The 144,179-nt window shown below is 42.1% G+C and overlaps 2 protein-coding genes across 2 annotated transcripts; both read left to right on the top strand.

Annotated features, from left to right (window-relative positions):
* Positions 1–4,841: 4,841 nt before the first annotated feature.
* atp1a3a (ATPase Na+/K+ transporting subunit alpha 3a) lies at positions 4,842–40,982 on the top strand. Its single transcript, XM_054606066.1, has 23 exons — positions 4,842–4,998; positions 18,169–18,282; positions 19,060–19,119; positions 19,433–19,636; positions 22,988–23,101; positions 24,622–24,756; positions 26,350–26,467; positions 27,513–27,601; positions 28,004–28,183; positions 30,027–30,225; positions 31,354–31,598; positions 31,694–31,886; positions 32,389–32,564; positions 32,851–32,987; positions 33,830–33,980; positions 34,091–34,259; positions 34,524–34,678; positions 35,488–35,611; positions 36,320–36,465; positions 36,751–36,881; positions 38,387–38,488; positions 38,626–38,717; positions 39,655–40,982. Exons 1-23 carry the CDS (start codon positions 4,993–4,995, stop codon positions 39,681–39,683), a joined length of 3,069 nt encoding a protein of 1,022 aa, XP_054462041.1. The 5' UTR covers positions 4,842–4,992; the 3' UTR covers positions 39,684–40,982.
* A 34,302-nt stretch (positions 40,983–75,284) lies between these two features.
* On the top strand, positions 75,285–133,691 carry LOC129097601 (POU domain, class 2, transcription factor 1). Its single transcript, XM_054606501.1, is given in 18 exon segments — positions 75,285–75,384; positions 119,491–119,556; positions 119,808–119,836; positions 120,625–120,681; positions 122,143–122,373; positions 123,208–123,483; positions 123,682–123,799; positions 124,057–124,148; positions 126,936–127,169; positions 127,263–127,404; positions 128,240–128,388; positions 129,083–129,280; positions 129,400–129,446; positions 130,044–130,095; positions 130,097–130,248; positions 131,236–131,309; positions 133,332–133,557; positions 133,559–133,691. Coding segments are annotated over 18 exon segments (2,376 nt in total).
* The last annotated feature ends 10,488 nt before the right edge of the window (positions 133,692–144,179 follow it).

Genomic DNA, 144,179 nt, shown 5'->3' with positions numbered 1-144,179 from the left:
AAATGTCAGGTGGCGCAACCACATAGTTGTTAAAATATATATATATTCCTACTATTCATTATAACTGAAATCTTTGGCAAGTATCCCTTATATTGTCTAGAGTTCCTAACATATATCTTTTTTGTGGATGTGTTTTGTATTTTTAATAAATTAAGATCATTGCATTCTATTGTCCAGGTTTTTGGTATCTTAAGCATCCAATTTTATTATTAAACTGAGAAGAATAATGATACAAATATACAAATGAATAGATGCAATACAATAGTTATTAAATTATTGTACAACTATTTGGTCATTTTAAGCTATTATTTATTGCTCTTAATTAATGTTTTATCTTGTTGCGCCACGTGACAACATTATTAATGACAGGATTATGGCTGAATAATTGCCTTTCTACTTCAAATACAAAAAAAGTTTGTCAAAAGTCTCTATTGAAGTTAAAGTAGTAAATATTTCATAGTATCATAGTAATCATGTTCAGTACATAGCAACTAGAATAGGCTACAGTGCAATAGATTGAACATTACACTCCATCACATAATGGATTGTGATGGAGCAACAATTAAGTCTTATTTTGATATAGTCATAAAAAACACCAGCTCAAGACAATTGAAAACAAATGCATAAAATTAAATGTATTAACATAACATTACATACCATTAAACTAAACGCCTAGCGACTGGGGTGCAAAACTAGTACATACTAAATACAAATGGATTGTGATTCAACAACAGAAAATACATATCTGAATTTGATTTTAAAAAGAACACTTGAATGACTTTGGAACTTGTGACAAAATATTTCAAAACATTTTGAACCATGTAAGGTCAACATTTCAGGTGTGTGTTTTAAAGCTGTCCCAGTCATACGTGAGCTGTGTGTGGTATGAATTAAGAGACTCAGAGATCACATGGAACTCCTCTGTTGTGTAATAAAAAAATAATTATTTAAAAACCTGAAAGGTCTGACTACTGTATAAAAGTAAGAACTGCAAGCCATGTTTGTTGTGTACCTTTATAATAATCATTTTGGGGGAGTGTCTTTGGCGGAGGCATGAATGGCTGGACTGTCAGTGGTGGAAGAGGCGCAGACTTTCTTACTAGTCAGTCTGGTACTGCTATTTTCAATGGAAAAGAGATGTAAACACTGGGCTGTTTTTTGGGGGTTGGATAACTTTTAAAATCTACCATAATTTTGCTAGATTCTCATCATTGCCATCCATGCCTTTGACTTAAAACTATTAAACGATTTTAAAATGTAGTTAATAATCTTAGAGCTTGACATATAATATCATAAAGTGATATTCCTTGCAGTTGCGCCACCTGAATTGTGCCACTTATATCAAATTAATAAGGCATCTATTTGGACTCCTGTATAATTTTTTGTTCTTGTAAGCAAATCCATACATGTAATTTTTTACATACAATAAAGAGTTTTATGATAATATAGAAATGTTCTAATTTTACATTAGTTGACGTGGAAAATGTACCAGCCAATCTATAAGTTAAAAGTAGCTGTTTTTATCAATATTTGAGAGAGATCTTAAAACATTTTCACTCAGTCATAAAGGTTCCTCTTGATGATGCTATATCCTGGTAACTGCTGTGTACTTTAAAATTAAAATAAAAGTCCAATTAACAGTTGTGCCACCCTGACATTTGAGAACATGCAAATTGCTGGACAAAAGGTTTTAAATTATCTAATTTGCTTTACATTATAGCTATTTGTAGAATTTGATTCATTTGAAAGATTTCGACGATAAAATCATGCCATTGTATTCATTTTTGATTTATTACCATTAAAAGACAATTTTGTTATACTTTTCTTAGTCTGTTCATTTGCTCGGACAGTTGTGCCGCCTGACATTTTCAGGGTTTGAAATGCCAAAAAATAAAGAATATATATTATTTGAATTTACTGAAAATCTATTCAAACTTAATAGCTGTTATTGAATAAGAAATGATATATGTCATGAATTAATCAAATTATTTTAAAACTAAATAATGGTCTCGGACTCATGTCATTGACCCTAATATAAAATATATTCAACAATTAAATCTTGATAAATTCTCATGGATTTGCACATTGCTTACACATTAATGCATCACTGAATGTGTAACTTTGTAGTCATTGCACATCTCTCCGTGGTTTAGTGTCTCATTGTGGTTGTAATGCAGCGTTTTGTGTCTCTTTGTGGTCTTTTTGTGTCTGGTCGTTTTGTGTCTCTGTGATAATTTTCGCTATTTGTGGTCTTCTTGTGTCTCTTTGCAGTTGCTTTATGACTCTTTGTAGTCGTTTTATGTGTCTTAGTTGTTATTTTGACTGTATTTTGTCTCTCCAACATAACTTTTTTTGAGCAGGATTGTGTGAGTATAGTGTGAGTAATTTAATTTTTTTCCAGTTTAGGCTTAGAATCTAAGATTCAGAGGTGCACGCTTGAGGCATGACAAAGCAGAGCAGAAGGCCACAATTTCAATTACGACGGAGGGGAGTCTGAACACGGTGGCTGCCTCTAAGTGGAGCGGGGAACGCCCACACAGACGAGCCTACACACACAAACATGTCCATAGCAACGCACACATGCCTACCAGACATGTACACAGTCGATCACCGTCTCATTTGCCCATGTGTTAAGCACTGTCGTATATGCTTTCCACCTCCGTTCATTTACTCGCTGTTTGCAGTTGAATCGCCTCAGGCAGGGCATGGTGCGTGCATGTGTGTGCACGTATGGCAGCTGCATAGTATTCATAGCCCCCTGCTCTATTTGTAGGCTCTAAACACAGCAGTGTAATTGTCTAATCTCCCACAGCAGGTGGTGCACATATAAATAAAGCATGTGGAGCCTCGGCTTTGCTCCGACCGACCATGAACATCATATTGCCCATTTTAGTGCTGTGAAAGCCATTGTTATTCCAGTGTGTAATTTTTTTGCCGTTCTCTATCTCTTCCTCAACGCTGCTCTTATCTGTTTTTCTTCTCCCAATTGTAGCACGGTCCCATAACTATCCCGCGTTTTGTGTGCAGCACTGCTGCTCCAATCCGAATCACATCTGGTTGACAAAATACCGCCATAGCAACACAGGCTACATCCTGCCTTTGGAGAATAGTTTGGATGCACCAGTCTTTTCCCCCTGATGCCATTGATGATGCAGATATGCACTTTGTTCATGCTTTACCTTTTTTTTCCTGTGCAAAAGAGAAGTTGCAGTCGAAACAGCTGCTGCCAACTAAACAACTTGATTAATTTCCTCTGATTGAAGAGTTATGACCTCCACAATTCTTATTTGATAACACATTTCTTAATACATTTGTCACATCTGTAGGCAGACACAAAGTAACTTTTCACATCCAGAGAATTTTAACATTCGAGCTTCCAAACTGCCTCATATGTGTCCATGCATCTTCTTTACGACTTTTTACAATTGATTTCGGTCATAAGCGCGTCTGGAAGCTGGAATACCAACTTTGTAAACCATGGCAACTGCCCTGCAGCAAAAAGCCTCAGGTCCACTGTGAGACTGGTTTTGGTAATTATAAGTACCATATCAACTTAGGCAGCTCCTGTTTACTTTGATACCTTTGAAGGTGTTTTGTAGAGAAAATGTAGTTTCAAATGCTTTACTATTTTAAGCTTACACTGTGTTTACATGGGGCTGCACTGGGATGTAGTGGCTAGTACTGTCGCCTCACAGCAAAAGGGGCCCTTGTGTGTGGAGTCTGCATGTTCTCCCCGTGGCAAAGTGGGTTTCCTCCAGATTCTCCTGCTTCCTCCATACATTCACATTTGCATGGTACTCCTTAAGTTTAGGCCATGAAAATAACCTTTTTTCAATTTTAGGCCAGTTTTACATTTATATATCTACATATTTACGCATAACATCATATAAGTTTTAAGTGGGTACCTATAGGCCATGCCCTATATTAAGAGTTCAAAAGTATTGAATTAATTTCAATTCAAGTGAATAGCAGCAGATACAGAAATACTTATTGTAATATTTGGGCACACCAATAGAATACTGAAATGTCCAATGTTAAACTGTTAGTAATGTTCCGTAGTTATTTTTGATCGAATATACATTTTCTGTGGCACATGGGGTTCTTGAAACACTGATTTTAGTGCATTGTAACTGCCTGAAAACATTTATTATACATTTGGCAAGTTTCTGTATCTGGCACACATCAAAAAAAGTTTGGCCACTGCTGGCTGTGCATATTATGAGATACACATTGTACAGAGGACAGTAGGTGGGAGTGTATTTCCATTGTTCTATTGTTCCAGTCGTGTTTATGCCTTAAGATACAATTGAAATAGCTTGTGTATTTTACTATTTGCCCTGAGACCAGTGATTCAACTTATCAAAGGCCTTTCACATGAATCAGTAATTCGCCTCATCTTTTTCTATCTTGCATTAATATTCATTCATCATTTAACAATTTATCAAATGAACGCAGCACTAGTTTGATAGGGTTAGAACCGTCGGAACATGTAACTACATCGTTGGTTTCATCCGCGGAGTGACAACCGGGGAACCCTGAGTGCTGCGGCAGCCCTGCACGCAGCCGCGGAGGGAGACAGCATCCGAAGAAGCAGCCTGCCGTGCGGGTCTACTTTCCACCGGCATCATTTGCGCCTTACTGGGGGGAGAAGGCTGGTGAAGTGTCACCAACGGCTGCATATGATCTTTAACTTTTTATGCCGGAGAAATAAAACTCTTTGGATTTTCATCCGAACGTTGGGCAGCTTTGCCTAAATTTGGCCTTTGTCAAGTTAGCATTCCTCTTCAAAGCATTCATTTTGAGGGTGTTACGTTAGCTAGTTAATTGATTTGTGTCAGTAGAGCAACAGCTGTCGACTGAAGGGAGACATTTTAATTTTTCCTCTCATCACCAGGCGACTGCTTCCTAACCCCGTCTCCCCTCCTTAAAGCCAGCTACTCTGGTTGAACCAAGCAGCTCATCCTCTGAGGAGACCCGACTGACTGCGCCGAAATGGGGGTAAGCGCTGACGTCACGCCTCTTGTGGTTTTGGATAACTCGTTTAGTAAAACAATGTTAAAGTTCGGTGCACTTTTTGAATGTGATGGTCAACGGCTCCTCAGCGTGTCGGTTGAGGAAAAGGGTTAAAGCGCACGGAGGCACAGGCAGGCTGTCAGAATGACACTGAACCCTGTCCCATGTGTGTCCCATGTGTGTCCCATGTGTGTCCCATGTGTGTCCCATGTTTAAGGCTTCTTTAACCCCGGGGTCATGTCACCGTTCTGTCAAACGGCTCCCGTCATGTCATTGCATTCGGGTGTCTGTCATTAACGTCATTGATCACCACCGAATCAATGCGTTATAATATACGATGACGGCCGACATTATCAGTTAAATAACGTGGACGTGTGTTGCCTGTTGTCTTCTTTTTTTTTTATGAGGATTGTGCGCCACATTTGTGAGTCAATTACGCCGCAACCGTCGTCCAGTCGGCGCGGAAGAATCGGCGCAGGGAGGTTCACACGTTAGTCCTCTTTTTCTCAACTAAATAACAAGTACGTCGCTATTTTCCCCTTTAAATGTGATTAATGTGATAAATCATGTATGTTCCTCGGTGGGTGAGAGGCAGTGGAGTGAGAGAGAGAGAGACGTTTCAGAAGGCAGAGAGAGAGAGAGAAGCTTTTTGGGCAATTTTTGGCGCTCAACCCCAACCTGACAACGGTCCCAGAAAAGCCGACGAAACGACATGTCATTTTAACAAAGCAAAAAACACTAGGGATGAATAGTCTTGTTTACAAGTAGTGGCGGGAAAAAAAAAGTGCTTCTTCATTCACTGGTTCCAAAAAGACCGAGGAACCCCCCAATACACACACAGGAGCTGGACCCGCTGTAGACGATTGAGGAAATTCACAGCTTCCTAAAATGCACCATTACTCACAGACTGCGGAATGAAACACAATAGTTTGTGCAAAGTGAAAACGAGCAGTTACGCGCGCGGGGATGTGTGAGCAGCTGATGGTGGAAACCGCAGCCCCCCGACTGCAGAATATCATGTCTTTCCTCCCCAAATCTGACTGCAGGAACTCTTAATCGTATAACGGACGTGTCTTATCAGTTATTCCTAACAAAGGGAGAGCTAATGGGAAGTCGTGCATTTGTTATGAGCCTATTATATGGAAAGAAAGAAGTGGAAGTGGGTGTTTTTCCGATCAACCATTTGGTGCATTTTCATTCAAACATTACATAATCCGAGGGTGTGCCTGTCACTGCTGCTGCTGGGCTTGGTGAGGCTGTGGAGGCAGTTTGTGTCTGGGTACCAAGTGGGCACAGACAAGTGCATCAAAATGGTTCCTCAGCCTTGGTCAAAACCTCTCCCGTCGCACATCCTCCCTCCCTCCCTCCCTCCTATAAATGTCGGGCGGATGGTTCCCAAAGGAAGGTGCTCTCCACAACGGGTAGACAACCAACTCCTCCAACATCTCGTTTTCAACCCCGGCATCTCCACACAGGAGCACTGATATGTCAGGTCATGAAGGTCATCCTGTTCCAGCCACTGAATTTAGCAACCATGATGTCATTCCAGCAGAAAAATCATTGTTGCATCCCCTGTAGTGTTACTATAAGGCATTATCCAGTGCTTATAGTCAGCAGTGACCTATAACAAGCTTTTATTACTCTATTGCTCTATAATGTCCCGCTTCCTGCTGTATTATGACCTGGAGTAGTTGCATTATAGTTTCAAGTTGTGTTGTAGAGTGTGGAGCCTGTAAAAGGATCTGATGATGCACTGTAGCTCAGTGGTGTCATGGTCCATCCCTTCTAATGAAGTGTGATGGGTGGTGGTTTTTGCTGTGCTCCACATCCTGGTTTGAGAGAACGGGATGAGGGGGCATTTAGGCCGAGGCGTGGAAATGGTGCGGTACATTACTTGCTGTCCACTAGATTGCCGGAGGGGGAAAACGACCCATGACTCTGACCACTGCGTCAGAGAGAGGATGAGGACAGCGTGTGTTTAGTGGAAACTCCAATGTTCAGGCTGTGGTTTGTCACTGGGAAGGCTGGGGTGAGAGGGGAATTTGGGATAAAACGGGCGGTTGTGGGGTTTGGGGGGGAACCAGAGGGAGTTTCTGTTGACAAGACAACTGGTGCCATTTGATCCCTGCCGATCAATTGACAGGAGCTGTGGCTGCAGGAGGCAGATCGAGTTGGGTGGTTGAGAGAACGGTGGCAGAGATGAAGCAAAGGTCAGCCCTGAAGCCCTGTACAGAAGAGAACCGTCCAAGATCCAGTGATTGACACTGAATTTTTAAGTAGAGAGAGAGAAGGAGACACAGAAAGTAATGTCTTTGTGGTGTGTCACCTTGAGACGGGTGGATGCTGGGAAACATGGATGAGTGGAGGAATGCCACAATGAGATGATGGGATGTTGCTCGTGCGCCGTGAAGACACAGAGGAAGCAGCGATGGTGGAGCTTGAGGAGATAAGTGGAGCGATATAGAAGGAGAACAAGAGATACGCAGGGATGCATGCAACTGATGATATCCCATGATTCACTTGGTGGTGAAGCTTCAGGAGGGCAGCTTATTACTGTGGATGATGGACGGTGTGTGTGTGAGAGGCAGGCGGCTCTCCAATGGCTAAACCAGCTGTCGTTTATGGTATCCAATCCATCCATGATGAAGCTGATGCTTGACACAGTAGCTCTCAATATTAAGGGATCTCTTCATTGTAGTTTCAGTGTTTAAGTCTTGATAATAATTGTGTATACTATAGCGTATTAAAATCAGTGCAAAAAAAATCATACAAACATCTCACTATTAAAGTCAATCAATAGATTGGTAGCCTAGCAGCATGTACACAAACCAGTAAAAAATATGTCCAACTGTGGCCATCAACAGAAACTGTTGTTGGTTTGGGCTTTGCAATATTCCTGTGGTTAATTAATAAGCACCAGTATTGGGATGAGTCTGCTTTCACTCGTTTTCCAGTGCAGTTCCCAATAAGGAGTCCTCTTTTGTAGCTGTTTTACCCCCGGCGTGCCCGTTTGGAACGGGGCTTTGTTTGGCTCCCGGTCGATTGTTTGGCTCCCGGTCCTGAACGTGCTGCAGGGAAGCGAAGAAGAGCTTGGTTGATATATGGAGCAGAAAAAGGTGAACTGCAGTCAATATGCTGCTGCCTGTAAAGCACCGCTGCGTACAACATGCTCAAATACGCAGTGCCCTGAAGCTCCGCCCTCCTGACGCCACACAGAGCGCTTGTTTATTCAAAGCTAATTATTATTGAATATGTCCAAAGCAAAACACCCACCAAGTGTGAGGTAGATCCGATAAATGGTTCGCATGATAAGCAAAGAGCCGAAAAATAGAGATTCCTTGATTTATAACCCCACTTGAGAATCAGCTGAGAGTAGCAAAATTGAGTGTAAAAATTGAGCTTTTAGTTCACCCCCTAGTTGAGATGAAACTTGACCTGTAAGTTTAATTATTGCAACAAATATTAAATCACATAGAGTGACCTTTGGTGCAGATTAAATCAGACAGACCCATTGTGATTGCCAGACAAAACAGTAAACCCCTGCATACTTGTACTGTGGGTTCTCCTACTGCCCACTGACTTTACAAAGCCTAAAATGGCTCATGGCTCTAGTCTGTGCACAACATTTTAGTTAAAGATAAAAAAAAAAAAACAGAAACAGAATCACTTGGACTATATGTAAATAGTGTCCTCAGTGCTCTGGTGTTATTGATATGCAGCTTTGGTACAAAGGCAATTCAAAGTGCAAAACATGAGGATGCATCAATATAACATGTTAAATCATGCATTAAGGTACAGAGCAGGCGCATGCATTATAATCTAATTGCATAGTTTGTTACTACGTATGTGATTGTAGTAACACCACATGTATGTTCTTCTTTTCATAGACTCTGTTGCATAATTGTTTCAGTCTGTCAATATTTCATCAATAATGACTCTCAACCTCCCTGCCCTTTTACTAGTTTCCATCCGTGTGTGTAAAACAGCTTGGATCCATACTTCTGCAAACAACTAATCAGGGTTTTTTCAATGCCACTGATTCTGTTCGATGCGCATCGTGCGTTTCATGGAATGCACTGTGAGGTCACTTTGACGTCACTTCCTGTTGGCGGGGTGACTTAGGTGTCAAGGGTAACTAGTAGTTTTCTGTGCCTCCTGCAACAGTACCATGCATTAATGACAGGGAGGATGAGAGAGTGACAGGACACTGCACACTGAACAGTTGCACTGCGTGAATATTGCAACAGTATTACATAACACACATTCACATGAAAGAGTAACTGAATACGTCTACCATGGATATTCTGGACTACATCACTTTAACTTGTGGCCAGAATTGATAGCTCCTAACGTACCATTCATGAAGGCAGTTACCCTTTCAATTAACTTGTGCTAATTTCTTGCGCTGATGCTAATTGCAAGCATGCCGACTGTTGTTAGTGGTATGGCCATTGCGCAAAATACCCTTTGGCAGTCCGGGGTTATCCAGAAGTTTAAAAGTTCAGAAGTTTTTGCTAAAATGTCAAGTTGAAGACCTAAATCCATCAAGAACACTAATAAATACCCCAAATCACTGGCTTTTAGCTAAATAAATTGGTTTGGGAGTTAAGTTACTCTTTAAGAACATCATTAAATAGTTCCAATCCCCCCCTCCTTTCCCTCCCCCCACATCTGATTTCAGCCATTTAGATAGGCCCATCGGATTGGATGCTGCTAGGAAACCTCGCATCCCCCATCCATCAACCCACTGGAAGTAGATGCTGTCAATTTGATTCCGTCAAGTACTGCCATTTTCTGTCGCCGTCTCAGACGTGCTGCACTGCTGGAGGCCACGCACTGCTAAATGGTGGGGGACAGCACAGAATAGCCAAGCTCCCACTGATCAAACATTTTTACAGAATCAAATCAAAAACAAATGGCTTATCCCACTGAGGAGTTTTATCCGCGTTTGTAACTGAAAAACACATGCATTGAGTTTAAACACAGTGTCGTCACCACGAATGTGGCTCGGACTGTCTCCTCTTGATTAAACGTTGCTGCACATGATTAGACCTGAGAAGAAGTGATCAGAGAAACAGATGGGCAGCTGGGAGGGAGGAGAATGTAAACAAAGTGGGACAGTGAAGGGAGGGATAGATGATGATGGAAGCCCCCTCAAACTGTGTGTGTGTGTGTGTGTTTGTGTTTGTGCTTGTCAGTCCATCAGTGTTTTCTAGGTCGGTCAGTCTACTGATCTGTGTGGTAATCCATTTCTTTGTGTGTGTGTGTGGTTACGATCATCCACTGTGGCACCATCAAAGCTACTAAACTCCACTGGAGGCAACAAGATGTCCATCAAAGCTAAAATTGTGACATTTTGGTCAAAAATAGGCTAAATACCACATTTTGAACATGGCTATAAATACCAGCTGATTTAGTGCCAGCTTTTCTTTTTCTAACAAGCTGTTAGAGTTTAGATTTGCTTTGTTGGTAAATAATCATATGGGCAGATGTCCATACCATTATTCAGAATCTGCTGCTTTTATATAAATTGGCAGATGACATCATAAACTAAACTGAAATTGTGGAAATGAATTAAGAAGTCTGTATCTTAGAGATATTTATCTCCATAATTGATGTCCCTTTCCTCATTATGGCTCATTTGAAGGTTCTTTCCCAATTTTGTGTATATATAGTTATTATTCGTTTATCTATTCACACTCAACTAGGATGCAGAGATCAAAATGTCCCTGTTTGATGTTTGAGATTTGACCAGTGATTTCAACAGTTTAAAATATGGTTTATCCAGCCTTCCTCAGACCTGTGGTGCTCTGCACCGCAGGCCGGGCTGGAGACAGGATAGCAGCAGATGGAGAGGAAGACAAATGTTCAGCATGCACAATCGGTCCTGTTGCTCAGCAGCACTGAACATCTGGATGCCGCTGACACTTCCTCAGGTTTTACAGCCAAGGCCTCACCACTTAGCTGCATCAGCTTTTGGTCACCCCAACTGAAAATATGGTTGCCATTTTTAGTCACCGTATCTTTTGCGTAATATGCTAAGAGTTAACTGTTAACTGTTCCTGGTATATAAAACAGCAGTAGTGCAGCTGTTGACACGTTTGTGACAGATCCTTCAGAAATGAATCCAGCGGTCACTGGTTGTTCTTCCCTTCTCTACCTTTCAAATGTTGGTTTTATGCACCTTTGTGCTCATTCCCGACACAGATCATTCAGCCCTTCAGCATTGAAGTACTTCACCGAAATCAGCTTGTCCATCATCACTACTTTCATAGACGACCTCCAGTCTGTTAGATGAATCCCCTCTCACACACAAGCTGAATAAACTGGAGAGGGCATGTTTTGCTGCTTGCTTTCCCTACTTTGATGTTAAAAAGGAGTTTTTCATTGATATTCCATGATATAACTTGACAGCCTCGCCCAAAAGGATGGTGTAGCATCCTAAAATTCAGGCAATATTCTTGCTCTGGTTTGGTTCAGTAATGACCTTGAAAGTCATACTATGCCTCTAAAATGAAAATTGGTGGGAGATTATATTGCCCTTGATAATTACTTAGGAGTCCATTTCACCCCGCTCATATTTTTTTCGTTGAGTGGTCAAATATTTATGTTCAAACGTGACATGCGTCCCCTGTTGGCCCGTTGGTGATAATGAAGAGGTTGAAAAAGCAGAGTTTGCGGCCTCAAAGCACCAGTAGAAAATGTTGGCACAAAACCTAAGACAAGTTCCAACACAACCAAAGATGCATAAAAAAAAAAAAAAAACACTGGCAGGCTTGCTGCCAGTTTCACCAGTATAAAGAAGGTCCGCACATCATGTCCGATCAGTACAGCACATGTGCTAACCAATACCATAGCCTGTGGTTAAACACTCTCGTGCACCCTGTTTTTCTCTGATAATGTTACATTGTGGAACTCGGCAGCCGGACAGCTAGTTAACGTTAGCTGTTAGCAGCTGGTGGGCAGCACAGTCCTGCTTGACACTGAAGAGTCTGTTAACGTGCTTGAGTAGTTGGCCTTGCAGTCATCATCCTGAATGGATGTGTTAACATGAGCACAAGGGCAGAGAAGAATAAAAGACACTTCAGTTAGGGGTGGGCAATAGGGCTAAGATTTTCTTTCGCCATGTATGTCATTTTATTTCACAACGGTATTTATCACAATACAGGAAATGTTCCGCAAAACATTCCATACTTTATCGCGTTTGAAAAACAACTGCATCACGCGAAACAACAAACAAAAGAATCCAGACACTAAAGCTAAAATTCTTTCAAAATGGAAGCTTTTAAGGTTCCTGAGAACAATAAATTCAAGTGTTGGTCAACAAGTGAAAATAAACACCAACTTGACTTCTGTCAGTAAATATTAAAACCACACAACAGGTATTTTAGAGTATTCCGAAAGAAAAAAAAGGATTGACTTTAACCAGTCCAATCCTCATCTTCGGGTCTGTCAGGATGCATCCTCCTGCTCGGAATTTACAACTGAACTCTCCTCCTTCAAGTCCGCCCAAATCACGTTACATTTAGAGGCAGCTTGATTTTCGACTTCCCACGAGAACAGCTACTGCTGTGAAAGCAGCGTTGACAAAACTTTACCGATGGACACATTTGTACCGCCGCACGGTACATAGCGGTACATACACGGTCATATTGACAACTCGAACTGCAGTATACAGCAGCAGCAGCATTTATGAATTTGATTTCAAAACATGGGGTTTTGGGTGTTTTTTAATAGTCAGATTTAGAGTTTGGTGCTTTAGTTTTGCCCTCACCTCATATTGTATTAGTTAACACTGTGACGGTGAGAACAGTGATCACTGTAGGGTGTTTATTCATTTAATCTTTCAAAGTGAAATTTTACCTGCTTTTCATCGCAGCAGTTGGAATTAATGGAATAACATTCAGCAGTTTATACAGTAACAGCAGATGACCCTGAGTCATTTAGTTACATTTAGACACTGAATGAACTAGATAGAACTAGAAGACACACACAAACTAAAAATTCCATCCTTTTTTCTCCTCCTTTATCACACTGTCTTTGTGTTACGCCAACACATTAGTGATATGACAACAGTGATATTACATAAATAACATTCGTGATGTGACAACAGTGATATTACATTAATAATATGGCAACTATGCAATTATGACACATGAGATTGACTATCTGACTACTCAAACTAATTAATCTTCCATTGACTGGCTCTTTGCCCTTGTGTTCATTTGAACACAGTCGAATCTATTCAGTGCAATTGATGCTACAGAAATGCACAAGTTGCCTCAACACTGTAATTGAAGTGAATGAATAAGGACGAAACGAGAGACTGGGATTGAAAAAACGGGAGACAGAGAGAGAGAGGGATTGAGAGGGATTATCATTGTTCAGTGGGTTAATCTGTCAGTGTAGTAAACAGCTGTAATCTGATGGCCTGCTGGACTTGACCGCCCGGGGAACCTCCTGCACCTCCTAACAGATGGCCAGACACGTCACACACTCACACACAGACACAGGCTTATACAAATGTACACACTAAAGAACACCAGTGTGTAAAAAAAGCTCACGTTTGCAGTCAAAGCAGGAAATCAACATGTGTTCGACTGCACCGATGGAATAAAATAATCGCTCACCAAAAAGCGGGCAAATGCTAAGGAAAATAATTGTGTACACACATGTACACTCTATAACGTGCAGCACAGAATTCAGACAAATAAACACTGGAATAAAAATGCCAATATGGATTCAGTGGTGGCATATGGTGGACAAGCAAACACTGTTGTCCCAACAGTCTTAGCAGTGGGCAACATTTAGGGAACCAAAAAAAAGTCAGATTCCCCACACAGCCAACAAACTGTACAGTAGTGTCTCCCATTAATTACCTAGACTCTGGGGGCATGACATATTCTATTTTTCTCTGCTATAGTACACTTCTCTCACGGGTGGGCCAGCTGGCTCTTTCTGTGCGTGTGTCCTCTGCCGCGGTGCGCAGGGACCGGCTCCAGTTTGCGTAAAACCATTTAAAAATAGTCCTTTTTTTTCTAGATCTGGGTCCATAAAGGAGCAAATGCCTGTGTCGTCTGGAGAAGTACTATTACTTAGTGACTTAGACCATCATATAACCTTAAAACTTCACAAGAAATGAGTCTGTTATAATTCTGAAATGTTAATAGCTATCCGTGGTGGATGTAGAAAAGCTCTAGAGTAGGACTGGGCGATGTGGAGAAAAAAATGTAAGATTATATTTTGGACCAAGTACCTCAATATTCTTATTGTAGGGTTGACCATTGGTGCTTCCTCAAAATATCCAATGAGATTGTTGATAAATAATTATCAGTAATGTGGATATAATGACTAAATTGGTAAAGGCAAATAATAGAACAGCTGGGAGAATCTGGTAAAATTACACCACATTATTGTAATACAACCTATAAAATCAGGAAACACTTATATAGTACAAAAACTAAGACGATTTCTAGCCTCATATCAAACTATCGATATTATGCTGGTATATTACCCAGCCCTATATGATTGCCTTTAAATTAAGGATGAAATAAATAAAAATAGCAGAACATTTGTATAACTTTATTCCACAAAGTAAATAACACAAATGGCCAGCGTACCTCCTATTAGAGGCCTGATATTTGATGTGAATAAATAATAAGTCGATCCCTATATAAGTACATACATACATTCTATCATAAGAAAAACGCACACTCACAGGTACAAGGTTAATTTCATGCTTTACACTTAAATCATTAAAAAACGAATTTGTGAACACACAAAACAATAATGCCCATAGAGAGCTGTATCGAGGTAAGAGGATGTAAAACTGATGTGAAAATCTGGTTGTTTGGCTGTCAACAGGTCAACACCCTGATATATTTTCCTCCAGGAAAAAAAAGCAGATGTCAAACAGCATAAAACAGCCATCAAATCAGTGCGAACCCTCTCAGCGCAGACTAATCCAGATAAGAGCTTTCCAAAAATAAGTCTGCCCTCCCCGTTCATCACGCCGGCGTACACACGCCACAAATCCCAGTATGTGTTTTGTCACAAGACATCACACATTTGTTGTAGGGAACGGATAGTGAACATCTGCCTGATGAACCAATGTAAAGTCAAAATGAGGCAGTGCACCTGCAAACCATGGAAATACCTCTTTGAATTTTTTTTAGTCCAAGTTAAACAAACTTCATGAGGTTAAGCACGCAAGTTAAATTCTCAAAATGAGCCAATTATATTTCTACTGGCAATGGTATTGCAGCACGGGAGAGTGAGAGGCTTCCAAAACCAAAAACACACAAAATGATAAAAAAAAACTGTGAAAAGTTGAAGGAAAAGCTGTGGAAATCAGGAAAACACCATGTTGACTGTAGAAAGCGCTGTGTTGTGTCAAAGATTTGTTTGTGAGTAGAATGTCACTCTCGCCGCAAAACTGCTTTGCCTTTCTGGCTATTTCATGTTAATGAGAAACAATTTGGAATAAAAATTGAACATATGCTCACTGGAGGATTTGGTGATCGCCGAATTCCTGGAGATGCTTGGAAAGATTTGGAAAAGGTTGTGAATCTAGTTTTATTTGTACATTTGGTCAGCAAATAGAGCCACGTTGTTATTTTTCTTTTTCTTTTTTAATGGAGTTTGCAGCTGCAGAGCTAATTTGTTAGCTCCATATTTTTGGTTAGCGCCAACTAAATCCTGGGACCTGTAGTTTATTTTGCTAATGCCCGCTCCCACAAAGTTAAAACAGCCTGCTCCCACAAGATTTGTGTTGTTTCCCAATGCAGTCCTCTCGGTCGTTCTGTTCAAGTATCCCAGTACGCACAATACCAGGAGCTTGAAACCAAAGCAGCTAAATGGAATTCGGCCATCATTAGTTTTATTATTTACATCTGTAAACATGTCTTCCATGAAAAAGGCTCATTGATGCTTTTACTGCTGAGGGACACTTATTAAGCTCTACTACAGGAATGTAACTTCCTCAACACAGGATGGAACCGTTTTGCAACGTATGATACAGAATTTGATGCCGTTTGGCACACAGACAGGAAGTTTGATAAATCCCCTTTGTGAGGTAAAAGAATAGAAAACGGGTAATCACACAGTAATATAGAGTATGTATGAGATTGTACATTAGATTTTACATTAGGGCCTTCATGGAAGCCTCAGTCCTATGTGACAAATATTAAAATCAAAACATGTTCACAACCTGCCTTTCATTCTCCCGTTTCTAAGGTAGATGCAATGGGGAGCCGAGTAGCTGGCTGACATTTTGATTCTTTACAAGAAACCCTTAGGATGTTCATCCTGGATGTTGCATGCTGGGTAAAAGGGTGATTTCAGAAAAAAAGGCACAAATACCCCAGGAGCATATGAGCAGGCAGGGACTACACAAAAAATGTGAGCATTTGGAGACATATTTAGGCTAATGGATTTGTGTGAGCAAGTGGCTTCACCCTAATAATGCTGAGGACTTTTCAAAGGATAAGTCAAGTCTCTAGAAATGTATTAATCTGATATTTACAGGCTTAAAGCTTGATTTATTTTCTCACCAGTCAAAGTCCTTAGTTTCCTGCATTTATTATGTTTTTAATATGACCATTTTCCCCAGAATATCCCTCTCTCAGGTTGAACCGCCCTGACATAAAGACCAGCTATTATCAACCAGTGGGCCAGGGTCCTCTGGTGGGCCTCAGGCTGTCGTCTAGTGGGCAGTGCAGGTACTGCAGATGGTTAGATTTAATTAAAAAAAGGTGATTTACCAATGTTTTATTTTTAAATGTGCTCAAGAATTCACGAAAATGAAAAACATAGTAATTCAACAAATCATAAAATAGTATGTCTGAATGTCACCACGTCAACCACAACTCATTACCAGGTCGAGACAAATATGTTTTGCCAATGTTAGCTAGCCCATTTTCCCTCAGATGTAGGGATGTGGGAGACAACTCTGCAGCAATAGCTAAAGAAGTGTGTGGCAACAGTCAGATTACACATTTTTACAGCCCAGTTTATTCTTTTCTCCTTTTATGTCATGTTTTTATTAACATTTATTGGGCAAAGCTGGTCCTCAGAATCTTTTTAACAATCAGAAATGGGCTTATTCACAAAAAGGTCAAGAGCCCGCTGATTTAGATGACCTATCACCGAAACTCAAAATAATAGAATTATATTTAAACGAAAGCAAAGCTGCAGACTTTCATTAATCTGCAAGCAGATGTTCACAAACACAAACTATTTGCACAGACATAAACACTCTGTCAAGCATATACAGAAAGGGCTTAAACACACACCTCCACACACAGTAATGTAGGTCACTGAAGATTGTGAAAATCCCATGATGCATGTTTCTGACCAACAGAAAAAAAAAAACACGACAGGAGAATAAATCCGTCTTCCTTCTGGCCCTTCACTTTCCCCTCATCTCACTTAGTCTGATGACTGCTGTTATTTTTGCTCCTCCTCTCAGACACAGCTGCAGTCTCAACGGCAGTAGCCTAGATAACCACGGTGTCAAATAGGTTTGGGCCAAAGGACAATGCCACAATACCACTGAGCCCAACATCATAATTTACATCAGAGAGAGAGAGCTGAAAGTGCTTGCTGACGGTCTTGTGCAGGGCTCTTGTTTGCAGTGACACTAATGGCATTCATTGTATGCTCTAAAAGTAACAATTCTGATTTATCAACCGTGATCAGATTGATTTTGCAAGAGCAGCTGAAGGTGGACACTTTTCCCTTGAAATCAAGTTTGAACGAACCCAATGATTGGGTAGACATAGCCCAACCCTTGTGAAAATGGTAGTTTAAGTGGAGCTCTTGAGACATGCCTGTGCTCTGATGATTCAAGATCTAATCAGGAAGTGTCGAGTTCCCCTTCTCACACCAGGGGATTGTGTCTTAATTTGGGTTTCAATCTAGATGTTTTGACTGGGTCTTAATGTGGAAGAAAAAGAGTGTCACTCAGTGTTATTACAACTACAAGTAGGACAATTAAAGTGTCCTTTGGCTGTTTTTGCTCTGACCTTGGAATGTGTTGGTGTAGAGTAGTGTGAAGAAATTGTCGAATATGTCTTCCTATGATGCATTGAGAATAAGGAATAGTGTCAGCTGTTTAAAATGTTGTCTCGGTGATGTTGTCGTTGTGTGTTTCAGTATGGACGGTCGGACAGCTACCGCGTGGCCACCACGCAGGACAAGGACGAGAAGGAGTCGCCTAAGAAGAAGGGAGGCAAGGATCTGGATGACCTCAAGAAAGAAGTTCCCCTCGTAAGTCTGCTCTTCCTGCGACCTGCCTGCAATTTGTCACATACTTCTGGTTTGCTACTTTTTTCACCTGCTCAGAATACCAGATTTGGTGGCACACAACAACCCAGGAGATGTAATTTAAAATCAATTGAGGAAGACAGAATAAACAAAAGCTCTAAAATCCCAGCCTAGCAGTGAGGAGTTCCTAGACAGTGCATCCTGGCCTCAGTCCAGCCTTCAAAGCACTGGGATTCCAACTGTAATCTAATCTCCTTGTTTGAAAAGGAGATAACAGAGATGTGGTATTCTGTTGCAGCTGCTGTAGTTGGAGGTAACATGCCAAAATCAATTTAATTGTATTGTGGAAGGATTTGCTCCTGTGTGGGGCAGGAAGCCAAACCCTCAGGATATCCCTTGTTAAAAAAATGAATGAGCTGGGTCAGATACACTTTTTGTTTTCCTAAGTGTTATTTATCAATCAAACCTTTTTCGTAAAATACAAAAAAATGATAAAACGTAACTTTTCCCAACCAAGAAGACACAGTAGAGTTCTATCCTAAATCTAAAACACTTGATTATTTCCTGCTTTGCAGTTTATCAAATTATATCATATCATGTGGAATTACTTTCTCGCATGAAACCAACATTTTTGCCCTTTAAAATTTGTATTCATTAAAACATTTTACATTGCTTCATAGTATCATAAGATGGCATGCATAATTTATCTTTTGTATCATTTTAAATTGATGATTACTGACATGTTGTTTGAGTTTGCTTTGTTTTTTTATTTCTTTGTAGACGGAACACAAAATGTCTGTCGAGGAGGTCTGCCGGAAATACAACACTGATATCGTCCAGGTAGGTCGTTCACTTCAGATCAGAGATGACCCCTTTAAACCATCAGTTCAAATTAACATGGTTGTTTCTGTCCTGATTTAACACGGCGCTAATGAGCCAACAATGATTCAAGTATCTCCCAATTACGCTTTCTTACTTTCACCCTCTTTTCTGCCCTCTTTTTCTATCCTTTTTCTTTCGTCCACTCCCTTTTTTTTCTTGCGTCCTCTCTATAACTCCAACATCTCCCCTGCCCTCTTGCCTCTTGCTCATCCATCAATCTCCTCTAATCCACCTTCTATCTTTTCCTCTCCCCTTCCTCTGCTCTTCTCAGGGTTTGACCAATGCCAAGGCAGCAGAGTACCTGGCCAGGGATGGCCTCAACGCCCTGACTCCGCCCCCCACCACCCCAGAGTGGGTCAAGTTCTGTCGCCAGCTGTTCGGCGGCTTCTCCATCCTGCTGTGGATCGGCGCAATCCTCTGCTTCCTGGCCTACGCCATCCAGGCTGCCACGGAGGACGAGCCCGCCGGGGATAACGTAAGTTGAGAGCTATAGGGATGGATGGGTGATGGTGGTAGGACAGGGATGATACGACCACATCAACGTACAACACGATATTGTTTTGCCTCAAGAATGGTCCTCACGTGTCCATGATAACACTACGATATTCAATTATGCAATGCCTGTTATGAAGTTTGCACTATTTTCAGTCTCTTTTCAGAAACACAAACGGCTTATTGCCAAGTATGTTTGCACATACAAGGAATTTGGCTTGCTGATTGGTGCATGGACATAAACACAGTGCAGTAGTTTAAGGCATAATTTAAAAAATATATATGAAAATTAACAATAAAATATGGCAAACAATATGAGAATACATCATCTCTTCCTTTCTCCATACTTCACCACATTGTTGTAGCGAATAAAAGTAGCAACATGCTAGCATGCGTGTAATTTTGTCTTACTGTGGTTATATTAATGTAATGTATGATGCTGTTAGATTGCTGCTAGATAGCTCCGTTAATACGAGTGTGTCTGGAAGAGAAAGCCGTTTTTGACCACAGTGAAAAGTGAAAGGCTAAACAGCAACAAATATAAATTGAAGCAGAGTATTTTGTAGATAAAAACGTTATGACATCTATTTTTTTCAATGACTTTTTACTTTTGGACTGAAGATTTTAAAGTGTCGTGGAAACAGTGCTGTCTAGCCCTCTGTGTGTGAGTGTGTGAAAGAGAGGGGCAGAGAAGATGGAAGCATGCAGGTGGATTAAGCATGCAATGTTTCGTTAATGCGTTAATATTAAGAATTTGAATCCTGAATCCCTGAATAGGATAAGCAGTAACAGATAAGGGATGGATGGTTTGATAACAAGTTCAACGTTATGAATGAAGCTTTTACTCTTCAAACTATTACTAGTAAATACCATTGTAGCCCTAACTCCAGCAAGAAAGATGTCCACTCGAAAAAAATGCAAGTGCCCCTATTTGGCGATTCTTTGGTTTTAAACAAACGAGCGACGATAATTTCCCAAAAACGTTATCAGTACGGTTGTTTTATTGTAGACATAGACAGTAGGATTAATTCTTAGTCCCACCACTACTTGTGCAGTACCTGTGATAAGCCAGATATACAGCGGGTAAAATATGTATTGAACACGTCACCATTTTTCTCAGTAAATATATTTCTAAAGGTGCTATTGACGTTCTTCCACACAAACAGTCTTCAAATCTTGAAGGTTCCGTGGGCCTCTTCTATGAACTCTGATCTTTAGTTCTTTCCATAGATTTTCTATTGGATTCAAGTCAGGTGATTGGCTGGGCCATTCTAGCAGCTTTATTTTCTTTCTCTGAAACCAATTGAGAGTTTCCTTGGCTGTGTGTTTGGGATCATTGTCTTGCTGAAATGTCCACCCTCGTTTCATCTTCATCATCCTGGTAGATGGCAGCAGATTTTTATCAACAATGTCTCTGTACATTTTTCCATTCATCCTTCCTTCAATTATATGAAGTTTGCCAGTGCCGTATGCTGAAAAACAGCCCCACACCACGATGTTCCCACCTCCAAACTTCACTGTTGGTATGGTGTTTTTGGGGTGATGTGCAGTGCCATTTGACCTCCAAACATGGTGTGTATTATGGCATCCAAAGAGTTAAATTTTGGTCTCATCTGACCAGACTATATTCTCCCAGTATTTCACAGGCTTGTCTAAATGTTGTGCAGCAAACTTTAAACGAGCTTCAACATGCTTTTTCTTCAGCAATGGAGTCTTGCGTGGTGAGCGTGCATACAGGCCACGGCGGTTGAGTGCATTACTTATTGTTTTCTTTGAAACAATTGTACCTGCTAATTCCAGGTCTTTCTGAAGCTCTCCACAAGTGGTCCTTGGCTCTTGTGATAATTATTTTCACTCCTCTGTCAGAAATCTTGCGAGGAGCACCTGGTCGTGGCCGGTTTATGGTGAAATGATGTTCTTTCCACTTCCGGATTATGGCCCCAACAGTGCTCACTGGAACATTCAGAAGTTTAGAAATCCTTCTGTAACCAATGCCATCAGTATGTTTTGCAACAATAAGGTTGCAAAGGTCTTGAGAGAGCTCTTTGCTTTTACCCATCATGAGATGTTTCTTGTGTGACACCTTGGTAATGAGACGACTTTTTATAGGCCATCAGTTGGGACTGAACCAGCTGATATTAATTTGCACTGACAAGGGGCAGGATTGCTTTCTAATCACTGATAGATTTCAGCTGGTGTCTTGGCTTTCCATGCCTTTTTGCACCTCCCTTTCTTCATGTGTTCAATACTTTTTCCCTGTGTCATTCCATTTTATTACACATAACTTAATTTCTGAACTTATTTGTTTGGTTTTCTTTGTATGTATGGATTACTTGAGTTGTTACCGACATCTGGTGAAAATGTCATGTCAATAGCACCTTTAGAAATATATTTACTGAGAAAAATGGTGACGTGTTCAATACTTATTTTACCCGCTGTATGTGGACAGTGTGTGTGTGTGTGTGTGTGTGTGTGTGTGTGTGTGTGTGTGTGTGTGTGTGTGTGTGTGTGTGTGCTCCCCATCCTCCAGCACATCACTCAAGAAAGTGATCTGCTGAGTCATCACTCCCTCAGGGACGTGGCTGTGTCAGTGATAACGCTTGTGTCAGCCGTTTGTCTGAATCATGCCAGCTGAAGCCCGTCTTCAGTGTGACAGACACCATCCTGTTTGCATCCACTTTTGGGCCCGCCGCAGGGAGCGCGCAACTCCCTGCGATTGTAATGGCAGGGTAAAGAGGAGGGTGCTCATGGGTCAGCACCGTTCCATGTCGGGGTCACTACGCAGAGCAGAGCTGGGGGACGGAGGCTAAGCGGCGCTGACACACACAGCATGCCAGGACAAAATACTCGGCTCAGACCACAGGGAAGGACTCGGGTGTTGAAACAACAACTGTGACGAGTCAGCATGACTTACACACCCAGAATATAAACTCACACTGATAACTGGTTACAGTAAGGTCAGATGGTACAGCACATGGATGGGATTGCTGCATGGGAGGGTTTAGACCTATGGTGATCCATTAAACGTGTGACATTATCATTAAACCAGAGTAGACTGCAAAGAGACGGACAGCCTCCATGTGACTTAATCCAAATCAAACCACATAATGCTGCCAGATACAAGATATAATCACTTCTATTGTTTTATTTTCAGAAGCAGTAACTTCCTGAAATAGCATGACAGAATGTGTCACTGATGGTTTTTCAACACTCTATGTCGGTGTCTCTCCACTCGTCTATTTTTCTCTTCCTTTCCTCTCATGTGATACATTTTTAGCTGAAGGTGAAGCCAAACATGAAAGCATCACTTTTGTTTCCCTGCTTCTCTTTGCAGTTGTATCTGGGTATCGTGCTGTCGGCTGTCGTCATCATCACCGGCTGCTTCTCCTACTTCCAGGAAGCTAAGAGCTCCAAGATCATGGAATCCTTTAAGAACATGGTCCCTCAGGTACTGGACGCTCAACAGTTCAACCAGGATATTGCGATCTCTTTTTTTTTTTGTGATAATTGTTGCCATAAGGGTTTTAACTTAAGAATGCAAGGCAAAAATGTGCAAGCTTAAGCTTTCAGTTGAATTCCACAAAACATTTTAGGCAAGACATCCAAAAGAAGTTGAAAACAGAGCGCTTCTTTATAGACGGTGTTGGAATAACACCATGTCAAATACCTTTGCGCCCTTTTGTGGTAATGCTGACTGAAAAATAAAGGTAATAGAAAAGGAAAACACTGTGTTTAGAATCTCACAGCCTATAACTTACAAATAAAACATTCTAAATAAATGAGTTCATTGAAATATGTTGAGTATATCAACTCATGAAGGGGCATTTAATGCTGTAAATTATTTCATATTTAGTGGCAACAATAGATTTCCTCCAAATGAAAAGTGAATAAATGCTTGTAAATGAAACAACAAATGAAAACAGGCACTTAAACTCTGTAGATATTGACTAGGTATTAGATATAATAGAGGTATTCCACACAAAAAACTGAACGATATGACTGTATCGTTAGACATTTCTTAACTAATTAATAAAAATGGGCATATCAAGGGTTGGAAAAGGCTCCACACCCTTATACTGTTTTACATCAGCCCTGAATCTTGAAAGGCCAATATGCTGAGATAGAGTCCACCTGTTTGAACTTATCAATGTCATGATTATGTTACGTTACCAGAGACATTTTAGAAAGGAGATGGAACTGAGAGTCAGTTTCCTGTGTCTGTAATATGATCAATGCTTTTGCTCCACAGTTACCAAAGTAAAGAACGGGATCAGGAAGTGTACACCACTTCAAACCATAAGCAGAGCTTGTAATGCTGCATCCTTGTTATAGAGCATCTTAGACGTTCATTATTTACAGTTATGCAGCGGGTGGAGTTAGGCTCAGACCCCAGGGTGAAGTTGCACTATATTCATTCAGATTCAGGTATTTTGCTCCCTGTGCGCTCTCGCTACACATCTGTAGATGTATAATGCTGGGGGGGGGGCTTTTAAGTTGTTGGACCTGGTTGTCGATGACTGTCAGCCATCGGCGTTGAGCGATGGCATTGTTCATCAGCTCAACCCCGACTAAGCTCTCAAAAGTATGAGGTTGCACAATAATTCCCACAGTATTTCCTGGAGGTACTAAGCCTGAGAAATGAAATGAGTGATGGAAACAAATCAGGTCATAATGAGCATGTTACATCGGGTTCCCAAGTAACGCAGGTGTTTATTAAGTGGACAACTTTTTTTTATGAAGCTGCATGCCACAGTATCATGCTGTCACAGCTTGCACATTATTTCTTTTCTTTTTTTCCAAATCTGTGATGTACCTTTCAGTGTCTTTAGTTTCTGGGCTATTTCATCTTTTCTCTGAATAATTTGTTACAGAGATTGTGTTATTTTGGCTTGGCTTGATTGTGTTACATATTTGCTCTCTCTTTCTCTTCCACTCTCTCCCCCTCTCACTCTTTCTCTCTGTTCCCAGCAAGCCCTGGTGATCCGTGAGGGGGAGAAGATGCAGATCAATGCTGAGCAGGTGGTGGCAGGAGACCTGGTGGAGGTGAAAGGAGGAGACAGGATCCCCGCTGACCTCCGCATCATCTCCTCCCACGGTTGCAAGGTGGGTTCCAGGCACAGATACAATCATCGAAAAAAACATGGAGGATTCAAGGATAATTTATTGTCGTTATGGAACACAGGGTGGTTGCATACACAAACACATTCAGCGTATTAGCTTTCAGTGGCTGTAAAGATTTGGTTGCACTATAGAAGTCAGTTTCAGTAAAAGTGGATAATACGAGTGTGACATCAGCAGTGAGCTTCCGTCCACCCTTTTTGGAATCCACCTGATGTGTCGGGTGATCAATTATTAACTAAATAAGCACAGCCTCCTCACAATGTGATAATAAGACATCATTCTAAATTTGTGGTGTAACGGAACGTTGTCAATCCGTGATCTGTACAGATTCCAGCTCACGTTTCAGCGGGCATGTGAACCGCGAATTAACAACACAGTTTAACCTTCATAGTGTGAAGTAAAGTTTGACTGAAAATCGTTATCGGCCATATTCAGTAAAAAACATGAAGTCAGGACATCACCATAATGTTTTCTATTTGCCGATCTCTGAAAATGTTACAGTGTGAACAACAAATCTGTGTTTAAATTGAGAGGAGGAAGGCTGGTAACTTTGGCAGCATCGGTGCTAACAGCAGCTGCCATTCAGTTACATTGTGATGCGTTCAGCTTCTGTTTAGTGAAATGAGGATTGGGCGAAGGTAAATTCTAACATTATCATGATGTGTTCAAAGGCAATCTTTTAAACATAGTTTTGGTGCGAAACTTGAATATATCTATGTTTAAATTAGATGTTTTGATAGCAACATAAATAGATATAAGATATGAATTGTGACCTGTATAACTTCCTAACATATAATAAATATGTATTATATAAAATATAATACATCATTAAAACTGCTGATTACAAGTCTTTTTTTTATCAATAAAAATACAATCTTTTATATCCTAATCATCTTAATTGTCCGTTTTATGCAAAAAACACTACAGATGTCTATAACAAAGTAATCAAAGAATTGTTGATGGTTTAAACTGACCTCAGATCAGTTGAAAGGATTTTGGGGATGGTGGTGAAAAAAAATAGTGTGGAGCCTTGTAGACCAGCTGCTATAACAAAACAAAACAACGAAACGATCTGTATCCGTCAGTATGGATCATCAATGATCTGCAATTGGAATGGACGGTCTAAAAGTGTCATCTGGCATCTCTAAAAGTTATATTTGCTCCCTTTTTTCTTTTGTGCTGATCCCATCCGTAACTCGAATCTGTGACAGGATCCAATGGTTAGTTTTAGTTCTAAATTCATTATACTATAACAGCTTTGTAAACTTTTACCTGATTGCCTTACAAGTCCTGAAATGGTGCGGGTGCAAGCTAAGGACAAACGCAGATCTTCATCTTAAATTCACTCAGATTTTCCTCATATCAACTCTTAAATCACTCTCATCAAGTTTGCTAGGAAGTTACATTTTTATGAAAAGAACCTCTGCACGGCAACACACACAACCATTAGAAGCACAGCAAGCATGAACTAACAAATCTGACTTCGAACATAGTCTTATCCAGAATGCACTCAACCAGTTACCTGCTCCCTCATCTTCCTCTTTGTCCCTCTCCCTCTCTTGCACGCTGACCCAGGTGGACAACTCATCCCTGACCGGTGAATCAGAGCCCCAGACCAGGTCACCTGACTGCACCCATGACAACCCACTGGAAACCCGCAACATTGCCTTCTTCTCCACCAACTGTGTCGAGGGTAAGGTTGCCATCAGCGTTATCCGAAACCTAAATTATCATTATCATCATCATAATCGTCACATGTACTCAAACCATTTTACTGTTAGGGTTAGCCAACATTTCCATATATATGTGTGTGTGTGTGTGTCTGTGTGTGTTCATTCAAATGGCTGCCTGTATGTTTGTATTGTTCCGGTTCAGTGCTCAGATAGTCCTACAAACAAAGACGCTACATATTAGCTCTCGCTGTAGGCCATGGTCAAAGTGTTTGGTGGTCAGTGACATCACAGGTCATCGGGTTAGCCCACCGACTGGAAACGTGACCCCACTGTGCCTGTTCCATCCCATCATATCACCAGGAAGACCCTGAGACTCACACGCTCCTCACAGTGGTAGAGCAGGAAAACAATGATGAGTGGTGCCCCCCTGTGGACACTTTGTCACAATGCATTTACAACCAAACATCATCACTCTTAACTCTGTGCATACATTCATCTATACTGACAAGACCAAACTTCTGATACCGATCAAATGATCAGACTAATGGCCCCACCCCCTGCATTTTTGTGATGCCTTCAACAATGAATAAATTCAGTAATGTTCTTAAGTACAAATGTAAGGTACTAGTGCTTTACTTGAGTATTTCTTTTCCACTTTGTAATCCTACTCCACTACGTCTCAGAACAAAATGTTGTAATTCTGACTCCACCATATTTATCAAACAGCTTAGTACAATTTTTACATACAAAAGAGTTTTATAAAATATGATGTTTGTTATAAATGAAACTACACAACAGTTTATACAGGTAGAGCCTGAACGATTAGTCGATAAGTAGATTTGTTGATTACAGAAAATAAATCGGCAACTTTTTTTTGATAATCGTTTAAAGTCTTCTGTTAAGTGAAATGGTAATTTAATTCAGCTTCTCAAATCTGAGAATTTAGTGCTCTAGTCATTTTCTTTCATGACTTGTTGGTTTTCCTCTGTCTTCATCGTTTCTGGAACTGATAAAAAAGTAAATCATTTTTAAAAAAAAACAGCTCCCTCTCCTCTCATTCTTCAGGAACGGCGCGCGGCATGGTCGTGTGCACTGGCGATCGCACAGTGATGGGCCGCATCGCCACTCTCACCTCAGGCCTGGAGACTGGCAAGGTACCAGACTCGTTCCTGTTCATTATTCCACAATGGTCTGCTGTGTCTTTTACAAGCAACATAAAGGAGGCTGGCTACTAGAAACAGGCACTGTTATGTAATCGTTCAGTTGCTCAATCACATACTGATTTTGAATAGAAAGACAACATCTAAGAAATTTACTACATCTATTAGTTGTTCTGAGCTTAATAATGTTTCAAAAAGTGTAAAAATAAGCAAGACAAATAACCCCATATTGCACCACGGGCGCTTCACAGACGCTCACTGCTCCTAAATACTTAAATGCAGAGGTCAGATTTCACTATATTACGATTGTACTTGAGGATGGACAAACAAAAACAAATTTCAATCCGTCAATTGTTTTTTTTCAACAATCCAAACACTTCTTCTTCTACTCCGCAGACTCCCATTGCCAAGGAGATCGAGCACTTCATCCAGATCATCACAGGCGTGGCCGTCTTCCTCGGCATGTCCTTCTTCGTGCTGTCAATCATCCTGGGCTACTCCTGGCTGGAGGCTGTCATCTTCCTCATCGGAATCATTGTCGCTAATGTGCCAGAGGGACTGCTGGCCACCGTCACTGTGAGTAGGCAGACCTGCCACAGTTTCATAATGAACCAGAATATTTTTACACTTCTCATCCGTTGGGGTCCGTGTTTGGAGCGCTTGGTGTAGGAGGATCCTCTCTGTGAAGCTGGCTGTGCCTCTCTAGGCGCATTTCTTCCGTTTCCAGTAGTTCGGCTTGGAAAGGCCCCTGCGTGATGCTGTTTCCTCCCTGCTTCTGGCTACACTGTTAACCAGGACAGACTGTCCTCAGTGTGAGGGGTAATAGGCAATGCCCCCAATCTGCCAGACCCATCTTGAAACCCAGACCCTGTCTTGTTTACAATGCTTTTTGGGTGTGACCTTGCTGTCATGCCATCGGCGTTCAAATCTATGCAACCAATGTGTTTATGATGAAATTGTTCAGTTGAGCACAAAATAGTTTATCAAGCCTCTTTCTTTTGCTCTCGAAGTTCACAGGATTGACTTTTAACTTAAGGGTGAATAACTCTGTATTTTTTTATATCACAGAGAGAGAAAAAAAGTTTTTCCAATATCATGCAGCCCTATTTCGAGTACGTGTACATGTGTTTACAAGGTTGTTGTCCAGTTGTATCATTCCTTCATTTGGAGCAGTTTCTCTAGTCTCTCTTGTTTCTCTTCACAGCGTGTTTTGTTTCCTCTTCAGTTCCCAGTGTTTTTGTGCAGACTTGGGTCAAACAGTATCTTTCATAAACTTTATATATTTCATATGTTAGAGAAATCTAAGACGCTACTCAAAATGAGAGAAAACAGTAAAAGCTTTTTAAAGTGTTCTTTACATTGGTGTTGCCATGACATGTTTCTTTTTTTGATAAGCAAGCCAACTCCCCGTCGGTTTAGCCCATTACATAAGCCATGCTCTATTGTAGATTCTGTGATTAAGAGCATTCATTTGCCCTCTGACCTAGGTTCTAGATTACTTCATTTACCCCAAGCATTCTGTTGTTTGACCCATGTCTGGTTGTGCTACAGTGTTTTTCAGGCCGATGTTGTCTTGTCCTGACTGCTGTCTCACTTTGTCCCTGCATCCTGTATCTCTGCGCTTGTGTTATATCAGTGTGTTGTTGATGTCGCTGTACGTCTCTCGTGTGCATCTCGGCGTGTATCTTATGTGCTTTTTAACATTCTCTCTGTGTCAGTACCTGTTCCCATGGTGACGGTGGTGCATTGTCTTGTGTTGATATGTCTCTCTTTCCATCTCTCCTTTTCCAAGAGCAGCCCCACATGTGTTTTGTGTGTTTGTGTTCTCTCCATCTTCCTCTCCTTCTCTCTCTCTTTTCCAGGCCAGTCGTGGTGCTGCCTGCAATGACAACGACTAGCTAATGTAATGATATTAGGCTAATGACAAGTCAGCTTCTTGAAATGAATTCGGCCTTCCTCTGCTTGGCTAGTTCTGTTTGGCCCACGGGTCTTTTGCCGTACTTGGCATGATTGCATAATGCACCCGCCGCTCTGCTTCACCCCTTCACTCGTTCACGCCTCATTATCCCTCTCCGCATCTCCGCTATTTTGGCTGCTTTTTTATTTTCTGAAAGGCGGTTAAGATTTCAGTGCATTTTGCTATAGAGGAGCATTGTTAAGAGCAGGATGAAGGTCTCCAGGTGTCGGGGCGGGTTTCTTCCTGGGTGTGCTTTATAGTTTCAGGTACAGTATGGCACCCAGTTGGTGTAATACCTGGAGATGTTTATCCGTGCTGTTAGTTTACCACACAGATACTAATTATGTTTTTCTCTTTCTGTTTTGGTTTGGTTTGTTTCTACTCTTTCCTTTATGTCCCATTCTGTCCTCAACGACTCCTCTCCTCCTGTCGTTCTTCCTCTCCTCGCTCCGTTTCTCTTAGGTGTGTCTGACACTGACCGCTAAGCGAATGGCTCGCAAGAACTGCCTGGTGAAGAACTTGGAGGCCGTAGAAACCCTGGGCTCCACCTCCACCATCTGCTCCGACAAGACGGGCACCCTAACCCAGAACAGGATGACCGTGGCCCACATGTGGTTCGACAACCAGATCCACGAGGCCGACACCACCGAGGATCAGTCCGGTGAGATTCACCTACCCTCTCTCCCTCCTTTCATGCAGCGTGCGTTTAAAACTTCCTGCAAAATATTCAGAATATTTGTGACCTGACTTCATCTCTGGCAGCATCAATTACTGGCAGCATCCAAAATGAAATTGTATGTTTTTTAGAAACATCAAACGCTGCTCTGTTTTGTTTTTTACACAGGGGTGTTTGCCCTTGTTAAACATTGCACAATTTCTCCTGCCTGCAATTACATCAAAGCATGTTCAGTTACATGGATTGTTGTTTAAACCATAAACTAAAATAGTTGAATAAATGTTTTCAAACTGTCAAAATGCAGCTCCACAGTGTACACAACAGATACAACTAGTTTCTGTTTATTATTACTTTGATAATCAATAATTGATCAGATAAAAAAAAAAGCTCAACTTTATTATTTTAAGCAAGACTTATTCCTAGTCTTCTTGTACAATGTGTTTTTACTAGAGTAAAAAATAATAATAAATGGACAGCCATGCACTTAGAATTAAATGGAAATGTTACTTACATATATATTTTATCAGATATTGCTCAAGTTTCTGTTGTGAAAAAAGAAGGGATTCACCTTCAACTGTCTCTGACTGATAGCATGAAGTATTCCAATATAACGTTATGTCACACTCTAGTGTCTTTCTGACCTTAATGAGCATCAGTCACCAGATTTGTTTGGCAAACAAACGCACAATTATAGGTTCATTTAAAACAGACCTTACGGGACAGAAATACCGTCCATCTGTTTTTAACTCCTTTTTTGTGATGGATTGATGTAGTCGGCCCGGTTCATTGCTCCATCTCAAAATGGAGAGAAAACAGATGGAAGGTATTTCTGTCTGTTACGTTGTTTTGTAGATTAGAACTGGTGGACGTGTGTTTGCCTCTGCCCTTTTTCTTCTCTGTATCTTCACTCTCTGCCTCTGCCATTTTCAAATGAGACAGTGTTGTTTCTTGTTATCACATAAGCTACAAAAAGCTTTGGCTTACTCCCCTTACCTTAACACACACCAGGCGTCCTAACAACAAACCAACTAATGGAAATGGTGCCTGGCTGGGTGAATGTGATAGGCTGAGACACATGTCAATAAATGTTCCTTTTTTCCCACCATTCTCTAGGCTGCTCCTTTGACAAAAGCTCCACAACATGGGTGTCTTTGGCACGCATTGCTGCCCTGTGCAACCGCGCCGTGTTCAAGGCCGGCCAGGACGTTCTGCCCATCCTCAAGCGCGACGTGGCCGGCGACGCCTCCGAGTCCGCCCTGCTGAAGTGCATCGAGCTGTCTTGTGGCCCCGTCAAGGCCATGAGAGAAAAGAACAAGAAGGTGGCTGAGATCCCCTTCAACTCCACCAACAAGTACCAGGTTCGCCCCCCTTTGTTTGTAGTAAATGGGCTAAAACACTACAAAAAAGGTCTTAAAAGATTCTCATCCTCACGCTATAATCTGATCCCCTTCAGCTCTCAATTCATGAAAATGACGATGAAAACGACAACCGCTACCTGTTGGTGATGAAGGGAGCCCCAGAGAGGATCCTTGACCGCAGCTCCTCCATCATGGTGCAGGGCAAGGAGCAGCCCATGGACGATGAGATGAAAGAGGCCTTCCAGAACTCCTACCTGGAACTGGGAGGACTGGGAGAGAGAGTACTGGGTAAGGATGATGGGAACACAGTGGTAATTTAACCAAAGGTTCATGATTAGGAATTTAAACTTACCAATAAATTTTCCGATATATCTCCTGCCTGCAATTACATCAAAGCATGTTCAGTTACATGGATTGTTGTTTAAACCATAAACTAAAATAGTTGAATAAATGTTTTCAAACTGTCAAAATGCAGCTCCACAGTGTACACAACAGATACAACTAGTTTGATATTCAATCTATCTGTTTATTATTACTTTGATTATTGATAATTGATCAGATAAAAATAAAAAAAGCTTAGTTTTTATTTTAAAAAAGTTATTGAAAAAAACAAGACTTATTCCTATTCTTCTTGTACAATGTGTTTTTACTAAGGATGATAGGAACACAGTGGTAATTTAACCAAAGGTTCATGATTAGGAATTTAAACTTACCAATAAAGTTCCGATATATCCTTTTATTGAATAGTATTATCCTGTACATACAATTCATTCGTCCCTGATACCTCCAGGTTTCTGCCACGTTTTCCTGCCGGAGGACAAGTACCCCAAAGGTTTTGCATTTGACACCGATGACGTCAACTTCGAGACGGACAACCTTTGCTTCGTTGGCCTGATGTCCATGATCGACCCTCCCCGTGCTGCCGTGCCCGACGCCGTGGGCAAATGCCGCTCCGCTGGCATCAAGGTGGGCACCTTACAAGTCTGGCATTTTAAGGGCCTGGAAAAAGCAGAACGTGACATCCACCTTGATGTGAAGGCGGTAGATGATTTTTAGAAGAAGAGGGTTTTATCAATAGTATGAATTGTATTCTTTTTCTCTTTTCCCCATTCCTTTTATTCTTCTTCTCATCCTATTCCTTCTTTCTTAACTGATGGCCTTTTCTCCTCTTGCTCGTTGTTTTATTTTGTCTCTTTCTCCTCTTCCCTATCATCTCCTATCTCTCCATCTTCTTCCTCCTCCTATATTTCAGGTAATTATGGTGACCGGTGACCACCCAATCACAGCCAAGGCCATTGCTAAGGGTGTGGGCATCATCTCCGAGGGCAACGAGACAGTGGAAGACATCGCTGCCCGCCTGAACATCCCCGTCAGCCAGGTTAACCCGAGGTAAGACTAAAAATGTAACTATGTTTACATGCATTGCAAGATATAGGTTGGACAATCACTTTTATACAGCAGATGCTCAAATTAAAATGGCTAATTTACAAAAGAAGAAACATGAACATTCTAAAATCATAAATCTGAAAATTTAATTTGTTGTTTCAACATCGCTTCACTTTGCAAGGTTTGATCGACCTCATCACGCCACAGACGTTAAACAAGTGCTAAATATATAAATCATAATAGTCTTGGAAAAACACTGAAAGAACATGAAAGAAAACGCGGATTTTGTATCTTTCTGAACATTTGCCTCGATCAGATGCCTTCCATCAGAGAGGACATCGGGTACAGCCATCTTTAGGATTTATCTGATAACCTGTAGGCTAAATAAAACAGGTCGAACCTGAGAATAAAGTACAATGCAAACCAATGTCAGCATTATGTTCGCAAAAGAAATACAGAAAGAGCATGAAAGCAAATGCGTATACGTACGTGTATTTCACAAACTTCACTTTGCTCAGAGGCCATCCTTATCTTAAGAATACTACAAAATTCAGAGAAGATTCAGAGTTTTTCTCGCAAAATGTATGACTTCATGATATCAGAGAAGATTTAAATAAATATCTTGTAAATTTAGCTAATTTAATCTCAGGAAAATCTCAGTTATTTCTCAGAATATTACCTCCCTCTCCCGGCTCCTTTATTTATTTATTATTACCTACAACGGCCCCAGTACGCTGTCAAACAGTATGGTCTTTTGCTTTGCAGCACCTTTATATCACAGCAGTTTTTAGGATTCGGTATACAAAAGTGTACAAGAGTGTTCTGCTATTATCTGCGTTGTGTAGGGACGCCAAGGCCTGTGTGATCCACGGCACAGATCTGAAAGACCTGGATCAGGATCAGATGGACGATATTTTGAAGAACCACACTGAGATCGTCTTTGCCAGAACCTCCCCGCAGCAGAAACTCATCATTGTAGAAGGCTGCCAGAGACAGGTACATTCACAGTATATATACATGCACCTGCAAACAAGCTCATGGTTTCATGGCGTGCATCCCGAATGGGAATGAAAACCCCTAAAATGCGCGTCCTCCTCTTCTGTCAGGGGGCCATCGTGGCCGTGACAGGCGACGGTGTGAATGACTCTCCCGCCCTGAAGAAGGCTGACATCGGCGTTGCCATGGGAATCTCTGGCTCAGACGTGTCCAAACAGGCCGCCGACATGATCCTGCTGGACGACAACTTTGCCTCCATCGTCACTGGAGTAGAAGAAGGTGAGGGCCATGAATGTAAACTGCAACTTTACAGCTTGGCCACTGGATACAACAGCAAGGCGGAAATATTTATAACACTGTTTAAATTTTTGAAAATAGTTTTGAAATATAATTTCTGACTTGGAGAACCTTTTAGCTTAGGTTCGAATACGAAGCATTTGAAGTTACACTCAGAAATGACCCCAATACGCAAGAATACCAGCGCAGGCACTGGAGGACTATTTATTTTTGTATTTATTTTATTCACAACCTGCATCCCTACAGGCCGTCTGATCTTTGACAACCTGAAGAAGTCCATCGCATACACTCTGACCAGCAACATCCCAGAGATCACCCCCTTCCTGTTCTTCATCCTGGTCAACATCCCACTGCCACTGGGCACCATCACTATCCTCTGCATCGACCTGGGAACCGACATGGTAACAGAAGAGACACCGGGCACACTCACACACTGTAGAAACCAGTCAAGAGATAGAAAACTGCAGCAGTCAATGTGTGAACCCACTTATCCACCCACAGGTGGCCCCCACACACTCAGCTCTTGTTCACGCTTGATCTTTGAACACTCATGCATGCACAGTAAACCAGTGGAGCTCAGCTGTACACAAACATGTCAACTGTATGAACTGTTTGCATGTCAGACAGGTACTCAGGTGGCAATATATACACAGCAATGTTAAATTATCATCTGGGCGACACACAGGTGGTCAGTCACCTAAGTCACCTTAACTGTGCTGCATAATTAACATAATTGGAACAATGACATATGGGAATATTTAGAATCTGTCTATAAAATATATATATATATTTCCTTTTTTTTATTAATAAAATAAAGAAGGAATATTTAAAATCTGTAAATTAAATAATAAATAAAAACAAACCTACAGTTTGGATATATATATTCTTTTAACACAATCCCTTTATTTATCACGTAGCTCCAAAGTTGAGTTCAAGGTTGTGCCTAAAAAGTATGTACACAAAACAGACACTAGGTGGCAATGTGAGACCAGTCTAGCGTGAAAATGGTAATGGTAAATGGACTCTACTTGTATAGCGCTTTTCTTCTCTTCCGACCACTCAAAGCACTTTAACATTTGTCATGCTTGAAAAGTGTAGGATGTTAAAATAAACCACAGCAAAAACACACCCAGATATGAATGTGTTCTCGACACATGAAACCACAAATGAAACTACGATAAAAGTGTTGTCTCTCTGTCTCCTCCGTCAGGTACCAGCCATCTCTCTGGCCTATGAAGCGGCAGAGAGTGACATCATGAAGCGCCAGCCCAGGAACCCGCTGAGGGACAAACTGGTCAACGAGAGACTCATCAGTATCGCCTATGGACAGATCGGTAGGTGCCATGTTTGTGTTATTCAACACACAGTACAGACCTGTAATCTCTAGACACAGTGCAGTGTGTAGCATTTAATCACCAAAACAATAAAAAAATACTTAACCGAACCTTCCCCCAAATTGTGCATATATTAATAATATATGTAGAAATGTGTATGTATATATATATATATATATATATAATATTTTTTATTATTATTATTATTTGATATACTTCTTTCAGTTTAATTTGGGGGAAGGTTCAGGTAAGTACACTAAAATATGAAGGTAAAAAGAGATATAAATCCATTATAAATACAAAGTCCCTGTAATTTTTTCAGATATTGGTGCAAGTATTGTCAGCAGGCAAGACCATGGCAGAATTCTGACAACCCTTACTGGGCCCAAAATCTGTCCCATACTCAAAAAAAAATGTTTTTCATAACACACTGCTCTACACTTGCAAACCATGTAAGCTTCTTTTCTTTTAGCTCGTAGCATTCTATCATCAGTGTTCTTAGACAATGGAAACACAAAGCTATTGGCTGGCTGATTCTATGATACTACTTTGTAATTCACAAGTTTTAATGCAACATATCAAATTTTTGTTGTTGTTGTTGTAATTACCAGCCAATTCCTATCGGTGGCCAGCAAATCAGAACGTGGTTCCCTTCATCTCATCATAATATACAGTGATTATAACGATTGTGAAACTCTGTGTCTGCAGGTATGATCCAAGCTCTCGGCGGGTTCTTCGCCTACTTCGTCATCATGGCAGAAAATGGTTTTCTGCCGTCCGTGCTTGTCGGCATCCGGCTCAACTGGGACGATCGCTCCTGCAATGACCTGGAGGACAGCTACGGGCAGCAATGGGTATGAGTGAGCTGACTGGATATCAGTGTTCTCCTGTGAGCTCTGTTTGACTGACCTGATAGAGTTACACTGTTTACTGTTTTATACATCCTCCCCTCTTGTGTATCGTGATGTTATATCAGGTTACTCATACAAGTTTACCTTCCTTCACCAACAGTAATCTTTGAAAGACTAAAAAGACAAACGTTAATATAAATAGATATAAACGTGTCGTGCTGTCCACCATCTAAATAGAAATCCATCACAGAGGACACATTGTGTGTCTGTCTTCCTCTTTCTGTCCAGACCTATGAGCAGCGGAAGATTGTGGAATTTACCTGCCACACGGCATTCTTCGTCAGCATTGTGGTGGTACAATGGGCAGATGTCATCATCTGCAAGACTAGACGTAACTCTGTGTTCCAGCAGGGCATGAAGTAAGTCAAAAAGTTATTTAAAAATAATATCAACATATCAAACATCAGCTCATCTCATTTTGATACAGTCAAAACATTCAGAAGTATTCTCATTGTGCCTTGTCTTTAAAGGGACAGTTCACCAATAACTAAAATACATATTTTCCTCTCACCTTTAGTGCTATTTTTCCATCCAGATAGTGTTGGTGAGTGTTGGAGATATTGTCGTAGAGATGTCTGTCTTCTCTACAATAAAATGAAACTATATGACAATCGTGGTGCTCGGGGTGCTCAAAGAAAACTCAACAGCAAGTCTCTTGCCAGAAATCATGACCCGTTTACTCAAGATAATCCACAGACCTTGTTGTGAACACTGTCATGTAGGAACTACTTTCTCTCCTCGAATTACACCCACCAACCGAGTCACCGCATCTATACTTGTTATCTCACCTAGCACCACTGAGCTAGCCAACGTTACAGCTTAGCCGAGGAGGACGCCATTCATGTTTATGGGATAGTAGATACACGCTTCCTTCTGCGCGGTGCTACGGTTGGTGGGTGTAGTTCGATAGAAAGAAAATAGATCCTGAACTGTCCCTTTGATTTTGAATGTGAGGCATGCTAACTTCAGCTTGTGCTTACACTACGAGAGGTCTGGTATTTGTGTGCAACTAAGTCAGTTTTGTACTAATGTTGTAACATTGAAACATGCTTACAATATGCAGACTGGATATCACTGATGAACTTAATGCATTTACTCAATTACTTTACTTCAGTGTAATTTGAGGTATTTAACTTGAATATTTCATTTCCTGCTACTTTATACTTCCACACCACCACATTCCATTAGTATTATTCTAATAAAGCAACGTACAAGTAAATATCACATTTTCTGCAGAACAAGTACCTTTGCTTTAAAACTTTAAGTACATTTTGCTGATACTACTTCTGTACTTTTACTTAGGGAAGATTTTGAATGCAGGACTTTTAATTCATTACATCGTTATATTGCTGTTTTTACTGAAGTAAAGAATCTAAATACTTTCTCCATCACTCTACAGTATTTATGTATTTTTCTCTGACGTACTGTATCAGTACCTGTATCTGGTACAAACATGAAAGTTGCAGAAGAAGAATGAAATGGGGATTGTGTTGGTACCTACGCACTGCTGTGGTTGTTGCAGTTTCCCACAGCTGCCACTAGATGGCCAGGTTTTTACTGACGCACCATTCATTAATGGCCCTAATTCAGGCACCTGCTTGTTTGTTCCCCTCTCTCCTGTCTCCATCTTGTCTGGCTCTTGACCCGTCTGTCCTCTCCTTCAGCTGCTCTGTTCTGCAGGCAGCATTTACAGTTCCGGCACACAAACCCACATACTGGTTCTGCCTGCAGGAAATCCACTTTGAAGCCATTTTAGGATCCAAAAGTAGCTTAAGATAGCACCTGACGTGATCCACTGTTAATCGTCTCTCTACTACGTGTGTTGCTGTAAATAACTTTTCTTTCTGCACTTATTGTCTCGCAGGAATAAGATTTTGATCTTTGGCCTGTTTGAGGAAACGGCTCTGGCTGCTTTCCTGTCGTACTGCCCCGGCATGGACGTGGCACTACGGATGTACCCGCTCAAGTAAGTAACGCTTCAACACGTCATCACAGTACCACGATGAGCAGACCTCCATGTTCACTTTCACTGGTAATGAATTATGTGTAGATTGACTGTTCTCACCCTCCATCATTCCCTCTCTCCCCCTCCTCCTCCCTCAGGCCCAGCTGGTGGTTCTGTGCGTTCCCGTATAGTTTCCTCATCTTTGTTTACGATGAAATCCGAAAACTCATCCTTCGCAGAAACCCTGGAGGTAACATAACACACACACACATTCACGCTCACACATACTTGTATTCATGTACGATTTCAGCTGCACATTGGTTTACATAGAAAGTAGAGTTAGATTTACCTTACCAGGCTGCCAAAAAACTGTACCACACAAATATATTTACATTTGTTGCAAGTAGGGATGTCAGCTTTGCTATTGATAACCAATAACCGCTTACTAACCAGTTTATTTTTATGGGGAAAAAATGCGAGATGACGTGAGATACAAGAGGTGCTTTCCTTTTTCTCCATTACCTCAGTGAACTTTGGCGCTGCATTTCAAAGCGCTATATCCATCAAATTTGAATGTTTTATGTTGTAAATGTTATGTATTATTTCATTTTCTGTTGGCGTTTTCTGAAGTCTATATGAAGGCTGATCAGGGAAGACGATCAGATCGATTCTAAATTAAAACTTTTTCACTTTCTAATCCAAATTTTAACTTACATGAAGTGAAAACACACTTGAAAGGGTTAAAGTTGTAACACAAAATCACTGACAGCTCCCAGACCGGACAATGGCGTGGTAGTGACCTGTCAATAGCAAGGTAGCCCCGCCCTAAAGCATACCCTGCTTTATGGTCTACTTGACTCTAAATGGACCATCAATTACTAAATGAACATCACGTACTGAAGAAGACTTGAACCTAGAGATCAAATTATGTTATATTACACATATTTTAATGACATGCTATTATAGATGTTAACAGGGTGATGAGCAGAATACATTGTGAATGTAATGGGGGAAAAAACTATTTAACTTTTAAGAATATCAGAACATTCTGCAGGAAAATATCATCCAGGACCTTATAGTTTTAAATACATATTTTTTATGTCAATCAACAGATGAAATGCTTTGATAGATAACTCTTCTCTCTTTCTCCTTGTTCCCTCTGTTTTCTCTCCTCTCCATCTCTGCAGGCTGGGTGGAAAAAGAGACATACTATTAAGTTATCAAAACATAATTTCCCTCTCTCACCCCTTATTCTCTTTCTCCCCCTCTCTTTTCCTCCACCCATCCCTCTCTTTTCCAGTCAACATGCTCGAAATGTTCAAGAAGATAATGTCCTACCCTTCCTCCTCTCCTTCCTCATCCACCCCAAAAAGACACACAAAAAAACACGCCAAGATGGAGCGAGGACCAACCACAGAGGAGGAGAGGATGCGGGAGGGGGGTTGTAAATCTTCCCCGTCCTCTCTGTTTCCTCTGTCCCCTTTTTTTTCTCTACAGCACTAGTCTGCCAGAAACACAGTCGTGCCGACGCGTATTACTGCACCGTCAGCTGCAGCCGCTCCTCACACGTTTACTTAAACTACATCACTGTGCGTCCCTGAATAAAGAATCTAGAATAAAGACAGAAACCCGACCGTTCCACTGCGATTTCTCTAGCCAAGCAGAACAACAACTCGGCAGCTCCCGTCTAGACTCTCCACTGCCAAATCAAGGGAAGGGAGTGGTGTCTGTTCTTTATTTCTTTATTTGTCTTTTTACTGCCAGAGCCACCCAGATCCAGCTCCTCAGTCACTGCCATGTCCTGCCATCCACCAACTACCACTTGACTTCTTTCCCTCCTCTTCTCTCTTTCTACTTCTATGTACTCACTGCCAATCTTCTACTGCCGTACTCCCTCCCCCTCCTCCTCCTCCTCCTCCTATCAATAAAGAATCAATCTCACCATAAAACTTCAGCACTCACTCACGCCCTCAACAGGGCGGGAAAAAGGTCACTTTCCTTGAACTCCTTCCTTCCTTCTCTCCCTCCCTCCCTCCTCCCCTCGTCTTCTTTTCTCCTTGTGTCGTTGTCGTTTTTCTTATAACCGACTGGGTGTTTTTTAAAAAAGGAAAAATTGTTAGTGAAAGTTTTTTTGAAGTTGGGAGTGGGTCTGAGAGCTGCTTGTTTTCATTCAGACATGACAAAGCACACTGTCTCCCCCCTCTTTTACCTCTCCTCTTTACTTTCTCCTCCCCCCTCCCCCTCCTCCTTACCCTGCCCGTCTATCTGTCCGGTGTCTGTCTGTTTGTGAACAGCGTGCAAACCCTCCGTCCTTGTAAACTTCCACCCACTTTCACCACCTACGCTCCCCTTATCTGCCCTCCTCTCCTCCCCTCAACCGCCCTCAACCCCGCCCCTGTTAAAAAAAATAAAAAAAACAATCTTTCTGTGTCCTCGGAAAAAGAGATTTCTCTCTGATTTCATTGTTTAAATCAGTGAAAATGTGAATAAGGCTCTGTACCTTGAATTGCAAAACAGCAGCAAAAAATAAGAAAATGAAATAAATTAGAAGGATCTCTTTTTCAGCTTGGTCTCCAGTTTGTTTTTGTGTGGAGTTTTGTCAGAAAATGGAAATAAATGCTGTGTGACCAACTCTTATTTATGGCAGCAGTGTCATGTCATGTGTTTTCTACCTGAAGTCAGAGGAAGTGTTAACACGTTACATGTCCAGACATATGCCATCAGGTAAGAAGACATCATTTAGTTGAAACTCTACTGGAAGAAAATGTATGCGGCAGGATTGAAGAGCCATCTTTGTCCGGATGCTGCAATGACTCAGCATCAATCAGCTGACCCACACGAGGACTTGGACAACTCCTAACAGGTATCGGATACATATTTTCAGCAACATAAGCTTTGATGGCAACAAAACTCACGAGCAGGTCCATTTAGTTTCAAATCACATGATTCCTCGGCAGACGGAATTTGCTCAGCTGTCATTGAAATGTAGACGTTGTAAACCTGCAATAAAACCTTTGACCACTTGGGGGCATTAGAAACAACTTAAAACAACATACCATCAGCTTTTAAAGTGGCCCTATTATGCTTCCCTCTTGTTTAGTGTGTTATATATATTTTGTACATGTAAAAGGTCTGTAGAGTGTAAAACCTGAAGTCCACGCCTAAAAGGAGTTACCCTCCCCCTCAGAAGCTCCTGAGCTGCCTGAAACGGCTCTATTGAATTCTCTCCTGTAACTTTATGAGGTCACAATGTTACGGAAGTGACGTAAAACTCTCCGGCTAGTTTGGCCCTCGAACAACAAAAGAGAGATGGAGCTGAAGCTCCAGAGGAAGAGTTTTTTTTAAATGTGAAACATTGACCAATCAACAGAGCGGGCTAGCTGACCAATTAGAGCAGACTTTGCTTTCTGGAGGGAGGAGCAAGCGCTACAAAGGAGCGTTTCAGAGAGAGGGTGAGGAGGTGCTGCAGGACAGCCAGGATGAGAAAAACCAGGATTATGAGCATTGACGCATGTAAACATGTTGTAACTGTAACTAAAAAAAGAGCATGATAGGGCCTGTTTAAGTTGAAATGGCAAACTTGTTAAAAAATAGTACACTAACTATTAACATATCAAGCAGTTAAGGAGAAACATTCTCATTGATTTAGAGTTGTGGTTTCTTGTTTGAGCTCTGTTTTTGGTCTCTCCCAACCCCTGAGCTAAATATCTGTTAAAGCTGACTATACATTTCCATTAAGCTGAGGGGAGCTGAAAACTCAGGTATGAATTTTCTGTACATTTATTACTACGAGTGACGCCTTTTACATTTCATTTTATACATTGGTATTATAAAAAAATATTAATTATAGCTGCTTTAAGGAATTTTCATCCATTTATGTGACAAAGTTAGAAATTATTTCTGCTGAGGAAGATCGTGTGAGATGATCAAAAGCTCTGGAGCAGCTGCTAAATGGACCTTGTGGTTGATTTGTTTTGGTCACTCCTGTTTTTGAGCACAAGATTGAACTTTCAGTCTAAAACCGTAAAGCCAACACGGACAGAAAGTCATGAAAGTACTAAACAAACAAAATAGGCAACTGACTCATGGGCCTCTGCCGAAGAAGAACATGCGATATGATCAAAAGCATCAGAAAAAGAACTGCGTGGACCTTGTTTTGTTGGCTTGGCACCGCTGAGCAGTATCCTGGGATCAAACCCATGGCGCTTGGGTTTGCAAAACTCGCTGATAAATGCTAACTAAAGATCTGTCTCCCAGTCAATGTGTTTCTTTAATGTGTTTTTTCGCTTAGATGCCTGAAATCAGGTCTATGGTTGACATAAGTTGAAAAGATTTTAACATTTTGTTCTAGGATATAAAATAGGTCAGTAAATACCCCTCTAGTGGATTTAGAAGCTGTAACGTGTCTTCAAAACATCAGTTGCTAGCAAGTGTCTAAATGAGACGACTTAATTTATTCACTAGACCAGTTCTTCTTTTAGTTTAGTGGTGGTGACGTGAAGTCAGGTGACCGATGTGGAGTTTCTTTATAGCCTAACGTTAGCTTTTATTTCTGCTTATTTCCTTCCTTGCTTCGAAAATCATAAAAGTGGTGTTTATTTGTGAAGATCATCTTGCTGAGCAAATCTTGTAAGTATCAGTGAACGTTAGTTTGCCACAGAGTTTATTTTCTGCAATAATCCAAAATCCAACAGAAGAATCCCATTGGCCTTTTGTTGAGGAAACCAGCGGGATGCCAACATCCAGGGTTGGCCTTCAGAAATCTGAAACCCAATCTAGACATCTCTATGTTGTCTAGCTGAAGTTCACCTGTTCTCAGAATGTTGTCCTAATAACTGTACATTTGATGCCAGTGTGAAATGTGCCAACATGCACCCCTGTGTGTTGTAGAGACTTCACGTCCAGGTTTAATGATAGTTTTGTTCCGGACAGTTCTGCTGATGGAACCTCCTGTATTTCTCATTTGTCTTCCTTTTTTTCATCTTTCTTCTCTTCCTCCTCCTTCGCCATTTTGTTTATATCAGAACAAAAGCACAACTGTACTTAATCCACAAAAGATGATGAATTGTATTATTTTAATTTGAAAATCACATCAGTAGTTTTAAGAAGATCATGCATGCCATACCTTCAGTTTTAGAGTTCTACAGCTATATAGAGTTTTTTTATTGCTTCTATTATTTAAACCGTATTAATTATTTATATATTCTGTTATGCTGAATGCAGTTTATCAGAGACCTTTTTCACTTTTAGCTCCTTCAAAATAAAATGAATTGTAAATTTATTACAGTAATGTATCTTTTATTAAAAAAGAAAAGCCCACAAACAACCTGGGACTTGGTTTGGGTTCGATAGTTTTACGCTTCTACTTGTGAGTCTTTGTGTGTGTGTGCGTATTTGTGTTTGTGTGTCTTTCCATGTTTCATGAATACTATTACAAGGCTCACAGAGCAAATGAGTGCTCCTGCCCACTTGACACACACACACACACACACACACCCTTACCCTTCTAACCCAGGGATATAGGTCACCTCCTTTGTGACTTCCTTGTTGTTTTTTCTCTCCTCTGTTCCTTTCTGTCAGTACTTCCGTGCAACCTTTTTATGATTTCTTGTTATTCATTAACTGCAGTTAACCACTTGTCTCCCACACACAGACACAGTCAGTAATATTAAGATGAAATCCTACTCAGTGTAATTCATAAAAAATATGTATTTTCTTTAGGTCAGTAAATAAAGATAAAAGCAATACATTTGGTTTTCCCCATTAAGGAAAAAATTGTGTTTTAAAATTGCCGTATATCGTGTTATAAGTCTGCATACCTTCCTAAAACGGTATCAATGAAATAAGTACAGGAAACAAGGGGGTAACACGTTAATGTTAAGGGAGGATCAATAGAAATATATTGAGCTGTAAATACTTACAGCAAATACTAAGTTGGCCAGCACATATTGAGTAATAATGGTAGAAACAGGATACTAGAGGACTTTGGGAAAAGGAGCCGTACTACGTGTTGCACTTAAACTTCAAGAGAAAAACGTTACAATGAACCTTAATACACCCTGTAACCACACTATAAGTACTTTGTTTTACAGCCCAGTATTTAATCAACATAAACATACGCCATAATACTGTAGACTATTTATTAGTTTCATTTCAAAACGGTGTGCCCATATTTCCCAGCAACAACAATAATGTAGAAAGAAAACCTATATTACTAATAATAACATATATTTATATTACACATGTTTTACATTGCTATTTCCCAAAGAAACGTTTTGTAAATAATCATTATTTGACAACAAATGATGATAAAAATAATAAAAGATCATGATAAAATACACATTGAACATTGCCTCCCTGTGATTTGTTTCTTGGTCCCTCTTAAACACAAAGTTGTCATTCCATAACCATTGTGTACTTCCATGCACCAATGAGTGTTTCATTGACACCCATAAATGAGTATACACTCATATGCAGTAGTCTAAAGCCTTACACATTTTGCTAGTATAAGAATTATTGTTATCGTGGTATTGAAGGATCTGAATACTTCCTCTCCACTACACGTGTTGGTGTACACGAAGCACAAAAGCTGGGTGCATCTTTACAAACGTTTGACCTCAGTTCACGTTGAAGCTTATTGTTCCATCACTGTGTACGTTGTGTGTTTAATGTAACATCTAACACATCATCCTGCATTGCTCCTGCTATTCCTTTGTGTTCTCTCTCTCCTGTGTGTGTGTGTGTGTGTGTGTGTGTGTGTGTGTGTGTGTGTGTGTGTGTGTGTGTGTGTGATGTAAGTAGCATCCCATAAGCCCGTGTGGGCCAGGCACCCTCTGTCTGTGTGACCCCTTGGATAGAAGTATTCAATTCATGAGGACACACACACACACACAGCCGGGAATCCACTGACAAACATGTGTTAGAATAAAAAAAAGCAGGAAGGTGCGTTATAGCACTGCAGCTCATAATGATACACACACACACACACACACATACACACACACCTCCCTTTCCTATTCGCCATAACAAACACACTGAACCACCTTACCTCTGACACACACACACACACACACACACACACACACACACACCTTCTCTCAATCTTCTACCCACTTACACTCTCAGCCCCCTCCTACCAGCACCCCTTTCCTCAAAATCACACACACACACACACACACACGCCTTCTCTCAATCTCCTACCCGATTACACCCGCACGCTAAAACCCCTTTTTGCACACCTCCCCAAAACACACACACACACATCCACTACCTTCCCTAAAACCCTTCGTTTCCTTTGACACACACACACACACACACACACTGGCTCTCTTTTTGTCAACCACTAACCCCCCCTCCACCCTCCTCCTCCCAGTAATCTGGCTGGCCCGTGGCCTCCTCTCTCTCGCTCCACTGTTCTGTGTGATAGAATATCGATCGGTTTGCCTCGGCTCGGCGTGGAGCAGGGGGGGTACGCGTGTGTGTGTCTGTGTGTGTGCGTTGGAGAGGGGGGTTGGGGGCGCGGCAGTGGTCAGACATGCTCCAAGGTTGTTACCACAGCAACAGCGATGGGTCAGAGGGTTGCCATGGTGCCTAGGTCGCAGGGTCAGGGGGAGGGTCTTGGAGGGCTCTCCCTGTGTGTGTGTGTGTGTGTGTGTGTGTGTGTGTGTGTGTGTGTGTGTGTGTGTGTGTGTTTGTGTGTGTTAATGGTAGACAAGAGGGGGAGCGGTGTCCAGTCCGGTCTATATTGGGTGTGTTAATAATGAATGGTGTTGTATATGTGGTCGCTGTCTCTTTCTCTCCCCCTCCATCTGTGTCTCTCTCTTCTTCTGTCTGTCTGTATGTGTGTGTGTGTGTGTGTGTGTGTGTGTGTGTGTGTGTGTGTGTGTGTGTGTGTGTGTGTGGTGTGTGTGGGTGTGTGTGTGTTTGTTTCGCAATAATACATAGCAGTAGAACATCAGCTTGATTCAAGACCAGGTTATTTCATTTTTTTATTTCAAAGATTCACTTTATTTATGAAGACTTTCGTTGCTGAGCTCGAGAAAGCGCTGACGGATGTATGTATGTATACATATATATATATATATATATATATATATAGATATATATATGTAGATTTAAATGTAACAAATGCATCCTCACATTTTTTTTAGAAGATTTGACATCACATCCACATATCAAAGAGATACACATAAAGGATCTCAGAACCAGTCTGAGTGGAAAGTTATATATTCTGCAGTAAAACATGCAATAGAAACAGAGAGAGATATTAACGTTTCTTGTGGATGAATTCCACACACGAAAAAAACATTTATTTATTTTTATTTATAAAAAAAAAATTTTTTTTTTCTCCCAGGTGTGATGCTTCTTTACCTCCCGCTAGTGAGTGATCTTTGCACTGTTTCTTGTTCACTGCTTGGAGCCTGCATTGTTCAAACTCTCAGTGAGTATTTCTATTTCCCTTTAATTAGTCAACTTCTTTATTTTGCCTCACATCTTCACAGTACATCACATCGCGTGTTAGTAAATTCATGTGCGACATCCTAGTGTTGTGTTGTACTTGGTGACATATATATATATATTGTGAGTATATTTCTTCTAAACGAACATCACATTTACAGTAACACTGGAGGAGAATATTTAAGTGTTATTTAATTAATTGGTTCTTTCAAAAAGCCAGAGAAAATGGATCTGTTTTTAAGGGAAAATCCCAGATGAATCATGGGACTTTTTAGAGTGAGAGCAGGAAGGAAATGTAATATAAAAGCACCATCAAAATGTGTACAAATATCACACATGTCCCACAATCGAAACACTCTTTTTTTATAACTGTGAGAACAGTCCTCTGGTGTTCACAGCTACGTTGTGTTTAATTAAACCTGCTGGAGGAGAGCTGAGATTGTTTGCACTCGTGTTCTCCTCGGCGAGGCCGAACCGGCGCTCTTCGTCGTCCTCTTCTTCTTCATGAGCACGACAACAGCAGCTACAGGACACACAAAGAAGAAAACAGGTGAGATTCATTGTCACGTTCAGAACAATGCTGCAATGAAACACAAAAGCTCTCTGATAAATACCTTTTTTTCAACTTATTTATTAATTAAAACATAACATACCTCCCCCAAAAAATTCATATTTGTAGAGATGAAGGAGTGTGTAGGACATTTTTGTAGTCTATAATGATAATATGATAAAAGCCAGAAAATTTCAACTAAAATCTCTCGCATTTTAACAAACAAAAATACACAGAAATCGTCACAAAAAGGTCAAATGAATTGCAGGACTGTTGTCATTTATTGTTTTATTATATTGTGTCAGCTCTGTTAGACGTAACAAGAGGAACACGTCTGTGTTTAGAGAAGTGAAAAAAAATTTGCCAGACTGTGGCTCAGAATACAAATTCACATCCAGCTTGACTTATCTGGTCAAAAGCACCTTAGTTCCAAGATTTCCTTTTTTTTTTTTTTTTTTTTTTTGATTTTTAAGCCAGTGGACCAAATAGGATCTTAAAGTCACAAGGCGTCCGTGCAAAGCCAATCTCTCAGCGCTGCAGACCCCCCCCAGCCCCTTCCCCTCCAACATTACCCACTGCAGGGTTATCAAACGGTCCCTGTGCAGCTTGGACCGCAGCGTCTAGGAGACTGATTTCAGACACATTTCAGTTGCCTCTGTTAGCGTTTAGGTTTTCAGGAATCTTTGTGGCAGAGAGTAAATACAAATCCACCTTTTAAACAGCATTAAAACAAAAAGCTCACCAAACGGTTCCCTTCCACCCCATCTGAAAGTGCCCAAACAGCCATGTTCGGTCAGACATTTATCTCAGGTAGAAGCGTCTGCAGGAGTAGAAGAAGAAGAAGGGCAACAATTATCTTTTATTTTATTTTAAGGCATAAACGTTGTTTTTCATGCATTGGTCAATTGTGAGATTTTGCTGTCAAGAAAACATCCAAAATGTAGGTGTTTATGTTACTACTTTATCTATTTGGGTCTGTAGATTTCTCCTAAATTCCCCAACAATTACCATTAGCTCATGCACCATTTGAATATTTAAACAACATTTGAGAAAAAATTTGAGAAAAAATAATTGTCTTAAAGTGAGTAATCAACTGGGGAAGTTTAATGGCGATATCTATTAGTTCATTTTTTAACCCTATTAATCTGTAGTATTTTTATAATAGATATCCTTTAAAGTATGTTTTCTCTAAATTAGGTTTTGTCTCAGACTCTGATCCAGACATCTCCACTTCAGTAGCACTGACATTCACCAAACTCTCCAGTTTCATTCCTCTCTATCTTCTGAAGGTTTTTACTGAGGGGTTTGTTCATATGTCATTCATAGCCTGATTGATACAACATTGTATCACTAATTACATGAAGACAATGGAACTTGAACGGCTGCTGACAGTATTTTCAGATTAATTGAGTGATTAAAAGAGGCTTCTGTAAAAACTGTTGACTCTAATATGTCAACAAAACCCTGCAAGATAATACCTAATTTGCATATTTAAACAGATTTTCAGAAAACTTGTAATAACTCCCAAAATAATCGTCTTAACATAAATAATCAACTGGTGACCTTTCATCTATTAGTTTGTTTTTTTACCCTATCCCCCTGTAGTGTCTCCCCTTTAATAAATAATCTAATAGAATTTTATTTCAATTAAACTGAAATCTGAAATCATCTCCCATCAAATACTAAATACTCACCTTATAGGGGGCGCAACGTGTTAAATGTAGCTCAAACATTTTTAAACTGTAGAGAAGTGAAGAAGAAAAAGAGAAGAAGTCAGTATTCATTCACATTAAAAGGGATATTGAAAAATATTGAAAAATCAAAGACATTTTCAAGAAAATGAACTGCTGTGCATTTTTTTTTCTATACAAACAGAACATCTTGTGTTTTGTGACTCTTGGTTAGACAAAAAAAAAAGCATTTGAATAGCCAGCTCACTATTTGGAGAATTATAACTGGTATTTTCACTCATTTATGACCTTTATTACTAATATTTAATAGATTGAATGGACAAAATAAATGTCAGATTAATTGGTAAATGGAAATTTAAGATACAGCTATTGTAAGTGGCCTAAAGGTGATGACAGATATTTGAGGTTCTTCTGAAATTAAATGAATGAAATCAACCTGCTCCAGAACTTCACATTTAAATATTAGCTTTAGAAAAATGAATTAGATCTGGTTGTCATAGACAACCCCCCCCTTACCTGATCACAGACACCACAGTGAGGACGGTGAGGAAGAAGACCTTCATGTCGCGGGTGAACGCGGCCTCGTCGACGCGGCGGCAGGTCGGCCATCCGGCCACGCGGTGGCGCTCGACGCCGTGCGGCCGCAGCCGTCTGAGCGAGAACCTGCTGCACACAGACGGTCACGAGCACGAGAATCAGTCGGTCCCCCTTTCAAACCCGAACCGGAGAATCTGGAATCCAGTCGGATAAAAACACATATCAGCTCAACTATGGAGTCTCTAGCTTTTTTATTTTTTCATAACCAGGAAGTGCGCTTAGTTGTTATAAAGAACTATATTATTTATGAACCGTAGAAAAGCACACTTTAATATAAAGGTAAGCTAAAGGAACTTATCTTATATACTGCAGTGTTTACGTACCTTACGTCATCACGTTGGACCTTTGGAGCTCCGTCCCCACAGATTTTTTTAATGTATTGATATTAAAGTGAGCGGGAAGTTGACTGTCCACGTGAAACAGGGGTGGACAGTCTGTGGTGATGCTGGTCAGGGGCGCCGAAAAGGGGGGGTAAAGGAGACGGATTCTAGGGGCCCATGATGGAGGGGGGCCCAGAGAGGCCCCTAATGATGATGAAATTATAATACAGAAAAAATAATGACACTAAGTTATTAACTAACATATAATCACACATGTTTTATTTTCCATGTCCTGGTAACAATTCCTTTATTTGTTTTGGAAGCATCAACCCCTGCAGGGCCCCCCCTTCCCCCCCTCTATTTACGTAAAATGACATAATTGTATGTAAAATAGCATCAAAAAATTTTGCCGCTGTGTTGGGGGCCCTGTAAAGATTCTTTTCATGGGGCCCAAAATCCCTAGCGGCGCCCCTGATGCTGGTATCAAACCTGTGACAGCCCTCTCTCACAGGCCGCTCTGCCTCCAGGAGCCTAAAGGGCAGTTGGGTTGTTGGTTTGTTGGGTTTACAGTCTCTCACTCCCCCGACTACAACAAGCTTTTTGTTACAAATAGTTAGTCATTACACTAAATCCCTCTTTGTTTCTTTCCCTCCTTAGTCCAGGTTGTGTTTATAACGCTAGGCCACCATCCATCCATAAAGCGGCCCAAATGATGGAAGAAAAAAAATCTATTTTTATAAATACTGTTTTTCTTTCTTTAAAATATAATATAATGCGTGCTTACGTCAGCTCGTACCAACCCACTTCTGGGTTTTAGATTATTGTATCAAGAAATACAGTTTTTTTTTTTAGACATCAAGCTATACACACATAAAAATAAATGTACTAAGATTCAGTTTCAAAATCTAAGAAGGAAAAGCAAAATCCATTGTTTATTTAATAATTTATTGCTGGCCTGAAAGTAGTCAAATGTACATATATGGTGATAGTTTTTAGTTGATTGAGAATTCAGTTTTAAGTAAATGTATGATCATATTGATTTCTTGCTTTGGTTATTATGGTAGAAGGTTGTGATAATGATCAATGGTTATTGGTTCACAACCAATACCAATATGCATTTATTATTTCTATTTCGTGTCACTCTCAGGTCTCGGTGAAATGATAAAGGAGTTTAACGCTGACTTTAAGCTGCTGGGATGCTGCATGCGTTTCCTGGCATCTCTCTGCTGCTGGCTGTCAGATGAAGCTACAAAATGCACCCAAATAATTAAAAACAAACAGAATTCACGATGTAATTGCCCACTACTTTTTGCAACTGTTAAGTGTATGTTTAATTGTTCCATTTATCTTTAATTCATTAAAATAGAACTACAAAGTTACAATTAAGTAAACAAGAAATACGGTCCTTCACTTTGTGATTCAAGGTTCCTGTTTCACTTTGTGCTCACTTTACTTATCCTCCTTACACATGTCCAGTTCCCTTTTTTTTATTTTCTCCAGCTGTTTTGATGGTTACATTCTCATTTTTTTTCCTTCTTCTTCTAAGACCTTAATAGAACTTTTATTAGATGGGAAAGAAATCACTTTCACAGATGCTGAAGCACAGTCTGCCATGAGCTGAGCCTCATCACCTGGTGCTGCACACACACACACACACACACACACACACACACACACACACACACACACACTGCTCCCCCCCTTTCTCTGGTTGCAGTCTCAACTCCATCGCCATGGAAACAGCTAAGATGCTGAGCGCAGGAGAGGTGAGGTAGTGTGTGTGTGTGTGTGTGTGTGTGTGTGAAGGTATAGAAAAATCTTCTGAAGGACACGCATAGATTAAAGGTGAGTGTGTTTTATTGACCCTGTCTCTGAATACTTACCCACCTTCTCACACACAGACACACACACACACACACACACACACACACACACACACACACACACGGCTTTTCACACACAAACAAAAAATCTTTCACTTTTTTCTAAACCGTTTTTTCCTCTGTTCGTCTCTCTGACGTCCCTTTCCTCTCTTTTCTTGGGTCTTCTGTCCCCCACTCTGACACCCACCCCCACACCCAATCAGAGCACATGTTCACCTTACATTACAATGAGAATCTCTATTTAATTTTTTTGGGTGACCCCCAGAGGGAATCAAGCGCCCTAAAACACCGGGCTGTGTTAATGCCGCGGTCTCTCTATATTGAGCCCCACCAGACTCCTCTCCCTCTCTCTTCCCCCCCCTCCCTCGCCTGCTCTCCCTCTGTGTCTCCTGGCCTCTCCCTCTCTCTCTCTCTCTCCCTCCCTCCCTTTTCTCCCTTCCTCTAAAAAAGCCAGATGGGCCAGAGCTCCTTTTCTTCTTGAGGCCCGGTGCACGTGCCGAGGACACAGGGCCTCACAGCGTTTAATTCACAAGCTTTAAACGCCTCCTTCTTTTAACCCCCCGTGACCAACACCATCACCCTCCATCCCTCCCTCCCTCCCTCCACACACACACTCTTTATGCTTTCTGGCCCCCTCTACTCTACTCTATTATCTCTTCTCTTGAACACCCTTGTCCGCTCTGCTTTGTTCTATTTTTGTCATGTATTTCTTCTCCTGTTCATTTTGCTATTCTACCCTGCTCTCTCCAAACGACTCTATGATCTCTGCTTAATTCTGATTCACTCTGTTTATTTATTTTCTTAATATAAAACTTTTTTGCCCTTTTTTTTTCTACACAGCGCATGTTTGCATGTCTAGTATTAGCTACTGTGCATGCTCTACATGTTCTACCCAGTGTGACAACAGTTTAGTAGGCTTTTATTTGATAAACTGGATTTTATCAAATAAAATAAGTTTAAACTGTGTAAACTCCTTTCTCCTGTGAAATATTTTGTAATATGATTAAATGCTCCAAATCAGCTACTAAGTTAATGAACTGTTTTTATTTTATTTAAATTTCTGTTTAAAAGGTCAAGAATTGAATTTACTTTATTCATTTATTGTTCAGGTGCAACACATTTTCTTTAATCTGACAATCTGTTTGAGATCAATAGACGTCAAAGCCAAAATAAGTTACACAGACTGTAACACTTGGACATTCATTTACAGGGAAATTCTAACACCAAACTACTGTATTATTTTCATACTATATATTGCTGTCAGTGCAATGCATGAATCATAACGCTCGCTCCCATCATCCCACTTGATCTCCGTCCGCAGCAATTTTACCACTTACAGCTGACAAATAACTGTACATTTTGATTACAATAGGTTACTGTAATTCTCCGATACAGAAGAGTTACAATAAATTGTTCTCATTCTTGCTGGTAAAACTACTGCAAGTAAAATATTGCCATGTTTGAATTCTAACATCAAATTACTGTGTGCTTTGATTACAGTAAGTTGCTGTACTCTTTCTATACAGGAGATGTACTGTTAATGTACAGTAGCTTACTGGCCAGTATTTTACTATCATTTTACAATGATAAGTTTTACAGTGCAGTATTGAGGCAAGGTATTATTTTAGGTTGAATGAATTTTCCTTGTCAGTTATACCTTTGCTCCAAAAGTTCAGAGAGATTACATCCTGCACGTTCATTTTCACATTCAGACCACGTTTCTACTGTAATGAGAGATGGCGATGGGAAATAGTTTCTTCATTTGTAATATTCAGGTGGAGAAGATGAGGGTGGAGGGATGCACATGTCTCACCTGAGTGCCGGTTGATCTGCCACCTGCATGCTTGTTTAACCTCCTCCTCCTCCTCCTCCTCCTCCTCCTCCTCCTCCTGCTCCTCCTCTCTTACAAAGCCACTGAACCTGACAGAGAGATGCTACAGCTCCACATCAACAGTGACCGCTGAGCACGGCGGGTCTCGCCATTGGCTGAGCTGGTGTGTAATGGGATTTAAGGTTAATTGGTCAAATGGTGGAGAAGTGAATAACATTACATCTGTCGAGTCAAGAGTCCAAAGACAAATACTTTCCTGCATTTTAAAAGGCTTCTTCTTCTTCTTCTTCTTCTTCTTCTTCTTCTTCTTCTTCTTCTTCTTCTTCTTTTCCTCCTCCTCCTTCTTCTTCTTCTTCTTCTTCTTCTTCTTCTTCTTCTTCTTCTTCTTCTCCTGTTTTCGGTGCAGCCCTGGTCCTGAGGCCAGGTCATCTAAAGGGAAACTGCTTTATTTAGCGCCGTCTGACTCCTAATAGTTATTGAATGTGGTCAGTCTTTATTCGGGATTATTCGGGTTAATGTGGGAATAATGAGGTGGCCGATCTCGAGACGGTGTGGGGGGGGGGGGTCGCAGGGAAATCGATGGACACACTGAGTTAATTATGAGAAATCAATTAAAAGGAGGGAGGGGGCTTTGAGGGGAACAACCCGCCGGCCGGAGAGACTCTCTCTTTCTCTTCGATCTTTTCTTCATCTCACAATAAAGATGAGAGGAAACGATTCATACTGGGGTTTTTTTTCTTTTTCACTATATGCGCGCTCTCCTTTCCGTTTGTTTTATGATCCAGAATTTTCCCTTTCAAAACACAGACGTGAAATTTACACCAAACAAAGTCTTCCCCTCTGTAATATTTTTCTGAGTCTTGTCCCGCAGAGACGGAGATCCACCCGGGACATATGTTCGGTTCTCCCTCACCAAAACTCCGAGGCTGCAGGTCAATTAATGGAAATCCCATCAGTCAGGGACGTGAACACACACACACACACACACACACACACACACACACACACACACACACACACACACCACCACCACCCCCCCGAAGCACACACAGGTCAATTGGATTTTCACCCTGATCTTAAGGGTAAACACACTCGGTCCAAAAAATCTGCTGTCCATCCGAACCCCGCACGGAGACAGACGCACGCGCTATACGGAAGCCATTAATCCCTCCTAATACACCTAAATTCCCGATCAATACATTTTGCATAGTAATCAGCTCATGGCCACGCACACGTGCACGTCAGCGGGACTCCTTCAGCCGGCGGTGATAGGATGGTTTCACACTAATTCTCTTTACACTCAAATTCGAACGCAGCCTCGATCCGTTCAAACGTCCGAATGTGTTAATAATGTCACTATGTTTTTTTAGTTTTTTTTTTTTTAAATATAAGAATTTATTTCAGGCCTTAATTTGTTCTTCATAACTATGACCAACCAGTATCACGAGCTGTTTATGAATGAAAGTGGAATTAAAAACTGGCCTAACCTGAATGATTGTGATAGACTTTATTCCCAGCAGTCACATCAGCACATACTGGCGCCTTTGATGTAATGTGGGTGAGGAGTCAGAATGAAACAATCCGCAACTTTACTCTTTCATGTCTGACTAATGCATGGATTATTAATTGCAATCATAAACTGCATATTTGTAGTCTACATTTATCTTCTCTCATAAGTCTTTTGACAAATTTAAGAAAACAGATTTTTATAATTTCTAAAACTGTGTTTTTATTTTGGTTTTAAATGATGTATTGCTCTCTAAAAATGTATTTGAAGTCGGTTATCATTTTTCGTTTTGGGATACAAAAATGTCATTTTTGTCAAATATAAACAAAAATGCAAGAAGCTTCGTGTTTATTCTATGAATTTAAATATTTTGCTTATATGCAAATAAGCCACAGTCAGCGCAAACATTAAATGTTTTGCTATCATATATAATAATAAATGCCAAATATCAATTAAAACATACAGTAGCGTGTTACTCTGCACTTATTTGTTAATATTTTAACAATTCGATGCATAGATTCATGCATCGAATGTAAATTACCTGTCGCTGTCGCGAAAACGAATTGGATTATTTATCACTGAAAAATATTCAAAATGTTAGAGAATAATGTTTTATTAAAAGCAACAAAGTGGACGCAAACGAAATTAAATGCATGAATAAATTATCTGGAAGAAATAAAAATGAAAAATCCCGGATAAAAGACAACCAGGAGAGTTGCTTCATTGGCATTCTATCATATTTAGTTTATTCATTTGTTTGTGCATAAATGAACATATATTTAAGTTTTATGGCTCCATAAAACTTAAATATATGCTTCACATGTAGAGGCTCCACATGAAGATTTAATATTTTTGTGAATAAAGTTAAGGACTGACCTCTGGAGAAGAAAAATGTCTTCATTGTGCCTGGAAATTGCCACGGCTTTCAAACGTCCATTTGTCATCGATCGATTTTCCATCCAAACCCAAACAGTTTGACTTCCATTTGAATTGATGAATAATAACCACAATTTCATATCTGGGGCTGGGGGCCACTCGTACCCTGATGAGTTCAACAGTTTTCATAGCCCTTCCTGGCCGAATTTATAAACGTTTTGCTGTCCATTTAAGAAACTTATTACCGAAAATGAATATTTAAACTTTACCTTTAGTTTCTCAGGTTGATTCCTTAAATTATAAATCTCAAGAAAGACAGTTAAGGGCCTTTGCAATTATCTGTGGAGAACAAAAAAAGAGAGAGAACATGCAGCTGAGGTGAATTATTTATTAGCTATTATAAAAACACTAGACAACACAAGCACTGCCCTGTGACATAAATGCAACATCCGTAAACATCTGTAATACAACATATCCATGAAACCTGTGTAACACAACACAGCAGTCGTCGCTGAGGCCTGTTGTGTGGTTATTTGGTGATTCCTTTTCATTATTATCACAGACTCGATTGCCTTTTTCATCAATTCGCGGGGAGCGTCTGTCACTGCTGGCCTCGCGAGCCCAGACCCCGCCGCCTTGACCCCTCGGGTGACCCCTCGGGTCAAGGGTCAGCCGGCCACCCCGCCATCACCGCACCTCATCAGCTGAGCTCAGCTCTCCGCAGACACCAGGCGGACCCGGCTCCTTTTTAATTACGGGTAAGTAAGTAGCCTGTGGGCCCGGTAATAAATCTCTGTCTCCCCTTCTTCCAAACCACCGTTAAACATCAGGGCCGTTTAACGTGAAACGACTTTGCTGTGTAAACAAACTGAGAATGTGTTTCGTTGGTGTTAACTTAACGTTCTAAAACACTGCCGTTGCTTAGCGACACAAACGTGGGTCAGCGCGTGAATATTTGAATCAACTGTTAGCTTACAGCCCGAACAAGTTGTTCATGCTAAGCTAGCGGAGGTGTTTCCGTTAGCAAACTGGGTGCTAATGTGTGTCACCGCTCACCGTGCAGATTCGTGAATAAAATAAATGAATATAAATAAATAGTGTTTTGAGTGGAGTCCAGTCATTTCAAACCAAATGCTATCCAGCCTCGTTAGACAGAAGCAATATTTAAATCCGTTTAACAAACTGTACGGTTCTTAAAATCACTAGCTCTGTTACTGCAAAGCTAACTGAGGAGCTAGTTAGCTAATTCCATTCATTTGCCAGCAGTCTTCAGGTCAACTGTGCAGACTACCTGAATGTAAACATAAGAGCGGGGCAGTCCCCAAATAAACTAGATATTATGGATGAATTCTAAATGTAACTTCAGCATTAACAATGGAGTATATATTTATAAACAACATGAGCTTGGCTTCAGAATTAACACCTTTACTGTTTTTCATGATATAGCTACAATTCTTCCATATATTGGATCTTATCAGCTCTTTGATTATTACATTACATTAAATTATATTTGTAAGTGAGTTAAGTTTCTTGACTAGTGAGTTAGCGTAAAATCTTCCTCACCTTTTAATGTTTAAATGTAATCAGTATGAAAAGCCGATCATTGTCATTATAATTTGTCATGATAATTGTGTAATTATCAAAATGTTGTGACAGTAAAGTTGTGCAGCTAGGGCTGTTAAATAATATTTCCTCCTTTGGTCCGTGGAGAATAAGGATCAGGACTGTCCAGTGACTGATAAGGAAAAAAAGCAGCTCACTCCTACCCCCCGTGGTTCACTGTCATCTACTGTGTTAGTCTGTAGTATGAAATGAATTCATTCCAAATTAACTGATATAATCTATGGGTATATCTTTAATTTCTGCTTGAAATTTTTCTGATCGAAGATAGTGCAATCGGCAAAAAAGAAACATTCAAATCTTTTTGGAATCCATGTAACTAACTCCTTTTTTTCTGACATCAAATGGCTTCCAGCTAACGTCTGATTTATGAACCTCACAATGATTAACCGCAATCATGGTACCAATTGCCTGTATTGACTCGTCGTTGCGTGTATTGACATCTGTGTAAACCTCACAATAGTTGACATTTGACCATGCGTTCCTCAATAAATAGTAGAAATGAAGCTTGGGAGGTCAGGGAAACAGTAACTCCCCTCCGATTGATTTCCAATAATCTGGTCATTGCCTGTCTGATCTCCTACTGGAGGGAATTGTCAGCTCTTGTCCCGCCGACTGTTGCCGTGGTGACCGGTGTGGTGATAATAGTAGTTAATGAGATATTAACCCTGAATAAGAAGAAGAAGACAGAAAGTGATGAGCGTTTGCGGGATTTGTCAGTGGAAGGCCCCCGGCCTGATCAATATTGTTCTGTGACTTGGCTTAGGTAACAAGCAGCCCCGACCCCCATCGCCCTCTGACACCGCGGATGTAAATCCAATTTCTCAGTAACAGACACCCGTCACAAAAAAACACACGCACACACAAATATAGACGGACACAAGTGCACATGTGTAAACATACTCCACCCGCATTAAACAGACAGAGCGACGGTTGGACGGCTGGCTCATTGTCCAGCTGGTTAGGATGCGAGCGGGCGATCGGCCCTTGAGGTCAAAGGTCAACTTCATCCCAGACACCTGACCTCATCCACCAAAGGTTGACCTCTCAGTGCCAAGAGTGTGTGTGTGTGTGTGTGTGTGTGTGTGTGTGTGTGTGTGTGTGTGTGTGTGTGTGTGTGTGTGTGTGTGTGTGTCAGAGGGCTGAGAGAAGGAGGATGACATTTTGTGGACAAGTGAAATTTAGTTTCAATTATTTAATATATAAAACTTGTAAGTGTTTGGGGCACGACAGAAGCGACGGATAGAGGATGGCAGGTGGGAGGATTTCAATATATTGATCATTTAAGGCAAAAAGACTGTTGTTTGAGTGTTTATTCAAGTTTTTATACCAAATAAAAAAGACGAGGGAACGGAAAACGGAAACGGAGACAAAACAGTGAATGGAGTGAAAATATTTTGTGGACACCGGCCAAAAGAGAACAGTGACAGATTGGTGGATATTTTCAGTTGCAGGTTTTCCTCTTCCTTGATGATCGGCCTCAAGGTCCTTCTCAGTATCATTTTGCCACCGTTCCTTCCTTCCTTCTCTCTTACTTCGTCTTCCCTCTTCGTCTGCTCCGCTGTCCCTCCATCCCTTCATCTCTCCACGGCTTTTCTGGCAAATTATCAGCTGACCTTGACTCACGACCCCCTGTTACTCCCCAAACGCACGCACGCACACACACACACACAGAAATACACACTCAGACATTCAACATACACACGCATTAGCTCACACACTCTCAGGCTTTGCAGACTCCCATGTTTACAGCGGCCATCGACACACATACACACACACACACACACACACACACACACACACACATATACTATTGCAGCTTTTAGCAGCAGGTTCCTTGACGTGCATCAGATATTTAAGTTATGTTAAGAACATATTTCCTAAAAGTATTTAAATCTATATTTTGGAGGCGTTCCTGAAAATCGCTTTTTGGATTTATTTGGCACACTTCAGAAATTATACTATTGAAATTATATTTTTCCAAATATTGATACTTAAAACATGACAGTTTAGTACAGTGTGTTTTAAATGCACACCATAACACAAATCGCTTCATTAAATTAGCAATAAATAAATTGGTTTGCATGATTTGTTTGATATTTGCAAGAGGAATTTATATTTTAATCAAAGGGGAATCGCTTTGCAGAATAGGCAGATGGGCACAACAATAAGATCTTGGTGAAAATTCCGGTACTAGAGTCAAAAGTCATTTTGAAACAAAGCTTAGTATTTAGGAGTAAACCAGATCTCTTAGGTGAGTCATGCTGACACATCTTTGGACCTTATTTTAAGAGGGACGACGAAGTTGCTGTCTATAGTCAGCAAACTGCTAAAGTTAGAATGCTGTTAATTTTTAGAATACATGTAAATGCACCAGCTATTATTTTGAGTATATTTAGCCTGTGCTTATTTTTACATCATCGTTTTCATGAGTGGTGATGTTGCACATTTAACCACCCTGTGTCCAAAAGTTTATGTACTATATAATGCCCTCAGAAATACCCTCAATTGGACAGATATTTGTCATAATTGCAATGATGTGTTTTAAGTTGTCTTTTACTTTTTCAACACATTTAATTGAAGTGCTCTCTCTTAAACAGCAACTTAAAAATCAAGATGCTTTGTTCTCTCTTCCTTTTCCTTGAATGAAGAACCCTCAGCACTCAGATAAACCCAGAGTCTCATGTTGTGTGGAAACTAAAAGGAATTAAGTTCAAGGTTGGTACTCATTCTAACAATTTTCACAATGTGCTTCTTGTGTTCGCAGCAAATTACCACAATCAAAGGATGGCTCCGGCAAGTGGCCTCACTCCCTAACCCCCCACCCCCCACCCCCCGAGTCCTTGCACACCAATCTCGTCATCCCAGAGGTTCAAAGATGAAGGTGAGTGGGTGGGAGGAGGAGGAGGAGGTAGAGGAGGGGATGTAGGATGAAAGCGGGGTGGAAATACGCCTGGCCGAGCACTTGTGTTGCCCTCCCTTCCCTTCACCCCTCCTCACCCACCCCAAAAAAACATTCTTTTTCCTTCTTCCAGCTCTCCTTCACCCCCTAATCCCTCGCTACTCCACTGCATATGTTTCCTAATCCGGAGTGTGTGGGAGGCCCATAAACCCCTCCTCCTCCTCCTCCTCCTCCTCACCACCTCCGCCCTCGCCTTCTCTCGGTGGCTGTAATGCTGTAACCTGCCTCCCTTCCTCTTTCTTTTAGCCCCGGACTCCCTCTCTGTCTTTCTCTCTGCAGCTCTTATCGTTAGACGGCAGCGTGAAGTAGCCCGCCCCCACCCAACGGCTTCTCCTCTTCCCCTCCGCCTTTCTCCCTCTCTTTTTTCTTTTCTTTTCTGTTGTAGTTTTTAGTAACATTTTTGCCTTTTCTCTACACTTCTCTTATGTTTTCTCTTCTCTTCTTTTTGCCAATTCTCTTGAGAATTACACTTTGTGCGTCACAAATGACACAATGCAGACTATATGGATTCAGCTAAGCTTGTTTCTTACATTACACTAAAAACTTGAAACGAGTTCACGATCAATCCCCTAATATATTTAATATATTTAATATAATGATCCGTCGGGATCAGAGCCCCGGTGCTGAGGGTTCGCTCCAGCTGAATGCTAGTTGCTACAGCTAACTGAGGGTTTGTCTCCTGCAGCCGCCCGCCCTCCTACCGGTAAATTGTCTCCTGGTTGAGGGGAATGAAAATATGAGTCTTTTTCTCCTTCTGGCTACTTTAAAATTTATCCGATAAACAAACTATGAAAAACTACACAAACCCTGTAGCTTCAATGTGATTAAGGAGCCCTCGGTGCAGTTGAACTTCCCCTCGTCCCCTCATGTTGGACTGAGGACACACTACACTCAACAGTGACTCATTATCGCCTCTCCAGATACAAGTGGTGAGACAAAACAGGACGGGCCGGCGCTAGCTGGTTAGCATGCTCATGTCAGTAGATATCACTGCAACACAATATGTAGACGTCAACACTGTAACCTTTTCACACTGCTGAAATGTTAGTTACATTTTTTTAGCGTTTTTAACAAAAATTCTGACCAGACCTCACACATTGCAGTAGGATATCAAACTAGTGCGTCCTCTTCTCTCTTTTCCTCAACGCTTGATTAGTTTCCACCAGTTTCTCTGCTGCTTTTTTTTTTTCCTCCAGCTAGCTGTCTTATTTTCTCTCAGGTGATTTCATTCTCTCTCCTCTCCCTCATTTCAGCTGCTCTTGTAACACACACACACACACACACACACACACACACACACACACACACACACACACACACACACACACACACACACACACACACACACACACACACACACACACACACACACACACACACACACACACACACAGAGGCTTTTTGTCCTGCTTCTTCTCTTGCTTTACCCCATTACTGAATAGTGTTCCTGGAGCCCTTTGTGGAGCCTTGTATAGGCACATGCCAAGTCAAGTTATTTCAGAGCGGTTTCAATGGAATTACCCCCAAAATAATCTCTTTTGCCCCCCCCCCCCCCTTAAAAAAAAAAAAAAAAGTAGAAAAGGACGGAAGAAAAAAAGAGAATAATGTAAAAACGAACCAGCACCCTTGACACAGAATAAGCCTGTAGTTCCACACTAGAGGAACATAAGAATGTCAAAAGATCAGAGAGTGTACATATTAAAGAAGCACAGAGGAATCTGGATATGAATTGTGGATTAAAAAGCAGGGATGTAGTGCAGAGTAAAGCCACCTAAACTCGACTGATCATGTAGCGATAACTCTTTTTTTTCAGCTGACAGAAACGTCAGGGACTTAAATATATATTGCATAACAGCCTTTGGTCATATTAGTTGTCGCCCACTTTAAAGCTTAAACAAAACAGATTGTGAGTACTAATGAATAATTTAGCATGGAGGCTTAGTCATCGTCAACACACACAGCACTATTGAGATATTGACACACACAATGCCTGTGACAGTGGAATACATTTAAATCTATGGTCCACCAACATTCAAAGACATTAGTCCTCTAGAGGTCGAGGGTCAACGCAGCAGCGCCCACACAGTACATGTAATAAATCTGAATGATGGCTGGCCATTTCAAAATTATCTTTAAATGAACCGTGACTACAGAATAGGGATCAATGCTTGTCCCTGTATGTTCTGAATTAAGCTCTTTGCATTTGAAGTGTGTCTTTATTCCAGGAAAGCGAATGTGTTTTTTTTCCCTCCAGAATCGTGTGCGTGTGTATATATATATATATATATATATATATATATATATATATATATAAGACAGATAGTTATATGATCTTGTCTCTGTGAAGGAACTGCAGGAACTGCTCGGAGCAGTTAAACACTGTGTTTCCCACGCTGTCCCCTCTAAATGAGTATCTATTGATTATTTGTCTATTCCTGAGACGTAAAAGCAATTTCTCAATCAGCGAACAGACTTTTCCACTGTTAATGATTGTCGATGGTAAAATATTTCAAATGAAAATGCAACGGATGAATTACAAGACATGTATGTTTTCCATTAGTTCATTGAGTTTTTGTTTTTATTGATGGATTTTGCCATAATTTACACTCCTTTATTCAAAATATTTTTAACTTAAACTCACTGAGTGTTTCCATGTGTATGTGTGCAATGAAGCAATACACTGTCCACCATTGCGGTTTAATTCTCCCCACAAAAGTTATCTCTTGAACATACAACACAATCCTAAGAGCCCATTTGCCACAATATGAGGCCGGCAGACGCGGAGTAAAAATAAATCGACTGTTACTTTAATTTATTTGGCGCTTTCGCTTCCGAAATAATCCCGCCGCGTAACTATCTATTTAAACTTTAAAAACCCTCCTTACACCGGGGAATATTCAGCAACATTAATGGTTTGTAACAGTGGCATTTGACAATTGATACTCAACAGAAGTAACCCTCGCCTATTGGGAATAAATAGAAGATGTTTCAACGACGTAATCCACCAAATCACACTTCAGGATATTTTCTAACTATTGATTAAATTCAGAGTGACAGAAAACGGGTTAATTATAACGGTTTACACAAACTCCAGCTGATGTGGCAATAAGAAAATGTTCCTGTTCAAACAAATGAAATTCTCTCACCTACATTTATTTTATGGTTGGTTTGATGTTAAGCTCCAGATTCATTTATCAATTACATCACTTTGAGTTTGATGTTCAGTTTGAGATTTATATAGGCTATTAATGAGCTTTTTCCTGCTCCAAACTATCGTTATTACATCAGCCTTTAAAAACAGACGACCTCTAATAATAATACCTGTGTTTTACTGTACTTGTCATTTATTATCTTTTTATATACCAGCCTCCACAGAACAATACATTAAAACATTTGTGTTTGCTTTCAACATTATAGTGTGCAATAAGCCATTTATTACATATTTTGCTTATAAATACTAAATAAAATAGGGAGGTTATAGTAACGTTTGACCACATTTTCTATCAATTCACTGAGTGTTTTTTTGTTACTGTTTCTGATTTATTTTCCATATAATGGAATCCATTAGTTTGTGTGTACCATGTCGCATTTATCCCTGGGAACATACTGTCCGTTTTAATTCTTCCAACCACGTGCGTGTTTGCGTGAATACGTAATCTATCCAGGTGTGTGAACATATCTACTGTTCATATCACACCAGAAAGTAAACGTTTGCTTGTGGGTATTACCAGCTGCCTTTACATACGCGTTTCTATGCATGTGTGTGTTCATCAATACATACACATATATATATATAAATATATATATACATCCATGTGTGTGAGAGCGTGTGTCAGTGCCAGGTGTCACATCGATAGGTTAATAGCTGCAGTGTCAGATTCAGTAACTCTCTGATTAGTTGACAGTTCACTAATCCACACACCATCCTGAGTTATGGGCCCGGCCCATTGATTTCCAGCCTGCCAGGAGGAACTCAGGGGTCGTAAGAGAGCCCTGCCGCTATTGATTGGCCCCGGATCAACCCCACCGCCGCCTCCTCATTACACACACACACACACACACACACACACACACACACACACACACACACACACACACAAACACACAAACTATACCCGACCGCGGTCCTACAGCATGTGGCCTTGCCATACCTTCAGATCCTCTCCACATTTCTATGGCTCTCCTCTCGCTACCTATCCGCCCTCTGTCTTTCTCCCAGCGTGCCGCTGGGTATATTTGTGCCATGCGGTGGTGTCATCTCCATCCCTCAATTCTTTTTAGTGAGAAATATTTTTATTGACAGGTTTTACGAGTCGCAGGAGGCATCTAACAAAACCGCTTCCCTCTCCCTCTCTATACCCACTCTGCCCCACTCCAGATGCTCCCACATCCTTTCATCTCCATCGGCACGTTAAAGCGATAACTCCAACCGAAATCCTTGCTATTAAAAAAACCTTCACCTTCTGTTGACTTGAAAGGTGGCTGTCTTTCACAGAGAAACAGCTGTGGTCCGTTCAAACTGTCAGTTACAGTGGATTTAGCGAGTGTTGTGTTACGCAGAGGAAAAAATGTCATTAGAATTGAATGTGCAATCTTTAAAGCCTAAGTTTATTTTCATTTTTTTTTAAAAAAGGGATTCAACATTCAAACTGTAAATGTACAGGACTCGAGTTAGCTAAAAGGCAAGTTTTCATTAGCACTCCCTGACGTTGTTATGCATCCGAGAGTACAAAAAATTAAATAAATAATACTACATTCTTAGTATATAATTAAAAAATATTTTGAATGTACTGAATCTGGATAGAGTAAATTGTGACAGATAGACTCCCCTCCATGGCCTGCCAGCTCATTGTGTGGGAGTGGTTTGATGGTGTGTGTGGGAGTTGTGTTTCCTGGACCACAGCTCCTGGTAGGGTTTCGTAAGGCCAGTTTGTCCCAGGTTACTAAGAGCTGGTCAAAGATCTGGCATCTCCATAAAAGATGGCAACTCATTCAGATCAACAAAACCCAGAAACACATGTGGAATGCATCTTTCTGATGGGGAAGGAGTCCAGGTCGGGACGCAAATTTAGACGTTTTTTTCTGAGCGATAGCCGCCCCTCGTTAACCAGATTTTCGAAAAGATTAGTGCCTTGCATGCAGAAGCGCTGCGGTTGAAGTTCCTAACAAGCCAACGTGCTGCAACGGTGACCCCGATGCAGAAACAAGTCCATCATTTATCAACAGCTGCAGTGTGTGCACAAAACAGGCCTTTGGACGCCACGATGTTGGGTGAATGGTCGTGGAGACATGAAGCCACCACATCAGTTAGTTTTATTGTCTGGCTGGCCTACTCTGGTTTCCGCTGGTGTATTGGTGGCCTGTCAGGTGTGTTAGACGGTGAGTATGAAGTCAGCAGTGGCAAGATAGCTGTGAGTGTAGCGGAGAGTAGCGTGTACAGTTTATTTGTAGGTGAATAAATGCTACAACTCCTCAAGACCAAATCAAAGAGTCAGTGTCTTGCTTGCCACCTGCTGATTAAAGAAAAGAGGGTAAGCCCCGAACTCCAGCTCGGGCTCTCTTTAGGTGAGCTGATTTTTAAAGTAGACCAGCTATTCTCATTTTTAGAGTTTCGCTCAGCTTTTAAAAAAAAACTATTTAACTGAATCGGTCAAAAATCGTATTGCGGGTTAACGATTAAAATGTTAATTATTAACATACCCTTAGTCAGAGATAATGCAGGAGGTGTTCCTCTCCAAATTGATGGGCTCGTGTCCATGCACAGAAACTGCACTTGAACCAAAGTCATGGATAGAGGCCGCTTTTTTAGAAATTGATAAGGTTACCCCGGGGAACTCTTGAATACGCGGTTGGAGGACTTTAACGTCAGAAGCGCACTCAAAAGGGTGGAGGGTAACGCAGCTCTGCTGGCTTCCTCAGAGTGTGACTTTGAATATCCACTGACACAAAACAGTAGTTTGCCACTACAGGCAGTTTACAAGGTAAATGCATTTCATTTGGTTGATCCATTGTTAGTAACCGTGCTGGTTGAGTTTTTGTTTTTCCAGCAACATGTGCTTTTTGTTTACACTTTGATCATGTGGTGTTGTCATGTGTTTTCTGTTTTTGTTTTGATAAGTCATGTGGCCCTGACTCCACCCTGTCTTTGTTTGTTTTCCCACCATTTTGTGTGCACACCTGATTTCTGTTTGTGGTGATTGGTTTGTGGGTATTTAAGTCCGGTGTGCCTTGGAGTCTCTGCCAGATCGTGCCAGTTAATACTTGAGCCTTTCCAGCGTTCCGTTAATCTTGTTATATTCTGTCTGCCTGTGATTTTTGACCTTTGCCTGATTTTGACCTGCCCTGTTTGGATTTTGGATTTTGGATACCTTTGCCTTGGACTCTGTTCTGACTTTTTGGATTTTTGACCTCTGCCTGCCTATTGACTACGAGACTGTTTTTGCCCTTAGGATTGTTGCTTGAGAACTAAATTAAATATACTCTGAACCAAGAGCTGTGTGTCTGCTAGTGGGTCCTTTTCTACTGAATCCCTAACATCCATAAGCACATCCAAAAGCTGCCCTTGCATTACTTCAGCCCTCTCTCCTTCTCTTCTCCCTGCGCTCCCTCCGTCTCTCTCCTCGGCCTCTGTGTAAGCATTGGGGTAGGGGTGGGGGTTGGGGGGGTGGTGGTGGGGGTTGTTAAACATTTTTCTTCCTTCTTAATTGTTTTGACTTGTGCCATTGGCATCCCGATTAGGCCCCATTGATTTCCCACTGCTAAGTGCATTGATTTCTACATTTCTCATTGATCCCCGCTTCTAAATCTAACCACTCACACACACTGTGTGTCTGTCTCTCTCTTTCTCTCCATGAACACCACGCAGGCCGAACATGAACACGTGTTTATGTGCCTGTGAGTGAGAGCAAGTGAGGGAAAGACGGAGAGAGAGGGAAGCAGACAGAAAGTAAACATGGAGAAAAAGATGCAGAGAAACGAGATTTGATACTTGAGTCGATGGTGTTTATGTTCTACAAGAAAAGGGATTATAAGGTGTGTGTGAATAAGATGCACACCTCAAAAGAGAGATCTCTCTCTGTGTGTGTGTGTGTGTGTGTGTGTGTGTGTGTGTGTGTGTGTGTGTGTGTGTGTGTGTGTGTGTGTGTGTGTGTGTGTTGGAGACAGAAAAGTCTTAAGGAGTCCTTGGTGGTTTTCATACTCAATAATTTAAGGAATCTATCTTAAATGGAGACACCTCCCCCTGTTTCACAGACAACAAAATGTAACTTAGCAAATACAATTAATATATCTTTGGTTTTGGGGTCAGACAGCTGTTTCTGCCTTATTTTGAAAAAATAATTACTTCAAGGTTTAAATCTGGTTAACAGAAAAATTTTGATCAAATTTGTCAACTTTGAATATATTCTGCGCAATGTATAAAATACAATTTCAGCGACAGAATACTTGAAGAAAGACGACATTTGAAAAACCTCTCAGGTCTCAAATTTGTCTCAAATTTTATTTTTTGCAGTTATGTGCTATCATTCTCACACACACACACACACACACACACACACACACACACACACACACACACACACACACACACACACACACACACACACACACACACACACACTCTCTTTCCTCTTGATCGTATTCCATGGTGTCCAGGAGAGTCGGGTCTGATCCTCTCAGTGTTTAAGGCTCTCATCTCCCCCACGCCTGCAACAGACACACACACACACACACACACACACACACACACACACACACACACACACACACACACACACACACACACACACACACACACACACACTCCAGGCTGCATGGGCTGGAAAGCTCCATCCATGTCATTGGCATTACCTCGAGCCTTGATGCTGCATTTGTGCTAAGCTAAGCTGTTTGGGCCTCTAAGCTGTTTGGGCCTCTCTGAGCACGAGTGTGTGTGTGTGTGTGTGTGTGTGTGTGTGTGTGTGTGTGTGTGTGTGTGTGTGTGTGTGTGTGTGTGTGTGTGTGTGTGTGTGTGTGTGTGTGTGTGTGTACTTTTTGTGAATCAGTGCATGTTATGGTGCGTTTGCATGTACGTGAATATCTTGCACGAGTGTGTCGGTCCGTTGTTTCCGTGCTTTCTTGCTTGTTGCGCTTCGTTTGCATGCGTGTGTGCTGCTAAGAATGAACATAAATTTGTGTCCGTGCTTGTACTAGCATGGAAATCATTGTGTGTGTTTGTGTGTGCACAAACAGGCGATATTGCCCCTCTTTAATCCAATACAACCAATCCAGGATGAAATAGGATGCAGAACAGGTGTGAAACACGAACACCGGTGAAATTCACAGAATTTTCAAAGTCGAAATAAAATAAAAGAGAATATGCATGAAAAAGATAAAGAAAATCCCCCGGCCTATGAAGATAAGAAACACAGGAAGACATCCGGCGAGAGAAAAACGCAAACCGATTTCCACGCCGGCCGTGATTTCCCAGCGAGCTCATGAGCGTAAGCAAGAGCATCGATTCCGCCTCGATGATCGCATCAAGGTGGCGTATCGACAGCATTGTGTTTTACTCTCCTCTGTGCTCGTCCTCCACCGCCTTAAGAGGAATAATGGATATGTAGGAGAGGTATTGGCAGGGCCCGGACCGTGCCTATTGACAATCTGTCAGCATTGATTACTTAGTCGGGCCGCGGGAGGAAAGGGAGAGACGCATAGACAGAAGATGAGAGAGAAAGAGAGAGAGAGAAGAGAGATGCTGAAAATAGATCAAATGTCAGGTGCTAAAAATAATATGCGTGTGTTTATTAGGGTCACTGTCTCATGATTAATTCCCCTTAGTGTTTAGTGTGTGCAGGAGTGTGCGTCCAAATGTGTGTGTGTGATTATAATAATCCATGTAACACCGAAGTAATAACTCTCTCCTCTTCAGTGTGTGTGTGTGTGTGTGTGAATATTTTAGTGTCTATTAAGCCACAATGTTACAGCGAGGTAATGATTCTTCCCTGTCTCTCTTGTGCTATCTCTTGTGTGTGTGTGTGTGTGTGTGTGTGTGTGTGTGTGTGTGTGTGTGTGTGTGTGTGTGTGTGTGTGTGTGTGTGTGTGTGTGTGTGTGTGTGTGTGTGTGTGTGTGTGCGCACATGTTGTTACAGCAGTAGCGGAGGGGTAGGCGGTGATATAATTGTAAGCCGGTATTGATTGAGCCCCCTCTTGTTATTGATGAGGGAGAATTTAATTCAACCAACTCGTTTGTCAACATGACACCGCCATTTAACAATGAACTCTCTCACACACACACACACACACACACACACACACACACACACACACACACACACACATGGAGCAGACAGATAGTAAGCAATAAGATCTAATTCTGCGATAGACTTCCCCGTAGCGAAAAGGATGCGTTCACTTATACCAGTCAGAGTCTGGGTTTTCTGGTTTGTTGTTTTTTTAGCAAAAATAGTAAAGCCTACTGATTCGATACTATAATTTACTTTTGCATATACTTAATATACGACAAAATGTAATCTTTTGACTCCATGCTTTGATATGATATAGCTGTCTCAATTGGAGTCAGAGTGGTGTGTGCCTGTGTGCATTGCAGTCCTGGTTACAGAAACAACAGGTTTAGGATGAAAGATAAAAGGCAGAATCTATTTCCTTTTTTACAGCTGTCTGTTTGTGTGTTTGTGTGTGTGTGTGTTGTGTGTGTGTGTGTGTGTGTTGTGTGTGTGTGTGTGTGTGTGTGTGTGTGTGTGTGTGTGCGTGTGTGTGTAGCTGATCAGAAGTCCGCTATGGCCCATAAGCTAAAGGTGTCGGACAAAGCAACAGCAGCAGGTTGCGGAGAAGTTCTAAAAAGGATAGATATAACAGGAGGGGAAAAGAACATATTGCTATTGATGAGGCCCTCCGTGCGCCATATTTTTCACCTCTCCTTCAAAACTGTGCGTACGCCTCCCTCCCTCCCTCCCTCCCCTCCCCTCCCCTCCCCTCCCCGCAACGGACGCACAAAACACACTATATTCTACAAGAAATAATTGCTTTTGTCTGGAAGGAGTTTGGATCGGGGCTCCTCTGCGCTCGACCCTCACGCGGAGAGGGGGGCTCTGGAGGGACAACCGGTCGCTTCTTTGCACGGCTCCTCCTCCTCTCGCTCCCTTTCTTTTTCCTCCCTCTCTCGCTCGTTGGACACGCGGATGTCATCTGTCAATGGGGAGTGGGCTTTTTTATGGTGGGGGGGGGGGGTCCCTTTGTGATGTGACGTGTGTCTGTGCATACATGACATCAAAAGCCGCAGCGGGTAACGGACATGCTCCGAATCGTAGTAAACGGGCTTAAGAAGGAGGACAAGTACTGTTCTAGTAGTAGCTGTTGTAGTCACAGTATTAGTACAAGTAGAAACAAACGACATAATAGCATTAGAAGCACAAGGAGTATTAAGCAGGAGGATAGAAACAAGTTATAAAAATGGTTGTAGTATTACTAAAAGAGGAGTATTAGGTGGAGTAGGCTGCAGCAGTAGTAGTCATGGTATTAGTACGAGTGGAAATACAGGAACAGCCTAAGTAGAACTATGATTACTGCTATTAATAGTAGAAGCAGTATAAATGGAAACAAGTTATAGAAGTGTTACTAGAAATACTAAAATTGGGAGTATTAGTTGGAGTAGGCCGCAGCAGTAGAAGTCACAGTATTACTACTAGTAGAAATACATGAAATAACAGCATTAGTAGCACTAAGAGTACTAGTATTATTAGAAGAAACATTAAAAATAGAAACAAGTTATAAAAGTGAGTGTAGTATTACTTAAAGAGAAGTAGTAGTTGGAGTAGAGGCCGCAGCAGTAGTATAAGTATGAATACAAATACGGGACATAACCGCATTAGTAACAATAGGAGTTCTAGTATTAATAGTAGAAGTAGTATAAATAGAAACAAGTTATAAAATGGTAGTAGTATATATATATAACTAAAGGAGGAAGAGTGGTTGGAGTAGAGGCTGCAGCAGTATTAGTCACAGTATTTGTCGAAATGCATATTAAAAGAGGCAGTAACAGGAAACGAGTTATAACAGTGGTTGTAGTATTACTAAAAGAGGAGTTGTAGTTGAAGTATAGGATTCAGCAGTAGTAGTCACAGTATTAGTACTAGTATAAATGTATATAAATAGAAGCAGTAACAGGAAACAAGTCATACAAGTGGGAGTAGTATTACTAAAAGAGGAGGAGTAGTTGGAGTAGAGGCTGCAGCAGTCACACTATTAGTACTAATAAGTAACAAGTAGTTTTGCAGCATTAGTAGCAATACTACTATTCATACTAGAATAATTAATGATAAAAACTATAAAAGGTGTTAAAGTATTGCCAGTAAAGCTAGCAGTGGTAGTGTTAGCAGTACAAACACTAACAGTTGTAGTATAGTAGTTGTTGTTGTTGTTGTAGTAGTAGAGACAAAGGGTTCGTCGTTTACTAGTAGCAGTGGTGGTAAACTAGCATTGTCACCAGTTGTTTTAGTAGTAGTTTAAGTAGTATGGAATATAAATAGCTGCAGTGCCTACAGTAGTAGCCTATAGCAGTGGCTACAGTAGACTAAGTAGTGGTAGCAGTAGTAGCAGCTGTTGTGAGGCAACATTAGTGATGATGGAGGTATTTAATCGAAGTAGTAGCAGTAATGCAACCATAGAGATACCATCAGCAGCAGCAGTAGTAGTACTGGCAGTAGTACTGGCAGTACTGGTCTATCATCAGGACGCTCCTGGTGATAGTTTACATTTGACGTCTCCTTTCTCTTCCTGCATAGATATTAGCATTGGCAAAGAGCCCGAGGCCTTTTCTATATACGAGGGCCATAATTGATCGATAACTTATTAACAGCTCAGTCCCACCTCTGAGTGTGTGTGTGTGTGTGTGTGTGTGTGTGTGTGTGTGTGTGTGTGTGTGTGTGTGTGTGTGTGTGTGTGTGTGTGTGTGTGTGTGTGTGTGTGCGGTTCGCTCTATTTTCTTTTATCGACTGCGATATTTAGCCTATAGATTTTTCTATTTAAAAAAATCCATGTCGGCGATAATCTGGAGTGTAAATGCGGAGCGCAGATCGGGGCGGCGCGTCTGACAGCCGGGTGGAGCACACACACACACACACACACACACACACACACACACACACACACACACACACACACACACACACACACACACACACACACGGGCTCCACTCACCACGGCAACTTAAACCTTCTCACCGACCCTTTGAAAGGAAAAAAACAACCAATTTAGATTCAGCTCAACTGACATTTTACGCACTTTTTACGCACGTAGCCTACCCAAAAATAATGACTAATTTAACACCCGTGGCTCTTGCAGGCTTTTGATTATTCACCTCTGTGTGAAGGAGGGGGAGGGGGGGGGAAGAAATACATTAGTTGAGTGCTGCAGGTGACCTTGCGTTAAAGCCAGACCGCACGTAAATCTATATGAGAGGGAGAGATCCACCTGCTGAAATATACATCAAAGCCCCCCCTTTGAATTCATGTCCGCACATTGTGAAGAGGCGATCGATTCTTTTCAGAGGCCGGCGATGATGTGATTATTGGCTTCATTATAATGAAGTAATCAGAGGATCAATTGGCCGGATCCGTGCTCGTCTTGTACGAGATCACAGCAGTCAGAGAGAGGGCGCGAGAGTATATGTGTGTGTGTGTGTGTGTGTGTGTGTGTGTGTGTGTGTGTGTGTGTGTGTGTGTGTGTGTGTGTGTGTGTGTGTGTGTGTGTGTGTGTGTGTATTTTTAATAAGTCATTCAACATAGAGTCTTGGAGAGTAAATCAGTTTTATGAAATACGTTGCTCCTACATGTGTATCTATGTGTGCCAACTTTAATACAGAGCAGAAACAAGAAACGTTCATGTCTGAATGTGCGCAGAAAAAATAATAAAATGGACAGAGAAAGTGGGGCCGTGTGTATGCTGTGCCTATATGTGCATATATGTGTCGGGGTGAAGGGGTAAGAGGGAGAGGGGGAGGGGGAGGGGAGGGAAGCGGGGTTAAAAAAAAAAAAAGAAAGAAAGAAAGAAAGTGGGGGGCTGGGTATCTCTCTGTCTGTCTCCCCCGGACGCAGCGCTTCGCCAGAGTGCATTCGGGCTGCGCGGTGAAGGACCGAAAACGCACCGGGGTTCCCACAATAATAACGGAAGGGACACACACACACACACACACACACACACACACACACACACACACACACACACACACACACAGAGGAAGGATACACACAGAGAACGGCTGAGAGAGAAGAGAGAGAGAGAGAGAGAGAGAGAGACACCGGCGGATGGCGAAGCAGAGCCAAAGAAAAGACACTACAGCGTAAAAAGAAGAGAAAGATAGGGGGTATCGTCTCACCCCCCCCCCCCCCCCTCCTCTTTTTTTCCGCTTCATTGGAGGAGGAAAGCAGAAGACAGGTGTACTTATTGATATGGATTTATTCATTTATTTATCTATCGATTCGTTGCTGTAATTAGTGACCCGCGGTAGAGGGAGGGGAGAGAGAGGGAGAGAGGGAGGAGGGAGGAGAGGAGAGGGAGGAGCGAAAGTCAGACAGGAGGTGCCCGCGTAGCCTTACTTTATGATTAGATTATTCCCATCTTTTTCTACCAAATGATCGCATCGCATTATCATGCCGCTTTGTGTGCGCGCATTCTCCAAAAAAACAGCCAGCTACTAAACCAAATCATTACAACAACCAAAAAGCAACTCTACCCGGACAGTTTTCGTCCCCCTCCTCGTTTTTCCTGTACCGGAGGATTCACCGGTTGGACAGCGTGTGTGTGTGTGTTTTTTTGTTGTTTTTTTGTTGTTTGAGACTTTTACATGACAGTGCCCGGGGGAGGAGAACCCTTTCTTTTTTCCCCGCAACCAAAAAGAGAGACAGAGACGAGAGCCGCCGCGGTCTTTTTACGCACAGCTGGTCTGGACACAATACATGGAGTCCAAGTGCGTCTGCGCCACACGTCCGATGGAGAGCGGCTGAGACGGAGCTTCACGTGTGTGCGATGAGAACGGGTATCAGCCGCCGTGTTAGCCTGCATGGATAACAGCTTTACACCGTCAACCCAAAGCTTAGAGCTGCGCGCCCCTGCGTGCGTGCGTGCGTGCTTGTGTGTGTGCGCGCGTCGGACTAGTTGACTCCGAGAAGACGCGCAAGTAAAACGGGACCGTGATATCCGTCTGGAATCCCGAAGCCGCACAAATCTTAAAAAAAAAAAAAAAAAAAAAAAAAGCTTTGGAGATGTGAATCCGCTGGGACACGGACTCGATCCACGGGAGGAAAAAAGCCAAATACAGAGTGTCTACTTTTTTTTTTTTTTTTTTTTTTTTTTTTTTTTTTTAAAAACACCCAAACGTCTTTAACAAACCGGCAGTCCACAAACCTGGAAAGCATACGAAGAATTGGCCAAAGATCGACGGATAAGAAAAAGAAGAAAAGTGAGACTACAATAAAAAAAAACCAAAAAAACCAAACAAACAAGGACCCCCAGGTCGACAGAGGACCATGTTTGTCCCCCTGCCGGTCCCCTTCGTCTTTCAGAGAACAGCGTCCGACTTCAGCGCCTGGAGACTCAAGTCCTCGCTGGCTCCGCGGTCCAGCCCCGGTAAGAGACTCTTTTTTTTTTTTTTTTTTTTTTTTTTTTCCTTCCGGTCCCTTTTTAATCTCCACTGTGCACCTACACAAAGAATAAAAGCCGTTTTTTTTTATTTTTTATCTTTGGCTTCATTTTTTTTAAATTCATTTCTAGGACGGTAGATTTAGTCACAGTTATACACACAACATTTCAATTTAATTCACTTTTATCTCAAATGTAATAACGGGCCATTAAACTTGGATAAATTAATTCCATTTTAATCCTCTCTATATTTGACTTAATGTGACACAACATGCAACTCGCATCAAGCATTGTTCCATTTACTAAAGTAATTTCTACAGCTGAAAGATATGCACCCCCAAAACTGAATGTCTTATAAAAGCCTTCATATGTAAATTATTTTAGAAAGAAAATAAATCTGCCAAGGCGTTTAGATTATTTGTTTGATTTGTATGAAATTCAAATTACCTTCCCTCCTAAAATTACTAGTGCTCTTCTTGTGATTTGTCTCATTCTGCTTTGATCCAAATTACACAAACATGTGAAAGGAGCATCCTAAATTCAAGTATCTGAAGAAGAATCTGAAGATTAAATATTTCAGCCCTGAAAGCACATTTATTTTCTTGTAACCATTTTTCCCCTTGCATCTCCGCAAAGAGAAATAAAGCAGCATTTATCATTAACAAAGGCAGAGAGTTTTATTGAGAATCCGAAAATTGAAAACACACGCAGGAATTGGATGCATGAATATTTACCTCATTAGCATCCATCACACAGAGAGCCACACTCTCTGCTCGTCTTTTCCTCTTTCATTCATGACAATCCATCCATCTCGCCCTCCATCCCATCTGCCTCCTCCCCTCTCCCTCAGTCCTCCTCGGCCAGTAGACTGTAATATTCATGGTCATCTATCGATCACAAGGTATTGATCGCCGACGTGGGGCCACGTTGAGTAGAACAGGAGTACAGTGGAAGTTGGCTGAAGGAGAAAGTTTGACGGAAAAAACAGAACCAGAGTGTAATCTTCTAAATGATTGAAATTCAAATTTCTGTCAAAATAAACCCAATCTTTAATTATGTAGTGAAACTGATATCCCTATAATTGGGCCATCACTACAGGGACTCTGCGAGTTTGTCACTCAATAGTTGGTTACTATAACGACCTTATCAGGCCTCTATGCTATGCGTTTATACCCTGTGATCACTCTTATATTGCTTTAGTTACCTACAGTGTGGTCAATTAAGAGCAGCAGTGCTCTTTATGTTTTTTTATTTCCATCTCACTGTAATATTATTAACGGGCTGTATCTGTGTTATTATTATATCCATAACTATAGTGTAATAAATAAAAAAAGAACTACAGAACAAAATGGCCACAAGTGAAAGAAAAGAAAATGTATTCTTCTGTCAGTATGTTAGTTTATCTTTCCATTTTTGTCGTTGGGTCAGAGGTCACCCGGTTCTCAAGTCACCTGCTTTGGGTTTTTTTCCTTTCCACCTGTGGGAGTTTTAACACTTGGCAGTGTGACTTGTTCCAACACAAACCGCATGCGTGTGCTGAAGTGTGTCTGCATGTTTGGAGCGGGGTGCTCTCCCCCCGTGTCCCCCCGTGTCCCCCTGTGTCCCCCGTGCTGTGTGCTGAAATCCTTCCAGGCGGAAATTTCATAACGACAGATGGGGGGTAAGGTGTGTGTGCCGTGCCGTGCAGAGCTAACTCAGGCTATCACCTTAAGTAGGTGTCAGGGGGAGAAAAAAACCGATCCAGGATTTAATGAGAGCTGCTCCTGGAGGCTCTGACAAGGCGACATGTGACTATTGGCTTCTGTTCTGGCTGGGGGCGGTGGGACGAGGGGGGTCAATCTCTATGTCGGTCCTTAAAGAAATGAAAGTGAAATACTTGATGAGAGAAGTAGAGGTGGAGGCTGGGTCAGAGAGGGGGGGGGGGGGTGACGGAATGAGCAAATGCATAAATTAATAATACATGATAAACGAGAAAGGCGAAAGGGTCCGTTAGCGAATTAACAGGTGGAAGAACCAATGAAAGTGAGTGAAAGAATTATTGAACAGATGGAAAAAACACTTCTATTCTATTCATCTATTCTTTTAATGAATATGACCGCATACGAGGAGCAGGTGAATAAGTTCATTAATGAGTGGAAAACAGCCAGTCGTCTTATCTCGTGTGTCTTTCCTCCACTGAGGAAATTAAAGGGTTAAAGTGCCCAACATTGTTGGTATGCCAATACACACAAGAGAAATAAAACGACTCCCCGTCCGTTTTGTTTTCCTTCTCCTTTTCCTCCAACTTTTATCCTTGATCTCTGGAGAGAAAGAAAGTCAGAATCCCCCTGTTTCTCTCTCTCCTATTTCTGTGAAGTATTCACTTGACACGAAAGCCTTTTCAGTAAAATGCAAACTCTCTTTCTCTCTCTTTCTGTCTCTCTCTCTCTCTCGTTCCCCATGGATGGGGGAGGTTGTTGAATTGGATTTGCCTGGTGTGGTTTGGGCCGGGGCCCCATAAGCCACTTTAGCTAAGTCTGTTACCCACAATTCTCTCTCTCTGATCTGCGCCTTTGACCAAGGTGTGCATCTGTACGATTGCCTGCACCTGTACGTGTGTGTGTGTGTGTGTGTGTGTGTGTGTGTGTGTGTGTGTGTGTGTGTGTGTGTGTGTGTGTGTGTGTGTGTGTGTGTGTGTGTGTGTGTGTGTGTGTGTGTGTGTGTGTGTAAATATCCAGGTGTGTTTGCGTCAGTGTGTGTGAGCAAAGACGGGGGTGTCAAAAGTGTAAGATGAGGTGAGTGAGGTTCAGTGGAGGAGGAGGAGGAGGAGGAGGAGAGAGAGGTCCTAAACAGCAGACGTTAGCAGACAGTGGTTCTACAGTGGATCTAAAGCAAGGGCTTATGGGTTTTTTTGTCAGCTCGACTCTTTAACACTACGCTGTAGTCAGACTGCTGGCCTCAGCTCAGCTGGGCCTCAGACACGTCACCACGGTGAAACAGTCACTGGATCAGATTGTTATGGAAGGGAGGAGATATCTTCTTTGTTCTTTTAATCTCCCAGTCATATATATTAGGTTGTTTACTGTCACCCAATTCAATGGGTTGGGTCACTTTATGAGCTTTCACCATTAAAGGAAACCCATCAGTCTAAATTCTGTATTAGAAGCTCCCTCTACTAATGGAAATATTAATACTGTGTTTATATTTAAATATTGTCAGCATTATTAAACCATGCTACATGTGCCACTACATGACTACCAACATTATTACAATCAGCGGGCCCTTTAACTCATTACGTATGCAGAAAAAAGTTAACAACCTCAGATGCATTTTACCAGGTTGAGCTTATTTATTAATTTTTATTTATTTAATTTGTATGCGGTTGTTGCAGTTGAGTAAAAATATCATACCGCCCAAATATGAAGTCCATGCGTTGATTTTTAAGACCATGGTAATTGAACACATTTGTTGTTTTTCACGGCGTGCTGCATTTATGGTTTTTTTTGTAACATTCTCTTTTTTTTTAATTCAAGAATAACTCAAACTCTCTTTGTGTGTAAAGTGAGACGTTTCTGTACTAAACAAGAGTGAGCAGCAAGATTGGACCATTCTTTCTCGTTTGCTGCTCAGTAATACACCTTTGCTGTGCAACTACCACAGATGAACCCGCTGAAGAGACCGACGCTCCTCGTTTCATTTTGAGCATCAGATCTTTGTCCTTTTTTTTTTTTTTTGAGCGGACAGTCTAGCTGTGCTGTGTGGTTTTTGTCAGAGGACAAGGGGACCTGTGGCTGCCGCTGCTCCGTCCCTCCTGCTCTGCGCCGCAACAAAGGAAATCTAAATGCTCTTTTTTTATTTTATGTACACTGCTGTAAAATCCTCCAGGGCCACCGTGGCCCACATAAAACTGAGAGCTGTCAAAATCACAGAGAGAAGCCACGTGTCGGGGGGGGGGGGTATATTTATGCCGACTACTCTGAGAGGCTCTAGTCCTTCAGCACCGTGTTGGTTTTTACTCTCTTCGGTCCTAACCTGCTCTGTTCTACTGTCTGCTTTTCTGGTCAGTTTACCTCTTTACACTGTAGCACATCGTCGGAGCAAAGTGATGAAAAGTCGCGAAAGAACACAGAGAGCCTTGTAACAAATATATTTATGCAGGTGGTATGAAAAATACCACACACACACAGAAAACAAGCCAAACAAACAAAAAAAGGAAAAATCTTGTGACTGTTAAATCCAAATGAGCACAGCGACAGCGTCGTGGAAACATGCTGGAACAATAAGGCAGTGTGTCTGCTGCTCTGCTCCATCCTATTCTATTGTTTAATAACCGGGCAGAGAAACTTTTATTGCAGAGTTCAAGGCCCAAACCTCCTGCCCACACACACACACACACACACACACACACACACACACACACACACACACACAAAGTGCTCCGTGCTGCTCGATAACTACCTCCTCTCCCACCCAGGATCTTCACCTCGCGGTGCCCAGGAGGGGGTTGTGTTGTCTGGGCCACACCAAGCTGGGCCTGAGCAAAGGCCCCGGTGCCTAGATTAATTGGCTCTGTGTGTGTGTGTGTGTGTGTGTGTGTGTGTGTGTGTGTGTGTGTGTGTGTGTGTGTGTGTGTGTGTGTGTGTGTGTGTGTGTGTGTGTGTGTGTGTGTGTGTGTGTGTGTGTGTCCGTCCATCCATATGTTTGTGCATGAGCCTGTGTGCAAGGGCCTGTATCTGGATTTCTTTGTGTTTTGTGCAAGGAATATGTGGAGGTTGGAGCGGCATTTTATTTATGCATTTGTGCGTGTCTGGACTCCATACATATATTATCGGTGTGTGTGCATGATTATGTGTTGTCTGTGTGCAGTTGTGCGTCTGCAGCAGTGTGCAGATGTTTTGGTTAGGAAAGAACAAAAATCCATGCATTTATGCTTATTTGAGTGTGTATTTGTCTGCGTGCGTGAGTGCTGCAGGCCGACAGGTAGACGATTCGATAATTGCACGTTGAGGTCAGTTATGGATTCGCCGGGCATGTGCGGTTCATCTGGAAAACCGCAAACTCATGGCTGCCCCATTGTGTGAGTGGTTTTAACCTTCCACCGCTATTGATTAGCCAGCATTGACTACTCTGCCGCCACTCCATTTCTGTGTGTGTGTGTGTGTGTGTGCGTGTGCGTGTGCGTGTGTGTGTGTGTGTGTGTGTGGACTGTTGATATGTTTGCATGAGAATTTGTGGTTCTAACGTGTGTACGTGTGGATGTGGACTGGGTGCTCTCTGTGACACGAACGATCGCCGCCAATGTGTAGGAATGCGAGAAAAGTGAGGACACCTGTCTGTGTGTGTGTGTGTGTGTGTGTGTGTGTGTGCGTGTGTGCGTGTGTATGGATCAGATTTTAAAAGGGGCCGCGTCGTCAGTGAGTCCCGGTGCTAACGTGATTGCGAATGACAAAGCGTCCAGGCGGGTTTGTTAGCTCCATAATGGGGAATCAATAGACACAACACAGATGTCAATACAACATGCTTTATTGCGTTAAGCCGCCTCGCCCCCACCCAGGGCTCTGCACACACACACACACACACACACACACACACACACACACACACACACACACACACACACACACACACACACACACACACACACACTCAAACTATATCTAAGGATGTATCTGCTATGTAGTTGCTGTTTGAAACAGATGCATGCAGATAATAAAGTATTTAGACGTTCTCACACACACACAGTGGCTTCGCTGTCAAACCAGTTCGCACACAGTGCTACCCTCACACACGCACACACACACACACACGACCACATTTTCATGCAGTACGTGCTATAAAGGGAAAACAGTTTTCAGTGTCATCATGCTTTAACTGTTTGAAGTTTTCAAAAACATTTTCGTCTTGACAAATAATCACTCCGGTGTTTCTAGACTGCTTTTCCCAGATTTCACACTTCCCAGAGAAACATCATGTTTTTTTTTGTTATTTTGCTTTAGTAGTTTGAGCCAATTGCACGTTTGTTTAATTTATTTAGTTTAGTGAATTTGTCGAGATAATTATGTTCAGTTTATTCTGAATAATCCAGACGCATTCCACGCGTTACCTCCTGTGGGCCAACAGATGTGTCCCACAAAAATATAACCCCACACACACCCCCTGATTGAAGGCAAATGTAAGTAGCTTCATACCAGGTATCTATATATTTTATCCACCTCCTTTCACATACAGGCTCTGTATATTACCCTCACACACACACAAATGCTGTCATTCCAAAGGGCACACACACACATATGCGGACCCTTTTGTCTTAGATGATAAAAGTCATTTCACACCACGGACACTACCTGCTGTGAGGCTATGAAATAAAAAATAAAACAAATCCCCCCCAACCAAATATGGTCACCTGAACTCTGCTTCCCCTCTCCTGCTGTCCGTATGTCAGTCCACCCAACCAGCTCAAACTGTCATTGTTACCGTGGAAACATTCATAGGCCATTAGACACACACATATAGGAGGAAAAGGAATCTAAGTAAACACTGTCCTCCTCCACACACACACACACACACACACACACACACACACACACACACACACACACACACACACACACACACACACACGTGCATCCTTCCATTGGACAGTCATCTTTGTCTTGTGCTCTTGATGGTCACAAAGACCATTAGGGGCTAAATTGGCTGTACTCAGGCTATATTTGACTTCCCCGTGCGTCTCCCTCTCTTTGGGTTTGTAATCGCCGATCATAATGTGTGTGTGTTAGTGTGTTTTTGTGGCTATTTGTGAGTACGTTTTCTGGTATTTCCGTGTGTGTAAACATGAGTACCAGTGTACTTACTGAGTACTTATTCCTGGTGTGTGTGTGTGTGTGTGTGTGTTTGAAAATACGCGTTTCCTTGATGGCTCATCTTAGTACTGTGTGTGTGTGTGTGTGTGTGTGTGTGTGTGTGTGTGTGTGTGTGTGTGTGTGTGTGTGTGTGTGTGTGTGTGTGTGTGTGTGTGTGTGTGTGTGTGTGTGTGTGTGTGTGTGTGTGCGCCCAGTGTCCATTTTACACCCCTACTAAATAATGAATCCTGTGCACAGCGGGGGAGCTTTTTGGTTTAACACCGATGCACGCCCGTAATCGAATGCACTCAGTGTGCGCTCCCCCTTTTGTCCGACACGCCGCCTGTCGATAGGCCTTCTCCTCAGCACGTATAAACGCCATAAAGAAGCCTGCGCCTGTTCATTTGTCTCGTTGCTGGCATTCCTTTTCTTTGCGCTCATCTCCATCTCTCCATTCAACCCTCCCTCCATCACTATATTTCCCCACCTCTGCCCCGGCATTCCACCCGGGTGTGTGTTCGGTCAGAAGAAGGGGAAGGTTGGAAAGAAAAGAGAAAACTGTGCTGAGGGAGACGGACCTGAAGGCTGTTCATCTGATTGGCGGATGGTCTTGAGGTCAGGGCTGCTGCTCAGCTTCTAATTAAGCAGAATGATTAGATTCCACACTATAGACGAATCAGAGGTGTGTTCAGGGCTGCAACACATTGCAAAACACACAATTCATATGATTAAGAAATAAATGTTTTCATTAGGAGTTTTAATGATGTATTATATAAGATAGTGTTAGGAAGTTAAACAGGTCATATTTCATCTCTATCATCAATTTATGTTGCTGGGAAAGCATCTCCTTCAAACATCTGTTTTTTTTCAAGTTTCTAACCGAAAACTACATTGAAAACTATCATAATAGCTCCAAATTTACCTCATTTTCACTGAATAGTGCATTAACGTATCGCGCATCATGATGTAACTCAATGCAACCTCAGTGAGTTAGCCGTTAGCACCGGTGCTGCTCTACTTCCGTCGATTTCAACACAGATTTGTCATTCACAATGTAGCATCATCAGGGATCGGCGAAAAGAAAGCAATAATGCTGATCTCTTGAACACGTGAGGATTAATGCTGCGTTCCAAACAAGCCAAACACTATGTTTTACTGTTATGGCTAAGGAAACTATAGCCGGCTTGGTATGTAATCTGTATGTCTTCGGGGAAAGACCCCTCTCTGTCAAACAGCTTCCATGAAAACATTGTTTTTTGAAAAATGTAGCTGTCGGGAAGACATGCAGCGAACTAATCTTACCAGTTTCAAGCAAAATTCCTCCTGTGCTAGTTTGTTAAAAAGTAGATCAGATATTAGATATTCTTGCAAGTAATTTGCAGCCAATTAGTCGAAATAATGAAGCACTGTAGTTCTAATCAGAAAACGCTGCTTTTTATGTAACAAAATGACAACAAATCTATATTTCAAACGTGTTAGGAACATGATAATGCTATGATCAGTGGGAGTATGGTAGGTCTTCCTGTAGCAGGTGTGTGTGCTTATCTGTTAGCTAATGTCCATCACTGCCTGCTGCTGCTGCTGCTGTGTGTGCGATACAGAAGTGCTGGCCTTTGTGCCAACCTGAAGAGCAGAGATCTTGTTCCCCCTGCTTGCATGAATAGAGAGAACGTGGCTTAGGAAGGGCTCCTGTCCTCCTTCACAGCTCTCTGACATAATGAAGCCGGCGTGTGATCCCCCCCCACCACCAAAAAGAATCCTTTCTGTGGAAGTGTGGGTAAGCTCGTCTCAACGCGCGAATCCGCCATATCAAAGCTGTAGGATTTTATTTTATTCTTTTTAAATAGAGATTAAAAAGACAAGGCCGTGGATAAGCAGAGTGTCGTTTTGTTTTGTGTGCGTGTATGTGTGTGTGTGTGTGTGTGTGTGTGTGTGTGTGTTCCTGCGTGTGTGTGCCTGCTTGTGAGTACACTCTCCCCATCCGAGTGTTTGCATGTTTACGTGCACCACTGTAATGTAATCTCGCAGCGCCGCAGGGACGTTTTATGCACGCCAACGTAGTTTGTATCGAATAAACCACACACGGAGAGCGGACGCGTGTCCTTTGTGCGCGCCCCCCCCCCCCCCCTTTCTTTTTTTGCATGTCTGCAACCATGTGTGTGTGCATGCTCCCAGGCAAATATTAATCCCTGCAGCCAACAATGCGTTCCTTACATTTAGCTAATAAAGTCGAATGACAAAAGTGAGGTTACTAAGATTGGTTTCCACCTCTTTTGTCTCCTCTCTCCACCCATCCGTCCCCTTGGCTGGTGGTCAGCACTGTTTTGGTGGGGAGGGGTGGGGGGATTTAAACAACCCCCCCCCAATTTAATTTAGCGGACAGGGGTTATGGTAATGAACGTGGAGGGGAGAGAAAGTGGGGGTGTGTGAAGGAGGAGAGGGGAGGATGGATGGGGAGGAGGGGCCCGGGGCTCCCCATTTACCTCAGGAACACCACGTCCTTCTTCCCCCTTGACCCCCACCCCCACCCCCACCCCTTCTCTTCAGTCTTATGGAGGGACCAACGATGAATGCAAAGGGTTTTTAGTGAAAAACGTAATATCATGCAGGATGGAGGGGGGGTATGTATGCACAGAGACAGAAGTAAAGTGACAACAATAGAGGACGGAGAGAGGAAGGAGGGGTTGGACGGGCGCCGGGTTCCGGGCCCTTTTTTAATAAATCTGAGTGCTCTGGTTAGTGCTTCAATCTGCTGTACTCAACTAACCCCCTACCCACATTACACACACACACACACACACACACACACACACACACACACACACACACACACACACACACACACACATGCTTTCAAATACATACATGCATTTACTCTCCGTGACTCATTTTCACCCACACATGCTGTCGCCAGAGCCACAAGCTCAAGGGCTTTTAGAAGGTGTTTTCAGCGGACTGCACAGCTGATGCTGCTCCTAATTGATGCCGTCCACCCGGACGAAAATATGACAAACTAAAGTGTTTTTAATATTCATCTAGATTCTTTTTTTCTTCTTCTTTTTTTGAACTTTTGCTTTGTTGAAGGTTTTCTTCAACCGCCTTCGTAGTAAACACAGAGCAGAAAGAAAGGGAAAAAAAGCGCTACTGTAGATTTCCACAAGCATTAAAAAAACAGAAAAAAAAAAAAAAAAAACAGACTAAGAGCATTGCTAGACAGCGAGCTATTCAGCACAAGTACTTTGTTGGGCTGTATGTGCTGCGTCTAATGCGAGCAATGAATCCAGTTTGAGTGCCCGGTGAGTTAAAGCAAAAAACACACAGCTGCTGGCTATGTACCTTGCATTTCTGGGTCCATTTTGTTGTTTTTGAAGGTGTAATTTTCTTATTCGTCACAGATAGCCAGCCCAATTCTGATGGCACAGTGTCACTTCAAGACGTCTCCAACTACAACTACAGCAGAGTCTAATAGCAGAAAAATCTTTTCGCTTGTCTAAAACATCACCAGTAAAAACATCAGGTTTCAGATGGAAAGAGAAAACAGGGGCCTCTTTGTGGACCCCAACCATTTTGTACCACTGTTTTAACAATCGTTCAGCGTGAGACCACTGCAGAGAGAAGTCCCCAGTAAGACATGCTGGGTTTCTTTTTACAGAAGGGGTTCAAGTTCGGTCTCATAGATTCCTAAAACCTTCGGTTACCTCGTCTCGTAGTCTGCCTTTAGCTTCGTGATGCTGATGTTGAAGTCATGTGACCTTGGTGTAGTTCCTTTGTAGCCTAGCGTTGGCTTTTTACTTCTGCCGATTACATTCCCGCTTCAGAAATCTTAAAAAATGGTGTTCATTTGTGATGATCATCTTGCTGACCAAAACGTGTAAATATTAAATTTGTTTGCCACACAGATTCAAATGAAAACTCTCATTGGTTTTTTGTTGAGGTAACCAGAGCAACTTCCTGTTTGACCTGCAAAATGGAAAAAAGAAAAATCTAAAAATACAGCCAAGCATATTTTCCACCAGCCAAAATAAATAATTGCACAAGTTTCAGTGCCTTTCATAGAGTTAATAAGCTGTCATGTTGAATACAAACTTAAAGACGAGGCCGGAGCAAAATAGTTTTATTTATTGATCAATGGTTAATCATTCAAGCCTGAATACAACTCAAGAAGTCTGTACTTCAAAAGTATTAACTATTAAATATACTCAAGGATCAATAACAAATGTAAATGTGAAGGTTAGTAAACCTATCGAACGCTAAATCATTTTGGCGGGCGTCAAACTGTTATCAATAGCACGCATTCTAATACCTACATTTCAACATATTCAACTATACATCCAAACATGACAAAAACGTATCAGCTGTTGGGTTACCTAGCAACCAAAGAGGCAGCGGTTCAACGTGGGCTGGCATAAAACTGATGCTTAAAGCTGCTAAACTCCTTCTGAATGTGAGCTAGACCTCTATGAGACGCCGATGGGACTGCCATGAAAGACTTTGTTTAGGAACAGAATAAAAGCAGGAAAAGCGTAGGCTAAAAAAACAACACATTGATCGCTCTACATCATTTAAAGTACCTCGGTCAGCCCGTGAAGTTGCCATGTACCCCCCCCCCCCGATGCACAGAGGCCAGACGCACTCAACAGCAGTTCTGAACACATAATCGTCTTCACACTCCGCGGCTCCAATCTCTCCCTCCATACAGTACGCACGCGTTTACTACATCAGATAAAGGGGCGAAAAAAACTCTTCTTTTTTCTCTCCTCCCAGCTCTCCTGCTTATCACCGCTCCCCCTCCTCTCTTCTTTTTTATTATCCTCTGTTTTTTTTTCCTTAAGCAGAGGAGTGCTCAGACCAGAAATGAAATTAATCTGTTGTACTACACCCCTTCCTCCTCCTCCTCCTCCTCCTCTTCTTCCTCCCCGCTCCCCCTCCTCCTCCCGCCTCTCAATCTCATTCTCTCTTTGCTCTGCGGGGAGGATTGGACTCGTCACTTTAACCTCTTCATATTGGATATGAATCTGTTAGCCCGCCTGCCCCTCTCTCTTACACTCGCTTCCTCGATCTACATAGTTCCCACACACTCACACAGGGACGTGCACACACACAGAGGCACAGTCGCACTTATTTACGCTCACGCGCTCAAGAGCTGTGGTGAACACAAGCATGCGCTGACACGGCTCTTCATTCCGCGCAGGTATCCAAACAAATCTTTCGACGAATCCCGTTCCTCACTCACACACACACACACACACACACACACACACACACACACACACACACACACACACACACACACACACACATGTTGACATCCCTGACAAACTGTCCTCCGGCGGGTTTCTCCCGGTGCTTCAATCAAAGCCATCGATATGAATCTGGGCTGTTTTCTCCGTGCTGGCGGCAGCAGCAGCAATATACCGACTGTACTTTTTAGCAGCACCGCATCTTTCATCAGGGCCTGCGCCTGGAAAATAGCTGTCCCCCCCCCCCGCAAACGCCACTTCTACATATAGACGGGCGATATTGCAGGATTTTTAGCTTTGGCCTTGCCTGAACCACCCATCCTTATTAGCGGGGGATGCTTCATACTTCATATGAAAAAAAAAAAAAAAGGGGCAGTCAGGGAGATGTTGGGGGGGGGGGGGTGAGTGAGCAAGCTTCTCCTTAATGGTTTCCCCTAGGGGTTTTAGCAGGAGCTGGTGCAGCCGCACAGTCATAGCGGACGAAATGGGACAGGTGAAGATCCTCCCCCTCCTCCTCCTCCTCCTCTCTAAAGAGTGGTATGAATATGGTAAATCCGCTGTCCGCTTGGCGGCACGATTCTCTCCCAGAAAATGGCCCTGTGTCCGCATCCCTCGGGGGCATACAAGCTAAGGAGATTCCGCATTTAGGGCCCAGCACTCACTCCCTTTCTGCTTTCGGGGAGGGGCTGTGCGTTGGGGGGGGGGGGGGGGGGGGGGGAAGGGACCCCAGCCTACCCACAATCCTCCTATCTATCTAAACAGCACCGCAGCAGTGATAGCCCACAACACAGCAGCTAAGCTTCAACATGGTGGCTGGAGCCACAATAGCTTCACCGCTATCTGGATGCAAGGCTTGTTCACTCTCGCGCGCACACACACACACACACACACACACACACACACACACACACACATGCAAAGCCTCTATCCATGTCAGTGTCTCGCTGGCTGAGTGAGGTACATTTAGCTAGTGTTCGCCCGAGGCGGTGAGGGATCACCAATGACCATCGTCATGTTCTGTTACACACACACACACACACACACACACACACACACACACACACACACACACACACACACACACACACACACACACACAAAGATATAGTGTTGTTTTCTACTACCAGCTCTGCAGCTCCAGTCCTGCCGGGGTCAGAGAACACGGCCGGCTGGCAGCTCACTCAGACAGGCTTGTCAGTCATCCGTTACCAGAGAAGACAAAGCATTCAGTATATTTGGACTTAGTTGGCCATTCACGGCAGAGCCAGGAAACAGTGACACAACCAACCAATGTTACGACTACACAAATTCAATAATGCGACTCAATTACGGGGTGATTATTGGCTCTTTAATGCAGTGTTTAATCAAAGCTACAAGGTATATAAGGATCTCTGAGAGAGAAAATAGTAATGTGAGTCATGTAACTGTAGGAAGGGGGTAACATTTGAAGTGGTCACAATAACCGCACTCCCAGAAGATATAGAGTCATTACATCAAGCCATCTCCATTAAATTGATATATTTCCTCCTTCTGCTCGGTAGGTGATTAAGTTTTTTCACGCGAGATATATACAGCATAAATCGTAATCACCTCGGCTTGTAAAATCAAACATTTATTAGGGGCCAGGCCGCGGCGTGATGGAAATTCTGTGTCTTGCCCAAGGACACATGACCCGTAAGATGGAATCGATCCCGGTGACCTCTCAGCTGAGGAGCGGTTTCTCTAAACAGCTGACACATTCTGGTGGGGACTGCTGGGAAACTGAGTGCTACACATAAAGACAAGTATGAATGAGTGGGAATCAGTGTGGTCAATTGGAAATAGATACTAGTTTATCTTGAGGTTTGTGGTAGTGCCATCATATATGGTGATTTATTTAACCACCAAAAATGTAGTGGCCATTTAATTGGACAATGAGCTTCACATAACTGTAAGTAGCCTGTTGATGATGTTGTCCATTTGAATACAATCACTGCTCACAGAGAGACGTGCTCATCACAGCAGTGTGCACAAATGTTAGCATTTGAATTTAGACGTGATAAAATATTGATGCAAAATGTCTACAGTGTGCTCATTCAAGTGAGTTGAGGCAAAAGTGTGTGCGTGTGTGTGTGTGTGTGTGTGTGTGTGTGTGTGTGTGTCCGAATATTTTGGTCCCTTAGCTGTGGCACATGTGAGCCTAAGTGTGTTTGCATAGCGCATCTGCCCCTGTGTGTGTGTGTGTGTGTGTTAATTTCCCAGACCCCCTACTCTCCCCTCTTTCCTCCTGATGTGTGTGTGTGGGGTGCAGGGGTCCGAGCGCTCAGCGCCCCGTGTCATCCCGGACCCCCCTCCTCATCTCCTTTGTCTGCTCGTCAGTTAGGGAGCGGTCTTCGCGGGACACCAAGGGAGGGGGTTGGGGTTGACCTTTACCCTTAACCCCCTAACCCCAACCCTCCCCTCGCTGGTTGCCCCGGCGATTCATATGCAAGCGACCCCGTCAGCCGCCCCCTATTCTTCTCTTTTATCCGTCCACGCCTGGCCAGGCTGTTGTGTTACGTCTCAAGTTCAAGTCCCGGGACAGGGCCCGGCCATCCGGGGGCCAGGCCAGGCCACGACAGACCAGACCTGGCAGGCGGCCGGGGAATTGGGGGGTTGGGGGGCGGAGGGTGGTGAAACAGTGTTCGGCTGCTCATTTTTTATCATGGGGGTCAGAGAGAGAGAGAGATGGTGGGCCGGTGTTTCGGAGGATGGGCTGGGGGTCACACACCGGGGTCAGCTTCGCTCTGACAAAGGTGTCGGTTTTTACTGGTCATTTAATCCGCTATTATGGCTGAGAATCGTATAAGAAGTGAGACTGTTTTCTTATTAAACCTTGTCATTTCACTTTTAGGTACATTGTATTTAAAAAATATGATGTACACTCAATGGCCAGTTTATTAGGTACGCCAAATTAAAACGAATGAAGTGTAATAGTCCTGCAATGAATTCTACCTTCATGACAGTTTTTTTTTTTGTGTTCAGCTTTTGTTGGAACTGTTTTAGGGAGGAAGAAGCTTGTGCTGCTGTTGTTTCTACTATTTTGTCCAACACATTTATATCAATGAGGGTAGGCTATTAACAGTAACACCTCTGAGTATAATTCATGAACATTTTCATTTTTTACTTAATTTGTATTTTTGATAGTTTCTTATTTTTCAGGATGTTAGTCAAAAGCTCTCGTTAAAACCAGCATTATATCATCTTTACAGTCTTAAGTCTTTCACTTTTGTCGAGAGGCTCCATTGTAGCCCTGCTTTGGGGGGTTGGTAGCTGCGGTCACGGGGGGTCAGGGTCAAGGTGGGTGGGGCCCTGGGTCAGCCAGCCAGACGGACGCACAGACGGTGGACTTGACATTGAGTGGATGAGTGGAATTAACAGGATTGGGCGCCTCGTCGTGTTAAAGGGTATTGTCAGGGAAGAGAGTTTGAAAGTGATGTGGGTCTTTTACACGGGTAAGGTTTGTGTTAGTTTGTGATGGGCAGAGGATTGAGGTGTGTGTGGTTAAATACTTTTTATTCATGCCTGTTTTGAGGGTTCAAGAAATGAATTATGCCTCTTATCTATTTTTCATATGTGGTTCAAGAGGTGACCTTTTGTGAGTTTGGAGTTAATGCTCTCCTGACTCTTAATTATTTTTTTTATAAGCGCCCTAGTTTATTGTTTTTATTGGAAGGCAGACGCATCTTATAATATCTCTGTATGAGAGCACACAAACATCCACTTACACACACCGTCCTTCAGTTTGCACGTGTGGCGCTGGATGAATGCAATGAATGAACCAGCTACTGACAATAACAAAGCTTTCATTAAACTGAAAAAACGCCTCCATTGTCCCAGCGCAGCACTGTTAGCCTGCAGAGGACACCCACTCAGTGCCAAATAATAATAATAATACTAATAAAAAAATATATATCTTACCATTGTGCGCTGCACATTCCACACATATTAACCTCAGGAAACATACAAATATGCAGTGTTTTGTGTTGTTGATAAAAGCTAAGTAACATTCCTCGAGGAGATGCACAGCCTTGCATAGTCCAAGGATACGCTAAGTGTGAAACCAATTTGTTTAGGCATCTGACATTTAACCCACTGCTTGTGTTAGGGCCACTCTGGCTGATAATGGGCTGGAGTTTGTTTAGAAAGCATCCCAAACTGACAGTTGATTGAGCCGGCCTGAAGGTTATCCAGCAAATGGAGAATGACTTCTGCCCTCGATGAGCCAAAGCCAGCCGGCTGGTAATGGTTGTACTCTGATGTATGTAGTCCCTTTTTTTTCTTTTTTCACATGAGTCTATACTGAACTGAATGCTACAAAATGATTGTATTCTTCAGCAGGAAAAATAAATGTTGAGTTTAAGGGTAACCTCCGCTCGTCTTTCTGTGTATTACTGTGTTTGAACGCTCGCTCATGACAGAAATATTTAAAGTCACCGCTAACATCTACAACTAACTTGCATCTGCTGTGATAATCGGATTAGCACAAAAAAGCCCTTATAAGAGTATTCAGACGATCATAAGACACATACTGAGACCCAGAATATCAGCCAGTTGAAACACAAATTCTATTAGAACTTTGTCTGAATTAGTTTGATTTGGTTTGGACGCTTTCTTTGCTGGCAATCAATAGTTGTGATGTGTTGATTGCTTGACATTTAACTGAGGTGAAGTTATTGTCTTCAAGCCCCCCTGAAACTGTGTGTGTGTGTGTGTGTGTGTGTGTGTGTGTGTGTGTGTGTGTGTGTGTGTGTGTGTGTGTGTGTGTGTGTGTGTGTGTGTGTGTGTGTGTGTGTGTGTGTGTGTGTGTGTGTGTGTGTGTATAAATATATGTACATTTTTGTGTGTGTATGACTGTGTGTCCATTGTGTTTCTCCCTGGCCTTGACCCACATACTGCTGTTCTATAATGAGTTCAACAGAGAAAAATCTTCCTGAGACAGAAGGTGATATGTTGAACTACAATACACTTATTCACTGCAAGACAAACTGTAATAATGCATTAAGACATATTCTTCTGAGAATGTTGTGCTAAAAACACTTAAAACAAGACATCTAGCACGTGTAGAAAAAGAAAAATCATAACACACATCATATGAAAAAAATGTCCACACACTGACAAAAACAGAAAGAATCAATTTACATTAATATATTTTCTCTATGATATGAGTCTCCAAAGGCCTGACACCACTTATTGAAAAGCCTGGATTCGAGGGAGCAAACCCATTCACATGCCTCGACTAGTTCAGAAGGACACCTGGTCCAAAGCAAAGAGTGGGAATTTGTAAAAAAAATATGCAGGTGTCTTACGAGACAAATCATCTATTTTCTTTTTATACAGTTTTGATATATTTAACTTGAGGTATCATAATACCCCCCCCCCCCCCCCAAAATTGGATGGAGATCTGTAGTGTTTAGGGATTATCTTTATCTTTTTGGCGTCTGCGGTCCATCGGATGTCTGCTGTGATTGAATGTTACAGTAATATCGGAGCCACACATAATCTGGGGGTTTAAACTGATTCAAACCCGTTCGGCGCAGAGGATTCGGTTTCTGTATTCGCAGGGAAGGCATGTAACCGAGAGCTTGTTATTTATGTACTAAGCGATCCGTGAAGGCTTACACTCGGTATTACAATTTCAGAAAAAAACTCAACGGAAAATCTTTTTTCTGAAAATTGCACTTTTTTGCAAAAAAGCAGAGATTTTACCTGACAACAGTGACACGCGGTCAGCGCCGACACAAGCATGCAACCTGTCATTGACGGCAATTGCCACTTTCTCCTTCTGCTGCTCCTGAGTGGCAAAATCACTATGTTCCAACTTGTCAGTCCGACGTGTCCATTTTCTCCCTTTGGCGCTGTGGTTTTACCTTCATATTGATAAAACGACACATTATCTTGAATATGTGCGAAAATGGAAAAAAATACCTCTGTCGAAATCATGATCCCATGATTCTGGCAGATGAGGAAACAGTGGGGTGTGCTTTCTTACTACGGTATGCTCCTCACTTCACTCAGCATTATCCGGCGTCAAATGCAGTGGTCACCAGTGGCTACTCTCAGGCTTAATAACCATCGGAAAAACAGGAGAAATCCAATAGAGCTCTGCTGCAGTCGTGGTCGAAGGTAAGCCGGCGTGAAACAGCTCGCTGGTGTTACACACAGAATTTGTTAAAAAATGTTTTTTCTCAGATGGTTCTACAAAATAATGATCAAATACTGTCTGTTAGGTCGTTTTCTAATGAGCTAATGTTTTAATAAGACATAAGATGTATTTTTTTTCTATGCTCAAATATTCTTTCCAGACCCACCACACTCGGTCACACAACCAGATTAGTTAACTAGCTTTGCACTGTATAAGCTCGGAAATGTCAGCTGACCCCCCCACCCCACACACACACCACACACACACACACACACACACACACACACACACACACACACACACACACACACACACACACACACATCACTGCATCCTCCACACCTGCCTCCCCACTTTTTTTTCTCTTCCCTATCCTTCCCTCAGGACAAAAAATGAGAGGAAGAGAAACAGAGAGAGAGAATGATGGTGGGTGGGTTTTGTGTTAAAGGACAGAGCGATAGAGAGAGATAGCAATGGTCAGAGAAGAAAGAAAGTGAAGGAGAGGGGGAAAGGGATGGACGGACAGAGAGGTACATCAGAGAAAAGGGAGAGGGAGGGAGGCGGCTTTAAGAATAAAAAAGAGAGGAGGTGAAGATGAGTACTAAGAGAATGGGAGAGGGAGAGAAAAAGGGGAGAGAGGGCGGGCGGGCGACAGACAGACAGACAGACAGTGAGGCATTAAAATTCATGGCCTTTTTTATTTTCCGTGCTGAAAATCAATACTGTCTACTATGGATGAGGTGAGATGTGGACAACAGCGGTTGCCGGCCAAAGCAGGGGGAGGGAGGAGGGAGGGAGGGAGGAGAGAAGAGAGAGAGAGGGGGTGTCGTCAATATTAGCAGTGACACAGCCACTGCAGGCCAAGGTAGAGCTGGAGAGGAGAGGGAGCCACCCGGGGGATGGGCAGTGTGTTTATATGTGTGTGTGTGTGTGTGTGTGTGTGTGTGTGTGTGTGTGTGTGTGTGTGTGTGTGTGTGTGTGTGTGTGTGTGTGTGTGTGTGTGTGTGTGTGTGTGTGTGTGTGTGATGGAGCGGGGGTAGGGTAAGGTTCATTAAGTCTGACCAGCAGAGCTTTTGGCCAGCGTAGCAGCAGAGGCAGCAGCAGGCCTTTTGTCCGAGCGTCCGGACACACGCAGATGGATGGACTGATGGATATTACCCCTCTCTCTCTCTCTCTCTCTCTCTCTCCCATTGTAATTTACAACCCCCTCAGAAGCCCCATCATTCAGGCAATGGTGTGTTTGACTAATATCTGGCAGATGCTCTAACGCTATACGCGCCAAACTATTGTCGCGGGGGCTCGGGGGGGTCAGTCAGTCCGCTTCTAATTCAGGAAATGGAGATTCTCCTGCGCTCCACAGCTATAAATCTTCCCCCCTATGAAAAGCCCCGTCCCTTCCAGGCCCTCTGCGGTTATTACATTAGTTTCATTTTACACTTTAACTGGCACGCAGGGGCCCGCCGAGCCCCGCGCCGCGAATGTCAATCTTCTGGACAATGGGTGGGACACGCATCCTGTCTTTTAGCTGAATTATAGCAAACACATGCACTTTAGCTGGATTTAACCTGAGGAAAATAATTCAGAGCCCTTAAGTAAAAATAAATAGTTGATTTTCTTTTATCCCTGAATATGTTTGTGGAGCATATTGTAATGTGGCATATGTGTTGTCTTTTCCCGGTTTTTTACATCACATTACATTACATTACATTACAGTCATTTAGCAGACGCTTTTATCCAAAGCGACTTACAATCAGTAGTATATTACATATCATTCACCCATTCACACACTGATGACAGGCTACCATGCAAGGTGCCACCATCAGACTCTAACTAGCATTCATGCAACATCCAGTCCACACCGATGGCAAGCCTTCGGGAGCAACTTGGGGTTAAGTGTCTTGCCCAAGGACACATCGACTGCCGAAGCCGGGTATCAAACCACCGACCCTCTGATTGGAGAACTACCTTGCTCTCCACTACGCCACAGCCGCCCGGTTTTTAATGGCTGCATCACAATAAAGTGATGTAATTTTAGGACCTATCAAATTATTCTAGCTGTTCTATTATTTGCCCTTACCCGCATAGTGATTATATCCACATTACTGATGATTATCAAACATTTAATTGTGTAACTATTTTGTAAAAGCACCAATGGCCAACCCTTAAATATTGATATTGAAGTTCTTGGTCAAAAATGCTTTTGAATATGATTTGATTTCCTCCAAAACGGCCAACGCCGAAGTGCCTATTCTAAAAATGGGTCATAATACCTAATTGCACTCGCCTCATTGTGTTGATGAAAGAAGCGTGAATCCAGCACGCAAGATCCCCATGGGGTCAACTAGTTAAATTCTACTCAGTTGGACTCAGAGAAAGGCATTTGAAATTGTTTATGTGAAATTGAAATATATTTAGAATGCTTAAAGAGGCTCACGCTTCTTTCCCCTATGCTCAGGGTTTGGACAGAGTCTCTATAATAATGGAGGGAGAGTGCAAAGTTAGTATGACCCATAGTCGTAATGGACTCATTTATGAGTATAACCCCCGGTTGAAAAATAGTGGAATTCCCCTTTAATGTACGGCCAAGTTCAATGGCAACCAACCGATCTTAAAGGTGAAATGAATCGATGCTACACGCCAGAGTCTGTTCACAGGTCTTGGGGAGTTCTACTGCATACGTGAAAAATGTTTTATGAAGCCTTCATTGGCTTGAAAAATTGCCTCAAGTGATGTCACTTGGGTCAGCGTCGGTTGGGTCTGAAAACATAATAATGGAATTCGAGAAAAGCAAGCTTTCCAGACCTCCTCTTCTCTGCGTGATGCTAGCAGCTCGTAGCTGCCTAGGTCAGTATCATCATAACTCTGACCCCAACTGTCAGCGGTCGAGTTGCATTGTGGGTAATGTAGGCTCTAGGTTTTGACAGGGAAAGAGAATGTGTGGAATATAATAAATGACATCTTTGGTTCTGCTGCATTCAACTCTTTCTTTAAAAAACTGTCCATCGTAGGTCGGACAATGTTAAGGGAGTGCAATGCCAGATTGGTGCAGCAATTCTTTTCCATTATATAATGGGACCATTAAATACAATCACGTTTAACAGCTTTGAAAACTGTCAAGAAGTTTGGTTTCCTTATGAATATGTCTCTAAAAAATTTTGAGAAATAGAATCCATCTGAAAAGAGTACCATTTTGCGCTGAAGTGAGTTCTCTGGCACAGAAGGTGGTGTTCCTTAGTTCACTGTCAAAGTAGATATTTTCCTGCATTACTATCTTTCTTGTGAAAATAACCTTTATACCTTTGAATAAGATCAGTTGTTGCTATTTCAAGTCACATGACCAAATACTACAGGCTGTATAAGTGCTGGTTGTATAATTTAAATTATTGCCAGACTAATGATTCGAAGGTGTAGCTGGTGTATGCCAGCCTCTGTTGTACGGCGTTACATCTTGTGAAGGGATTGTTGCCACTGACCAATGAGGCGAAACACAGTGTAGCTGTTGAAGTTGATGATAAGTATTGTGGCATTCATTTGTGCATGTTACAGTACATTCTGCATGTAGCACCTTTTAACTTTTTGAGATTCTACATGTCTTAAGTATGAGCAGAACTTAGTTTTTTTATTCAATGTGGATATGCAGTTTCTGGCAGCGCATCCCCTCGCGTGTCAAGATAAAACTCTGCTTCCTATCAGGCAGAGAGACGGACAGGAAGACAGAAAAGAATGAACGTTTTTGACAGCCGGTGCTATCACCAAACAAACTTGTAAATATACCACCGACGTGAGCGCTGAGAAAACATCCGTAGCTGTTGTCTGCAGCGGTAAAATCTCCCCACTGTCAGTCTCCAGAGATGTTTAAGTGAAGTTAAATATCGTGTGACAATTCAGCCAATCGTCTTAAGTTGATTTTAGAACTACCCGCATGTTGTCACCTATCAACTGCCTCCTGGTACCAAAACCATCCCACCGGCAGCTTGTCTCTTTCCCTCTGTACACTCAAACAGTGTTTCTGGAGACCCAGAGCTAGTGGTTACTATGGGGATAAGGGGAGAGAGAGGGTGTCTGAGCGGGTGAGGTAGAGAGAGGCCGGCCGTGGTTTTGAGGTGTAAAGCGTCATAAATAATGGAGGCTGCACCTCACATTGAAATGCAAAGGCTGGCGCTCGGGCCCGAGCAGAGGTAATGCTGGCTTTTTGAAATTTATTTTTCATAAAGCGTGATCTCTCTCCCCCCCCATCACACACACACATACACACCCAGCGCTCCTTTATAACCAATGCATCTCTGCAGACCCCCCCCGGTGCCACACAGAACACATACTTTAACATACGTTTGCATTCCAAATTTCATCAACTCAGCCAGAGTAGATTGTGCTTTATTGAATTCAGTCATTCGTCAATCGCACGTCAAAAGCAATATGAGAGGCAGGCTAGTTACCGAGGCATCCTCACAGAGATATATCAAAATATTTCATCTTTTTTCCTCAGCAGAATGAAAATGCAATGTGCTAATAACACATCTGCATGTTGTTTATACGGGACAGGTATTAAAGAAAAAGCTGCACTCCTTATTTAAAGTAAAAGTTGTGAATAAACTGGATTTTTACTTTTTAAATATGAGGAAAAGATTTCTACACACCTCATCTCTGTTTGTTTAAGACTGAGGGAGTGGGAAAGAGGAAAGAGACCAGACATTGTGTATGTGCATTTATGTATATGTGTTTGTGTGTGTGTGTGTGTGTGAGAGAGAGAGAGAGCATACACACTCCTTTTGTTGCTTTGTGTCCACAGTAACATGCCAGCGTCAGCTGAAGAGAAAGGAAGCCAGACATCCAGCCAGAATGTGGATGAGGCTCCTAACTATATATGACTGACTGAGGCCACTCATAAGTAGCCTTTACGAGCATGTGTGTGTGTGTGTGTGTGTGTGTGTGTGTGTGTGTGTGTGTGTGTGTGTGTGTGTGTGTGTGTGTGTGTGTGTGTGTTTGTGTTGTTGTTTGAGACAAAGATATGACCACCTCAGTATTTTATTCTGCACAGCGACTATAGAGTTTTTTACATCAACATGCAGTTACCAGCTCTGGTCAGGTTTTTATATGGCCCAACTGAAGGATGTAGAGAGGTCTTCACATAACAGCTGGATCTGTGTGACACGTGTAGTCGTAATAATATCTGCATTATTGCATTTAAAAACCACTAGAACACAGTTTGAACACGTTAAAGTGTTAAAAAGAACTCCTTTCTTTCATACAGAAACAGATAGTTGACATGAAGAACAGAATATGCAATAACTGGTAGCCTTGTGGTGTCAAACCATGTAATTAAAACCTCTCTGGTTCAACCTGTTTCATGTCCTCCCCTTTGGCTGCTTTTACACCAAATCAGGCATTGCGACAATTAGCGCAGGGCTGTCTGGTGGTGTAAGCCTTTAACCAAAACTCCCCTCTCAAGGCCTTAACACATCGGAAGCATGATGAATAAACCAAATATCTATATAAACCACGAAGATTTTGCATCAAAACAGACAGAAGACCAACTACCAGGATCCTATTGACCCAGAGCAGTGTCTGGCACTCTGAGCTAAACTGTTGCAAAGTCTAAACAACTGCTTATGTTGTTTATGCTGTTTTATGGAGTTTCCTTTTTAGAGGAAGCGCTCTGAGTGAGTTGAGTTCCCTCTGGTAAACAGTCACAGTGTATATGTCAAGGGCTTTTATTGTGAAAGGAAGGAGTGGTTCTGATCTGCGCTGTCTTTAAAAAGGTTGAAAGGAGAGATAAAGTTTCCGTCTTGGTTCGGACTAAGTAGCCTCTATGTTGTTGTACTCTAGTGTAAGTTTTGAATATGTATGTTCCGCTCAACGTGATTGGTTGATGCCTTAATGCATGGTGGGAAAGCTCAGAAAAATGCCTCATTCCAAAAATATATTATGTTGCTTTCTTGCTGAGAAAAGACTACAGGACTTGCCTCAGTTATAAAAACCCTTATTTTGGGGTCAATTAAAAGGATACGGGGCTCAAGTTGGAATAGAAAAGTTCTATAAATGTTCCTGTTAACCCTTAAGGAATTTATGTGGTTGCTCACCGCAATTTTCACATCTGAATCCTTTTTTTCTTGTTTTCTTTCACGACGCAAGTTTAGTTTACACATTCAGTACATATTCAAAGATATAGAATGAATCGGTGCATTCAACACTGGCAGTGCATTGCTGCATAATGTATTTGCAAGAAAGTGATAACCGAAATCCAAAATTATGATATTGACACATATTCTTTTTGTAAGTTACAGTGAGAGATTATGATTCAGGCCAATATCTTTATTTATTTTATCTTTAGTTTCTTACTTTACTTGTTAATTTAAGACAGCCAGCTAAGTGCATGAAAACTCGGCCCAGCGTTGTGTTTTCCCACCGGTCCCTGTCTTGTCTCTCCGCACCATCTGTGCTAAGAAGCTTTCAGAGAGGTGTAGGACTATTCTGTATAATCAACATAGCAATCAGCACCACTCTCCCCGTAATACACACACACACACACACACACACACACACACACACACACACACACACACACACACACACACACACACACACAGAGCGTTGAGGCTAGCTGGCGTCAGGCCAGAGCATCAATAAAGCCAGTGTGAGTTTGAAAGCCATTTAAGGGCCATTTTGCCCCAGACCTACAATCCTCCGTACTGCTCACGACAGCACCTCGGTGACCGTCAGGCTGACCCTGTGGAGGGAGAGGGGAGTGAAGAGGTGGAGAACGGCTGTGACTAGGCCGAGGCAGGACTGAAGAGAGGGAGACAAATTGAGACGGAGAAATTGTGAATGCAAGTGGGAGAGTGAGAGAAAAGAGATTGTAGAGGAGAGACCAGGAGAGAATAAGAAAATAAAGCAGGGTGAGTAAATGCAAGAGATGAGGAGGGAGATTTAGAGGCAAATACAAGCTAGTTAGAAGAATAAAAAGTGAGCCGGGTCTTCCTTTTTTGTTTACATCAGTTGGGTTCAAGTTCAAGTTCCCAACCTGACCAAAAGTTAAACTGAAATGGAATATGGGGCTGGTGTCATTAGAATATTTTAGACTGATATGTATGTTGTTAGGCCAGTCTTGTCCTAAATCTTAAAAAGTTAGCCCCGCTGCTCACAAGCTAACTAAGAGCCATGTTACCATGGTAACAATCAGTGAAACTTAAAGCCAAAAGAAGGGCCCCGAGCTGTTTGATTAAAACATGACTTGGGGCTTGAAAGCAAAAACGTCAAAGATACTTTTGTTGCCTAAACCTAACCGAGTACTTTTGTTGTTTTAACCTAACCGAGTACTTTTGTTGTTTTAACCTAACCAAGAACCTTTGTTGCCTTAACCTAACTTAGTACTTTTGTTACCTAAGCCTAACTAAGTAGTAGTACATTATAGTACATAGTAGTACATTACTGAGATGATGTATTTGATGGGTATTTGCTGTCAACGTCTCTTTTACCTTTTGAAGCTGTATTTGTGCAGTATGGACACCGTCGTCCTATAGAGGTAGAGTATGAGAGGTGTTTAGGTGTCTCTTTGATCCAGATGTGGTTTTCTGATACAGAAATGTAACATGAGCACAAAAACACAAGCACATGCACTTGCTGGTCTTTGAGGAGCATTACTTCCCGAAGCAATGGTTCCCAGTCCCTGAGGAAACATCTGAGGATGATGTTACAAACATCCAACCAAACATCTGTCCTTGATCCGTCTCTCTTTTCATCCATCTCCAAACTCCATTTTTGTCTTCTCCTGTTCCCTCCCCCATCTTAAGCATCTTTCCTCATCCTCCTCTTTAGTTTCCTTTTAAATGCGTCCAGCTACATGTACAGCGGACCCATCTACTTATTGATCTCCTTGCACTCTCTTCCTTGTGCACATTACATGCCAAGTCATCAAATACCCAACCATCATTTTCATTAACACTTTTACTCTCATCGGTTAAATTCATCGACCTCATCCCTCGCCATGAGATTTCTTGCCAGTCATCTCTTCTTGTTCTTCTTGGCTACCTCTCACTCCTCCACTCGTCTTTAGTTAATTTTCTCTTTTTTAGTCTCACGTTCTAATACTCCGTCTCTCCACTCACTTCTCCATCTGTCGAGACCCGTCCTCATCTCTCTTCAAGCCCTCGCCGCCTTCGTCTCTCTCCGACCATCCCTCTTTCCTCTGCCCTACATCCCTCTCTCCCTCTCTATTGATCCGGCCATAGTTTTCTGTCTTCCCTGTGCTGGCTGGCTGGCTTTAATCAATATAGATAATTGTCTGCTTTCTCTTCATGCCAAACACCCTGGGTTTTTTTCTCAATGAATCCAGGTCTTTCCCCTGCACAGCCTGCCTGGCCCTCCCTCCTTCCCCCCACGCGGGAATCCCTCCGTTAATGACAGGAGATAACCTGCTTTCCTTACCGATTTTTTTCCCCCTCCCCACCCCTCTGATCCCTCCCCCCCTCTCGTTCCCTTGTTCATCGATTACCGTGAGATATCGCCCCGCGTGCCCTCAGTCAACAGATGTAAACACACCAGGGCCACGTGGCTCGACTGTGAGTGCAAATATTCAGATTTATGAATGTACACTGAGCGTCAGGTGGGAGCCGCCAGAGAGATCCCGATGTGACATCATGACCACACTTGGCCCTTCGGTTTGAGCATATGTCTAATATATGTGGATGACGGAACCAGTGCTGAAAATGTTCTTTCTCCTTTTCCTTCGGAGGTGTAAATAAACCCTCTCATTTCAATATGGCACATCACCTCCTGTGTACAACTCTACCTGGAGCAGCTTGGTGTTTAAAAAAGTTTTTTATGTAATGCCAAAAGGTAATTAGAGTACTTTAGGTTTATCACAGGCTCTTTTGGAATTATCACTCGTGCTCCTCCTTTTTGCTGACTTTCTGAACTGCTTAGATGTACTCTAACAGCACTCTGCTGGTGTGAACACATAACACTTTTTATTTTGCTCCATGGTTTATTTTTTTAAGTGTCTCACAGAGTGTGTCATTAGCCATCATCTGTTACAAAAGTCAAAATCTGGACTTCTTTGATTTTCATGATTTATTTGTTGACAGTTTATTAGGTCCACCTAGCTAAAACTAATACAGTCATTCCCAAAGACGCGGTTCGGGATCCACAGGTGGGTCTCTGGAGATTTGATTAGGGTGGCCAAAATAAATTAGCAGTATTAATTAATTATTTTTTATTCAACATTTATATCTGCAGTACACCTTTGAGACACAAAAGGAAGCCTGAATGTTTGCATTGTTCTGATAATTGTAGCCCACTTATAACATTTAGTATCTAATATGAAAGGTGTCTGTTAACCCAGCCTAAATGTATTTATTTGGTCTCATTTAGAAATAATTAATGTGTAAATGTTTTCAAGTGGCAGTACAAATTTCACGCACAGATTTGCTCTCCTCTAGATTTATAGATCTGGTCGCGACGGTTTCTCATTTTTGAAAAGTGGTTCACCAGAAAACAAAATTGGGAAACTTTGGCCTTAAACAACAGCTCGGGACTATATCACACCTCCATGAAGGTTATCATCTTAACCTGATGTTAACTAACTTAAAACAAAATATCTAAATTCAGCTTGTTCTTCACCTCTATTTGGTAAATTATCAGTCCTCAGGGGAAACATTTACCTTGCTGAAAAATAAGTAGAAAAATTGAAAATACGACTTATTATACGTCAAAAAATGACATCACACTTTGTCGGCTTGATTTTAAAACTGTAGAATGTTAAACTTAGCTTGTCTTAAGTTTTTTCACAGATAGATATATATACCGCACAGCATTTAAAGACACAAGCCAGAATGCAGGCAATACACAAGGATCTCTTTCTCTCCACTCCCCTGCTCTCATGGACATTATTACGCCCAGACCTGCACATGAAGGCAAACATCTGAAACGTACACAATGCAGCCGCTCCCTAACAGCATGCGATCCTGGCATCCACACAATTAGACGCTATAGGAGGGGGTATGGCAAGGCCACACCATAATTACATAGCTCTATATGAAGCTGAGTGGGGTGGGGGACTGGGTGGAAGCAAAGGGTAGCGCTATATACTGCGCTGCATTGTGACCCGAGCTGCTGCATTGAAAGCCTGGCTCACAATCAATAGTGTTTCATCACAGTGAAAAGAGAGGTGAGAAAACTGAGTCAAGTCAACTTCATTTATGTAGCCCGATCCCACAGATCACAATTTTGTGCAGCGTACGACACCCCCGTCCTGGATTTGGATTGGGAAAAACTGTATGGAAGAAACCCAAAGAAGAGGATGGACCTACATGCAAAAGTGTCCAGTCAGCAGAGTAGAACACGTTTGTAAAATGAGAGTATGAACAATCAGGATGACAAAACTAAAGATAGATATGTAAACGTGACGAATATGGATCCAAGAGGACATTGAACAACTTTCCAGGTTGAAGACCTGAACCACATGAAGAGTACTACACAAGCACGCAGGAGACAAAGCTCAAACACATAGGCAAATCATTTACACAAAGGGAAAGCTGGAGAGACGAGGCTAAAGATCCAGAGCCCTAAGTGGAAAGAGAGGACAAGTTGAACCCTTTTGACCCGACTGTTGTGGTGGCGCAGCTCAATCCAGGAGACTAGAAAGCGGGGCAATGTTCAACAGGACCTGGAGCCGGGACCACGGGCGATCGCTCAGCCTGTGCAGTAAGAGCTGACGGACCGATGTGGCGAGCTGCGAATACATCAGCACCAGCCTTACAAGGACAGGCTGGTGTCCTCTCACCTTCAATAAAGAAGTGATCCGACACCACGGATTTGACAGGAGAGAGACAGTCAAAGCAGAAACATCCGTCCTGCGCAATAGAATCAAGTCAAAGGTGTTATCGCTGGAGTGAGTGGTCTCCGGAACAAACTGAGTGAAACTAAAAGTATCAGGGAGGGCCAAAAAAAGGGCTTCGCAGGATGAGTATATATATATTACAATGGCAATAGGGGCCAGGTGATCTGCAGAGATTCACCATGTAGAATGAGGGAGTTTGTCCATTGATGTGGTTTTAATACAAGAGCTTCAAATTAGTTGAATCAAGTTTGGAGGTTTAATTGAAAAGAGTTTAGCAGCCCGAGCAACATGGGCATTGGAGTCAGTTGGCGAAGCTTCGTTTAATGGCTTCAGCTGTATTGAAATGAAATAATTTGTCAGTGGGACTTTGGTAGACGTTGATCTGATATGTGTGAACCCAAATCCGTGGTTCTGGTTGGGCTTCAGTGTTCAGTAACAGACCAATCTGTAGATCAGCCAATTGGTGGGCATCATAGCGCCATCTAGCGAGCCGCAGTGGTATTTCCGAATAGTTGGATTAAAGTACATTTTTAAATGTTTGGTCATGTACAAAGCTATTTATTTTTATATATAAGGCCTTGTTCCATTTTTTGGCATATCCATAATTTTATCCAGATTGATTTTAGAACGTCTGGACCGCAAAAAACTGCGATTCTTGCCTTTCGGATCTAAACCACATTTGGAGGTTGGTTGTAATCAATTTCTAAATGCGTCTCAGTCCGGACGCTCAAATCAGATTACATAAATGTGGAAGTGCGGAGCAGAATCCATGCTGCTACCAGCAGAGAAGACAGTTCATGGATAGATGCAGAAAATAATTTCACTCTGCTTCCACTCTCCGATGGTTCCCCCTTACATCGCAGTGTACACCAGAGTTTGTCTGGTGCGACGGAGGAGTTCTGCAGCATGACATGACAGCGCGATGGATTCATGGTTGAATGCTACCACATTGGAAAGCCCCGTCACTAGCGTAGCTACGTAGTCACTATGTCGTTACCATAGCAACCCATGCAGACAGGTTGCCGATGTCTGGACATACAAATACGAACTGAGTACTTGCTAATAACAGTGCAGACAGGCTGTCCTTGAGAATCAAATCAGATCTTTTTAATGAATTTTTTTCCGATCTTGGTTTTTTTGTATTCATTTGGGACGGTGGTCCTTGGACATTATTTAACATCAGAAGTGGTCCTTTAAGTAAAAAAAATGTAGATAACATATTATTTGGAACAAGATACCTCATATTGTTAGTAGAAAAAGTTTAGCTTTAGATATTTTGTTTTGTAGGACTTTATCAAGCGCTTTGTGGGAAACTTGATAGTTGAGAGATAATAACAAAGTAGATAAGTAGAGGAGTGAAACATTTTTAACAATGAATCATAGTGTGACTCAAGGGGAAGCAGCATCATACATGCTATATAAATTGGGGAGTTGATGAAGGAAGGTCTGACTGTCAACTAAGTGAAGAACGCGTGATCACACACACACACACACACAGATGCAGGGACATAACAAAGGGGAGAACATATACAGACATGTACAATATGTGCCAGGCTCAGCCTTTAAGAAATGGTGGACAAGGAGCGACGTTTAAGAAGAAAGAAAAGAATGCACAGAACACAACCAAGGCCGCTACATAGAAACATGTTCCATACCACAACAACAATAACAGGAGTGGTCATCAGCGTGAAGGAGAGTGAGTGCTGTTAAGCCTTTTGAGTTGTACTTGGTTGAAGGAGATTTGATCCGCATGGAAGATGGTGTTTCTCGCAGGAAATAATTCTACGGTTATATACAGTTTGAACTTTGCCTCTAACCAACTTCCCAATTTTCCATTTATTTTTGTAAAAATCTTGAAACTAAACATTTACTGAAAATTTGAGCGCTGATTGCCGAAATGTTATCAAAGTTTAGCGTAAAAGAGAAGAAGAAGAAGAAGCCCCACACACACACCTTCCTTCCTTATCTCACTTCCCTCTGTGCTCTGTAACTTTACTCGCCACTGAGATACCGACTCTAACCGCAGCGTTTCGGCCATTTTGAGTTTGTTTTGTAGAGCGTGTTTGTGTGTGTGTGTGTGTGTGTGTGTGTGTGTGTGTGTGTGTGTGTGTGTGTGTGTATGTGTGAGAGAGATATACGTGTACTTGTGTGCTTTGTGTCTGTGTGTGAAAGTGTGCTGGTGCAGGGAGAATGGACCCTTATCCAATTTGTACTGGTCAGTGGTGTGAAATGGCGGTAGGTCAGTCAGCCAGGCAGCGTGTGTGTGTGTGTGTGTGTGTGTGTGTGTGTGTGTGTGTGTGTGTGTGTGTGTGTGTGTGTGTGTGTGTGTGTGTGTGTGTGTGTGTGTGTGTGTGTGTGTGTGTGTGTGTGTGTGTTAAGGAGAGAGGGGTCTTAGTTGGACATCACACTGTGGTGGTCCAGTGTGTGCCAGCGGGCTTTCATCTACAGTGAATAAAGACCAATGCGCTTGCACACACGCATACACACACACACACGCGCAGAATAAATACATGATTATAGTAGAAATAATATAGACACATAGCGTCAGGCAGGCCTAATATTATGGTGAAACCTATAATGGCGTCACGCTGGCATCCTTGTTGTGTGTTGAGGTCTAAAAGCACACACACACACATACACACACACTTTCCACCCACGAAAAGATAGACTTTTCCATTAAATTGGTCGTTATTGTATAGTCTACCCCCTATGGATCTGATCCATACAATGACAAACACACACTCACACACATACACACACCTATTCTCTCTATTGCTGTTTCAATTATCTCTGCTCTGGAAGCCTGTAATTGTGTGTGTATGTGTATAGTTAACCTGATGTGATTATTTTCAGTGTATTTTTTGGTCTATATTTTCAGGTGCTGTAAGAATCATCAAAGCAGGAATCTAAAGCTGCCTGGGAAACCCTTTTGCTTATAAAATAGTAAAATAGATCTGTTGGACGGAAATAAAAAACATCATATGTAAAAGAAATCACCTGAAACTTGATAAACCTCCAGCTTTCATCATCATTTTTTTTTTGTCTTCCCTAAGGAGTCCACTCAAGTTGAATGTCAAAATCACCTCCCATATAAGATTTCCTTTGAAAAATAAAACAAAGTGAAGCACAACATTTCAGAGAAGCACCTCTAAACCGGCCCTAATGTGGAAGAAAAGCCACTCCTGATCAAAACCCTCTGGTCAAACAGCAGGTGATTTGTCTGTAAAAGGTTACGCGGTGCACACGCACACACACACACAAACGCATACGGACCACATTAAAGGATACACTCGCTCAGAGTCGCAGTCGGCTTGGCAGCAAACCACGGTCATTGTCTACATCTGTAATTGTGTTGTGTTTTTTTGCGCGAGTATGTGCGTGTCCGTCATTTGGTGAGTGAACATAAGTGGGTCTGGGGCGGTCTGTTGATGGAAGGAGTGTAAAAATAGAGAGATAACAGCCACTCTGGAGCGAAAGAGTTGAAGGAGGAAGGGGGGGTCAGAGCAGGGTGGCCTTGAGCACCCATTCTTCCCTCCACCCGTCGATTTGTCCATCTCTCTCTCTCTCTCTCTGTCTCTCTCTCTCTCTCTCCTCCTCTCTGTCTGTCTCTATCTCTCTCCACGGCCGATTCGTTCGGCCCACCTCAACAAAATGGAGTTTGTTAAGTGGAATGGCAGCGACGGTGGCCAGGAGGTGACACATTTAAGAGGGCGACCGGAGAGCTGGGAGGCTTGAACCCCGCGTCCTCTATAGCCTTGAAGGAAAACATTTGATTTGTTTTCTTGTTGTTGTTTTGTAGAAATCGATGTTGGTCACGCTCTTTGTGCGTGGAGATATCTTGGATTGTTCTCCACCAATCAGAAAAGGCCAATTCATGCTTGTAGGTCATGAAAACAACTCTTAAGGCCTTTAAAAAAAATGCAAAGTGGGAATGATATATGTAGGGCTTTTATTGTGAAAGGTAAGACCGAAAAGGAGTGCATCTGGTCTGAGCGGCCTTTGTCAAGGTTAAAAGGAATGAATACGTTTTGTCTTGTTTCGGACTACGGAGCCTCTGAGTTGTTCTTTCATAAATATAGAGGCAACTCAACCTGTTACGCACAACGTGGTTGGTGGATGCCTTTATTCACGAAGCGAAAGCTAATAAAAAAAGAAAATTTGCCGCGTAATATTCACATTCTGTGTGAAAGTATTTTTAGCCAGAAACAACAGTTTAATAAAATATACTCCCATAAAATTTGCGCATCAAAACTGTAACTGTAAAGGCCTTAACTGAGAAAAATAATTCACCTTACCAACTCTTTCTCTTCACCTCTCAATCCTGTTCTGTCCCTCTCTAAAATAAATATAAATAAATTGCAATGCACTTGTGTGTTACTTCATGCACCTGCATCCATAGTGACTCTTGTGTCAGGTGGTACTCATTCTCTAAGCTTTTCTTTGGATTGCAGCTCATGTCGACAAAAAACGAAAAATGTAATTCCTTGGACATGTTTCTCCCCTGGCCCTCGGCCCCTAGGAATGCTGGGATGTTGGATGCACAGTGAAGGGGGGGGATCATACCACCTCACCCCTTCTCATCCCTGGCTCCATCCCATCCCCTCCATCCCTTGGGGTGATTTCAGAAAACCTGCATCCCCATCCCATCTTATCCTTAAATTCTGAATCTGCCCGGAGCGTCCTGATCCCCGCCTGCTGGAACTGAGGACGGTCACGCTCCCAGATTAGGGATTTTCTGATGCAACTGGTCAGGACAGCAGCTCAGCCCCCAGCCTGGGATTGTGTTATGGAAACGTGTGTGTGTTATAGCGTGCGTCTTCTTCTGAGTTGCCACTACATATGAGCGTATTCATGTGAGCGTTTTCACCTCTGCTCGCGTGGAAAGTATTTTGCGAGATAGAAAATCATGTTTTCATTCACTCTCATTTACGCTCTGACCGTCGCCGATGTCTAGGCTCTCTGCGTCCGGGCGCATCGGCGTTTGCACGCAGGTAAATACAAGCCGCGCTTTGTCTCTTGACCTCTCAAAAACAAGAAAATGGAGCCACGCAATTTTTAAAAGGGAGAGGAAAAAGAAAGGGGTGAAAACAGGAGGAGAAGGAAGGGTGTGTTTGGCCGTGGCGGGGAATGGGGGGGGCTGTAGGAAGGAGTCGGCGGCCTCTGCGAAAGGGCCTCCAGTGTGCGTGGGTCTGGCTACCCCCTCTGAGGGGCCCCGATCGATACCAACTCAGAGCAATAAAGCTTTCCCCCTGTCATCTCCGCGGAATACAAAGCAGAGCGGGGAAGGAGGAGGGGGAGGTTGGGGGGGGGATGGTGGGGAGTGAGGGGAGCTGTTCCGCTAGCCACACCAATTTCCTAACCCCCCTTGCTCCTTTTCACCTCCCACTTTCTTCTTTTTCTCCCCCATTTCCAAAACCTAACCACAAAACCACCTCGCACTCCACCGTTCGTGCACCCCCAACCTCTTCTTCTTCTTCTTCTTCTTCTTCTTCTTCTTCTTCTTCTTCTTCTTCTTCTTCTTCTTCTTCTTCTCTTCCCTCCCTATCCGGTTGACATCGGCCTCAGCCAAAGCGAGCGGACCGAGGAGCCGCTTTTTATTTTTATAATTAATGGTGTTTGAAGAAATACACTTAATAATTCATCACTGTTATTTAAGGAGAGATTGACGGATGGACTGAAAGAGAAAGTGTAAGAGAGAAAGATCAGATGTGGGAAAAAGGTGGTGAAATGGACGGCGAGAGGAAACGAAGGCGGCGCTGGTATGGTGATGGAGAGAGCGAGGGGGGAGAAGGTGCCGGCAACAGAAAATGGGGATGGCCGTAGACGGAGGGGGGAAGGGAGTGAAGGTATTACACTGAGCGAGAGATGGATGTGTCGATGGAGAGGAGCTGGCTGCGAAGGGAGGTGGGGGAGAATAGGGAAGAGATGGAGGTGGGGGGTATTTAACGGTACAGGAAAGGAGAGGACAGGAAGGGGGTAAAGAGGTCAAATAAGCGCTCTGTTTAATTGGGAGCCAATTTAAGTCGGGTCCAATCGATAAACCTGTAAACCCAACCGTCCTAACGGCTCGCAGCACGCGCCATAGATCACCGGGGTTTCCACAGCTGGAGGAGAGGACGCCGCGCTGGCTTCAACGCCGCCTCGTTCAGTCGGCCATTCATTCATCGCTTTTGCGCCTCGTGGGTTATCAAACCTGTAATTTTCTTTTTGCTTATTGGTGAAGTAAAGACGCAAGAATCAGATCCTGAATCAGAATCAGGGGTTTCACAAAAACACAAAGGAAAGGCTCGATTTTTTTAGACGGGCTGTTTTTTTTTTTTTTTTTACACATATACACACACTACTGGGGATTTTCACCCCGAATCCAAACGGTCTGAACATAAATATCCCTGCAGTCACATGACAACCTCATAACTCCAAATTGAAGGATAATATGATCTCCTATGGGTGAAGAAAATTCTGCCATATCTGGACTTATGAGATCCTCTCAGCTCCCATTGAATGAATGTGGTGGTCAGGCTGAAAATGAGGCAGCAGGAATTAGTACTGAAGGATCTGAAAGGCCACTTTTTCAAGCATTATTTCTATTCATATTATTTTTGCTATCATTCTTTTTTTTTTCATTATATTTGTGCATTAACTAGAAAAAATTGCATGTTTTTAGACAAAAATAGTGTACTCACAATGAACATATTTTCATTATAAGGGCGTATTTTCAAACACAATACACTTTCCTTTGCATTTTTGATTTTAGGAGGAATTACTACCATGGTTTCATCCACGGGTCTTTACCTTTCCTGTTCTGTGGTGATATAATGACACGTCCGCGTCAGTCCGGACATGAAACTGTGATTCCAGGGTTTTTATCAGACCTTTTTTCTTTCTTCTCTCTTCTGATCCCCCCCTTAGCTCATCTCATCTTTTGGTCTTGTCTGTTCATTTTGTCATCGACTCTGTTGCACACAATCTAGCCCCCCCACCTCCCCTCCCTCCTCGTCCGATCGCTCACACACACACACACACACACACACACACACACACACACACACACACACACACACACACACACACACACACACACACACACAGCATCAAGGCATCAAGGTGAGGCTGTGTGTCTTTGTTAGTCCAATTGTCACTATCTTTTTTTTAACTTCCTGTTATTTCCTGCAAGGACGCACCGTCTCGCAGCAGTTCCCTCCGCTCCACAACGTGTTTTTATTTTTTAACTTTAATTCCTTTCGCTTTCACTTCACTTTTCTTCAGTGTAGATTCTCTCATTGATCCTGCAGTTCTAAATTAGCGTCTCCTTTTTTTGCTCATGCACTTCCTTCTTCTGTCCCTCACTAACTGTCCCAGCGTCCCCCATAGTCACTCTATCCAACCTTCCCTTTCTATTTTTTTTTTTGGGGGGGGGGGGGGGGGTTTCTTCCCTCTAATTCCCTTTTCCACCACACCTCATTATTTTTTTCCACCTTCAGCCATTATCCCCAGATTCCTACTTTTTTGTTGTTGCTGTTGTTGCCTGTTTGTCATTTTTCTACTGTATTTTTTCATCTTCTCTCCTCATTTGTTTTTTTCTCCCTCCTTCTCATGCGTCCTCCCTACTGTCCCATCAGCGTCCTCCCTCCGTTCTCTCCATCACTCCCCCCCTGCCATTTTCTGTCTCTTTTCCTCCCCTTGTATCCTCTCTTTGAAACCACCTCTGTCATGCCTTCCAACCTCCACCATTATCCCCCCTTTAAAAATCCCCCCTACATTTTTAGCATCTGCTCATCTTCATCTGCCCTGCTCACGTGTTTCCAATCTCCCCTGTTTTCTCCCTCCATCTGCGCAATTCTGGGGGAGAAAAAAAGGAAGTAAGACACAGTGGCCATTTCCTCCTTTCCCCTTGTCCTCCCTTCCTTCTATTTCTCTGTTTCCATCCCTCCATCCCCGCGTTGCGCTCCTCGGGGAGGGCAGTAATAATGGTGGAGGGAAGGAGAGAGGGAGGGAGGTGCGATTATTGTCTTGTCGGGAGTCAGAAGAATCGATCGGCACAGAAATATGTGGTGCGAGAAAGAGGTACTGTATCGGATATAATAAACACTCCAGAGACGTATTCGGGAAAGCGCCTGGCGTGCCCGCGAACACACATGCGCACGAGCACTCTCATGTAATGACTCTCTGTTTCTGACTCACACACACATTCACTACATGTGTGCACAGGACACAGTTGTGCATAAACTCATACAAACGTTACTCATTCACTCCTCAGTATCTGGAAGCATGAAACAAGTCACTTATGAGAAGTATCGACTCCACACAGATCAGCGTTAGCAAAGCCTTCGTGGGCGGTCTGAAATCATGTTTTTGTGAGCGTGTGTGTGTGTGTGTTTTGCTCACACAGATCCTGAAGATATTATCGGCCTTTTATAGACAGGAAGTGGTTGGTACTGTAGAAATCACAGCAAAGAGTTTTTACTCTTGTATTGACATATATATGCAACAATGAAACACATTCTTGACAATCCAGTGTAACATCCTAATTCCTTCCAAATCTTTTCACTTTGCCAGCTGAGTTAATGTTAAATATAATTCTGATTTCCCATTTTTCTTATTGGATAACTATGATGTTAATACCGCCTGCAAAAAAAGCCGTAAATATTCCTTTAATAGCGATTATGAAAGTGTAAACATTAGTGGAGACATTAGCATGCGTCACTCTGTTTGCCTCACGCAGCTACAGGCAGCCAAACATGTTTATTCTTAATGATTAACACTCTCACAGGTACACACACACAAACATTCGAGGAGCAGACACGCACACACACAGTTGTGCGCACATTTGGACACACAAACACAGACAGACAGTGATCTTTCGTTGCTGTTGCCTGGCAACGAGTCTGTGTGTCCTGTGCTAGCGTAGCGCTGTCCAGCGGTGCCGTGACCGCTGCGGCTGACCACTGCTGGAGGAGAGGGGGGGGAGGAAGAGGAGAGGCAGAGGGGGATGAGAGAGGGAGATACGTTCGGAGTTATTACTCAGAAATCATGTGCTTTTGGTGGACGTTGAAGCTTAAGAAGAGACCTACAGTAACATCAGACTGAAGCTGTGGAAAAAGCCTGTTAGAAAGACAGGAAGTGGCTGATATCAGGAAGCAGACTCTTCACTCAAAGTCTCAGAAATGACTTTAAATAAGACTCAATTCTAATGTTAATATTATCAGTTTCCTTAAGTCTATTGCTCTAACATAAAATACATATCGACCCATCACACACTGAATGTTGAATAATGAACAGCTATCCACAGTAACATTAGTTGTTAATGCATGTTTTAAATATTTTTCTCTTTTTATTTATTTGAATTACAAGGACTCATTATTTTCATGAGACCAGGCGACGGTTTTGCTGTCACCGTAGTGGAGCCACAACAAGTGTCACAGGTGAGCTAGTTACCAGTCCGCTCACCCTTAAGTTTGCCAGAGGGACAACTCGCTCCACCCTTATGACAATCATCTCCACCCAATGTGCGCGTCCGTTTCCAGTGCAACTACGCAACTGTTGTCGCAAAATGTATGAAAGAGAATGTTAAAAGATGTTATATTGAAGGTGAGGATGTGAGAAAGACAGCGTGTTAGAGAGGCTGGGAAGGGAAGACTTAAGGGAAGGAAAACAGGTGGAGATAGAAAGCGGGAGGGGGTAGAGAGAAGTTTAAGTCAGACAGTCATATTACAGCTGAGGGAGAAGAGGAAGAAAATAAGTGTGAGACAGATCCGAATAAATCAAGGAGTGATCCAAGTGGAGGACAAAGAGAGGTAGGAGGTGAGGGACAAAGTGAAGGAGGAGGGATGCTAATAGGAAACGTGAAGGTGAACTAGCTAACTGGCAGATTTTAGTTCCTCCTGTTGTCACACAGGTGTCAGACAGCCAAACAAGCTCACCAATAATCCAGAATGATTTGGGTTTGCATTGGAAAGTGACCGCGTTAGTAGTGTCTCTCTCTCTCTCTCTCTCTCTCTCTCTCTCTCTCTCCTCCCTCCCTCTCTCTCTCTCTCTGCTGCAAGGACTCATTAAACGAGGGCCACACATGGAGCAGATCATTTCTCAGTACAGGGGTGAAGGCGAGTGGAGCAAGGAGCAGATGGAACAGCTCTGGAGATGGAGAACTAAATCCCCAGTATTCACCTTCTATAGAAACTAGTAGCAATAATCTTATTTTCAGATTATGTACGGGACAATTTGACAAGTTTACAGTGTGAATGTGTGTTTTCAGGCAAAATATGTTGTTCCACCACATAAATATCAAACAAGTTGCGGACCCGGATCAAACAACGCAGCTACAGTATATGCCCAATATATTCCCATTAAAATGTGGACAAACGTGTACAGATAACCGCTCTGCTCTTCGTTCTCAGCCGTGATGCTATTTAGAATGAGATGCGATACATGTCGCCCGTGTTCTCCAATGATTCGATTTCAAATGTGAAACTTTTAACAGACTTCAGGACTGTTTCCCTATTCTTTAGTCAGTTAGAAGTTGTTTTTTGTTTTGCAGATTTGTTATATTTTATTTAATCTCTGACTTTATAACCTTGAAGTTAACGTTTTTGTTTTTTTAAATGTAATTCAGAGGTAATATCACTGAAGACCAAACTGCTGTAAAAGAGTGATAACTGATAAGTTTTTTTCTTAACTTACTAAAAACTGATCAATGTAGATTTTAACCGTTCACGCCTTTTGACAGTGAAATGTTCAACTTTCAAATGATTCTCCTGTCCTTCCTGTTCCACTTTATTCCATCATATCTGACATAGTACAAGCTGCAACCATTTTTTTAATTCTTTCAGTCATTATTCAAGCAAATATGCCAAATATTCTGAAATTCTTTCAGCTTCTCAAATGTGAGGATTTGCTACGTTTCTTCTGTCTCATTTGACAGTAAATTAAATCACCGTGGGCAAGGAGAGATTGTAAATGCATTTTTTTCCCTACTTTTTTTTTACATTCTATAAACTACACAATAATACAGGAAATAATCAATGGTACAAGTAATTGTTAGTTGCAGTCCTGAATATGATGCATTCACTCCTTTTAGTTACGGTTTTTTTTTCCTGCTTCACAGCTGATTCAAGTCTTCTCATTACAGCAGTTGCAGATGTGTGTGTGTGTGTGTGTGTGTGTGTGTGTGTGTGTGTGTGTGTGTGTGTGTGTGTGTGTGTGTGTGTGTGTGTGTGTGTGTTGTGTGTGTTTGGTAGTGAATGTGACAGGGGACAGGTGGGAAGGCAGGCAGCTTTTGTGTGTGTGTGTCACTGCGAGGCGCGAGGTGGCCGAGACCATGTGTCTGACCTCTGACCTCCACACGCCAAACAGCGTCTCCCCCCCTCCCCTCAAACACACACACACAGAGAAACCCACGCGCCGTCTGTCAGCGGCCCCTGACAGGCGTGACCGAGGCGGGGTGGGTGGGCAACCGGGGGGGGGGCAGGGGGTGAGTTAGGGACCCCTCCAGCCATCCTAACCCCCACCACCACCCCTCTCTCTCTCTCTCTCTCTCTCTCTCTCTCTCTCTCTCTTTCTCACTTATTCCCCCTTTTTCTAATTCCCTGACAGTGACCCTGCACCCCCTCTAACACACACACACACATACACACTGGCCATGTCAAGTGCAGAAGACAGATACATCATCTGCCCTCCCTCTATCTCTCTCTCTCTCTGTCTCTCTATGCTATTAGCACTGATAGGATGAGTAGAGTAGTAGTAGTGGGGGTGGACTCCATCCTGCTGTCAAACTGCCCCCGGGGTTGAAGGAGTGCTTTGGGACAGTGGTCACTGTAACTTGGGGCGAAATTTGACTCTGAACTCCAAAAATGTAGAGATTATCAAAATCACATAACAGTCTTTTGTAGCTGTGTGAGAAAAAATAAAGAGTTTGGTCAAAAACCTGAAAATGTAACATAATTTGTGCGGGGGGGGTGGTTCACATATAAACGAGGTGGTTGGGATGGGTGGGGGGTTGAAAGGCCCCATGGCCAGAGGGGTTAGGGGCAGTCGAGGGGCAGGGAGAGATGGAGGGTGGGGGGGTGATAAAATTATTTTATGGGACCCCCCCAACCTTCATATGCTGAGAGGATGAAGGAGCCGGGGGAAAATGATGTGTGTGTGTGTGAAGGGGAGTGTATTACATTTAACCCTTCGTGTGAATGAAACAGATCCAACATTTTAGTGAAATTGTGTTTTTTAAATAGTGGAAAAGCAGCCGTTTGTGCAGGAAGTAGTTTTCATAATAGCTACACTTGCATAGGTAATGGTAGTACCAATACTAACAGGTGCAGTAGTCAGTAGTAGTATCAACACTATGTATCAGTACTTGTGATAGAGGCTGATATAGTTGTAATCGTTGCAGCAGCTCAAATGTTGGATGATGGTAGTTGTGGTAGCATGAGTAGTAATAATACAATACACTTTTTTACCTCATACTCAGTATTTTAGCTGAATGTTGCAACCTACAGTAATTAATAAGGTCGGTAGAATAAATGTGTGTAAAATACAGCTTAGGTATTCAATATGGAGGATAGTTAAAAAATGATTACTTTTAAAAACACCTTGTATTGTTGTTGTTTTTTTACGTTGATTTGGTCTTCTTTATCAGCAGGTAATAAAGAAGACCCTTTTTTTGCTGAAATTCTCTAAAGTAAATTGTGTTTGTAACCAAGGACGAGCTGCTATAGTTAACATAACTTCACATGTATATTTATTTCAAATGTTTCTGCTCCTTTTGATTGTTGTTGCATCTGAGAAATTTGCGTCAATAAAAATTGTATTCCAGTATTTTTTAACACACTCAGAACTATTTATTTCTGAAAGAAGACACATGACACACACACACATAGTTGGGGCTCAGCATTACCAGGAGGGTGCTGCCACCATCTGGTTGTTTTATGTAACTGCACCACCTCCACTAACAGGAAACTCAGTCCTTTTAGGAAAAATGTATTTCTCTTTTTATTAATGCAGCTGGAATATAACTTAAACCCCAGAAAGACATTAAGACTTAGAGACCTTTTCCATCATGTTCGTTTTTAATACCTAATATTGTCGCGAAATGACTGCGTGGGACGACATTAATTATAGAGAAGAAAAAAATGAATGAAGTCGACAAACTGAAAAGAAGAAGTGTGTGATGGAGTTTGCATCTCTGGTCAGTTTTTTATCCTCCTTCTCTTCATCTCTTGTCATTTTTCTTATATTTCATCTTCCCCTACGTTTCCTCGGGTTGTAAATGTTCACTGCACCGCTCCGTCTCTTTACTCTTTTGTCTCTCTTTCTCCTGCATCCCCATCCATCCTCCATTTTCCTCCTCCCCTCATCATACCTTGAACCTCTCTGTGACCCTGATGATAAGATTACCACACACTCACACACCGGGCTTCTATATAATTTCCAGTAAGCCCTTTTTCTTCTTTTGTTTTCAAGTATTTATTCTTTCCTTGTCTCACATTTCCTGTATCATACACAGAATGTGTATGTGTGTGTGAGCTCCATAGGGTATGAAGGAGGCAGTGAAGCAGCAGGACAGAAGCTATGGGTGTAATTACAGGGAGGAAGAGGAGGGGAAGGGCAGGGGATGTTAGCTGTGGTTTTATTAGGTTGTACTTTGATTATTTCCACGGCCTTCTGTCAGACACATTAACCTCACGCAGACAGAGCGCTTGCACAAAATCGCACAGAGCTTCTTTTTCTATTTTTAGCTCTTTCTTACCGCTTAATTTATTTATTTATTTTTTAAATAGATGTCTCTTCACTGCAAAAGTCCTTATTAAGCACCAGATAGACAAATTTCAGAGCAGTGTTTTGTTCCAAGATGGCGGCAGTAGTGCTGAGTAATGTCCGGTGCTCGGGTAAGCAGTTCCTCTGGCGTAGTTCGGCCTTCCACCAATTACTGCTGCGGTTCCCTGAAGTCGCCACACACAGGCGGCACATTGAGGGTAGTTAGCCCGATATCTGCCACGCTCCCTAATCCCAGGCCCACATATCCCTGGTCAATAAAGTTTACATTCAAAGAGCTAAATTAGAGGACGGTGTCATCAGTTTTGTTTCTTGCTTAGCAGGGTTTTCTCTCTATGTTTGCTATAACAAAACGGGATGAAAAGCAGAGTAGAAAACTGTTTTGTGTCTTCCAAAGGGGATGTTTTTAGGAACTTAGAAGAACATCTTTAGGTTTTATCTCCACAGTGATGTGTTTTGGATTTTACACAGCCAAGCTCTCAAAGGGGTTTCATCACCAATACAGGAGCAACAAGGTTATCACGGGACAATAGCACAACTACCTCCCCTTTCACAGCAACTGCTTTTACAAACTGCTTGCAAAGTATTTGTCGCAGTCTCGCCAGACTTCGCTCCCTATTCTTTTGAATTCCTGACGGCGTGGATCTCGCTTGAACTTTAACCTGCAATAGTACTGCAGAGCTGACCTCTCATTCAGAGAGCAGTGAGTGTTTGTGCTCTAGTTTGCGGATCTGAATGGTGAAAGAGAAAAAGCAGCAGATGACAACATGGATGTCTGATTCTCCAGAGAAGATATGTGTGTGTGTTTGTGGGTCTGTTTTTGTGTACTTTCATGGAAGAGCTAAAGTGGGAATGTACAGATTTTTTATTTTATTTTCAAACTGTATCGACTAAATTTGACTAAAATGATCAAACTCATTCAGTCAGTAGATTGTCATTGAACAAAATAAAGTTTTTGTTCGACTCTGAACTGCACCTTTTTTCGGTTGCAACTACCATATTAATTTGTTACAAACTTGAGTTTTCAAATGAGTACATAATAAAATCAGATTTGTTTTTTTCTGCATTTTATTCAACATTCATCGCTTTCACTGCTTTTGTGAAGAAAAATGTAGCTTTTTTATTATTATTAAAAAAACACTGTTATTAGAGAAACACTTTGCATTTGCGTGTTTGTGTTTTTACATGCAGTATCGCCTTATAAACCTCTGTGTATTTTCCATGACCCTTTCTAATGTGTACGTGTGTGTGTGTGTGTGTTTCATGCAGATATCAGGATGTCTAAAGCAGCAGAGGAGGAGAAGCCTGGGGCTGAGTATCCAGGGGACAGTTCAGGTACACACACACACAAACAGACACATATAAATACATATTTTATGAGGTGACATTTTATTTACACATGACCAATCATGATATATTAATGATGTGACAAAAGTGAATTAACCTGAGCAGTTTTCTTTTGTGTTTTTAAGTGAACGTTACGTCCTTTAAGTCATCGGCATGGTACAATTTCTACGACCCAGTGAACACACACACACACACACACACACACACAATACCTAATAAACGATCCCTCTGTGTTTCAGACTCTAACAGAAACAGCCCTGATGACCAGGTTGGTTTTATTCTTTTATTCTCACACTGACACTGATAATAATAGTTATACATGTGTGTAATACTTAGCTACATTAACTGAAGGAGTCATTATAAATGAAGTATGCGTGGCACTAAGTTTTATTTAAAAAAGACTCACATTATCATCCTCATTATTGTCACATGTAAAAATCATACACAGATAAACATATAGTGAAACAAATCTAACAAATGGATGAATAGAATAAAAATGAATAAATCTAACAAATGAAATAGGAACTGCAAGAAACTACATATAACATATTGGTTATTGTGACTATAAATTATACAAATAATAACGTATAGATAAATTAATTTATCACAAAAACAATATCTGTATTACATCCTCACAGAACGGTTTATGTTACTTTTATGTTTATTTTAAGAGTGATTTGATATTAAGTGGGTAGTAAACCAACTGCTTTCTCAAATCCTGCTACATCAATATTAAAGTGAACTTTGTAACGGTGTTATTTCTTAACGCTTGCATACATTAAACATACTTCTTTCATATTAAACAAACTAACAGTATTTTAAAAATATGAACTCACAGAATCTTTAGGAACTCTGCCCTCATAGCTCAACAGTTATTTTAGCTTCATGTGGATTTCCACTTCTGTTGCTGTTGATGTTTTAATAACTGATATGCAGTCTCAGCCCATATGAACCTGGCCACTCTCCACAGTCTACAGGACGGTGTTTCATCTGATAATGCGAATGTTGTGAATGTACGTAATTTTTTTCCTAATACTTGTGTGTGTGCTGCTGCAGGTCCAGCCGATGAAAACAAGCCCCTTCAGCATCTCGCCCACACCGGCTGGCAGCAAGGTGGGCCAAATTTGATTGTGTGTGTGTGTGTGTGTGTGTGTGTGTGTGTGTGTGTGGTTATCTGAATACGCTTTTAAAAAACGGGAGAAGTAGAGTCATTTTCTCATAGACTTCTATACAACCAGAGGAGTCGCCCCCTGATAGTCAGTAGATAGAATGCAGGTTTTTAGGCACTTCAGCATTGACTTTACTTTGAACTTTTGTGTTTAGTGACTTTGGTGCCCAAGGTGAGAGATACTCTTGTAGGCAGCACTAATTAAACAAAATGTGTCTCTGCCTGTCTTTACTGAGAAGCAAAGAGCCCTGAGTGAGAGATCAGGGGTCCCACGGTCATGGAGTAATAGAATTTAAAATCTTATTTTCCCAGGTTTAGGAAAGGCATTTTGAAGAGAATTTAGTTGTGTGTATGGGAATCAATTTTTATTTTCTGCAGTCGATGACACATGACACATTTAAGGACAATGCATTGACTGAGCCTGTACTTCAAGTGAATATAAACATAACCAGCTATGAGAGATTGAAAAAGTTGTCTCTTTAATTTTCATGCAATAATTATAATTTGGAGCAGTTCTAAATGTTATTGAGGAGTCCTGGACTAGTGTGTTAATGTTGTCAGTGAAAACGTGAGGGAACCCTGGAGGATGTGAACGAAGTGGCAGTGAGTGATGGACAGGTAAAGATGCAGTACAGTGTGGCGGTGATTGATGGGTAACGACAGCCAGAGGTCAGAGGTCGGCAGCGTTCCTGACAACTCGAAAAACGAGGAGGACGGGACGAACACTTTAACCTGTGAATCAGCAGTGAGCAGCAACAGACGGAGCCTCAAGCTCATAGAGTCAAACAATGGCGCGCTGATGAAGTCTTTTTTTTCTCTCTCTTCTCCCGCCCAATCTGGTTTGTCTTTTAACGCCTCTACATTCAGAGAAACCTGTTCCCCGATTTGATGAGACGTTTGTGAGATTGGGGGCCGAACTGTTTCATCAATATGCAGCTGCTGAAAGTCTGTTGAACGTTTGTTAAATACAGAGAGCGGAGGCGGACAAATGCTAGAGATACAGTCTGGAGTTTGCAGGTGCACAATGGCAACAAAAAGTATGCGTTAAACCAACTTTGGTTACTGATGTGTGCACACTTTTCCTAATTTTACGTAAAATGCAGCCATTTATGTTCACAAATAGTTGTGTATTTTGTGCTACTGGTCTACCTCTTACTCTTATTCGTAAGATGAATCATTTTTGGGGTCAGACTTTCAAGATCTTTAAAATGATTTGCGCACCTATTTATTAGTTATTCATTATTTGGACTGTAACAACAGGAACCTATTTTACAATTTTCAAATTGGGTTTTATTGTGTTGAACGTCTGCAATCAAACAGACATTTTTGTGACGTGTTTAGCATCAGTTTGATTCAGTGTCATGGGCGTTGCTGACAGAAAATGTCCCTTTTGTGATCTTCTTTAGGGAAAGAGCGAGGAGAGCTCTGAGATGACCCACAGCACCATCCCTCCTGCTCCTCCTGCACCTCCCTCCCAGCAACAGCAGCAGCAACAACAACAACAACAACAACTACAACTACAACAACAACAGCAACAATTACAGCAACAGCAACAACTACAACAACAACAGCAACAGCAGCAACAACAGCAACACCACCACACACAGCTGATGCTGGCTGGCAGTCAGCTAGCAGGGGTGAGACAACACACACACGCTATGCACACACAGCAAATTGTCTTTAGATCCCCCCCCAAAAATGTAATAATGCAAGTTCTTGGCCAACATGGCGACTGTCCGAACAGATTTCAAAGCTGGAAGGTTCCCCTCAGAAAATCCAGAGCTATTGGATCTTTTCAGTCACTTTATTTCATCTTAATAAATTGAAGTGAAGCACTACTTTAAAAGAAGAGCTACATTTTTTATTTGAAGGACAGTGTTGATGAGTTTTTTTCTTCTTAAACAGTCCCAGTCTCTCTTGAAATTCTAGCTCAGCCCTTTTGCTCTTCTTTGCCTTGGTTTATTTTCTCTGGTGTGTAAGGTAGTGAAAGAAGAGGTAGCTGCAGTAGTCCACATATGTGTTGTTAAATGCTCTATGAATGTAAAAAGCAGCCTTGGTATGAGTGTCATTTTCGGTTCTTAAAGTTAAGCTGAGAGGAATGTTGTGACAACTGTTGCGCACGGGAAAAATATTCAGTAAAGCTACATAACAGCCCTGAAGGACATGAAAGCACGCAGGAAGAGAAATACCTGAGTTAAATGTTCTGTAAGTTAAGTGGATGGCTTCTGTCGCTTGTCTTGGCTGGCATGCTTTTACTCTGTGCTAGCAGATTTGCCTACACCTCTGTTCCCTGGAATGCTCAGCTGACACTGCTCTTTGTTCTCTCTCCTGACTTTTTCTTCATGTCTCCACTCGTGTCCCCATCCATTTCATTCTTCCTCTCTTTTTTTTGTCGTCACACCTTGCCCTGTCCTTCACATTCCCTTCCATCGTTCCGTGCCTCCTCGTCATCTCTTCCCCCACCCACCCAGCTTGCGGCTCTCCTCCCGGCCCAGCAGCAGCTGCTCCTCCAACAGGCTCAGGCTCAGCTCCTGGCCGCCGCTGTCCAGCAGTCTAACGCCGCTCATGCCGCCCACGCCGCTCATGCCGCCCACGTCGCCGCCCAGCAACAGGCCAACCAGCAGCAGCAGCAGAACCAGTCGCAATCCCAGCAGCAGCAACAGCAGCAAACCAAACAGGAACAAACCGTCCAAGTCCCGCCTCCACCGCAGCTGGCCCTGTCGCAGCCAATCCAGCTCACAGCCCAGGTATGAACCTCCAGCACTCTAATGAACAGTGTGTACCTTTTTACTGGAACCACCCTGATGGTTGATTCATGCACATGAAGATAAGCATCTAATCTGTGAGATGCAACTTTCAAACTTTTTTCAAAGACTTTTGTGTTTCCTTGTAGCTTGGTTTCTTTGTGCTGTGGACTGAAACATGTCTGTGTTGTTTTGTTGCAGGACATCCAGCAGCTGTTGCAGCTCCAACAGCTGGTTTTGATGCCGGGTCATCATCTCCAGTCTCCTGCCCAGTTCCTCCTTTCTCAGCCAGCGCAGGCGCAGCAGCAGCAGCAGCAGGGTGAGATCATCTCCTGGTCCTCAGTTCTGATGATTACTTTGAATACACACTTCTAGGCACAGAAAAGGGACTCTGAACTTACTAAATTTTTAGTTTTTAATCAAGAGTAACACAAACTTCATTTAAGAGCAATACATCTCTCTTTGTTGATTTTTTACAGCATGTTTTGTCCCCTACCTGGTTGCTTCACTGGTTAATTCATTGAATATTTTGATGGATTGCTTAGTTGGTTGATTTGGTTGATCTTCCTGTCACAGGTTTGCTCTCAACACAAAATCTGATCCAGCTACCTCAGCAAAGCCCAGGGGGACTACTGACAACTCCACCTCGCCTGGGACTCCAAGCACAGGTAGGAAATATCTGTGAGGGGAGGGGGGAGAGAAAAGAGAGAGAGAGATGAGAACTATTAGACCCTGACTACACTACCCGGTTTTCATTTTAAACCAGGGTTTTAAAACAAAAACGATCTCCGTCCACACATGCGTTTCAGCATCGTTTTCGAAATGATTTGCATCCAGACTTGCTCCACTGAAAACGAATATCACATGAGTATTCACGATCACTGAGCATGTGGGTGCCTGTGTAAACAGGAAGTACGTTGGTTGCTTGTTTACAGATTATTCGATTACACTACTCTTTAATAAAAAAAAAACCGATCCTGCTTGATACTTAAGAACTTCCTCCATAAACTGACACAAGGTAATGTTTTAGAAGTTTTATTTTTCAAACTTAGTTACAACACTGCAGGCCTTGCTCTATCTCTCCCACACAGACATCATATTTACTTTAAAATGACCAGTTACTAAACGAAGTTTACTAGATTATGTGTCCATACATTTGGTCAACACACGTCTCTCCCTCGTTTCCTCGGTTTCGTTCGTTGGTTATTTGTGATGTTCACAATAGTTGTGGAAAACAAATTAAGCATTAATTAGAAAAGGAACGTCCTCCGTTTTGTGTCTATTGCTCTCCTCAAAGCCTCAAACCGTGACTGCAGAAGTCCCCCCCGGAGGGCTGATAACGCCGCTGTACACGCCGCTCGCTAATCGCTCCAATAACAGCTGCTTCCTCCGCATGTCGGCAGTAGTAAGATTATTGAATGCAGAATTTAACTGAACAACAGCTGCTAGCAAAGAAAAAAGGTCAACAATGCCTGTAATCTGATATCCATGATGAATTAACCTGGTAGTCGATCGGTAGTCAAGGCTGTTGTTGATGTTTTCTTCTGGAAAAGGGTCACGTGGTAAGGGCGTGTCGAATCAGGAAAGGACACGTTGTAACTCCTAAGACCCAATCAAATAGCGAACGCGGATGCCTACGTCATCGTTTCCAAACTCATCGTTTTCCACCATCCACACTATCAGGGAAACGCTGCGTTTTCAAACTTATCCGTCCTCGGGAGCGTTTTCAAACTCCTCCGTTTTCGGTGCCCTAAAACTCCGGTATAGTGTGGACCCCTCAGTGCAAACGCAGCAAAAGATACGCGTTTTCAAACAAAAACGTGGTAGTGTAGACATGCCCTTAGAGTCAACCAAATGATAACACAAAATAAACTGAATGAGCTCCTCTCTGGCTGTAAAAACAAGGAACATGTTAAACTCAGGAACATGTTAAACTCAGGAACATGTTAAACTCATGTTAAACTCAGGAACATGTTAAACTCAGGAACATGTTAAACTCAGTACAGACTGAAAACTCTCTTCCCCGTAGAAACAGGCCGATAGAAGAAAACATGGTCGGTGCTCATAAAGAGAATGTGCAAAAAAATGTACACCTGTCTGAAAACAATTCCTCACAAAATATAATAATAGGCAGCCACATTTTTATAAAGTCAGGAAATAAAAAACCTACAAATCGTACTAAGTGGGAAATGGAAGAACATTTTCATTGGACAGTTTGTCTCTGCCTGTCACGACATGAGGGAATCAGACTATCTACATCAGTCCTCACACCTATTTTATTTAATAATCAATAATTCAGCATGCATGCACAATGATTGATCATTTGCTTATTTCCTTTTATTTCTCACATTAATTGTTACATTTGTTGTTCATGTTCAAAAGGTACCTGGGTTTCCTTGCAAAGAAAAAACAGTAATTTATGGTCATGCCAATAAGGCTAGTTGAATTTGAGAGAGAGGGGGAAAGAAGGGGGAGGTGTTGACTAAGAAATAGAAAAAGAGCCCTTTGGAAACTACAAAAGTGGGACTTGTTATTTTTACGCCGATGGAATCTCTATTGAATCTCTGCACCGCGAGTCTTCTGACAGACTGACATTCACCGCTATCAACCGTCATCTGCCACAAACCACCTGCTGAATGCAAAACTCCATTTTCATGCTCCGCTTCAGGAGACACGAGCCACTTCATAGTTTAAGCAAATAGCTGATATCTGCTGGATAAAGGCAGCTTCTTTACATAATAAGACGTAGTCTCCGAGTCCAACAGGGATCTTGGCTTTTGACGGATCATTCACATGGCTCTCCTCGTGTCCTCGGCCTTTATCTGCCATAACGTGATGCATGAATGCATCCCCACACACCCAAAGGGCTGTTATGGATTTTTTCATTAGGCCGTGATGAAGTCATGTCAAACGCAACGGCGGGCGTCCCCTGCTTGTCTGTGTATTTTATGCACAGAGATGGAGAATGTAAACGAGGCGTGCGGCAGCAGATACCGCGCATTGTTTCTGGTCAATTAGTCGATACCCCCAAAGCATGCTGGGGCAAATTTCTGCTTCCTGCTTCAGTTGGCCTAGTGGCGAGTTTAGGGTTAAATTCTACATTCGAATATTAGATTCATAGCATTTTTATCCTGTGACTTTCTCTTTTTTTGTGCATGATTCCTGTCTAATCTATATGATTTGTCAATGCACCGGCGTCACATTCATGTTTTTTATGCATGTTTATTCAATTTCAATACCAGGAAAATGAAAACACAATCAATTCAGAGAATGTTTTTACAATGCCTTGACAGCTCTGTATCATTTTGTAGTAGTAATAATAATAACTTATTTTATATTGCACCTTTCACAAACAAAATTATAAAGCACGTGACAAAAGTGAAGAAAATCCAAAACACAAGATGTAAAAAACCAGATGAGACCAACCTGATAATAAGGTCTTCCTGATGTTACAGAGGGAGAAGAGCAGTGATGTGGTCGGTGGAAGCGGCGGTTCCATAGTTGCCACCGGCAGCAGCGGTGCCCTGACGTCAGTAGGAGCCACCTCAGCCTCCAGTTCCTCGCTGACGTCCGGATTGACTCCCGGAGGTCACGGGGGTCACATGGGGGAGGAGCCCAGCGACCTGGAGGAGCTTGAGCAGTTTGCCCGCACCTTTAAACAGCGACGCATCAAGCTGGGATTCACCCAGGTAAGATCCGACAGGGATGAGCGGAAGGTGGAGCGGAGTAAGTCGCATCGGTCTCAGCTCTGTTTCTGACTTTTGTTTGTCCGTCTCGGCCAGGGGGACGTCGGCGTGGCGATGGGCAAACTGTATGGCAACGACTTCAGCCAGACCACCATCTCCCGATTCGAAGCCCTCAACCTGAGCTTTAAGAACATGTGCAAGCTGAAACCGCTGCTGGAGAAGTGGCTGAGTGATGCAGGTAAACAAGGAGAAACTTATCAGAGCAGGTGCTTAACCCTTTAGACTGTAGACACCGGTCTGTCATCAAGAACATGGAGAAGGCATAGAGGTTTATTCCTGGCAGTCGATCATTTAGCATGAAAGTAAGCACCAGTAAGCCGAGTATTAGAGACATTATAGGTAAAAAATATTAATAATAATTATAGAGTAATGGAAGGGGGGGCATTTTTAGAGAAAAAGATTGTTTTCAAGATTTAAGTTTTAGAGAAAAAACTCACATATTGCCATCAAAAAAAAGAAAGGATATTCTCCAAGTCATAAATTTGCGCAAAAAAACTGAAACTCTGTTTTTTGTTCAAGTAACCACAATGCTTCTCTTTGAATGGTTGGATCAACCATAATGCACCACAGGAGCCGCCGAATATATTCGTTTTAGTATTAAGTTTTCCTCTGAATATTACCCCCCCTGCCAAGGCTCCAAATTGTCTTTATTATTACCTAGAATTGCCCTAATTCACCATCATTTTAAATGGAAATTATTGTAAACTGAAGACTCCCAATGTCTCTTTCTTGAAAGACTTATTCAATCTTATTTGATGATAAGACATTTTGATACTTCTATAAAACAGACATTTATGTAGAATTTCCTCCATTTAGCTGACACAGATTACTCAACTATACTGTTTGTCAGCAACAGCTCTATAAGTCAAAAGTCAGCTGTTATTTTTTATTTTGTCATCACCATAGGAGTTATGTGCAAAAAAACACAATGTTTGTTTAACTTCAATCAAACCATTCCTGTCTTCACTGTGTGCTGTTTTTCTGTGTTCTCTCTCGATCCCTCCCTCCGACAGAAAACATGGCCATAGACAGCATGCTGCCCAGCCCGTCTTCTCTCTCTTCCCCCATGCTGGGCATCGAGGGTCTGTCCGGCCGACGCAGGAAGAAACGCACCAGCATCGAGACCAATGTGCGAGTGGCCTTAGAGCGCAACTTCTGCATGGTAGGAGGACACAGGAAGCTGTATCTGTCAATCTGACACAGAGCCACAAAATGATATCAAGTCATTCAAAAAAATCCTCTCAATGAAATGTATACGTTTAACTGATATCTGAAAAGTAAGGTCTTCATTGTAGATCTTCAAGAGTGGAGTCTCATCTCTCATTGTTAGTAAATAATAAACGTGATAATGAAACAAATCCAACTATTCGAGCAAGAAACACCAAACAAAGGGATTTTAAGTGCCTTGACGAGACAAAAGGTACCCGAACAACAGCATTAAAGGTGTGATTTGTCAATAAGTAGGATTTGTCTTTAGCAGGTTGTAAACACAACATTCAAAGCTGTGTTTACAAACCTTGTGCTTCCAAATTTCGATTCGATCCCGATCTCGAAGTCTGAGCTGCCGATTCCGATTTTTTTTCCCTTTAAGAACTATAATCGAGAGCCAAAATATAGGCAAATATATTCATTTTTATTAGTACTAGCTTTATCTTCTGTATATTACCCCCCCTACCGAGGCTCCAATTGTCTATGTTTAGTATTACACTATAACAATGTTAAAGACAAATCATTTGAGGTACCCCAGGTGGGCAGTTAAGGGTAAAACCGGATTGTCACTGTTTTTCTGAAGGCAGCCCACATGGGGTTTCAGGATCTGTCCAATCACTCATCCATCTGATGCTTTCCCTCCTCAGAACCCGAAGCCTACCTCGGAGGAGATCCTGCTCATGGCGGAGCAGCTCAACATGGAGAAGGAGGTGATCCGCGTTTGGTTCTGCAACCGCAGGCAGAAGGAGAAACGCATCAACCCCTCCAGCAGCACCACGCCTCCCTTGCCTAGCCAGACCTCGCCCGTCATGACACACAAAGCCCCCTGCTACAGCCCGCACATGGTACAGTCCACTAGCTCTTTCTCCACTGCTTCTTTTTGTTGTTGTTGGTGGTGAAGAGGGATTTCTCCTTCACAGATGGATTTGGAAGCTTTTCCTGATTTCTCTCTCCCTCTCTCCAGATATCGAGTCAGGGTCTGTCCCAGGTCACCACCTGCCTCAGCACAACAGGTGAGCTCAGTTGTAATTAGTGTTTGTGCTCGTGTAGAGTCTTGTCAACAAATTATTAAAGGTCAGAGCAGCGCTTCCCAATTGCGTTTTTTTCTTTTCTTGGGAAGCCTGAGTTCTGTCACGGGGAGATTCAACTACTCCTGTCGTTATTTGGAAGAAGTTGCAGTTTCTGTACCTTCGGAGCCTTTTCTTTTCCCCGGTCTGATGAAACACTGAAGGATCATCACTTTGAAGAAAATGATTTCCGTGAGAGGCAGATTGAAATAGAAAACATGATGTTTTGTTGACGACAACGTGGAGGCACGGGCCCCATCTCGAGTTGTTTACCTCCATGAGTCACATCTTGTCCTTGTGATTTATAGACCTCAGAGCTACGGTGAGAGCCATCCCAGGCTTCACAGATATGACAGATGGCCTGACAGGTAACAGACACAGCTGGAAAATTTATCGGCCCGTTGAGCCGAGGCTAACACTCTGCGATCGCAAACCTCCCTCTCCGGTCTGCAGCAGACAGGAGTTAAAGAAGACGCTTGGGATCCTGACTGCTGATGAAGAACAGACAGGATCCTGAGCCAAAGTGTTTATAGTAACAACGCTGTGACTCAAACCTGCTGCACGGCGTCAACATCCCCATTCTCCTTCTTCTCTTCCCCTTTAGCCGCAAGCCCTTCAGCATCCTACCCCATGACCCCAGTCAGCTCGGCCGCGGTGGGGTCCACCTCTTCTTCTGTGACCCCGCCCCCTCACAGCACAGCCAGCCCCGCCCCTCCCAGTCTCGGGGCCCATGGGCTCAACACCGGGTAAGTGTTTATGCCTTTAAAAAGAATCCAAGATTTAAAACAATACACTTCTTTATTAAGTATTTAATTGTGCTCAGCGGCTCAACTTAGAAGATGGGTGCAAATACCCCAGAAACAAATACTGGGTCAACACGAAATGTGTCCACAACAATTGTATTATCTGTCTTTTAAGTCAAAGTTAAAGCAAAAGCCAAACAATGAAACACTCTCCAGTTTCTGCGTCTCAAATCTTCTCCTATTTATTACATTTTTTTTATATATATATATATATATATATATTGTAAAATTAATAAAACTGATTTATGATGATAATAGTAATAGCATTTGTTGCAGCCATAGATAAAAGAGAGAAACATTTTTTCTTTCTAATAAAAGCTGACTCTGGAAAAGTCTCATTTATCTTTCTGTATGAAAGCACAAACATCGTTTTCATGTCATTTTATTTGATAACATCTATGACTATCTATATTTTAGAGTTGTTGTTGTTGTTGTTGTTGTTTTTACACAATTTGTAGTGTTTGAGTCGTTTTCCAAAAACTGATAACATTCCACCACCTGCGATGAAAACATTTTTAACATGACACCACCTGATTCATACCTAGCCACATGCTATAGAGGAATCTATGGCAGTCAGCCGTTCAGACCGTTGCTACGACGGTCTACACACAGAGAGACGTGTGCAAGCTAAAGCATGTGATTTAGACACGGATAGAAAACATCAGCTGCTGCACAATAAGTAGGAGAAGCTGCTGATGACTCAGTCGAAACACAAGATGAGTTTCAGGCCTTCAGGTTCACTGATAAGTACATTAACCTGAATACTGTTTCTCTACGTGTGTGTGTGTGTGTGTGTGTGTGTGTGTGTGTGTGTGTGTGTGTGTGTGTGTGTGTGTGTGTGTGTGTGTGTGTGTGTGTGTGTGTGTGTGTGTGTGTGTGTGTGTGTGTGTGTGTGCGTGTGTGTGTGCGGTCGGTCCATCCACATTTCAGGAACACAATGATGGGAGTAAGCACAGGGATGAACCAGGCCCTCATGGGCAGCAACCCGCTGGCTACCATGCAAGGTGTGTGTGCATGTGTGTGTGTTTGTGTGCTTGCAGGCTGTCCACCTCCAGCCCAGCAAGTCTCCATTTCTAAAGACCTCTTCCCATTTCACCCCTCATCCATTCTGCTCAAAATGAATTTCCTCGCAACCTCGGACACCCGTAGCCAACAGCAAGCCCGGCCGCACGCTCCTCCTCCTCCTCAGCACAAACTTGTTGAATCGCTCAGTATGGTGAAAGATTCAATTTGATTCTCATACAAAAGCCCCGCTATTACCACAAAGTGACAAGAGCCCCTCGTGGCAAAGCTTAGGAGGTTGAGTCAGCTTACAGTAAACAGTTGAACAGGCACAATCCCCTCCTTCTTCAACACCAAGGCCTGTCGGCTAAATAACTAGTCTCCTCTCAAAATTCCCCTTTTTGAAGGAGGCGATCTGCTGCCGAATCAATTAAGCATCACAAATAAGGTCTGTCGAGCTCAGCTTTGAATCCCTTACATGATCCATCTCCCTATAGTGCCGAGTCAGACTCTCCCTCGCTCTGTTCGGTGTCATTCAGAGCCGGCAGTTCCTCCAGGCCACGTGGTGATGAGAAGGATACAGTCTGTTACAGGAACTGCAGCTCTGGCACTGCCGGGCTCCGATAGAGTTACGGACTGAAGGAGAGAAGAAAGAGGAGCCGCGGTGTAAAGAGGGTTTCTAGGGGTTGAAATTAAGTTGACGCGAAAAAAAAGGATTTTCACTTTGAATCCCCCTCGTGCCACACAAACACACACGCACACACACACATATGCCAGTAATGTTTACACTCATGGCGCTGTCATGGATAAAATCATTTATTTACTATCACACTAGAATTCAAAGTTGGCAGGTGTCCTTCTGACTGACAGACGGGTTTGTTCTGCTAGTTTGCCCCAGTAGTTCTGCAGAAAAGATTATTATAAAGATATTGACAATATAATGATGATGCGAAAAAATATTTTAAGATATCTAAAGCTGTCATTCCCAGACTGGGCCGAGACCCATTAATCAATCCTAGGAGATATAATAGAGTTTCTTCCAGTCTTTTTTTCAACATTTATATCTGCAGAACACATTTGAGCCACATGAGGGAGCCTGAATGTTTGTGTTGTTCTGATAATCGAAGCCCACTTATAACATTTAATATCTAAAATGAAAGGCTAGAGTACATTCTGTTTGTCTTACTGATGAGAGGAAATATTTACCTTGTGTGTATGTTTTCAAACACACACAAAACAATTATATCAAAAAACCTATATCTCTTTGAAATGACTGGTTAAGCTATTCGAGATAATATAAGGTGATGCAGAAATGGCAGTTAAAATGGTCAGGAATGTTCATTACTGCACAAATTTGCTCTTTTCTTTTATTTATAAATGAGGCCTTCTGAGAATCAGGTTTCAGCAGTTTGAGATATTTTTTTTACATGGCGATGCTTGGATTCGTGTGCAGATGGTCCACATGACGAGACGGAAGTTTCTTTTCACACTTTCACAAGCGTCCGCATCGATCCATTTCATCATCACGTGGAAGGGTGCTCTGACTGTGTGCATGTGCATGCTTAGTAAACAATCATGATCATCCTCACCGTTTTGCTGACTGTTATTTGTGTCCTTACATGTATCTCTGGTAACCGATGTTCCTGATGTGTTTACTGACTTCTCTCTACTTCCTGTCTCTTCCTATCTTCTGTATCTTCCTCCTTTTTCTTCATCCACTCTACCTGCTTCTTATCTGCCCCCATCCCTCTCTTCACCTTTTCTTCTGTCTTTTGTACATTGGTGCTGTGTCCCATCTCTGCTCTCTGTGTCCTCTTCGCTGTCTTATTGCTCTTCTCCCACCCTTAATCTTTTTCTACCTCGTCATCATCTTTGTGTTCATCAATTTTTCGACTTCTTCTTTCGATCCCTCTTGCATCTTTTTTTGTTTTTCATCTCTTCCCCTCCTCCTGTCTTATCGCTCGTCTTCTTGCTCTTCCTTCATCGCTGTCCGCGCTCCTCTTCCTCTCTCCTTCCCCAACCAGCCCTGGCAGCCAGCGGCGGTCAGCTTTCCATCTCCGGCCTGGAGGGGGGAGCGGCTCACATGCTTCTGGGCGGACCTGGGGGTCCCGCCTTACCCCACTCCCTCCGCCCCTCCCTCTTCCTCAACCGCCCCACCCTACTCCCCATGGTGACCGGCTCCATGGCAACGCCCTCCACGCCTGGCATGGGACTGGTCAGTGGCCCGAGGCTCTCCTTTTCCCGATCTCCCCCCTGGCGCCAGCGACCTCCTGAGCCCGACCTCTTGCCCCGAGGAGTCTGCCTCTCCCTGTTCAAGTCCCGCCTCTTTCTGTTCCTTCAGTGAAGCCTCGCCGCCGCCCCTGGGAGGGGCCATGGCCGAGTGATCCCCAACTGATAGCCAAAGTATCCCATCAGCGGAGGACGAGGAGGAGGAAGAAGAGGAAGAGTTAAAGGAGCTTTAAAAAATCTTAAATTTACAACCTCGCCTTTCAACCAAAGCCATCTCTCTGTCCGATCCGTCTCTGATATCGTCTCTTTCTCTGCGTCCCCGCTGAAGTCTTCTGAAGCCAAAAATATACACAGACGGATGACGGGAGGCAGCAGAGAGAGAGGGAGGATGGAGAAGATAGAGAGAACTGCAGAGCGGAGGGGGGGAGATTTGAAACCAAATAATGATCTACAGTTGAGAGGATGCACTGAGGAGTGGTTTTTTTGTTTTTTTTTTCCCTTGGCATTGGGAAACCAACAGCATGCTTTTATCGGCTGGAGGAAGAGACAAACTCGCTGAGGGCAGGGATGAGAAGCCAAACTGTGTGCGAGAAATGGGAGGCAAGAAGAAAAGACTTGTTTAACAAGCTCGGAAGGTCACGTAGTTGCAACCGAAATTAATAAAAACAAAGAAAAGATGCTAGAAGAGAAACACACACTTACAAAGATGAAAACCAAAATCTCCAAATACCAAAAAACTGTAAACCAAAAAAGACAACAAACAAAAAAAAACAGCAAACGGAGAGAAAAGCTTTAGTTCAAAAAGACTTTTGCATCTGATCTGTCCAGGTTCAGTTCAGTACTCCATTCTACTTCACGCCAAGCATTTTCCATTTCACTCAGGACTTCCTTTAGTCTCATTTTCATTTTTTACAAAACATCTATTTTTCTATTATTTTGTATTTGTCGCTCTTTATTATATTCCTCGCCAAATGTAAATGTTTAAGCTGATCCCACATGCAGGATATCTACCTCTCTACCTTTATAGCGTTACAGTGATGAACATACCTTACATTAGAACAGTGTTTGTTTAACCAGCCTGGAGTGGCAGACAGGTGGGGTTTACTATTACAATTACAATAGCATCGGGTAACATGCTAATTACGTACCAACTGTAGTTTAAAACTAACTTTAAAAAGCTGGTATTCATTAAATACCTACCATTTGGCAAAAGCCATCCTTCTGGCACTTCAATAGAATGAAACAAAGGGTACATGTTGGAAAATCTCTTTTGACCACAGTGAAAATTAATATATTTGTCAATGTATATTTGTCTTGACAGTTTGTCTTTAGCTCTTTTTATTTTCATCTTGATTTTCGGTTCAAAATTAACCGAAAATCATGTTTTTTCATCATCATTATCAATATCTCTTTAACATCTGCTCAAACTGAAGTGTACAGACTCAACAGTTCTTCTACTGCCTACAAAGAGGACACTAGAGGCAGACGTGGACGGTCCTGGGTTTTTATTCAGCCTTATTTGTTCTCCTTTATTTATCCTCGCCCCATACACCATGCCCATGTCATCCTCCAGACCACTCATCTACCACCAGACAGTCACTCTTGGAAACCAAAGCATCGCCTCTGGCAGCGCTGTCTCTTGATTCGCCCGGGAGACACGAGTGTCCGGATAAAAACCTCAGCAGAGTCAAAGGGAAAACACACACACACACACACACACACACACACACACACACACACACACACACACACACACACACACACACACTACAAGCATAAGAGTCCAAACCAAAAAAAAAAAGAACAAAAGAAAGAGGTGAAGCACCGGCGTTCCCCTCACTGCCCCAAACCCCTGCCCTCCATCCCTCCCTCCCATCTGCCCCTCGCCTTTGTCTCCAAAGATCAGATCAAAGGGCCAGAAGAAAAGAGGAGACGAAGAAGAAGCGGTCAGGAGCGGAGGAGCCAAAGGTATGAAAAAGCTGCAGGGGCGAAGCATAAGAAGAAGAAGAAGAAGAAGGAAGAGTGAGCAGGAGGAGGTGCGCTCAAAGCGGCGGACCAAATAACCAAAAAGTAAACCCAAAACCAAAAGCTACTACTACTGCTACTTATTATGTGTGAGTGACTGAACCGTAAAACGAAACCAAATACAAACAAAGAGAGGGAGGACAAGGGAGACGAGGGGGGAGTAAGGCCCTGTCTGTCCGTTTGTCTTTAGCTGTGATTGCCGTTCTCGTATCGACAGACAGAAATCGTTCCCCTCCCTCCCCTCTGCCAGCGAACCCCGGCTTTGTCCTCACTTTCTTTTTCCTGGACGGATAAAAATATGGAATAACCTCAACAAACTGACTTTGAGAGTATATATATATATTTTTGGGGATTTGTTTTTGCTTTCCATAATGTGTCTGTTAATGATGTATGGATTTGTCTCATTGCTTTCTACTTAATATGCGGCGGGGGGGGAGGGAGGGAGTTGCTGGGTTTTTGCGACATGTTGCCTACTTTCATATCTTCTTGTCTCTTGGGTTGTGCTCTGGGTTTTTTTTTCCTCTACGTTTGGAAATAACTGTGAAAATGTAGCTTCCAAGATAAAAGACAACATTTTTATTTATTTTTTAAGTTGATCCAGAATGTTGTGGAAAAAACCAAAACTATAAAAAACCAAAACCAAAACTTTTTAGACATAAAACCATACCAAATAGAACAACCAAACCAATGCACAAAGTAGAACGAGTGGCTCAGCTCTGTGTGTGTGTGTGTGTGTGTGTGTGTGTGTGTGTGTGTGTGTGTGTGTGTGTGTGTGTGTGTGTGTGTGTGTGTGTGTGTGTGTGTGTGTGTGTGTGTGAGAGAGTGTGTGAGAGAGAGAGAGTGTGAGAGAGAGTGCATGTGTTGGTATAAAAAAAATGATCATGCATTCAAACCAAACGGTAAAAACACACTCTTCCTTTCAAGTAAACATGTTGAACAAAACATAAATCGCTAATTTTAGACAGCTAAAAGCAAAACTCTGGTCATTTTCAACCTGGAGCCGCTATCCCATCAACCTGAACGTCTCCAACTCGTGTCTCCTGCTGCTCGGAGGGCAGACAGTCTCTAATGCAAACTCCCTAAAAAAAAAGTGAAACACGAAGCGTGCCGTTTAACCCATCCGTCACCAAAAAACATTGAACAAATCGAGTTTTTAGTTGATTCAGAATCAGATAATTTTTTTACTTGTATTGTAGGACTCTAAAATACAAAGAGCAGGGACGTGATCTGGAAACCAAACTGAAAAACTGTAAACAAGAATAACAAGCAAACAGAGGTTTTCCTTAAATGCATCACCAGGGAAGAGTTTTTAAAACGGACGGTGAGAACCAGCAGTCAGGTGGTACACTTTGATAAACAACAACCTATAAAATATGCTTTATTGGAGTTAAACGGCTTTGAATACCTAGGTTATCACTTTGGGAGGGAAAGCTAACGGCCCAGGTTGAAAACAGCGTTTCATGTAACACACACAGGTACTGAAGGCAACCATTGATAAAGATGATATGGGAAGGGAAGTGTGGGGGAGGGAGGGGGGAGGTGCTGACGTCTGAGGCGGATTAAAGGCTAAAAACGTCCACTGTTAGAGGGAATGTATCCATTAGTTCTTCTAGGGTTTTTGTAGGGGGGAAATAATCTATGTTCAATTGCTCTTACTAGTTGCTGATGTATAAAAAGACTGAGACTATTATCTTTTGATGATGACGACCGAAGACAACGACGGATTTAACAACCAAAAGCTTTAAAACTCTTTATCTCTCATGGGCTCTTTGTTGGGAAAAAAAATGATATTTGTATTTATTGTATGAGGGAGGTGTGTGCTTTTTTCGGGGATGGGGAAAATGGTCAGTTTGTATTTTATTAACTTCTCTGTCTTTCCCCTTTATTTATTGACTCTTTATTTATGTATTTATTGGATTCTATTTATGTCTTTCTGGATCTTTGTACTAGTTTTTTCAGGGGTTGTTGTGAGGCTTGTATCCGCAGAAGGGGGGGGATGTTCTTGAGATCAAGACAAGAAAAGAAGATTCCAAACGAATGTTTCAAAGCAAAACCAAACCTAATGACTGTTGTAACCTGAGACGGAGAGAGAAAGTAGCAGGGAAACTGATGAACGGAGGAAAACGCTATTTTTAAATTAGCTTGCACAGAACCTGGAGTGTGTGTTACTGTTTTTACTTACTGTCAGTGATGTTTACTGACATATAGCACAGATTTTTGATTTTTTAAGAGACTCTGGGTTTCTCATTTTATATCAGACTTATATGTTACAGTTGCACCAGCTCTTTGTTAATTCAACCGAAGCCTCGTTATTGTTAACTAAGTGGAGATTTACACATTACCAAATTTTAAATGGTTTGCACCACACAAACTAATTCTAAACTAGAGATCTGTTGTTTCTGGTGCTCCGTTCCCTTTCTCTCTGAAATCTGAACTGTGAATGACACCACAGCTGAGTTGATAGCGTTCCAATACAAGTTGGAAAAATAAGCCTATATGCCAATTTTAGCCAGGTTAGCCATTGCTAGAAATACCAATATCGCATTACACAGTTATTGTTCACGCAAACACTGTAGCAACATGTCCACAGATAGATGTTGGACAGTACTTTGTGTACTACTGATTCAGTCAGACACAGGAGTGGTAATAAAGAGCATATTACTACAGCTTTCACTTATGTTGATGTTAGGAGCAGCCATCTTAGATTTTAAGATCAGGAAGATTTCCCCAAATTTCCAACTAGGAAGTCCAACTTTACGTTTGAAATCTCCGACTGGGAACTGTGAAATTCCCAAAGTTCAAATGGAACTCGTCATCAATATCTACACCCAGTAACTTCCAGGGTTTGCTGTACATAGCTAACAAAACTAACTGACAAACGTTAGCTTGCTAACCCGTATAGATGAGCAAAAGAGATAATATACACAAAATGGTCGACTTTGCTGATCTGACAGTGTTATTAAAAATAATGTTAACTGGAAGATTATAAATTACATTTCCTATAAATAACACAATAGAGCTACATATCTTTACAAAATGCTGGTGCTGGCAATGTCAGACTGAATGGCTAGCTTAATAGCATTGGTTAGCATTATCACGTAAAAATACTACAAACAATTCCTTCATGTACGCAATAAGCGAAGTCATGCATTTACAAAGGATCAGCATTTACCTTTAGTGTAAAGATAAGACTTCTAATACTGTTATTTTAGCCAGTTATTTCACAGCTTGTTATGCTAACAGCGCGCCCCCGATGAGATGTCGCTATAGATGTTTCCTCACAAACAAAGTCTTCATTCCTAAAGTCCTTATCACTAAGAAATTTGTATTTTTATGGTGCAACCTGATTTATAAATCACTTGTCTAAAACTAGATAAGAAGAACTTAAGCACACTTTGGGGTTGATTTTACAAAATGCTTGTGCAACCCGGTCCTGCTGCGTCAGGACATTTTACATAGTGAGTCTGGTGTGCTGTCTGTCGTTGGGAAGTGAACTAAACTGATGACAAAATGCTAAAAGCTCTATCTTCAACGTTCAAAATCTGTCCTGCTGAGTGAATTTCCTCCGTTCACGTCTCCTCTGCTCTCTAAAAAGCTTCCCCTTCGTACCCTCGTCAAGGGCAAAGGGGGTTTATAACTCATACCTCTGATACTCTGATGAAAAAACCAAATAGACATTCAAGCTTTAATGACTTAAAAAAATAAAACAAAAAAAGAGACGTGACTTGTCTGAACTCAGGAGCGAGGGATGTGAAACTGGCCCTAGCGAGCTTGACGATGGAGAAACAAAGATTTTCAGTTGTTCTTATGGCTTTAACCCACAGAACCCACCACCACGTCCTGGTGGCTGTGTTTTGTAGAGAGAAGGGTGTGTGTGTATTCATCACTGCTGTCGGAGGAAAACATTTGAACTCCCATGTTTTACTTAAAATACTGATTTACCCTTGGGCTGTTAAAAAAAAAAAGAATCCACTGCAGAGCTTAAAAACTGTGCGGATGTCAAAGTAAATTAATATTTTTAATATTTGTGGGGGTTTTTTGTTCAGCTCTGTGTGCCTGTGTAGTCCGGCTCGGCTGTGGTGGACAGAGAATGATACCAAAGTTAAAACTACCACAGTGAGACGCTACGCTACAAACACGACACACACACACTTACACACAGTCATTCCACGTGTACATAAACATTCAGGACTCTTGTTAGAGACTGTATCTGCGAAACAAAAGGCACCCGGTCGCCTGTCGTCGATATAAAAACACTGTCAGACAATAAGAGCACTTCAGGCCTTGGCAGTTTTCTACTGTAGTTCTTCTGTGGCTGTGAATGTTAATTTTACTACTCTGTTCAACTTTACAAGTCACCGTGACTCATAAAATATTTCTTTTTTTCTTTGGCCTTGAGAACATAAAATGTAAAAACCTGACAACATAAAAAAAAATTGAGAGAATAACTTCAGTCGATATTGTTTGCCCCCGTTTTGTTGTTTATTTATTTAGGAAAAAGAATTAAAAAGAAACGTTTTCCTTTCTATTTTTTCTACAATGCAGCTTAAATCCAAAGGTTAAGAGGACAGCAAAGATAGATTTTACTGCTAAAGAAAAAACCTCAATAGTGAAAACCAAAGAGCTCCACTGTATCTTCTCACCTTGATTTTCTTTTCTTTTTTTCTGCATTGTACAACTTCTTTTTCTGATGGCTGTAAACTCCAAAAGTATTCTTCAATATAGCCAAATGATGATGATGGTGATGATGACGGTGGCGATGAACAGAAAAGATGAAACAAACACCGCTCTGTAAGCTTTAGTATCTGTTTTTCAGGTCTGTTTTTTTTTCTGTTTTGAAGTATGCTTACGATATGCTGTTTTTTGACCTCAAGGCTTTCTCTGTCTGAGTTGATTCTATAACCTGATTCTGTTGGAAACGTTGGGTTTGAAACTGTTCCCTACTGTCCCTGAACTCATCGCTATCTGTGTGCCTGTTGTTTTGGGGGCCAGGGAAACAGGAACAAAACAAACCTGTAAGTGTTAGGAATAAAGTGCGAATTTAGACCAAAGTCATCTCCTGTGTCTTTGTTGTCTTTTTATTTTTTTTAAGCTGCATTCAAGGATGAAAATTTCAATATTTTAAAAGCTAATGTCCAGACATATGATAGGAAACAACAAGCAAATAGAATACTGTTGCCTGAATAACACAAAGATGATGCAACATTTCTAGTGCATGAATATATAAGCGTTCGACGAGTTCTGAATAAAGTTTTGCAGGTAGTTGTTTACATAGTTGACAAAAGAAATAAACCCTTTACATTTCAAAAGGATACAAATTAAGTATTTCTGTTATTTACTAGGTATATTTCCATAACAAAGCTGCATTAATCAATATGTTTATATTAACAATAAATAAAAGAACTATACATAATTGTTATTAGGTTATTCGTATTGATAAACCAACAGAGAATTATCAGCTGACTGTATAATGCTATCCTGTCCAGGCGGCAACCTTTGGTTCTGAAAAATGAAGTTGATGCAGAACATGCATTCTCCCTAATGTCCATCAGGGGGCGACTCCTCTGGTTGTATAGAAGTCTATGAGAAAATGACTCTATTTCTCTCTTGATTTATTCCCTCAGTAAACATTGTAAACATGAGTTTATGGTCTCAATCTCTAGTTTCAAGTCTTCTTCAATACAGCATGGTGTACATTTAGTACATTATGGTCAATTTAGAGTCAAATAGACCATAAAGCAGGGTATACTTTTGGGGCGGGCTACACAGTGATTGACAGGTCAGTGATTGACAGAGCCGTATACGTCACTCCTCTGCATTCCAAATATGGTCTCTTCAGGTCACTGGTTGACGAACCCAAGATGGCGACGGTCAAAACGCCGAACTCAATGCTTCAAAACAGCCACAAACCAACAGGTGCTGTCACAACGTCTATCTCCACTTCTTATAAACAGTCTATGGTCCCGCCCGTCGGCATCGGCGCAAACTGAGCGCCCAACCTCCAGTCCCCCTTCAGGTAACGCTTTTAACTTTTCAGAACTTGTTGCCATTGTTTGCACTGTTAGCAATGTTCGCTGTCAGCCAACAGCTATGCCGTCGCCATGTTGAGAGCCGCATGGACGCAATCCCTCGTGTTAAAGTCAGCGTTTTAACTGTTTCTGCTGCCCCCAAGTGGCCAAAAAAGACATTTAATGCTGCTTTAAATTATATCTAGACAATTTCATTCTCACAGAAAGAAGGACTACTTTTTAGTGGATTTTGGCATTTAAACTGTCTAACTCAATATAATGTCAGCGGATAATATTGTGTCCTCCAACACAAAAAGAATTCAGAGGCTAAGTACTCAAACTGTTTCACATGCAGTAAATAAAGAGGAATGTTAAGCTCCTCTTGACATTGACAAAAATTGTCACAAAAAAACCCTCCTTCATGGCACTCAGCAGAGCAACGACAAAAGCCTTTGACCCTTATGAAGACGCTGAGAGGTGGAAACGCTGTGTAAATTCAGTTCTTTCATGTTTAAAATCCACAGTTGTTAAATTCTACACCCAACTGTGTTTTGTGCTTTCCTGTCTCACTTATCACTTATAATGGAATCTTCATCATTCTTTCATTCCAGATTAGCTGAACAGGCCAAATCATTTTGAAACCATGCTTCAGGGTTTGTCATTAAATTCAGGAAAATACTACAAAGTACAAAAGTATTAGCATTAAAATATAATTTAAGTTCTAAGAGTAAAAGTACTTATCCAGAATGACCCGTTTCAGAATATTATATAAATGGATTATAATAATTCATGCATTATTGGAAAGTATCCTCATACAACATTTTTTATGATTATCTTAAGTGAAGTTTCTCCACACTTTTTACTTTGTTTTTACCTGATGAAGTCCAGAAACGTGTCACTTTCTGCTCCTTACGTGCATACGATCTTTTCAAAATAAACTTCTGTCTTCACAGGAAACAAGTTAGGTTTAGGCAACAAAACTACTTAGTTAGGTTTAGGTAAAGCTTGTCGTTTGGGTTCAAATCACTACAGAAGTGCCGTTATTGAAGCACGCAAGTTATGTGACAAATAGATCAACACTGACTTCTTGTTTCACACAGAGGAAACAGAAGTAACCGTTTTTTGCCTGACACATCCACCTCCACTCTCTGAGGGTGTGCTTTTGCTCTCTTTGCACTTCCTCGTTCATGATTACAGGGAAAACAAACGTCATTATTTCGTGGGACATCTACAAATTTCGGTGCAGGTATATCTGTGAACGCTAGATGAGAAGAGCCCAAATATGATTAATGTGTTCATCACTTTAATGTTGCAGCTATATACTGTTGGGTAGCTTATGAGGATCCATTAAGTTTCCTTATTTAAAGAAATACGTCATCATTTATTTTTCTGTTTATATTCCAATTCTTAATCTGAATCGGCAAAGTAATTTAAAGGACTAAATGAATGCGGTCTGAAATGTATTGTAGTTGAAGTTTAAAGTAGCAGAAAAAGTCTTTCCCTCTCCCATCTCTCCTTTTCCTTCATTGTTTCTTTCTGTTTGGGTTTTGTCGAGAGTTGCTGACATGGCGGGAGGATTTTTTTAGCACACACGTGCACTTAGCTTTACATTCTGGCAGTTGCACATGTTCAGGGGTGGCTTCTGGGAGGAAAACCCCTGAATGATTCAGGGGGCCCGGAGCGGGACAGGAATTATATATTTAATGTGTTGTTGAGCTCCAAGATTTCTAGCGGCGCCCCTGCACACATTCACAACTTCTTCTTTCACGTTGTTGTTGTTGTTGTTTAGGGAGAGAAGGTCGAACTTCTTACCCACCCCCCTACCAAAAAACTACCTCTCCTCACCCGGCTTCCTACTCTCCCTCGGCTCCCTCTTCTCCTTGCTCTTTTTTTCATGAGATAGGATCCAGGGTGTTGCGCATGCTTTGTGAAGTCACACATCTGCCAAACCAAAAAATCCCTCGCGGCTCCTCCCGTCTCCAGTAAATCACACCGAGTGCATCCAACTCCACCCACACACACACACACACACACACACACACACACAGAGAGAGAGCTACAGGGTGCAAGTTAGCTCCCTCAGTTCCCTGTCCAACAAATTACTGGGCGCTGACATGTAGAGTCAAACCTACTGGGTCATTCCACCGGGCGCCCATTCTCACCAGTAACCCAGTAACCTGAAAAAAACACACACAGTTTAATCTGAGGCCTCAAATCAAGAGTGAACGCTGTCATTTAAGTTTTTAATATCACTGTATGTTATTCCCAAAGATATTAAATCTCAGATGTTTTAACAGTCGTTTGAAATATGTTCTGGCAGCAGCCGCCAGCTGTGGTGAAATAAAAGCCAGATACGAGGCTTCTGTGTCAAACTGATGATGTGTAGTTCTGACATTCATGAACGGATCCCATGCTGCTTGTGGTCCTGGGTGGTTCTGATCTGGGTGGCCCGGTGTGTGTGTGTGCGCTTCCAGTCAGTCCCAGTCTCTCTTCTGGGAACTAACATCTCGTAACCCACAGGTCCCTCAGGAGTAACTTCTCCGGCTGCAAGGAGACAAACTCTGTCTCTATAACTTACATTCATGCCCGACTCTGTCTCCGTAAATGAAA

Source organism: Anoplopoma fimbria, chromosome 10, assembly GCF_027596085.1.
Source record: "Anoplopoma fimbria isolate UVic2021 breed Golden Eagle Sablefish chromosome 10, Afim_UVic_2022, whole genome shotgun sequence".
Classification (NCBI taxonomy): Eukaryota; Metazoa; Chordata; class Actinopteri; order Perciformes; family Anoplopomatidae; genus Anoplopoma; species Anoplopoma fimbria.
This window is presented reverse-complemented; position numbering and strand designations above follow the sequence as displayed.

Excerpts from the sequence above, each read along its gene's own strand:
- atp1a3a (XM_054606066.1), top strand. Across the intron at positions 32,565-32,850 it reads GCCGCTCCGCTGGCATCAAG|GTAATTATGGTGACCGGTGA; the intron begins GTGGGCACCTTA and ends CCTATATTTCAG. Across the intron at positions 35,612-36,319 it reads TATCGCCTATGGACAGATCG|GTATGATCCAAGCTCTCGGC; the intron begins GTAGGTGCCATG and ends CTGTGTCTGCAG.